General features: G+C 36.0%; 3 protein-coding genes across 5 annotated transcripts; 1 reads left to right on the forward strand and 2 right to left on the reverse strand.

Moving 5' to 3' along the window:
- The first annotated feature begins 22,049 nt into the window (after positions 1-22,049).
- On the forward strand, positions 22,050-49,250 carry LOC117337385 (phosphatidylinositide phosphatase SAC1-like). Of its 2 annotated transcripts, XR_004534802.1 has the most exons (19): positions 22,058-22,083; positions 23,866-23,963; positions 25,417-25,497; positions 26,069-26,196; positions 26,577-26,726; positions 27,274-27,367; positions 28,761-28,948; positions 30,661-30,744; positions 31,010-31,078; positions 33,108-33,187; positions 35,296-35,394; positions 37,123-37,261; positions 37,644-37,713; positions 38,410-38,482; positions 43,135-43,228; positions 43,358-43,459; positions 43,898-43,958; positions 44,791-44,984; positions 45,277-49,250. XR_004534802.1 is itself a non-coding variant. In XM_033898356.1 (18 exons), the coding sequence occupies exons 1-18, from the start codon at positions 22,058-22,060 to the stop codon at positions 44,913-44,915; spliced, it is 1,761 nt and encodes a 586-aa protein (XP_033754247.1). In that variant the 5' UTR covers positions 22,050-22,057; the 3' UTR covers positions 44,916-49,250. The 2 variants fall into 2 exon arrangements, 1 of the variants encoding a protein (XP_033754247.1); XM_033898356.1 differs by having other exon boundaries at positions 22,050-22,083; positions 44,791-49,250.
- A 570-nt stretch (positions 49,251-49,820) lies between these two features.
- Positions 49,821-62,514, reverse strand: LOC117338236. The gene is made up of 10 exons (XM_033899499.1): positions 61,633-62,514; positions 60,702-60,786; positions 60,122-60,223; positions 57,778-57,900; positions 56,816-56,974; positions 56,314-56,424; positions 53,844-53,968; positions 53,547-53,678; positions 51,387-51,503; positions 49,821-50,895 (listed from the first exon to the last, which is right to left on the reverse strand). The coding sequence occupies exons 2-8, from the start codon at positions 60,784-60,786 to the stop codon at positions 53,598-53,600; spliced, it is 786 nt and encodes a 261-aa protein (XP_033755390.1). The 5' UTR covers positions 61,633-62,514; the 3' UTR covers positions 49,821-50,895; positions 51,387-51,503; positions 53,547-53,597.
- A 4,764-nt stretch (positions 62,515-67,278) lies between these two features.
- On the reverse strand, positions 67,279-96,008 carry LOC117337445 (serine/threonine-protein kinase Nek11-like). 2 transcript variants are annotated; one of them, XM_033898428.1, is made up of 14 exons: positions 95,281-96,008; positions 86,605-86,770; positions 86,157-86,305; positions 85,400-85,561; positions 81,438-81,587; positions 80,953-81,031; positions 79,099-79,172; positions 78,644-78,772; positions 75,823-75,898; positions 75,486-75,621; positions 74,312-74,494; positions 71,568-71,819; positions 71,176-71,260; positions 67,279-70,768 (listed from the first exon to the last, which is right to left on the reverse strand). In XM_033898428.1, the coding sequence occupies exons 1-14, from the start codon at positions 95,436-95,438 to the stop codon at positions 70,567-70,569; spliced, it is 2,001 nt and encodes a 666-aa protein (XP_033754319.1). In that variant the 5' UTR covers positions 95,439-96,008; the 3' UTR covers positions 67,279-70,566. The 2 variants fall into 2 exon arrangements, with proteins under 2 accessions (XP_033754319.1, XP_033754320.1); XM_033898429.1 differs by lacking the exon at positions 74,312-74,494.
- Between the last annotated feature and the right edge of the window lie 5,263 nt (positions 96,009-101,271).

Below are 101,271 nucleotides of genomic sequence, written 5' to 3' on the forward strand. Positions count from 1 at the left end.
TTTCTTAACGTAAACATGTACTTAATTTAACCCGATCAACCGTTTAATCGTGTTGTGATATTACGCAGAATAAAACAATGGCATAGTAGTATTTCAGAAGACAATCGCATGTGAGCCGATATTTTCCCTCGGTAATATGTAGTCCATTTACTTTAATTTAAATACAAAAGGAGATATGAATGATTAGACAGTCGTTTCCAACAGATAAATGATGTCTTCCATGTAAGACATTTGGATTTCATTATTAAACTTTTAATTTGAATTACCGTTATGATCTTAATCCTATAACTTTAGTAAGAACATGTAAATATTTGGCTCCAATGTTATGATATCATTGATATTTAACCCCGAACGTCGACCATTAAGCTTTATTATAAAGGGTACCATGAGAGTTTAACAACATGACTTCTTATAAAGGTAAATAAATACATATGGACACATATTTTAACCATTCTAACCATGAATCTACCATGGTAAACGAGGACAAAATAAGAACAAAATCTAGGAACACTTTGAAATGATTGTGCAAAAGACACATTTCATTACAAATTGAGAGTTAAGAAAGTAGACGTAAATAAATGATACTGTATTGTACTCATGATTAGATCGGATTTCAAAAGAGGTCAAGTAAAGAATTATGTGAGGTGTTCTAAAAGCGTAAGCATCTTTTCAACCTGAAAGTCTCGCGAGTTTATCATGTGCTTAAGGAATTATGCCACAGGCCATACCATACAATACAATACATTTTTATACAGTTTGGAATAAGACATAGTAGTGTAGTATAAAAACGCCAATACACAATTAAAGGCAATTTCTAAAGAGTGCTTGTTCCTTAACTCTTCACTGTTTACAATTCACAATATCCTTTTGGAGTAGAGTATTATATGATGACTACAACATTTATTTTATAATTCGAAGAACAGAAGAATGAAGGTTTAGTTGAGCAATGTTCTGATCTTGTATTAAAACGCTTTTATAAGGCGTTTTGTGATTTTTGGTAATCAAATAAAAACCAAGTAGGTTCGCATCCTTTAAATGAAACATTGCAAAACTGATAGTCAGCTAGTATTTCGTCTTTAAATCAATTAAATAATGTATAGGTCTATCAAACAAGCCAAGCTTCCAATAAGAAATGCAACAGCATTTGTTTTATGTACTTTCACGATCATGCACCTACCATATACATCGTGTGATGTTAACATCAATATGAACAAAATCTGACTATTTGCTTTTAAGCTGCTATGGGACTAATTGATTAAATCACAGGAAGGTAATCCGCATAATACCACTTCACCTATCTGGTGTATTCTCCCGAGCCCCACTCGATTTGCACTCTTCTCCTTCTAGAATATATCTTCCGGTCATTCGATTTGTAGCTCTTCTGCTTCTGGAAGATCTCCTACCTCTTCCGTCTCGAAGCTGGAAGATTTATCTTCCAAGATGGCGGCAACCATGTTTTAAGTGTGCGAGTGATGAGTTTCACTAGAGAAGGATATATGACACATACATGCATGTGTTTGTGTCATAGTGTTTGAGAAAACTTAAAAACTTGTTTATTTGGGGTTATGTTCTCCCGGTTTACTCGATTTACATATAACGGAATGCAATCTTCTTAGAAAGATTCTCTTTTGAGAATAGAGCAAATCGAGTGGGGCTCTGGGGAATCTAGAAGAGTACCTTGTAATTTAAATTCCATGTAATGAAAAAAGATTCTTAACAGCAGACACAAGATCAGACAGATATCCGCAGTGTGACATACACTCATCATTTGCTTTATGATACTATTAGAATCATGTTTAGCAAGGTGAACAGTTCGTGTAAACACAGAAGATATGCTGAAAGTTAAAATCTTTGTCTGCCTACAAGTAACAGACAAGGAACTATGTATCAAATCAGACAGTTTTTGTTCTGAAAGATAATATCACGGATAATATCGTGGTAGTTGTTTATAAACATTGGTGAAATTACTAGCAATAGGTTAATTACGTAAACGTTAACTTGTTCCAAATGCACGTCACGAGATGTAAACATAACCCGATTTATCCCCCTGTCGTTTTACAGATGAGTGGTCAGTGTTCTGGTCACGTGTGTCCAGAGTGGATGATGTGTGTTGGATTGACCAGCGGATCAAACATCTGTATACAACCAGGTAGGGAAATTGACTTTTGTAATCCATATTTCACTATCATTGAAAAAAATGTCGGTCTACGATATTGGAGTTGTTCCGTAAACTGATAAACGTATCATGACGGTTTAATGAAGATCTTCTGGAACGTATTTTAATTCTAAAATAACATGTTCTTATTTTAGAATCGGATAGTCTGCCTACTACTACAACTACTACCACAACACCAACTACAACCACCACAACACCAACTACAACAACTACCACCCCAACAACCACCACCACTACACCAACTACAACAACCACCACACCAACTACAACCACTACCACCCCAACAACCACCACCACCACACCAACTACAACAACCACCACACCAACTACAACCACCACAACACCAACTACAACCACCACAACACCAACAACCACCACCACAACACCAACTACAACAACAACAACACCAACTACAACCACCACAACACCAACTACAACTACCACATCACCAACTACAACCACCTCCATTCCGACCACCACCACCACCTCCATTCCGACCACCACCACAACACCAACTACCACCACCACAACACCAACTACAACAACCACAACACCAACTACAACCACCACAACATCAACTACAACCACCACAACACCAACTACAACTACCACAACATCAACTACAACCACCTCCATTCCGACCACCACCACAACACCAACTACAACTACAACCACCACCACAACACCCACTACAACCATCACCGCCGCACAAACTACAACCACCACAACACCAACAACAACCACCACGACAACCACACCTCATACAAACACCACAACACTAACTACAGCCACCACCACACCAAGTTCAAACTCTACCACATCAAATAGCGCTATCACAACACAAAATGTAACTGTCACAACACAACATACGAACACCACAAACACAACTGAACATGATACAACTCAAACAACCACTACTGTTTCTACCACCACTCCAGCCTTCAATATCACGTCCTACCAAATCCTGGAGGTATTCACTGACTACCAAGGTGCTGTAAGTGCCTGTGCGGCAATAGGAGGAGTTCTACCCGATCTAAAATCCCAGGCGGAGATCAACGACATCAAACCACTTCTACAGAACACTACAGGTCAGCATAATGTTTAATTCATTCACATTTTTTTTTTTTTTTTATTTATTTTTTTTTTCTTCATTTTTTATTTATCTGTTTATTTATCTATTTATTAACGCAAAATTGTTTTTACTTCTTTACTAACCCACAGTGTCGGCATGTGATACTCATACATTTACACGGATCCGTGTTGCTATGGCAAAAGGCGAGTGTAGTATCGACTACACCCCAGACTACCAAGTGATATACACCCGTTAGTTATTTATATAGGATCTTAAATAAATTATCTTTGATTTATTACGAAATGTTCTTAACCGAGTCTCCAAAGTTTTTGCGAGACTTGGTGGACAAAACTTAAAACACTCATAAATTGGCATTTGAATAAAAAAAAATTGACAATTGACATTCCTAATGTAGAATACATGATCGGCAGTTATTTTCTAACGCCATTTTCGATTCATGGCGTAACATCATTGTCTATATATGATTCTAACACGATTCGTTTGCAACGCGTGTTTTGATTGGTTACGGACCATGTTCTAATCTGCGAAAGAACCATGATCTATCGTGTTAAGCCATGCCCCTTTTCTAATCAAAACAATATGGCGTCAAGTTCGACTCGTAGCGAAATTCAACACTCTGCACCATTTATGATTGATGACCCATGAGATTGGAATCGAAAGTGAAGAAATCGAAAAGAATGAATTAACTGACAAAATTTAACAAAAACCGTTAACATCATTCTTACCGTCATTTATTGATTGAAACGTTCATTTCGTCCGTGTGTAGGCATCTAGCCAAGTAAATTCCGAAATGAAATGGAACAAATGCACACAACTTCACATAACGGTTGAGCCTGTAGAAACACATCAACACTGACTTTGTCAAAACGCACATGTCGTTATGCATACTGCAGAGTGAATCCAAATAAGTCGTTTAATCTTCGGTAACAGGACTTTTACAACAATCCAAATACACCGCTTCGTCAACATACAGATCGAACTCTCGCCAGTATGGGCGTGGCCAATTGACCGACTTTGAAAGCTTCTTTCTGATTGGTCAATCCGCCACAGTAAGACACGTCACTAGCGGAGGTCACAGAGTACTTAAGAGCGTACTTGTAGCGATGTAAAACAATGTTTCTAAATATATGCGATAGTAAACGTGTTTTAATGGGGATAGTACGTTGTTTTTCGTGGCTATACTGGGGATTAGAACATGAAATTTGGTTTAAACTCTCGACCAATCGGTCTCGAGTTCAAACCAAATTTCATGTTCTAATCGCCAGTATAGCCACTCAAAACAACGTACTATCCCCTAAGTAGATGTATTATGAAGGTATATCAATAATCGAACCACTTTCCGACCATACGAACGTAAATGTATGGACAGGAATGTGGTTCAATAGCCTCCCAAACCACATTCCATCCACATTTCGGCTTACATTTCAGCCACTTTCTGACCACATTCCGACTACACTCCGACCACTTTCCGACCACACGAATGTGGCAGGATTGTGGTTTAATACCCTCACAATACCTCTATGACGTCACAAACTACTATCCATATCATGTGTAATAATACAAAACATATTCATAAATATAAATACTTCGGTGCAGTTGGCTTGATGTAATAATTGGAATTCTTAATGCAATTAGATAAAACGCTTATGTTTTAAGTGTTCATCTGAAATTATTTCGAATTTAAATACAGAATCAGCAACAACGACACTGTCTAGTAAACTACTCCAGGAGTTTATTATTCTTTGGCTAAAGAAATGTTTGCGAATGTCTAGCCGACACCGTGGTTTAATTTGTGTTTTGAATGACCTATGGTTCTCAACGAATCGTCCTTCTGGAAAAAGTTCTGAGTTACTTTATAATCATCTACATTATTAACTGTTTTGAACACATTTATCATATCTTCTCTTTCCCTTCGATATCCAAGTGATAGGATATTTAATTTCTCCAAACGTTCCGGATATGAAAAGTCTTTGAAACCTGGAATGATCTTGGTTGCTCTCCTCAGTTCTTTTTCTGGTACATGTAGTTCAATATCATTGGCTTTATACGGACTCCGGACACTTGCGGCATATTCCAAATGAGGTCGTACTTATGACTTAAAGAGTAATTTAAAATTGGATGCATCCAAGTACACAAAAGACCTCCTTATAAGTCCGACTAGGCCATGTGCTTTGTTAACTATTAACTGTATATGTTTACGGAAGTTCAAGTCTTCATCTACGGTTACACAAATATCTTTCTCGGACGTAATATTTTCCAGGTTTATGTTTTCTCCTTCAGATCCCAACATAAAGTATTCTCTCTTTTTTGGTAGATTTAATTGATAGTACTTTATACTTGTTTGGATGGAATTTCAATTACCATTTATTTGACCAACTTTGAAGTGTTTCCAAGTCATTTTGAAGTATATTAACATTTATATAAATAACAGATAGGATCGGACCAAGTACACTTCCTTGTGGGTGCCACTGATTACGGGATAGGTCCTTGACGTCTCGCCATTTACTATTACTCGTTGACATCTGTTACTCATGAAATCTTTAATCCATCCAACTTTTTTGTGTTCTTATTTCATATCCAGATAGTTTTTTGAGAAGACGCTGATGAGGCACTTTATCGAAGGCCTTCATAAAATCCATAAATATAGCATCGAGCTCTCCACCGTTGTCGATTACTTTTGTCTGTTCTTCCAGTACCGTTAGTGATTGGAGTTGCGTTGATCTGCCGGACACAAAGCCGAATTGTCTAGAACTCAATCGATCATTTCTATCCATGTGATTTACAACACTGTCTCTCACAAGTTTTTCTAGAGTCTTTACAATTATACTGATAAGACTGACTGATCTATAGTTGTCAGGTTCGGTTTTGGATCCCTTCTTGTATATCGCTGTAATGTTGGCCTCTTTCCAGTCTTGTGGTAGTTTTCCCTCGGTCAGAGATTTATTGATAAGTTCGGCTAGCGGGGCACGGATGTTATTTATTAATTCTTTTAAAACTTCCGGGTGCATCCGGTCTGTGCCTTGTGATTTATTTTCGTTGAGATTTCCGAGTAGTGTTTCCACAATCTTTGGATTACATACAATGTCTTTGAATGTGTAGTTAACTTTTCTGGAAGTGAATTCTGGCAATTCACCAGGTGGTTCCTATGTGAAGACGTTGGTAGAAAAAATTGCCAAACCTTCAGCTTTATCAGAATCTCTTACCGCCATCTGTTGTTCGTCTCCATTGAAACCTTTCAAATCCGAAATCCCTGTTCGGACTTTTTGTGTGCTCTTTTGATTGTAGGCAATATCTAAAAAAAAATGATATAATTACGGTGTCAGCGCACCTTTTCTGTACTCCAACGTTTACTTATTTGTCTATTTTCTAAATTCCATTATTTTGGCCTCTATCATCCTTGACAAGTTCTGGTGGGACACATCTAGAAAATTCACATTTTAAAAGTTCCGTCGCTTTTTAACAGTATATCATTAAGTCCTCCCTGTTGACCAGGTTGTGGATTTTAAGTTAGCATCAGAATATGGGGATCACAGATTTGTTATATGATAAAGATGTGACCAATACATTGCTTGACAACAAGTTTCGTAGCTGTACTGATAAGCTCGTATTGATGTATTTACAGTTCGCTGTGGAGGCTGTCCTGTCGATGGTGTCGTCCACGAAAACGCCTCTGTCATCATAACCTCGCCCAACTACCCCCAAAACTACGGATGGTGAGTTAAAGGAACAGGGACGTTCTGTTCTGAAGCGATAAGTATATCATTATTTATTAGAATATTTATTATTTGGAGTAATTTATGTCTTCAAAACGACACATGATTATATTCTCCATAAGAAAGGGGAATATTTTAATGTATCATCGCATGACACTCTACCCGGTAACTGATATGTCATGATCTTGCCACGGAAGTAAAACGCTCTAATTATATAACAGGACACCGCTCACAAAATATCATGCTCTGGAAGTATGAAACTCTAGGCGGTCACTGAGATGTCATAATCTGGACTCGGTAGTATAACAAACTACCCGGTAACTGAAATGTCATGACCTGGGCACGGAAGCATGACACTCTACGGTTCATTTTATTGAACACAGCGAGAGTAGGAAATCGAGAAAATAAACAATCTGATTTAACCAGTTTTAATATTTAATAAAACATATTTACACGTTTATCCTGTGTAGTTACGAGGATTGCGAATGTCCAATGAAAGCTGAGACCAGTGACCTCAAATTAAACCTGCATCTGTCCATCACGAGTTTGGAAAGTAACTGTGATTATCTCGTCATATATGACGGTAAGTAATCAAATAATGTTCTTATTTACAGTTTTATCTGAAAGACTTTGCGTGTTATTATGGCTAGCGATTCCGTTGTCACCACCCCAATTTCCTTTTTTTGACTTAACCCGATTTTACCTAGTTTACATGGTGGGTGCCGTCGATGGAACAGGAGACGCTCACCCTTCCAGAACGCAATAACTTCCATGTACGATATGTCTTTGTGCATATTTGTCCTCTTTTTAACGATTTGGAGTTGGAATCATGGTTTCGTTATTATGTCGGTACTCTTTCTTGTCCGTGTAAATTCTACATCCTTCTGACAACACCACATTTCAAAACGATAAATATGTAAATGGCATAACTTTAGTGATAATATTTTGTGATAAGTTAGGCAATTTATTCAGGATGTTAAGGGTGTTTCTGTTGAATGTGAGATCTATGGAGTTAGTATGAAAATTTCTCCTGACTTCTATGAAACCCATCGAAAATAAAAGCATTTAATTGTCATTATAATCAAAAGATCACTACACTTGGTACACCAATCAGGGTGCTATTTTATTTTCTATTGGTCTATTGCTTTAACGGATATCTTAATCAATTGCTCGAAATTTTCAGAAAGGTTTACGCAAATGGTCATACATGATGGACATATTGTCAAACATAACAATGTAATCTGGAATTATGAGGGATAAATTGTCAAATATTACAGTCTAATCTGAAAATATGAGGTTGAATTTGTTAAATATTACAATGTTTTCTTGAAATATGACGGCGAAATTGTCAACTATTGCAATGTTACTTGGAACTATCAGGAAAAAAATACATGAAAGTTATTTATAACATTTTTTTAGGAAAGTCGGATGAAATTCAACAAAAGTAATTCGTGGTGAATACGCTTATATTCTGTAGGAATTCTGTTGGATTAAACAGGCAAACTGTCCCGGCTGACTACTTAACTAGAATATTTAGAATAATAGAAATTTTAAATCGTATAGAGAATTTAGATTAAACAGGCAAACTGTCCCGGCTGGCTACTTAACTAGAATATTTAGAATAATAGAAATTTAACGTATAGATGTTTATAAAACCTTAATATTGTCGATGATAGCTACATGTACAAGAAAGACAGATTTAGCCAAAACATATAATTTTTTTATATAAATTGCTTGATAGTAAGAGATTGTAGAATATTTCTGAATTGAGGTGTTATTGATATGCTATTTCCTATACAAACATAAATTTTAAATATGCATCATTTTTTAAGAAAACCAAATAAAAAGGTGTGCTTCTAAATATATAGGTCCTGACACCACCAGTCCTAAGTTCGGTAGATTCGATGGCGCGAACTTGATTCATGATTTGGTTAGTGGCTCGGACGAAGTGTTGATAAGGTTTACAACCGACCTCAGCGTCACCAGAGCGGGCTTCATGTTAACCGTGTCCACGATAAACGCCTCAGCAAATAGTTCTGGACACGCAAGTCCGATAACTGTCAGAGGTTTGTATAACATTTATGTATCATATTTAACAGAAAGAGTTCCAGGTCTCTCAGGATACTTATAAGAGAATGACAATTCGTTAGTGATTTTATTAGACATACATAACAAACATCAGTTACATCCTCGACACAATGAAGACGCTGATCTTAAAACCGAGTTTTTACATCCTAGCAACAGATCAGACCATATGGAAACAGAGGCAAATAGAATGCCAACTTCAAAATGCTATTTCGCTGAAATGTAATACTCCTGCACATGTTATATTAACACTACATTGAGTAATATATATTACAAACTAGACAGCTCTTCCCGCCACTCTCACAATCTATTAGTGTAACATAATATGAACATTCATTTCATCACAGTGAACAGCCAAAGAAATAGTTATTTAAGTGTTTAGCAATTTGAATAGTAAGGCTTATTGTCATATTTTTGTGAAAGACGACCTAATACAACATACATACGAGTATATTATGCCGAAAATGCCGAGTATAGTCTACGATCACGCTAGCACAGGTACTTTAATATGTCCATTTACAAGCTTGAACAGGTGTAAACTTCGCCGATTGTAGTCTCGGGTCGAGCTGAAAAAAACAAAGTGAAGCCAGCTCGTTCTGTACATTTACCACAATACTGCTATAGAAAACCATTTAATTGGCCAATCATATCTGGCTGATTTCAGCCATGCCGCAAAAATGAACTTTTGTCTCTTTTCGGATGGCGCATAATCGCTCTTTGATAGGCGCACTGTATGGTTCGCCTGCCATACGGAACACTGCGATTGCGGAATCTGTACGGTTCGCGTGCCACATGGCACACAGCCATTGCGGAATCTGTACGGTTTGCCTGTCATATGGCACACAGCTATTGCGGAATCTGTACGGCTCGCGTGCTACACAACAAATAACAATGGCGATTTTTTCATATATTATTCTTTACCTGATATAGTGTGTTGTCGCCTGCACCTGTACATGTATAGTATATTTTTTTCATTCTTTACACAGCGCTTACTAAATTATTCTGGCTTGGAGGATCAATGAATGACGCCACACAGTCGTGGCAGTTCTCGGACGGCTCCACGGTGACCAATGATATGGAACCTTACCTCTACTACGGATGGGACTACTACAATAGCTATGATTATTACTACGAGAATCTACCATTGGTTAACTTTCGTCGGTCAATAAAATCTACGGGGGAGTTACATGGACTTCATGAGGACTGGTACGCTTATACTCTCTGTGGACTCCCATAGTATAAGGAAAGATTAAAAGTTTTAAGACTTATACAATATATGTAAATTACCACTGTAAGTGACCAATCCAATCTTATTTATTTATAAATTTATAAATTTATTTTTTATTTTCATGGCGGCTATGAATAGCATTATCTATCTACATATCTTCCGATGTGCGCTAACGCGCATCACGGGATATGTAGATGCCATGAACACGAAAAAACTAAAAATCCATCATTCAATTCATATGTTTACAATAGAGCGATTTGGAAAAAACAAAGAAAAAAAACACAAAGAACAGTCATTTTTTATATTACTAACTTTTGATAATTATATACGAAAAGATGCCACATTAAGGGAACAGCCGATTATGCACCATCGTTTACCGTGTCCTTCGCTCCAGTCTTGATTTTTATTTATTTATTTATCTATTTATTTATTTATTTTTAATTCAAAACAAAAGACATCAAATAAAATCAAATACAATTTTGGTGTTGAATTATAATTATTTCTTGTGAAAAATGGCAAAGAAAACACAATTTATGGAAATGAAACGGGTACTATTTTTCAGGCGTATTGATATGTGGAAAATCTGCACGTGCAACGATGTTTTCATACTGTATTCATAGCGTTTTCATGGTCAAATGTTTGTTTTTCTCTTGGTATGTTCATATAATCAAGAGTCAATACAGTATATGAACTTGAAAAGTAACATTCTCAATTCTCCTTTCCCATTATGACGAAAAACGTGACTTCACAATACGACCACTGACGATGTGTAACGATTTGTTTAAAAGATTCTCTTATTAAATATGCAAAATTGTACATAACACGTGTTTTTTATTTGAAGTACAGTTTCATAAATTCATTATAACCATTGATGTAAATATTTTCTTAAGTTTCACAGGGGAATGAAAAAAGGAAATGTTTGCAAATTGTAAGAATCCATTAAGCGGATTCATACAGTTTGCAAAAAAGAAAATTGTTCCATTCCCCAATGAAGCTAAGAAATATTACATTAATGCTTAAATGATTCCTAAAACCACATAAAATCATCGCAAAAAACAGAGTCTTCAAATGACTTATCATTAAACTAGAAACAGCGTAAGAAATCCATCAACGGAATACTTGTACCAGGCAGAACATGTTTGAGGTCACATATAGCTTCATCTACATACATTGGTTTACATCTATATCTTAAGATTTTCATATTGACTATTTTTGTATACATTCACGATTAATATGTAGACCGAGTGATGTAACTGAAGACGGGGCCTAATAACATTGCTGGATATATCATATAACAGCTGACCGTGGATAAAATATAACTGAAATGTTCCCCTTCATTTCATTTTCAGCACAATTATTTACACTACAATGCTGTACAGTACTCTAAAATGATATTTTGAGGCGATTCTATATTCGTGAAGAAAGTTGTATTAGCAAAAATATACAAAAATGTTGCTTAAAACTTTTGATCAATTCTCGTAACCTTTTCAGTATTGCATGAAATGTCCCGAGTGATTAGACTACTGTACATTTGATGAAATTATTATTATATTGTATTTCATCCAAATCACTCTACTTGCCAAAACCCAAACGTAAACTGTACATAAATAATTCAATGGCATGTCGATGCATTTTCTTTTCATTGTTTTATTTCAATATTGTATTGTGCTTTGTGTATATGAAATCCAGTTATCAAAACATGTAAATATGGCATTTGACGAGTTAAATAAAAGTTTGTTTAATACTTCTACATTGTTTTTGGTATTTACATCTATCTGTATACATTTAGAAAAAAGGAAAGATCAGTCAGTGTTAACGCGTTGTAAACATGCGAGTTGTTCTGTGTTAAGACAACTATAATTACATGGAAGGTCTACCCTGTGTGCCTCCCCATCCTGATTTAGATATTTTTATCTGTTTCAAGTTTAGTCACCTCTAATGATCACTTATGGTCCTCAGAATCACTGACGAGACCTAAAACGATAAATCAGCTGTGTTAAGCAATTTAATACACTTTGACTCTAGGTATCTTACTCTGAATTGGTTTTGAAAGGTGTTTATATCATGTGCGTCTTTTGTGTGTAAAATCAACCATACACAATGCGAAAGACAATAGATAATTTGCTTGCTAATATGCAATTCTCAGCTCTATCTCAACGTCTACATGCTCGAGTTATGTGTCATGATAACTTCCTTTGTGTATTTATGATCAAGCTATTTAACGTCTGCTTTACTGTAAGTCTCATTACGAGAAAAGAAACTTAACCAAAACTTGGCTTTAATTCACATAAATACATCATAACAGGGGCTCAGCTGCATGTTTATAACGGTTTAAAACTCTTCTACTGTAATCGATATTTCGTTATGGAACCCACATAATATATTCAAACTTCGTATCAAAAAAACGGATTATTCAGATAATATGATATGTATTGATAATATTATAACAGGTACAATGTATGACGAATAATTAACATGTAACTGCATCATACAGCTGTTTTATACTTCTATGACTCGTCAGTGCTGATAAGGACATCAAACAGCCATTTAGTATAAAGATCGCGTCTTTAATGATAAGGACATCATACAGCTGTTTAGTATTTCTAGGACTCGTCAGTGATGCTAGGAACATCATACAGCTGTTTAGTACTTCTAGGACTCGTCAGTGATGCCAGGAACATCATACAGCTGTTTAATACTTCTAGGACTTGTCAGTGATGCTAGGAACATCATACAGCTGTTTAATACTTCTAGGACTTGTCAGTGATGTTAGGAACATTATAAAACTGTTTAATACTTCTAGGACTCGTCAGTGATGATAAGGACATGATACAGCTGTTTAGTATTAAGATCATGTGTTTGATAAGGACATCATACAGCTGTTTAGTATTAAGATATCGTGTTTGATGATAAGGACATCATACAGCTGTTTAGTACTTCTAGGACTCGTCAGTGATGATAAGGACATGATACAGCTGTTTAGTATTAAGATCTTGTGTTTGATAAGGACATGATACAGCTGTTTAGTATTAAGATATCGTGTTTGATGATAAGGACATCATACAGTTGTTTAGTACTTCTAGGAATCGCCAGTGATGATAAGGTTACCATACTGCTGTTCCAATGTTACGGACCAAACCTGGGAATATATACTTACAGCTATCGCACATCGCTCGCTCTATACTCATAATATGGACGGTTAATAAACGCAATTAATATTGAATTAGATTGTTTGTTTACACACAAAAAAAATGTAGCATTCAAGATCAGTTTTATATATCCCATACATCTCAATTCAAAATAATAATAGTATACGTCAGACAACGACCACATGGTGTCTGACCTCATTCCACACACAGAAACATGTAATAAAACCCAATGAGACCATGGTCGATATTGGGAACAAGTTCTTGAGTAACTTGAACACACCGTAGGTAGGGAAAGCAGGAACGTTATCTAGAAAATGAAAATTAGTATTTGAGAAATTGAAATTTCATAGAACAAACTGTCTCAACTGGAGACGTACTTGCATGTCGATGATTTAGCGGTCGATATTAATGTAAAAATAGAGTAACTATTCATTTGAAATTCGTTCTTCAGGGTATTCGATCGAAATAACCATTAAAATTATTTGTAATTTAAAAAAAAAATGCATCGTCAATATTTCTATGGGTGAAATTGAAGGAAATTGACTTGGCTGGAAACCAATAATCACAAAGAAAGGAGAAAGAAAAAATGAAATATTTAATCGGATAAATGATACAGCATTCTTATTTTCTTTAGGAACCACTCTCTATGAAAATAATAGTGGGCTACATATTGTCACATTCCCAGGTAGGGCCTTCATATAATCGCATATTCTAGGGAGAGTCTACATATACTCACGTTTTTAGCAGAGGGGACCTACATATAATCAAACTTTTCATTGAGGGTCTATATATAATCAAACTTTTCATTGAGGGTCTACATATAATCACACTTTTCAAGGAGGGTCTATATATAATCAAACTTTTCAGGAACGGTCTATATATAATCAAACTTTTCAGGAAGGGTCTATATATAATCAACTTTTCATTGAGGGTCTATATATAATCAAACTTTTCATTGAGGGTCTATATATAATCAACTTTTCCGGAACGGTCTATATATAATCAACTTTTCAGGAACGGTCTATATATAATCAACTTTTCAGGAAGGGTCTATATATAATCAACTTTCCAGGGAGGGTCTACATATAATCAAACTTTTCAGGGAGGATCTACATATAATCAAACTTTTCATTGAGGGTCTACATATAATCAAACTTTTCATTGAGGGTCTACATATAATCACACTTTTCAGGGAGGGTCTACATATAATCACACTTTCCAGGGAGGGTCTATATATATAATCAAACTTTCCAGGGAGGGTCTACATATAATCAAACTTTTCAGGGCGGGTCTATATATAATCACACTTTTCTGGAAGGGTCTACATATAATCAAACTTTTCTGGAAGGGTCTATATATAATCAAACTTTTAATTGAGGGTCTATATATAATCAACTTTTCAGGAAGGGTCTATATATAATCAACTTTTCATTGAGGGTCTATATATAATCAAACTTTTCATTGAGGGTCTATATATAATCAACTTTTCCGGAACGGTCTATATATAATCAACTTTTCAGGAACGGTCTATATATAATCAACTTTTCAGGAAGGGTCTATATATAATCAACTTTCCAGGGAGGGTCTACATATAATCAAACTTTTCATTGAGGGTCTACATATAATCAAACTTTTCATTGAGGGTCTACATATAATCACACTTTTCAGGGAGGGTCTACATATAATCACACTTTCCAGGGAGGGTCTATATATATAATCAAACTTTCCAGGGAGGGTCTACATATAATCAAACTTTTCAGGGCGGGTCTATATATAATCACACTTTTCTGGAAGGGTCTACATATAATCAAACTTTTCTGGAAGGGTCTATATATAATCAAACTTTTAATTGAGGGTCTACATATAATCACACTTTTCAGGGAGGATCTATATATAATCAAACTTTTCAAGGAGGATCTACATATAATCAAACTTTTCATTGAGGGTCTACATATAATCAAACTTTTCAGGGAGGGTCTATATATAATCACACTTTTCAAGGAGGGTCTACATATAATCAAACTTTTCAGGGAGGGTCTACATATAATCACACTTTTTAGGGAGGTTCTACATATAATCACACTTTTCAGGGAGATTCTACATATAATCAAACTTTTCAGGAACGGTCTATATATAATCAAACTTTTCATGGAGAGTCTACATATAATCACACTTTTCCGGGAGGGTCTACATATAATCAAACTTTTCAGGGAGGGTCTATATGTAATCAAACTTTTCAGGAAGGGTCTATATATAATCAAACTTTTCATTGAGGGTCTATATATAATCAAACTTTTCAGGGAGGGTCTATATATAATCACACTTTTTAGGGAGGGTCTACATGTAATCAAACTTTTCAGGGAGGTTTGACATATAATCACACTTTTTAGGGAGGGTCTATATATAATCAAACTATTCAGAGAGGTTCTACATATAATCACACTTTTCAGGAAGGGTCTATATTTACTCAGGTTTTAAGACATGCATTGATAAACTGCAGGAATATTTCCCCGGTTTCGCGCGGGCTTTCTCTCAAAATATTGAAAACACAAATAGATCATTATTATATATCTGCTTAGATATTATTTCTATTACTATTTATCAGTTAAGTAACACTTAGAGAAACATGTATATGTGTGACACAGACGTAACGTTAACAATGTAAGTAGTCAATCCTCCTGGACATATTATAACGACAGTAGTACATTCTCGATTCAAACGATTAGAAAAAATGGAAGCTAGGGTAATTAAAGGAAATTAACTTCCAAGTCGATGTTTAAAACTGTACATGTCAATATTATAAGATAAAGCCATTTCAATTAATTTGACAAAGACACCTTACTACCTATTATATAAATACATGTACTATTATAAACTTAGGTCACTAACACCAACGGAACTGGTGTGTGTAGCTCATTAATTCTTATTTGCAACTTACATTTTCAGAGAGTAACCAATTTATTATTGACTTGCACGTAATTAGAAAGACAACGTCTGACAATTATATGTTACTGATAAATCAGCTACAAACTTACTTACAACAATATGCGCCCGTTCATAATCCTGTTGATGACCTGTAGTGTATTTGGTATTGAGGGACAGGTTGGTTCCTCTATAATAGACGTGTGGGTTACACGAAATATCCGGTTAACTACCCCGTCCGTGTATTTTACTTTGGATGCTCCTCCATTCAGTCATTGTGTGAAGGTGTGTGTTCTGTTAAAGTCATGTGAGGTAATGACATATGACTTCAAAGATCGTCGCTGTCATCTACTCGAGAGTGATGCCGACAACGAACCAACATTACGTGACTTCTATCTCATCCCCAGCAGGATTGATACCGCCGTGTATTACTGTAAGTAAACACGTTTTACTTTGAAATACTATTTTGGCAAATCGGGGTAAATGTTGTTAAATGCTGTGATGTTCAAAATGATTTCCAAGTGATTAACATCTGCATGTTTGTTCGTTTGAACCAAGTCTTTATCAAAATCCCAAATGTCGTTTGATAGTGTAATCCCGTTGAAATGCCGTTACCTTGATACGGTGACATGACGCTCTATCCATTTGCATTGTACTAACAATGTCATTCTTTGTTCCGTTTTGATCTCGGCGTAAAATAATTAGCAACAAACATCAATCGATGGACTTTGTATTTTCTTGCCCAGTAACAGAAACAATATCTCCTCCTTTTTGTGATAGCTCGCTGCACAAAGGCCAAAATAAAGGCATCGCCAAAGACACCAAAAGGATACCTTGAGTAGAGAAATATAAAAACATTTCCTCTTTCTACTGTGTAGAGAGAAACAGTAGGCGAATTCTTTTCTCTTTCTCCTCAGTCATGGACGGTGAATGGATGTTACAATGAATTTAAATAACCTTCATCTGGATCTTTATTGTCATGTGCCTTTAAACTAGCTAAATGGATATTGTCTGAAAATACAATTCTAATATATGTTATTGCATACGCTTAAATAATGCTCAGACTATTTTTCCACCTGAGCGTGCGTCAGTATATACTTATGAAGGCAACAAGATGATTTTAAAATAAATCAAATATCCTTTTATTCGTAAAACCTTTGGTAACGCATATCACTGAGCTTCTTCTGAAATATTTTCCGGTGATAATATATTCAGTAATCTACAAAGCAGTTCTTTACTTTACTAACTGTTAGTTTTCTCTGTCATGGACAGGACAAAGTATTACACGTCTCCGTCGAAATTATCCAGGACTAACCGAGAAAATAAATTCAGTTTAAATTCATATTTTTGCTGTTGAAGGTAAATTTGTAACGTGAAGGATTTCCCGCAGTGATTGCATTGGTGTTGGGTACCATCACGCTTCTAGAGGTTTCGTGATAGCGACGATTCCAATGTGTACATTTTCATACAGGCGTGGCATATGTAACCCTGGTAAATGTTGGACAGGTGGCGGGAAAAGAAGAATGGGGTGGTTTAGCCAATCGCACGCTCACATGTTCACGACACATGTATTACTACATCTACCGGTGACCCCATGACCTGAATATATAATATATACCCAGGTTACACATATATACCCTGGATTCTCTGTTGTTCCTTCTTCATGAAGGAAATTTGGTGAAGCCATCTGTAAAGCAAATGTATAACGATGGCAATGCTTATAAACTGTATACAGTTGTGACCCCATTGGCAACACAGAAAATTAGGTAGTAAATGTGCAATTTAAGGGTTTGTTGGTATTTAACGTGTTTTAAAATTAATTTTTGATCGTTCTAAAACACTTTTCAAGCATTATGCCTGTTTGAAAGCAATGCAGCTATCCTGGAAATGTCATTTTCACCTTGCTCTTAAGTTGGTAATTCTGCTACTCTATCAAATGTTGTATAACTCCTCGAGAAAACGGAACAACATAAAGTGAATCTAATTACGTCTAGAAACACCTTAGACATCCATGGATTCCATGGTATAAGTATTTGCAACGAGTGTTATCTCATGGAAACAATATCATCCATGCCGCTTCGGAGCCGTGCCCTCCTACGACACATAGCCGTGCCCCAAATATGGCGGTGTATACGGTGGTTCGCTCAAATAAGGACGGTGATGAGTTCGATCCCTTCGCCGGCACAAACCAAAGTCTAAAATATCCAAACTTACAAATCCGTTCTTGTATAATGTGACCGGGTAGGGTGTCACGTTGTCAGGGTGCCACCTGTCCAGGTATGTCATTTCAGTAAGATGACACTTAAATTGCTGGAGAAATGCCTCGTAATTCTCGGACTACGTCTTTCATGGAACGTATTGAGTTATTACTTAACAATACCAGATGAATTCCCTCTGTAAAACCCCTGTTCTTCCCCAGTACGTAAAGCTTAAGAATCGTTCCTGCAGTCCCTTTGCACAATTAGTAGGAGCTGTCGACCTTGACACTGCCTCGCTTTTTGGCTTTTAGTTATAGCGTTCGCCTCTTTGATGAAGCTTCATGACTCTTTCGCTTGGTCCAGACATACAGACTTGCTTTTGGGAGTGTGGGTGGGGGTGGGGTGGGGGTGAGGGAGGACTCATATTATCCCTTACCTGCAGATGGATGTATGGAGTCTAAAGTCTGAAGTCCGAAGTAAGAAGTCTGAAGTATGAAGTTTGAAGTATGAAGTGTGAAGTGTGAAGCATGAAGTCTGACGATACCTCTGTTTTCGTTGTACTGATTTTTTTTAAATGGCGTCTCCTTTTGTATTTTTGCTGCCCTCTAAAACCCAATTAAAAATATGGCTAAAGTGTAGTTATAAGTTCTTCCTTGGTTTGTAAGCTTTACATATGAAGTCTACTCCACGGATGAAACGTTCAATAGCGTGCGCAAGGGGAAAAACGGTATTTGTTAAATACTGTCCATGTGTGTCTATCCGAGTTATTCAGTTTCGAGATTTCCATGTCTGTATGTGTTGAACACTTGCCAATATATCACGATGACATGTTCTAGATAAAAACAATCTCGATTGGTGTATTAAAACACGAGATCACGATGTGACATGATAATGACTAATAATATAATACCTAGTATATATACAGTGATCTCAGAGCTAAAGGACAATATATCATTGTAATAATATCTCCTGTGTGTCGGCGAATAGGGTGAGTGTTCTAGAGGTGACTGGTATGTGAATTCCCTGAGGATTTCGGGATTTGCTTTGGTTGGGTTCATATAACATTTGGATCTTTATTTTCTCTGCTTTCCTTGCATCCTTTTATTTCTCCCTTGATAATACTTTGCCATTTTGTTAAGTCTGAGTGACCGCCCTGTTAAGGAAGATTACAGGTTATCTTCCCTGACTGAGACAAACCAGAGTCAATCAAACTGGTACTAATTGCTCTTTTCTTGACGGTTTAGCATTTTGGCAATACAATTATCAGCCGTATTCAGTAGCATGTAAAATGTTGGGGTCATAGATATCGTTCTCCAACTACCAAAGTAAACAACAACAAACGATACTCATTTGAACAGACATACAAATACTTCGTTCATGTAAGCTATAGACCAAATACAATGACCATTGGTATCGCATTTACATGTACATGTATTAAGAAGAAGGAAAAAGCTCTCAAACCCCACATGATAACGTAATTTCGTAACTGTGGTGTATTTCCATTAGCTAGCAACTTTCTTAGATAAAATATCCAGGTAATATTCGTGTCAAAATAATGACTGTCAATCGTGCCCTCTAAATTCCAGTTCTCGTTGTCATAATCTCAATTCTCATTTTGAAAACGTGACATTACCTGGAACAGGATTGATACTGGTGGATGTCGCCGATTAAGCGTGACATTACCTGGACTGGAACAGGATTGATACTGGTGGGTGTCGCCGATGAAGCGTGACATTACCTGGACTGGAACAGGATTGATACTGGTGGGTGTCGCCGATGAAGCGTGACATTACTTTGACTGGAACAGGATTGATACTGGTGGGTGTCGCCGATGAAGCGTGACATTACCTGGACTGGAACAGGATGGAACAGGATTGATACTGGTGGGTGTCGCCGATGAAGCGTGACGTTACCTGGACCAGAACAAGATTGATACCAGTGGGTATCGCCGATGAAGCGTGACATTACCTGGACTGGAACAGGATTGATACTGGTGGGTGTCGCCGATGAAGCAGAAGACGCTTGCCCTTCCGTAACACCTTGTATTATATCAACCCTGGTGGGCAGTTGGTATCTCAAATGGTTAGAGTGCCTGTCTTGAGTTCGGAGGTTCCGGGTTCGAGACCCGTGTTTTGTCGTTGCATTCTTTTTCTCTTGTTTTATTTCTTCTGTCAACAAAGCTACACAGTAAAACAAACCCAACTTCTAAATCTGGATTCAAACATCGTAGCCGAATGTGAATTGGTTCTTTATTTTGTTTAACATCATGCTGAGATATTCTTCGGGGAAAATATTGTCCACTTATACTACTTAACATTTAAATCGTCTTGGGGAGTTGGTCTTGGTACAATGCAATACTGCATCTCCTCATCCCTCATCCTTGAAGCATCCCACAGAGTTTACCAGAATGCCTTTACGCAAGGGTACAACCGTTTGGTTAATCTGATCATCTTTGTCGCACTAGCATTCGTAGCCCGAGCTCCTTTGCCCTGCAGGTAGGGCGTAAGAATTGTACCTGCTGCCCCAATTGCATGATCGTAAGAGGCGACTAAACTTGGGATCTTATCTTTTCTCTTTCTTCTTCCTAATGTCTCCCTTGACAATGCCTCACTTTTGGCCTTTAGTTGAGCGTTCGCCGCTGTGAGGAAGGTTTTGGGTTCTGTCCCCTAGCCGAGACATACCAGAGTCTTTAAAAATGGTAGTTGCTGCTCCTGCTTAGCGCTCAGCATACAAGGAGTGGGACGACTGGTTAGCCCGTTGTCAGTATAATGTGACCGGGTGGGGTGTGCTGCTGGGTGTCTTCGGCAGTATGCTTCAGTGAGGTAGCACTTTAAATCGGCAAAAGTTCCGGCCTATCACAAGGAGACTTAACACGAACATACCGCAGCCTCCCAAAACACACATACGCACTCACCACACACATGCATGTCGCACACACGGGAGGCCGTCCTTAAATGACCTTAGCTGTTAATAGGACGTTAAACAAAATAAACCAAACCAAACCAAGCTCCTCTGGCCCCGACACCATGTCGGGGCCAGAGGAAACTCGGGCTAAAATGTACGCTGTAAAACGGCATTTAACGCCGACACCAGTAACTAACAAACTTCTAATGCGTTATTACATTTTGTTTATATTTTACTTGATAGCATATTAGCATATTATTCGTTAACCAGTAAAAAATTATCTTATCTTTTTTATTTTTAAATTATACTTTGACCTCTGTCCTTCTGTCTGTGTTTCTAATAACTACAATGTGCGTCATGTAGGATTTTCCCATCGTAAATCAGTGTTGGTTTTCATCCCCCCACCCCTTATTTATTATTTTATTCAGATGATCCTCAATTTTATACATTATTATCCTTTGTAGACGCTGCCATAAAATATCCTTAATGACTACATACTACCTAATGCAGACGTTAAGCTAACTAGGCTCATGACAGTAATAATGGAACTCTTTTGCGCCGGCCGGTAAAGAAGTATTTTGGGTCCAAGATGGCGGTCTACGAATCGTTGCAACTGTAAGTGGGCGTTCTGTTTATATATTTCAGCAGTTTTACGTGCGAAGTAATATACAGAGTTATGATCAAATGTTATGAAAATGGTCTGTTATTGTTTTCAAAAGAATGAATCAGACTGTGTTCGTTGTATTAACGATATATATGTCGCGCACCTGTTGATGACGTGCCGGCTGCTAAGTCGGCAGTCATCAGAGTAAACCTTTCCGGATTGAATTGTCCGGGTGTTACAGTTGAAATGACTCCCTGGAAACGAAAGAGTCATACTTTATTTCTATGTTTCAACCAGCAATAGCGACGTCTGTAATGTAGCTTCTGATATAGCTGGAAAGAAGTTTGACCATTCCCTTTTTGACTGTCTTTCAGTCAAGTGTCAAATGCTTTCCGCTACAACAGTAGCTGATATCACTGCATCCGAAAATTGCAACGCAAACTATGCTAGCCGATCGCGATTTCCTTTCCAGTTTGAGACCACAGACATTTGCATATAACAGAGACCTATTATTTACAATATGAATGTTCACAAATACACTGTATGCAGTGGCCCTGCAGCTACCTGGTTGCTGATGATCGATCTTGTCCAGTTCCGCTACTATAACATTATGAAATTAACTTGCATGCAAATGTACACCTGTATTAATTTGATTGACAAATGTAATGTACTTGTAGATTTTATTTTTTAATTCTATTTTTATGATACTTAAAAGTATTCATCGTTTTGACTGCCAGAGTGCATCACACTAGTATGTCATGAGAGGAAAAAGGAAGGAAATAAAGTTTAGTTAGAATATATATGAACATACAGAAGTACTAGTTATATTGGGTACATAAGTTACACTGTCTGATAGTCTCTCATACAGATAACAATGATGTATAGATAATGATCAGTGTTGTCCTGCTGTGAGGTGAAATATCACTCAGTGATGTGTACTATCAAACGACTAAGACACTTTTTATATCATGGATTAAATGTTAAATGTACATTTATTATAGTACGCATCAATTAGATTTATTTATTATCATGGTATGTAAAAGGTAATATGTTAACTTTGTCAATATACATATATTAAAACGGTAAAATTCACAGTGCAGGGTATAATTTTCAAATATTGCATTAAAAATGAAATTAGAACACTGATTAGTAATTAAGCATATTAAAGTACATATTTCTATATACGTATCATACCGGTCAGATCAGATGTATACACATAGTTCATTAAAATTAATGTTATATTATTTATATATAACCAGTTACCTTGATGAAGGAGAGGGGGGGGGGGGGGGGGGGGGGGAGCAAGGAAGAAGTGATTAGAGTTTTTCACTCATGTGCCTCTATATCAGCCCAATACATAATAACTATTACTGTACAAGTTAGTACCGGGTAGTTACAATCAGACTGTGCACTGTACATTATCTTCATGATCAAAGTCTTCCAACAAAATGTTCGTGAACCTATTCTTTCATTTGAAATTAATTTGATACTGTAATTGGTCTTTATATCCTGTACACTTATACAGTCTTCAAACAATTGTTTTTGTTTCATTTAACAAAAACCTATTATAATAAGTAGTTAACAAATTTGTATATTGTGTTTCATGTATATATGTTATACTTCCTTAGTGCAGTGTTTTATTTCTATAAATACATGTACCTGATCGTACCATTATACCAGTTACACATTATTATAACAAGAAGAACAAATAGAGGTACTGTCACTATTCATACCTATATTATATTATGATAATTATAGCATTAATGAGAGAGAAATAAATCTTTGATTTGCAGACATATAACAGGAGACAAGTTCCTGATTGAGCCCCAGAATGCTGGAGTCAGTGAACTCCTTGTGATTGACAGGATATCACAGGAAATCTCTCTTGAGGGTGAGTGTTGTGCATTATGGTGAACTGATTTCTTCTAATCAGCATGCATATGGACCTATCATCTCCAGATCTGTCACAAACAACAAAAAATACTTTATTTTTCATCTTTGTCTCTTTTCTTTTTCTTTTTTCTTTTTTTTTTTAAGTAGGTTACTACTGGTTCATGTTGATCATGACCTGAATGAGAAGACTGGACAAAGTCAAACACGTTTAAATGTTTTAAATGTGATACCTTGCTCCAGCGTTAACAGCTGCAGGTAACCAAGATGAACATCTGATGTATATATACAGTGTAGCCCATGTGTGGACTGGATCAATACTGATTTAACATCCTGATTCTAGAGAGGATTTATCATTGGTAATTGCCACAGGCTATCTATATATATATACACAGTGTTACAGCTGTCAGTTATTATAACACACAGGTACAGTGATAGGAATTCATGAAGTCATTTACAGGAAGTATTCATGGGGCTTAAAATCTTCAAATAAATATTATTTTGTTTTTAGAATACTTCAGCAAGTTAATCCAAACTCTGTTTCTGTAATTTCTGCTGCATAGTTTCACTTCTACAGTGGTGGATATAGATTGTAAAGGGTCATATTTGGTAAGTTTAGAGGCCCAATAGAGGTTATATATGCATGGACAAGGCTGCATGTTGACTGATAATGCTTTGGTATGGAGTTTGAGCAGTATGAAGGTTGATGTTACTATTTCCATACAAAGGGCCAAAAAAAAAAAAAAAAAAAAATATACCACTGCAACAAAGTTGGGAGGAGTTCAGGGTCAACTAGAATCAGAGTGTCCATTTTTCTTTAAACAGAATCTTATGTAATCAGCACACAATGAAGTTGAGCACCTGCTATTTTTTTAATTGCAGATTTGTATAGCAGTTATGTTCACTTTTCAGTGTCTAGATAGAATATTGTCTAGACAACTCCTTAGATTTCATCTAATCCTTTAAAACTTAAATTTACTAAACCAGACAACTCACACTTAAGTTATACACCCACAGTTACATATGATCCACTCATTAATGGCAGTTAATTCTTTTTTCTATTACTGTAGGAAGAATCTTGATGATTATGCACTGTCTTAATTAGCATACTGTAGGTAAATAGCAAGTGTTTAGTGCAGAAGATGGATTTGGGGTAGATAGAGCAGCAAGGTATTCTGGCAACAGTCAGTTGTAGTTGAAGTTGGCTTAAGTTGAAGGTACATTGTGAGTACCATACATTGTATATTTCACTGTAGTCAATATAAAGTTGACCAGTGTTGCTGATATATTAACCTGCATTTCTGTTGATATTCACATGAACCATGTTGTCAATAGGTGAGCCATTCTGTTCTCAGCTTTTCTTTACACTGAAAATCCATATAGTATGCCACATGAAAGACTACAAAAAGTAATTGTAATTGAGGATTCAAATGTTCTACTTTTGTATGTTTCAGCTCCACAGTCTGTGTTACCAGGGACTGATACATTTAAACAACAGATTTATGGAATCTTTGGTGTGATACGCCTAACAGCAGGTTTGTAGCTGGAGTGAAATATTGTTTTCTGTAATTTATGTTAACTCTGTGAATATGTAGTGTGACTACATTATGTACATTATACCGGGTACCCAGCACATTCCTACAACTGCTATACTTTCATATTATCAACATTTACACCATAGATATATACCTAATCCTGAAAAATTGCTGCAGTGGCCGAGCAGTTAAGGTGTCCCTACATTTTATGACTAGCCCTTCGTCTGTGGATCGTTGAGTTCGAAACCCACGTTTGGGGCAGTTGCTTGGTATTGGCCTTATGTCAGTGTTTCTTCTCTGGGTACTCTGGCTTTCCTCGACTAAAAACCTGGACACCTCCTTAAATGACCCTGACTGTTAATAGGATGTTAAACAAAAAAATAAACCAAAACCTAATCCTCAGAAAATAACGACAGTCAAACCTTTTAACCATTATTAACATTTTTGAGATTTGCTCATATTTTCATTTTATGATTTTTTATTGAAATGATATCAACTCATATGAGTTTGATACATATATATATATACACTTACAAGGGAAGACATTGTACTGATGTGCCTGTCTCTTTAGGGCCTTACCTGATTGTGATAACGGGTCGAGAAAAGGTGGGGGAGATTGGCGGCCACACAATATGGCGGGTCACGGATACATCTATGTATTCCTACCAAAAGACCATGCTCCATCTGACAGAGAAACAGGTGAGATCACAGGGACTTGGCAGTCCGTACTCACATTCCTATTGTGTACTCGTGTATCATCAGTAGTACCTCCCAAGAGAAGACTAGACATGTATGTTAAAAATGTATCAACTTCATTATATATCACCATAAAGAGTAATATCTTATCTTTCCACAAAATGCTCACACAAATAAATAGGCCAAGTCTTGAACAGGTAAAGACATAACAAATTTTGAAAGTATGTTGAATAGGCTAGGTCGACATTTGGCTGTCTACCTGACTGGGAGCTGGTCGCTAATGGGTAGCTGATCATCCAGAGCAAATTATGTTTCTCTTCAAGCTATGTTTTACAAAATAAATTCAGATTTTGTTACTGACTGTTTTTTATTTTAATTTATAGGTTATGGACAACCGGACCTACCTGTCAATGATCGAGCTGGCTTTGAAAACAGAAAGTTATTACTTCTCCACAACATACGACATAACACACTCATTGCAGCGACTACAAAATACCAGTCCAGATTTCCTCAGCATGTCTCTACATGAACGTGTAAGTAATTCCGTAATGTATGCATATGAACCTGTTAGCAGTTCCTCAGCTTCTGTCTATATGAACCTGCTATATTACCTGTTCCTGATGATCAATATCTGGTTATTATTTCATTTTATTACAAAAACTCCCTTTTATTGAATTAATGCATGAATATAATTTATTTCATATATCACTAGTGTAAAAAACCCTGGATCAGTTTTCATTGGCTGTGCCAGTCAGAAATCTATTGAGATGTCATGATATGGACAATTATATGACATCATGAATTAAAAATGACTGCCACATTTTGAATTAAAAACCTGTTTTCTGTGTTATGTGATATAAAAGTATGTTAAATTTGTTTTCCTTCCTTTATATAAAGTTTCACATATTGTTTCTCAAACTTTCAATTTTTGCTTGCCAACGTTTGGTAAGATTAAAGCCTCTAAGTCTTATTTCATAGAATCTTATATGAAATGAAAACCTGTTTAAGGTTAGTACAGGTAAGGATGTAAACGTGTAGTAACTCTAGACACATTTGCTGATGACCTGCTTTGTTCTTTAGGCAGATGCTCGCTTCCTTTGGAATGGCCATCTGATGAAGGAGCTCGCACAGCAAACAGAACTCGGTAGATACTGTCTCCCGATTCTCCTAGGATGTATCCTTCTTTTAGTTGTCGATACAGAATCAGTGAAGAAGTGGTTTTCATTGACTTGGTCAAAAATGCATCATTCGTTGTCATCAATTAAACAACCAGCAATCACAAATACCTGTTATACATGTACTACAAAAACCAATACACTAAAAACTTTCAACTTAATTATGCAAATGTATTCGAAATGACTTAAGAACCCTTTCTTTTGTCGACTAAATACACTCAACTGTTGCTTAACCCATCCTTTTGCTGTAGGTCTGGCAGGTAGAGCGTATTGTACCAGTTGCCCCTATTGTGTGGTCCTAACAGGCAGCTATACAGTTTAGGATCTCATCTTAGTCTCTTTTTCTTCTACATGTACTTTCTCAATGTCTGCCTCGACACTGCATTAATTTTGGTTGTAGTAGAGAATTCGTCCCTTTGAAGAAGACTTTGCATTCTGTAGTTGCTACTTCTGCTGAGCACTCAGCATTTTAGGTTTGGGACTAATAAAATCTAACATGGGTCTTTTTCGTGGATAGGGATATCTCAACCCAAGTGTAAGAGTTTGGCCAGTCAGCACGAGGCCTGCCGAGTGCTGGCCAGCCAAACTCTTACACGAGGGTTGAGATATCCTTGTTGGCCGAACAGCCCCATGTTTAATTATTTTTCTCACATACAATGTACTTGCAAGCAAATATATGTTTTTACTTAAGTTTTTCATCACGCCATCTTTAATGCTCCTTGGAATGTGTGTCAAAATTGATCATTTACGACTTGGTTACTCAACGTCAAATAATGACGTTATTGTGAGCAGCGTCATCAAGCGTGTGCAGGCTACCTTAACCCCCCTGTGTAAGATATCTTATTCCTAGCAACTACCGAATAACCCTGAGAAGTATGTGAGAAAATTGGTTCACCCATTGTCAGTTTAATATGTTGGGTTTCTTCTGCAGTATGTTCAGCAAATTAGCAATATAAAGTGATCAACTCTGTGCCATCACAAGGAAAAATACATGGTGAAAAACATTACATACCACAGCCTCCTAAACCACACACATGTATACCACATGGATGCATTTCGCACATACAGGGGAGGCAATCCTTAAATGACCATTACTGTTAAAAGGAAGTTACACAATACTGGCCAAAACAATCCTCTTTATCACTCAACTGTTGCTTTGGTCCTGATCTTTCATGACTGGAGGGATGTATTGTTTGAGTATACTGTAATTAAGGTAAGATTCTCAGTCATCCATTTGCTAAAAGGCTGTATAAGACATCTTACTCATACCTTTAGGACGCTCATTCGGTTGAAGTCTTGTGAAACACTACAGGGTGTTTTGTACCACATAACTTGTGTTGTTATGTATTGTAACTTTAATCAATATATCGTAATTCCATAACTTTACATCAGTCATCACTGTGAAATCTTGTAACATCAACAACAAACTATTTGACTACATTCTGATCTCTCGGCGATGTATATACCGGGCTGGCACACGGTTCTACGTACGAGGGATAGATACAGAGGGACAGGTGGCTAACTACGTTGAGACGGAACAGATAGTGCAATATGAGGGGCAGAAATGCTCGTTAGTACAGGTAAGGATGACATACATCCCGTTAATACAGGTAAGGATGTCATACATCCCGTTAGTACAGGTAAGGATGTCATACATCCCATTAGTACAGGTAAGTATGTCATACATCACGTTAGTACAGGTAAGGAAGTTATACATCCCATTAGTACAGGTAAGGATGTCATACGCCCCGTTAGTACAGGTAAGGATGTCATACATCCAGTAAGTACAGGTAAGGATGTCATACGCCCCGTTAGTACAGGTAAGGATGTCATACGTCCCGTTAGTACAGGTAAGGATGTCATACATCTGGTAAGTACAGGTAAGGATGTCATACTTCCAGTAAGTACAGGTAAGGATGTCATACATCCCGTTAGTACAGGTAAGGATGTCATACATCCCGTTAGTACAGGTAAGATGTCATACATCCCATTAGTACAGGTAAGGATGTCATACGTCCCGTTAGTACAGGTAAGGATGTCATACGCTCGTTAGTACAGGTAAGGATGTCATACATCTGGTTAGTACAGGTAAGATGTCATACATCCCGTTAGTACAGGTAAGGATGTCATACGTCCCGTTAGTACAGGTAAGGATGTCATACATCCCATTAGTACAGGTAAGGATGTCATACATCCAGTAATTGCAGGTAACGATGTCATACATCCCGTTAGTACAGGTAAGTATGTCATACATCCTGTTAGTACAGGTAAGGATGTCATACATCCCGTTAGTACAGGTAAGGATGTCATATATCCCGTTAGTGCAGGTAAGTATATCATACATCCCATTAGTACATGTAAGGATGTCATACATCCCATTAGTACGGGTAAGGATGTCATACATCTCGTTAGTACGGGTAAGGATGTTGTACATCCCGTTAGTACGGGTAAGGATGGCATACATCCCGTTAGTATGGGTAAGTGAGGTCATACATCCCGTTAGTAAAGGTAAGGAGGTCATACATCCTGTTAGTACAGGTAAGGATGTCATACATCCCGTTAGTACAGGTAAGGATGTCATATATCTCGTTAGTACAGGTAAGGATATTATATATCCGTTTAGTACAGGTAAGGATGTCATACATCCCGTTATATTTTTTAGTACAGGTAAGGATGGCATACATCCCGTTATATTTTTTAGTACAGGTAAGGATGTCATACATCCTGTTAGTACAGGTAAGGATGTCATACATCCCATTAGTACAGGTAAGGATGTCATACATCTTGTTAGTACAGGTAAGGATGTCATACATCCCGTTAATACAGGTAAGGATGTCATACATCCCGTTAGTACAGGTAAGGATGTCATACATCTTGTTAGTACAGGTAAGGATGTCATACATCCCGTTAGTACAGGTAAGGATGTCATACATCCCGTTAGTACAGGTAAGGATGTCATACATCCCGTTAGTACAGGTAAGGATGTCATACATCCCATTAGTACGGGTAAGGATGTCATACATCCCTTTAGTACAGATGGTAAAGATGTCATATATCTCATTAGTACAGGTAAGGATGTCATACATCCCTTTAGTACAGGTAAGGATGATATATATCCCATTAGTACAGGTAAGGATGTCATACATCTTGTTAGTACAGGTAAAGTAATTAAGGTAATTAAACTTTATAGAAATTAAAATTTGATTGAAGCTAAATATGTTGAATTTAAAATATCTTCAAGTTAAAATTTAATCATTTTTTTCTATAAGAGTTGTGCTCTTTCTTTTTTCAGACAAGAGGATCAATACCAGTATTTTGGAAACAACGACCAAATTTAAAATACAAACCAAAAATAGCCATCGACACAGCTAGTCATGTAAGTAAACTGTAGGTGTGGAGGATATCCATAAGACAATGAATGTTTCTGACTAATAAGATCTTCCCCTACCTTGAGGGCATGATAGGGAATCTCCAACCAGAGGGGTGAAATTCTGTGTTGTCTAACTGACAGTAATATTCTGCTAGGTACAGATGAGAGGCTATATTGAAAGCAGTATTACATACATGTTATAATACATGTTAAGAGTTTCAGTGTGATCTTGCTTCATGTAGTAGAATAATAATGCTGTTAAATGTTCTAGCATGAAGTGTTCCAGCGCCACATAGAGGACCAAGTGTATTTCTACGGAGAGCAAGTAGCTGTCAATCTGGTGAGTACAGGGGGACTGTTTTATAAGTCTGGTGAGTACAGGCCCTAGGGGACTGTTATATAAGTCTGGTGAGTACAGGGGGACTGTTTTATAAGTCTGGTGAGTACAGGGGACTGTTTTATAAGTCTGGTGAGTACAAGGGGACTGTTATATAAGTCTGGTGAGTACAAGGGGACTGTTGTATAAGTCTGGTGAGTACAGGCCCTAGGGGACTGTTATATAAGTCTGGTGAGTACAAGGGGACTGTTTTACAAGTCTGGTGAGTACAGGGGAACTGTTTTATAAGTCTGGTGAGTACATGGGGACTGTTTTATAAGTCTGGTGAGTACAGGGGGACTGTTTTATAAGTCTGGTGAGTACAGGGGACTGTTTTATAAGTCTGGTGAGTACAGGGACTGTTATATAAGTCTGGTGAGTACAAGGGGACTGTTTTATAAGTCTGGTGAGTACAGGGGACTGTTTTATAAGTCTGGTGAGTACAAGGGGACTGTTATATAAGTCTGGTGAGTACAAGGGGACTGTTGTATAAGTCTGGTGAGTACAGGCCCTAGGGGACTGTTTTATAAGTCTGGTGAGTACAGGGGACTGTTTTATAAGTCTGGTGAGTACAGGGGAACTGTTATATAAGTCTGGTGAGTACAAGGGGACTGTTTTATAAGTCTGGTGAGTACATGGGGACTGTTTTATAAGTCTGGTGAGTACAGAGGACTATTTTATAAGTCTGGTGAGTACAAGGGGACTGTTTTATAAGTCTGGTGAGTACAGGGGGACTGTTTTATAAGTCTGGTGAGTACATGGGGACTGTTTTATAAGTCTGGTGAGTACAGGGGACTGTTTTATAAGTCTGGTGAGTACAGGGGGACTGTTTTATAAGTCTGGTGAGTACAGGGGACTGTTATATAAGTCTGGTGAGTACAGAGGGACTGTTTTATAGGTCTGGTGAGTACATGGGACTGTTTTATAAGTCTGGTGAGTACAGGGGACTGTTTTATAAGTCTGGTGAGTACAGGGGACTGTTGTATAAGTCTGATGAGTACAGGCCCTAGGGGACTGTTATATAAGTCTGGTGAGTACAAGGGGACTGTTTTATAAGTCTGGTGAGTACAGGGGAACTGTTATATAAGTCTGGTGAGTACAGGGGGACTGTTTTATAAGTCTGGTGAGTACAAGGGGACTGTTTTATAAGTCTGGTGAGTATGTGGGGACTGTTTTATAAGTCTGGTGAGTACAGGGGACTGTTTTATAAGTCTGGTGAGTACAGGGGGACTGTTATATAAGTCTAGTGAGTACAGGGGGACTGTTTTATAAGTCTGGTGAGTACAGGGGACTGTTTTATAAGTCTGGTGAGTACAGGGGACTGTTTTATAAGTCTGGTGAGTACAGGGGGACTGTTATATAAGTCTGGTGAGTACAGGGGGACTGTTTTATAAGTCTGGTGAGTACAAGGGGACTGTTTTATAAGTCTGGTGAGTATGTGAGGACTGTTTTATAAGTCTGGTGAGTACAAGGGGACTGTTTTATAAGTCTGGTGAGTACAGGGGGACTGTTATATCAGTCTAGTGAGTACAGGGGGACTGTTTTATAAGTCTAGTGAGTACAGGGGGACTGTTTTATAAGTCTGGTGAGTACATGGGAACTGTTATATAAGTCTAGTGAGTACAGAGGGTCTGTGAGATCACCGTAACTTTAAAATAACTCTGAAGATGGTAGGTTCAGGTATAAATGTTTGGCAGATTTTCGATGATACATTATTGATAAATTAGCAAATTAAAAGTAAAATCATTTCTAATTAAAGGTTGAGGTCAGAAAAACTGAGATTTATAGAACTTTGAGATTGATACAATAAGTTTTGAAAAAATAGCGAAAAAAAGTTACTTAATATGTTGTATTGGAATACATTTCAACAAAATGATTGGACGATTTTTACAATAAACAAATCAAATTATGAGTAGATTTGTATACTATTTTGATAGATATTTTTAGAATTGATAAAACATATAACACAATTGTGAATGTATTCTTTTGTCAGATAAATTCATCAGGATCAGAAGGCCAGTTAGAAAGGGCTCTATCCCAGTCTATCACCAGGCTCCAGCATGAGAGACTCAGGTAGGGACTTCATCTATTTAACTCTTTCCGTACTTTGTGTTCTTTCCGGATTCCGTACCGGAAGTAGTTATTAGGCTCGCCCCCAGAAGTTTAAACAAAATGGCAGACTACATGTGGATTTCTGGTGTGTTGTATTTTCATATAGAGGTTAGTGTTATCTTTGTACATAATTAAGAAATATTTAACTAAATAAGATCTAGATGTCGGATTGAAAACTCTGAAACGTCCTAGACAATGATATCTGAAATGCAAATGTAGCAAGCTGCCATATTTTTTACACTCAAAACATATTGAGAAAATATCACCTATTACTCTTAACGGAAAAATACGTAACCCAAACGAAATAAAAACGAATTTGTCAACAAAAATGTTTTTTTCAAAAGTTTTGACCACCTTTTATTTGTCATTGCATCGCATGATTGTATATGTCGGGTGATGGTTTCAACAAATCAACACTTTAATAACGTCAACTTAGCCTGTCGACTATAGTCGACTATAGTCGACAGCAGGGAAGAGGGAGCTTGAAATTATGTCGACTATAGTCGACAACGGTACTGAAAGAGTTAAATATTGGTTTGGTTGATTTTATTAAACCTCCTATTAATAGCCAGGGTCATATAAGGACATGTCATGTTTTGGAGGTGGAGGAAAGCTGTTGTACTGAGAGTGACACCCTCCAGTTCTGATTGGTCGGTGTGTGTACTTAGCTAGTGACATCCTCCAGTTCTGATTGGTCGGTGTGAGTACTTAGTGACGTCCTTCAGTCCTGATTGGTAGGTGTGAGTACATAGCTAGTGCATAGGTGTCAACCATTCCGGATTATGCGGGAAGTGCCCGGAAAATCATTAAAATTTCCCCTCAATCCCCATTTGGTACAGTTCCCGAATCGGGGTTAAATTTCTCCCGGATTTGAGCAGTCATCCCTCATAAAACCCCGGAAATCTCAGACACTTCGACCCTAAACTGATTGTGTAAACAAAACACCCCCACCACCTGTGTAGCTGCCCTAGCCTGGGGCTTGGTGAGAGAGGGGAGTCGGTCACCGGTCACCATGCATGCGTGGTGCCTGACGACTGGTGTATACATTATAACCCATGTGGCTTCATTTGACACGGTCAGTTAATTTTGTGATTACAACTAGGATACATCACTTCAAGAACAAACACTGGTAATATCTGTCAACAAGATTTGCTCACATGAAAGCCAATAATGCCTTTCTTAATCGTAGCTGTCAGTACCAGCGTTTGTACTGCCGCCATCTTTAATTGGACAATACTAATACAAAGTCGTAAACTGCCAAAAAAATCCGGATTTCAATTTGGGTCAGAAAAAAATTAAAAACACTTTTTAAGAAGTTTGTTTTATGTCACAATAGAACTAGTAGTAAAACAAAAATTAATAAATTACTGTGTAATTTTATTATTTGAGAAAGGAAGGGAGATAATTTGATAAATATACATTTAGATATATTTCAGAACAAAAAAAATCAGGAGATAAGTAGTTACTTTTGTTTAATGGTTGCAGATTTCAAGTGACTACATCATTATTAATTCACTAAATACAGTTCCTCTCTATAAAATTTCTAAAAACGTTTTTTAAAAGAATTAATCATTTTTTTCTATTTTTTTTTTATTATCATTATTCCTTAAAATCAACCATATATGCATTGTAGTCAAATTTTAATATCAAATTGTAGCCCGAGGTAATTAACACTTGCCCGAGCTCATGAGAAACATCACCTAAATGCAACAAAAATGTCGCGATTTTTTTCACGCACTTTCTCCCTCATTTTGGATATGAAATGAGGGAGATCTCCCTCATTGGAGGTTTCAGAGGTTGACATGTATGCTAGTGACACCCTCCAGTTCTGATTGGTTGGTGTGAGTACTTAGCTAGTGACATCCTCTTGTTCTGATTGGTCGGTGTGAGTACTTAGCTAGTGACACCCTCCAGTCTACTGTAGAAACAACTAGTTTAGCCTGTGAATCTCTCTTCCATTGGTTGAAATGCTTACACTGAAGTCCTTCTCTGCTGGTGTGAGTAATTATATTGGTTCTTCCTACATTAGATGTGAGAACTTCTATTCATGACTTCTTTGTCTTTTGTAGATATGAGTATTTCGACTTTCATCATGAATGCCGAAAGATGAGATGGGACCGACTCACTATTCTGATAGACCGTTTATCTGAGGACATCAACAGATTCGGGTAAGGCTGCTGTAGTTATTGCCTTTTACCCGAAGGGTCAGGATGACCTATAGTCATCATGCTACGTCCGTCGTCGTGCGCCGTCCGCCGTGCGTAAACTTTTCACATTTCAAACTTCTTCTCAAGTTCCACCAGTGGGATTGAGCTGAAACTTGCCAGCAATGATCCTGAGATGGTCCTGACCAAGTGTTGTTATTTTTCGGGTCGGTCCAAAATCCAAGATGGCCGCCATAGCCGCCATCTTGAAAAACACATTTTAAACTTCTTTCCAAATTCCACCAATGCTATTGGGCTGAAATTTGCCTGAAATGATCCTGATATGATGCCGACCAAGTGTTGTTATTTTTCGGGTCGGTCCAAAATCCAAGATGGCCGCCGTGGCCGCCATCTTGAAAAACACATTTTAAACTTCTTCTCCAGTTCCACCAGTGCTATTGGGCTGAAACTTGCCTGAAATGATCCTGACATGATGCCGACCAAGTGTTGTTATTTTTTGGGTGGGTCTGAAATCCAAGATGGCCGCCATAGCCGCCATTTTGAAAACACATTTTAAACTTCTTCTCATGTTCCACCAGTGCTATTGAGCTGAAACTTGTCAGCAATGATCCTGAGATGGTCCTGACCAAGTGTTGTTATTTTTCGGGTCGGTCCAAAATCCAAGATGGCCGCCGTGGCCGCCATCTTAAAAAACACATTTTAAACTTCTTCTCCAGTTCCACCAGTGCTATTGGGCTGAAACTTGCCTGAAATGATCCTGATATGATGCCGACCAAGTGTTGTTATTTTTTGGGTGGGTCTGAAATCCAAGATGGCCGCCATAGCCGCCATCTTGAAAAACACATTTTAAACTTCTTCTCCAGTTCCATTGGTGCCATTAAGCTGGAAATGGGTGAGAATGTCAAGGAAGGCGAGCCAACATAGTGTTGTTATTTTTTCGGCCTCGTAAAAACTTTGAAATGGCAGCAATGGTGCCATTTTGTAACATGATTGCGCAATCATGGTTTTCCTGAACAACACTATTTCAAACTTCTTCTCAAATTCCATCAGTGGGATTCAGCCCTAACTTACCAGAAATTATCCTGAGATGGCCCTTACCAAGTGTTGTTATTTATCGGGTCGGCCAGAAATCCAAGATGGCCACCATGGCAACCATCTTGAAAAAACATTTTAAACTTCTTCTCCAGTTCCACTGGTGCCATTGAGTTGGAAATTGGTGAGGATTTTAAGGAAGGAGGGCCAACAAAGTGTTAATATTTTTACGCCTTGTAAAATCATTGACTTGGCAGCCATGGCGGCCATTTGTAACATGATTGTGTAATCATGGTTTTCCTGAACAATGCCTATTTTAAACTTCTTCTCAAATTCCCCCAATGGGATTCAGCTGTAACTTACCAGAAATGATCCTGAGATGGTCCTTACCAAGTGTTGTTATTTATTGGGTCGGTCAGAAATCCAAGATGGCCACCATGGCAAACAGTGCCACTATATACTTGCTACAGAGAATACATATTGCAATTTTATAAGGTTTTTAATTTAGAGTCAGATGACCGTTAAGGCCCCTGGGCCTCTTGTTGATTCTTTAATACTGAAGTTGACAAAATGTAAGATAAAAATACTGTAAAGTTTGAGAATTTTTGAATGAATGTTCGATAATATTTACTTATCTGAGGATCCAATAAGATGAGGTTAAAGGTGTTTTATAAACCAGCATATTACACATCCACTCAGGTACTACATGGTGGGCAATGATGGAGCAGTCAGTACGTACCAGAAAGGAGTGTTCAGGACCAACTGTATTGACTGTCTGGACAGGACTAACGTTGTACAGGGTTTAATTGCCAAGGTTGTTCTACAGCAACAACTAGGGGTAGGTACATTATGCATCATCAGTTCTAGTGTACTATTACATCATCAATTCTTGGGTTGTGCATTACATCATCATATGCTCTGGGACTGTGTATTACATCATCAGTTCAGGGGCTAGATATTAGGATTCAAAGTCCCACACAAATATTCTGCGATAAACAGACATATTAGTTTGAAGAATTTCATATTAATTGTTTTTCCTCCAATAAACTCAATAATGTAATATGGTAACCATTTCTTCAATACATATCATTTAACCTGGTTTTAGATGCTAAATAGCTAAATAATTGGCGAAACATGCTGAGAAATAAACTATACAGAAACCTGGAGGAAATAGAAACACCTTTAACAATGTAACTGATATAAAAATTGTTTTCTTACAGAGACTTGGTATAACAGAAACTGGACAGAAAATAGATGATATTTCAACTTTCAAAACAAAGTACAACAACAGTACGTATATATATATAGTCTTATCTTTACACAAAACTAAACACAACAATACTAGGTATATAGTCTTGTCTTTACATAGCTTTATTTAGCATACATGTTGTTGGAATGTCTATAAGGTTTCTAGCATTACCAATGCTCCCACAGGAACATGTTGGTAGGATTACATTTACTGCATGTCTCACCTCAGCTTTTAATTTGGTGATGCCAGGGTCGTTCCATCAATATGTAGTAATATTTGTATTTGGGTAATTAATTTCACACTGTTAAGATTTGATTTTAGCACACTGGTTCTATACATATTCAAGATATGGCAATGTTTAATTTCTTTAAAAAAAAATCAGGATCAATTTTGTCGAAGCCTTGGGTTCTTATTTATCATTGTTCAAGTTTAATCCAATGAAAATTGAGATGAATTTAGCCAAAAAACTCATGGATTCATTTCTGTAAAGGTTTGGGATAAATATTGGGAGCTTACTGCAAGATCAGCTTAAGTTGGTATACAATTCCCTGGGTGCCACAACCTAATATGAAGCATTGCTGATGTGCTGCTCTGGAGGATCAATATAATTTATGATTTGGTTTTAATCCCCAGGACAACAATAGGTTGATAAAGATACTAGAAATACCATGGTTTAATAAAGAGTCAAGAGATACTTGGCTGGAGACTTCCATGTTTAACTCTGCTGTTGTTTTCAGTATGGGCAGACAATGCTGACTGTATATCCAAACAGTATGCAGGCACAGGTGCCCTCAAAACAGACTTTACCAGGTAACATTTCTTAAATTTGCTTTCTCATGATTTCTAGTTATAGAGGTTTTCTGAATATAAAAGACTTGGAGATTTTTATGTCACTATAGAAGTGATGCCGAAAGATCAAATGGACCTTTATACCTTTCTAAAATTAATAGCATTGAGTTAATATCCAAAAACTCACATACATAGTACTGTATTTCCACCAATTTTAGAAAATATGGACTGTTATTAGTCACCCACCAGTTCCCAGGGGGAGTATAGTTTTACTGTGTATCCATCCGTCCATCATCACATTATCATGTTCAGGTTTTATATCCTTACAACTTGTCACTGAAACTTAATACTTTGGTCATAGGTTCACCTAGTATGTGAAGATGTGTAAATGATGAACTAACGTGACAATGTGTAAATGATGAACTAACGTGACAATGTGTAAATGACGAACTGTATGTGATAATGTGTAAATGATGAACTGTATGTGATAATGTGTAAATGATGAACTAACGTGATAATGTGTAAATGATGAACTGTGTGTGATAATGTGTAAATGATGAACTGTATGTGACAATGTGTAAATGATGAACTGTACGTGATAATGTGTAAATGATGAACTGTATGTGATAATGTGTAAATGATGAACTAACGTGATAATGTGTAAATGATGAACTAACGTGATAATGTGTAAATGGTGAACTGTATGTGATAATGTGTAAATGATGAACTGTGTGTGATAATGTGTAAATGATGTACTGTCTGTGATAATGTGTAAATGATGAACTAACGTGATAATGTGTAAATGATGAACTGTGTGTGATAATGTGTAAATGATGTACTGTCTGTGATAATGTGTAAATGATGAACTAACGTGATAATGTGTAAATGATGAACTGTATGTGATAATGTGTAAATGATAAACTGTATGTGATAATGTGTAAATGATGAACTGTATGTGATAATGTGTAAATGATGAACTGTATGTGATATTGTGTAAATGATGAACTAACGTGATAATGTGGAAATGATGAACTGTACGTGATAATGTGTAAATGATGAACTGTACGTGATAATGTGTAAATGATGAACTGTATGTGATAATGTGTAAATGATGAACTAACGTGATAATGTGTAAATGATGAACTGTATGTGATAATGTGTAAATGATGAACTGTATGTGATAATGTGTAAATGATGAACTAACGTGATAATGTGTAAATGATGAACTGTATGTGATAATGTGTAAATGATGAACTAACGTGATAATGTGTAAATGATGAACTGTACGTGATAATGTGTAAATGATGAACTAACGTGATAATGTGTAAATGATGAACTAACGTGATAATGTGTAAATGGTGAACTGTATGTGATAATGTGTAAATGATGAACTGTATGTGATAATGTGTAAATGATGAACTAACGTGATAATGTGTAAATGATGAACTGTATGTGATAATGTGTAAATGATGAACTGTATGTGATAATGTGTAAATGATGAACTAACGTGATAATGTGTAAATGATGAACTGTATGTGATAATGTGTAAATGATGAACTAACGTGATAATGTGTAAATGATGAACTGTATGTGATAATGTGTAAATGATGAACTAACGTGATAATGTGTAAATGATGAACTGTATGTGATAATGTGTAAATGATGAACTAACGTGATAATGTGTAAATGATGAACTGTACGTGATAATGTGTAAATGATGAACTAACGTGATAATGTGTAAATGATGAACTATGTGATAATGTGTAAATGGTGAACTGTATGTGATAATGTGTAAATGATGAACTGTATGTGATAATGTGTAAATGATGAACTAACGTGATAATGTGTAAATGGTGAACTGTATGTGATAATGTGTAAATGATGAACTAACGTGATAATGTGTAAATGATGAACTGTATGTGATAATGTGTAAATGATGAACTGTGTGTGATAATGTGTAAATGATGAACTGTACGTGATAATGTGTAAATGATGAACTAACGTGATAATGTGTAAATGATGAACTGTATGTGATAATGTGTAAATGATGAACTGTGTGTGATAATGTGTAAATGATGTACTGTCTGTGATAATGTGTAAATGATGAACTAACGTGATAATGTGTAAATGATGAACTGTATGTGATAATGTGTAAATGATGAACTGTATGTGATAATGTGTAAATGATGAACTGTATGTGATAATGTGTAAATGATGAACTGTATGTGATAATGTGTAAATGATGAACTAACGTGATAATGTGTAAATGATGAACTGTATGTGATAATGTGTAAATGATGAACTAACGTGATAATGTGTAAATGATGAACTGTATGTAATATTGTGTAAATGATGAACTGTATGTGATAATGTGTAAATGATGAACTAACGTGATAATGTGTAAATGATGAACTGTATGTGATAATGTGTAAATGATGAACTAACGTGATAATGTGTAAATGATGAACTGTATGTGATAATGTGTAAATGATGAACTGTATGTGATAATGTGTAAATGATGAACTAACGTGATAATGTGTAAATGATGAACTGTATGTGATAATGTGTAAATGATGAACTAACGTGATAATGTGTAAATGATGAACTGTGTGTGATAATGTGTAAATGATGAACTGTGTGTGATATTGTGTAAATGATGAACTGTATGTGATAATGTGTAAATGATGAACTGTATGTGATAATGTGTAAATGATGAACTAACGTGATAATGTGTAAATGATGAACTGTATGTGATAATGTGTAAATGATGAACTGTATGTAATATTGTGTAAATGATGAACTGTATGTGATAATGTGTAAATGATGAACTAACGTGATAATGTGTAAATGATGAACTGTATGTGATAATGTGTAAATGATGAACTAACGTGATAATGTGTAAATGGTGAACTGTATGTGATAATGTGTAAATGATGAACTGTATGTAATATTGTGTAAATGATGAACTAACGTGATAATGTGGAAATGATGAACTGTATGTGATAATGTGTAAATGACGAACTGTCTGTGATAATGTGTAAATGACGAACTAACGTGATAATGTGTAAATGATGAACTGTATGTGATAATGTGTAAATGATGAACTAACGTGATAATGTGTAAATGATGAACTGTATGTGATAATGTGTAAATGATGAACTGTATGTGATAATGTGTAAATGATGAACTGTGTGTGATAATGTGTAAATGATGAACTAACGTGATAATGTGAAAATGATGAACTGTACGTGATAATGTGTAAATGGTGAACTGTATGTGATAATGTGTAAATGATGAACTGTATGTGATAATGTGTAAATGACGAACTGTCTGTGATAATGTGTAAATGACGAACTAACGTGATAATGTGTAAATGATGAACTGTATGTGATAATGTGTAAATGATGAACTAACGTGATAATGTGTAAATGATGAACTGTATGTGATAATGTGTAAATGATGAACTGTATGTGATAATGTGTAAATGATGAACTGTGTGTGATAATGTGTAAATGATGAACTAACGTGATAATGTGAAAATGATGAACTGTACGTGATAATGTGTAAATGGTGAACTGTATGTGATAATGTGTAAATGATGAACTGTATGTGATAATGTGTAAATGATGAACTGTACGTGATAATGTGAAAATGATGAACTGTATGTGATAATGTGTAAATGATGAACTGTATGTGACAATGTGTAAATGATGAACTGTGTGTGATAATGTGTAAATGATGAACTGTATGTGATAATGTGTAAATGATGAACTGTATGTGATAATGTGTAAATGATGAACTGTATGTAATATTGTGTAAATGATAAACTGTGTGATAATGTGTAAATGATGAACTAATGTGATAATGTGTAAATGATGAACTGTATGTGATAATGTGTAAATGATGAACTGTATGTGATAATGTGTAAATGGTGAACTGTATGTGATAATGTGTAAATGATGAACTAACGTGATAATGTGTAAATGATGAACTGTATGTGATAATGTGTAAATGATGAACTGTATGTGACAATGTGTAAATGATGAACTGTATGTGATAATGTGTAAATGATGAACTGTATGTGATAATGTGTAAATGATGAACTGTGTGTGATAATGTGTAAATGATGAACTAACGTGATAATGTGTAAATGATGAACTGTACGTGATAATGTGTAAATGATGAACTGTGTGTGATAATGTGTAAATGATGAACTGTATGTGATAATGTGTAAATGATGAACTGCATGTGATAATGTGTAAATGACGAACTGTCGGTGATAATGTGTAAATGATGAACTGCATGTGATATTGTGTAAATGATGAACTGCATGTGATATTGTGTAAATGATGAACTGCATGTGATATTGTGTAAAGGATGAACTGCATGTGATATTGTGTAAATGATGAACTTACTTTATACTTCAAAACACATTGCCAACCATATACTGGGGTGCAAACCCACAACAAACTGAGTGTTAGGGTGAATACACACAAAACCAAGTATTGGGGTTAGCGTAAAAAACACACAGCCAATCGTGTATTTGGGTGGTTCACACAACCAAACAAGTTTTAGGGTGAAAACATGTAACCAAAAGAGTATCGCCCTTATACCTTTTATCTGAATGATTTTGAGGTAGATTTTATATTATCTATATGTTACCATGGTTACAGACTTGGTAAGAGGACGATGATGGGACTGATGATGGATGGCTGGAATTCTCTCATCAGATACTTCAAAAACAACTTCAGCGATGGCTTCCGTCAGGTAGGTTTTTTGGCAAGATTATGTTGATAATGTTTTAGAGCCTCTTGCACAATGCATTATTGATTTTTTCCTCAATTAAGTATAAAATTTTAATCATAATATTGATATCCATATATTCTCACTTTTAAGGACTCCATAGACCTTATCCTTGGTAACTATGTTGTGGAGGAGAACGAAGGTGTGGTCCATCCTACACCACTACAAAAGCAGCGGGACTGGAAGTTCTATGCAGTAAGTTAACATAGCCCCTATAGATAGTTATATACTATTTGTTTGAGGATTATTTTATATGTTACCCTCAATCAGTTAAGCTCAAGACTAGCAAGTCAGAGGTTTCAACAGAAGCATTGAAATAAATTAGATCAGCATGCTCTATGTTACAAGTGACTTTAGTATAGTTAGACTGGACAGATTGCAGCCCGACGGTCTGCTAGACAAGAAACATTTTCATAAGTATCAAATAAATTTAATTTGTCTAATATCTTGAGTTGGCTCTTCGTTTCCTTGAAACATCAGATTTATACAGTTCCTTTTTGCAATGATTTCTTGATATTCAGCTGACTTATGAATTTAACCAATACTGCATTTGACAACAATTACATTTACCTGACTGATTTTCGGTATATGAAAATCTGTGTTTTGATGTTGATCTTTTGATCTGTTTTGCAGATTCCTGTGATATTTGTGATTGCCCTGGCGATGTGCATGATCAGCATACTCATGCCTGATGGTAGGTGTACTCTGATCTCTCGTTCTCTGATCTCTCCTACTCTGATCTCTCGTTATCTGAGCTCTCATTCTCTGATCTCTCGTTCTCTTATCTCTCCTACTCTGATCTCTCATTCTCTGATCTCTCCTACTCTGATCTCTCGTTCTCTGAGCTCTCGATCTCTGATATATTTTTTTTATCTCTCCTTCTCTGATCTCTCGTTCTCTTATATCTCCTACTCTGATCTCTCATTCTCTGATCTGTCCTACTCTGATCTCTCGTTCTCTGAGCTCTCATTCTCTGATCTATTTTTTTTATCTCTCCTACTTTGATCTCTCGTTCTCTTATCTCTCCTACTCTGATCTCTTGTTCTCTGATCTCTCGTTCTCTGAGCTCTCGTTCTCTGAGCTCTCGTTCTCTTATCTCTCCTACTCTGATCTCTCATTCTCCGATCTCTCCTACTCTGATCTCGTTCTCTGATCTCTCGTTCTCTGATCTCTCGTTCTCTGATCTCTCGTTCTCTGATCTCTCCTACTCTGATCTCTCGATCTCTAAATTCTTGTTTTGGGCATCTTGTACAACATATATAAACATAAGCAATTCACCAGTTAAATGGATGGTTCAAAACTAAAGATAATGTTGTGCTTAGGGTGTGACTTAAACATTTAATATAACATATATTAACATAATTAAGGGTTAAGAGGAAATCCAACTCGTGCAGGGCATATAATGGATGCTTCTGCAACATAATTTTTTTATTTTACAGTTTGTAATGTTTAAGGAATATGTAAGTTATCATGTATGGCATTTAGCTCCAATTAAACCAGTGAAAAAATTGTCATTTGTTTTTCAGAGGATATGACAGAACAATTTGTCTACGTGCTGTTCTGGGGATCAGCTAGCATTATCTCCATGGCGACCATGTACATCTACGGTGCTGCGTTCATAGACAATCCAAAACTTGTACACACCCGATAAATGTGGAGATCACAAATATTTGAATTTCTTACTTTTCCCGGTAACACTTTCCTTCTCATATGCAAGTTTTGCTAATTCAACAACAACAGTGATAAAGGGGAAGACATGAGGGCAAGATGTCAAGGTAATCTTGGCGGAAGTATTCTATTTATCACTGAAGCTAGTCTTAAACAACTTTCAGAACAAAATTTAAGGACTGAGGTCCTGCAAACTTTCCAGGAAATGCTAGATTTGAGCAGAAAGAGCCCTGAAGTTTCAGTGCCCGACTAATTACATACAATTTTCACTACTTGAATATGTCACAGTAAAACTACACTGGTTTAATGTAGTAATTTGTGATGGTTCAGATTTTGTGGTTATATTTTTGGGGGAAATTATAAAACAGGACTTAAAGTTCCTTCATCTTACTTTCAAGATATATATTTTCCTGATTAGATTCAATCTTCAAAAATAGGGAAAAAAGAAGAGCTTGAAAATATCAACCTGTAGTGTATATGTTTGGGGAGTTATTTCTGATGACCCTAGGATTGTAAATATTAGGAACAGCAAATTGTCATCAACTGTTATAGCATGGTAATGTTAAATCAGATGTCAGTTGTGGTGCTGAAATTGTATGCTATTTTTACAATTTAGACTGTGTACATTGATATTGACAATTAATTTATTGATTTACCACAGCACTTTGTCTACATTGGGGACAATATTGTCCAATAGGGGGGAAATTAATTTTTAACACAATGGCACTCACCCAGTAGATTTTCACAGATAAAACACCATACTTCTTCATCTTATATAAATAGTATAAGGTTATTGGGATTATTAAATTGATGAAATTAATATGCAAGTATTTAGTATCATTGTTTTAAGAGTTCGGTTATTGGAGTTATTTCTCTGTGGTACATAATATCTTAGCCCTATCATGCACAGTCAACGGTATTTTATGATAATCAGTCATGGTTTAGATTATAGATGTTTGTGTGATATTGAATATTGTGATGATGAATACAATATATTATAAACTTAATATGAATGTTATAACAATTAAAAGGCAAGTTCTTTCCACTAACATTTGACCATTTTGGCTTTGCCTCAGCCTATTTCACATTTTCAAACCTCAGGTTTTTTTTTATCAAACTCGTGCATCTTACATATGTAGAGTAATAAGACCAAGTCTTAAAAAAAATTTTGTCCAAACTAATTTGTTGGTTGAAAAACTAAGTATACATATTGATATAGTCTAACGTGTGCCATGGCCGAGTTGTTGAGAATTCCCCTCAAGGTTATTTATAGAAATCCATATTCATTGACAAAGCAAATTGACCAGTGTACATGAGTATTATATGTACAGGTTCCAGCCAATGAGATTGCTTAACAACTTGATTTTAAGAATTTAGTTCTAGGATGTCTAGTATATCACTGACCATTGTAAGTATTTGGTTGCTATTTTTGTATTTTTGGTGCGTGTTCCTATTTATTTTTACCACAAAGCATAATCTTTCTCATAATTAATTTTAAATATACAACAGTTTAATTTAAAGTTATTTCCATTAAATTAAGAAAAAGTTCTCACATTGAGTTGAATTAGGGCTACCTATATAGATATTTGAAATACTTTCCCCACCCTGCCCTCTGGTGGTTCTTCAGACTTTGAGTAAAATTAGGATTACTAATATAAAAATGTGTGAAACACTCTTACCCTGCCTGCCCTCTGTTATTGTCCTTCAGACGTAAGTAAGAGTTACCAATATAACGATATGTGAAACACTCTTACCCCGCCTGCCCTCTATTAGTTGTCCTTCAGACGTAAGTAAGAGTTACCAATATAACGATATGTGAAACACTCTTACCCCGCCTGCCTCTATTATTGTCCTTCAGACTTAAGTAAGAGTTACCAATATAACGATATGTGAAACACTCTTACCCCGCCTGCCCTCTATTAGTTGTCCTTCAGACGTAAGTAAGAGTTACCAATATAACGATATGTGAAACACTCTTACCCCGCCTGCCCTCTATTATTGTCCTTCAGACGTAAGTAAGAGTTACCAATATAACGATATGTGAAACACTCTTACCCCGCCTGCCTCTATTATTGTCCTTCAGACTTAAGTAAGAGTTACCAATATAACGATATGTGAAACACTCTTACCCCGCCTGCCCTCTATTATTGTTCTTCAGACTTAAGTAAGAGTTACCAATATAACGATATGTGAAACACTCTTACCCCGCCTGCCCTCTATTATTGTCCTTCAGACGTAAGTAAGAGTTACCAATATAACGATATGTGAAACACTCTTACCCTGCCTGCCCTCTATTATTGTCCTTCAGACGTAAGTAAGAGTTACCAATATAACGATATGTGAAACACTCTTACCCCGCATGCCCTCTATTATTGTCCTTCAGACTTAAGTAAGAGTTACCAATATAACGATACATGAAACACTCTTACCCCGCATGTCCTCTATTAGTTGTCCTTCAGACCTAAGTAAGAGTTACCAATATAACGATACATGAAACACTCTTACCCCGCATGTCCTCTATTAGTTGTCCTTCAGACCTAAGTAAGAGTTACCAATATAACGATATGTGAAACACTCTTACCCCGCATGTCCTCTATTAGTTGTCCTTCAGACCTAAGTAAGAGTTACCAATATAACGATATGTGAAACACTCTTACCCCGCATGCCCTCTGTTAGTTCTTCAGGATTCGGGTACACACATGCCCTCTGTTAGTTCTTCAGGATTCGGGTAGCTTTTCCATCAATAGTTCAGAATTGCCAGCTACCTCAAACATTGTGATGTTACAATGTTATTAACTTCACGATGCTAGAGTCATGGTCTCATAATTTATAACTGACTTTGTCACGTTTGTGCATTGCAAAGGAAGAGCAAATGTAGTTATGCAATATTAATTGTGTTGGGAACAGTAAAGATACAAATCCATGCATGTACCATTTTACACCTTGTACATTGTGTGTACACAGTTTACATTGTGTGCGTACAAAGTTTTCGTTACAACAAGGCTTCAACCATGCGTATTTATGAAAGAGTAATATCACGAATGGATAACCCATAACAAATAGCTATATATTTATATGTTTGAATTTGAAAACAACTATCATCAATTAAAATGAAACATTATTTTCCCGAATTTTGAATTATTTACAGATGCTTTTTTCCATATAATAGTGCATATTCTACATATTATACATGTATGTATATAATTGATAGAGCAAATATGTGTTTATATGAACATCAAAGCATAAGGATAGGAGGAGGATTACTGAATAAGAAATATATCAAAAAAGAACAAATGCCTAGTCTGAAGAAGCTTCAAAATGATGCACAAACTGTATTGGAATGTTTTGGTATTTTCACTGGTAAATTACTGTAATAGTCTTGTTAATTAAGTGGCTGATGTCTAAGAGAAGATTGCAAATCATCACGATCAATATTAATATATGCATTACATGAAACAAAAGTTACAGGTTAAACGTCAACATTAATATGACCAATAAAAAATCACAACCAGGTAGGATGATCCAAAGTTGTAGATTTTTGACTAGAAGGACCAGAGAAATAAAAAGGAAGATATTTTTATGATTTATTATCAATATCGCTTCATATCAAGTATGAATGACTTAAAGGAAGCTTGTTAATCTGTGATTGACTAGTGTTTCCCGTTTCCATGCAAGTCACATTAGTTTTACTTACTTTTCTCAGATTTTTGTCATAGGTGATGTGATTAATTGTTGTCGGTAGTGTCCAAATGTTTTTTGCAATACGGCATTGACAGAGTGATCTGTCATGTTACTTTTTATTTAAATAGTAAACATCAAATAAAACCAGCATTTTCATCAGTTATAAAGTCTAGTCATAAGTTATCATGGACGGGAACTTTCGAAAACTATTCCAACAGAGATGAAAGCTGAAGCGGACTGGTTCGTCCGACCTGTCTTTTGTAGAACAACTACCGTATCCATTAGCATTAGTTCAAAGATGGTTCTCTTGGACACTACAGTCATTATAATTTTATTATCTAACAGCAATACATTGTAGTTCATAGTCATCATGAAGTCATGATGATAAACTGGTACATTTTTTCTTTGCTAGAACCCCTGTTCAACAGGGTAGATTCTTAATATCTGATAATACACCTGTCTACAACAGAAATATTCCACTTGGGTCAATGTGACAGTTCATTCTCTCCCTGTCGTATATTTTGTTATTTTCAGTGTTTTTCGTCAACGAATACATTCTTACGTTTTAACGCTAACAGATGTGTATAACTTATACCCTTGTACAAATTGGATTATGTAAATAAAGAAGTCGATACATTCATTTAGTCATATTTTGTAACCAAATCCACGTTAGAATTAGTAATTCGGAAATCAACGGGTCATGAGAGAAAAGGAAATAATATTCATTTAGCAACTCTCCTCGATGAAATAAAATAACTCTGAAAACTGACATGGTGTGTATAAGCATAGATGGCTGGAGTTATGTTGCATGAAAGGTTGGTTATATATGGATTGAATAGATTTTTTTAATTTCCATTGCGGCTATGAATACCAGTAGCTAGGTACATATCTCGGTAGTGCGCCTCGGAAGATATGTAGCTAGCTACTGGTATTCATAGCCGCAATGAAAATTAAAAAAATCTATTCAATTCATATATTTACATAACCTTGATTTAGAAAATTTATATCGAGAAAACGAGAAATTTTATTAAAAAGAAAAATATGTCATGTTTACGACGAAACGCCAAATTATTAGAACAGCCGGGAGATCCCGCCTATGCACCACGCCATTGTTTTAATGTCGTTCCGCATTTTCCGGTCTTTTTTGTTTAATTTTGTATAAAACAAAAAGAAAGAAGTATTTTAAAAATAATATTAAGTACAATCATTCAATTCAAATCATATTTATTTTATGTGAACAAATTGCAACAAAAACACAATATTGTCATAATTGAAAGGCGGACTATTTTTTGGATGGCGTATTAATATGACCCGATTAATCAGGTGATTTGCACGAGAGACAATGTTTTCATACGGTTTTCATAGTGTATTCATGGTCATATGTTTGTTGTTTTCACTTGGTATGTTCATATCAGCAAACCACATTAGGAATGTAAATATAACAAAATGAATAAGATTGTAACAATTTGTTTACTTAAACATTCGCTAAATTATTCTTATTTCAGAATTTATCAGTTTTCAGTCATGTTATTAAAAGGTACTTTCAATGAAATTAATTTTATCTCATCTCAGAAAAATTCCGATTCAAGAAAGACGTTGCTAATTTCATTCTGTTTTCAAATAAGATTGAATTCATCAGGATAGGTAACACAAACCTCACCGCGTCGTTCAATTTATTTTTCAGAAATAACAATAATTCTGCCTAATACAACGTGCAACATGCTGTACTTCCGAATGTATTACACTTCTCCATGATTTGGTGTAAAGGTTTCCTTATTCATAATATTTCCGCATTTTCATCGATTTTATGGTCAAATCACATTGAAACCTTCGTGTTCGATTCTCTTCCTGTACAAACATCAGAACAAACACGACCTTCAAGAATTAATTTAATTGAGAGAACACAAGAACAGAACAATACACGGACAGTAGAAACAAACAGAATGCATATGTATACCGAGGAATAAAGTACCGGTCTTTTACAGGATTTCATAACATCGACAGGGCCATCTTACATAGCCGCTATTCCGCCATTAATTTTAACTATCGGAAGCTTCGCTTAACATTCCAAGGTGGCACCAAATGAACATACAAACACGTACAAGGCATTACTTATCAGGACTATTGTTTAGACTTTTCTGTACAGGTCATCTTTGACCCGATCTTGCCATCCTTCTGACATTTACAGTTCTTGAAAACGGCCTTTCTGTTGCCCTTCTTGACTACGCCTTCGAACGTACCCGAGTTCCAGTCCTTACATACCCCTTTCTTGTCTTTACACACTGAAAAGAACCAATCAATTGTTTGAAATGTTTCATCTTTGTAAGAGCCATTGTATGTGACAACAGGTTCATGCATGGATATCTCGTATATGCTATATTATAATAATATCTTAAATATTGTAATAGCTTGTGATGATCTCGGTGGATGTCTTAAAAAAAAGCGGAAGTATCCCACCCTTCCAGTACATCTGCTCCTCTTTTTAAACGGTGTTCATGTTCATTTGTTCACATTTTGCGATAATCCAATCGATTTTGAGGTAAATCATTCCATCAGTATAAACCAACTTCATGGTTACTCTGGCTACAGGAAAGAGGTATTCTGTTGAATACGATATTGTACTTCACTATGTAATGAAAGAGTATCGGACTGCGCTCTCCTTCTTCGTGAGCTACTTTGATTCCTACCATTCCATAATATGCTTTAGTTCCTACTGCATTTTACCAGCCTCGTGTAGAAAAAATATATTGGATTCAAAATTGTAAATACTTACCGGTCCTGAGAACTTCGTTATATGCAGAACCGTAATTGAGATTACACTTGTGCAGGGAACAGTTACCGTCCATCCAAGTACTTCCGAAGTCCTTGCAGATATTTCCGTCTTTACAACCTAAAGCAAAAGAAACTCACTCGTTTGAAATAAGAAAACTTTAAAGTGTACTGACGTGTATGCGAAAAATATCAATCGAATTAATTAAGGGTCATTCTGGATCAAGGGATCTTACAAAAGACCTACAAGTGAGCGGCGTCTTTAAACATGTATATAGTAATAAAACAATATCAATATGAAATTATGAATACAGAACTGCACCACACCGATGTTCTGTCGGTCGCTGTAGAACTCGTCACTTCACAACTGTTCCGTCTTTTAAATGTCGTCAGGACAACTCGTCAGGAAGCATACAGCTCTTTGGTTCTTTTAGGTATCGTCAGTACGCAAACAGTCGTTTCGTTATTCCAGATCTCGTCACCAAACAGCTGGTCCGTCCTTTTAGATCTCGTCAGCACGCAAACACTTGTTCTGTCCTTCAAGAACTTGTCACCACGCAGCTGTGCCGACTTTCTAGAATTTAGAACACAGACGTTCCATCCTTCTAGAACTCATCACCATATAGCTTGTCCACCCTTCTAGAATTCGTCACCATATAGCTTGTCCACACTTCTAGAACTCGTAACCATATAGCTTGCCCACCCTTCTAGAACTCGTAAGCACACATACAGCTGTTCCTTACTTTTTGAACTTCGTCAGTGGTGATAGGTACCGAATTGAGAAGGAAGTCGTGATAATCAAAGTCCAGCCAGACGTTAAAGTGTACCCTTAAAATTATGTGGTAGTCTGTGAATTCGTTCGCTTTAATGTTAGAAGATATCGGAAACTGCATCTAAAACAGTCACATTAACTTTCCCGATATATAAGCTTTCAAGATTATTTCTACCTGTCTGTCAATATAACCAATCAGATCCAAAACAATTGCACATTTTAAATGTCGTAACGACATTTTTGGGTAATTATGAGATATATGTTCCAGAGAAGTAAAACTACAGAGAAGATTGTTATAATGTGAAATGATTAACAGTGATATAATAGAGGATCATTGTTTTGCCGTTTGATCTTTATGATTACAAAACTGCACAAAGGTCACATAACTGAATTCATTAAGGAGTATGAATAATATTGTAGCAATACGGTTATTTTATGTTATTATGTTAGAATGAAATTGGTCGATATGTAACATGACTGAACAGTGGCCTGTCCACGTTTGATTCATACAGTTATGAAAAGTGCCTGTCTGAAAAAAAGTATTGGAATTCTGTGTCCATACCTGGAAAGTCTTCAAATTTGATCTAAATACTTTCAAAGGTCATTAATTTTTTTAGTTTGGTGTTGAAAAAAAAAAATTAAAGATTATCCTATAATATTCATAGAAAAAAAATCTTCAAAGTGTCGCAGCAAAAAATGTGAGACGTATTGTTTTTCTTTGTTGTAATTTCTATGTACAGCTGATTATTGTACGTACTACTATAACATTGTTACTATGATTGAAATAAGACATACATTTGTACTATGCAATATATAGAGAATACCTGATTAGTATCTTGAAATTTAAGCTGTATTTTGACGAAGTAAAAACGACACAAGTGCCGAGTTATCTGTACCGAGCCAAAAATACAGCTTATATTCTAAGACATCAACAATGTATTCGTATCCCACAGCACTCATCAAAAAGGCGTTTTTAAGTGAAACGGTATCAACAATGTTCCAAATATGTTCGTCTTTTAAACGTTGTTTCACTTGGAAGTAGGTCAGTCGAATTGACGCACGTGCTATGATTCTAAAAAAACAATTGTTTTCCGTCGCTGCCGAATACAGCAAAAATATATGGTGGGCCTTGGTGTATTCCGACAATGCGGATGTCAGTTGTAAATGTCACCAACAGTGTATCACTATCCAAGAAAGTCCTCGAACAGAAAGTACTGGAAACCTTTTTGAAGCTGGTGTCTATAAACCATGTTGGAATGAATATTAACATACATTTTTATTTACATGTATATACGAATTTCCAATCCCCCGGATAGTCTTTACACGTAATAGGTGTGATACCGGTAGAGCTTTGTTTATCAAAATATTGGATGACTAACTGATCACACCTACCGAACGGTTTCTCGTCTATAAACAGTCTCTGTGCACCCTTGTCTGTAGTGCTCACACATGTCTTCTCCATACAGGAAGCGTCCTCTCTCCAGGTGGACTGACTCTCCCTGCACTTTCCCTTATAGTTACAGGCTTGGAGAGAAAATTAAGACAATGATGTATGGCAGCAACCATATATTCATACTTAGTTACATTTTAAAATGAATAAATATCTGATAATTGAATGATTTTGGAAAAACATCCTGTCTTTACAAAGATTTAACATATCATTTTTTCATTTGATAACCATGTACTGACCACTTGAGAAGATTGACCATCCAACTGTTTGATCGGTCTGTTTACACAGGTATTTGTAACAGCCATACTTGTTTTTGTACGATCTGAACTTCCAACCTTGTAACACTTTTTCTTATGGGTACAACCTGAAAGCAGGACATATATACAGATACAGATAAATAGTGGCGGAAAGATTAAGGTTTTTGGAATAGCTGAAGGGGTTAAGATTATCAACAGAAATCAAAGATAGGTGCAATTATATGGAAGAAAAAATATGTGGATGACAAAGTTAATGCTATGACAGATTGTGAACGTCATCAAAGAGTTAAAAATGATACATCGCCGACAGCGTATACGCTGTTTTTCACAAAAAGTATAAAATGACATCCATATTTAAGGAAGATATCTAATTATACCCCAAAAACAAGGAAAATATAAACGCCATCGTAACAATGATCGCCTATAAGACATACAGTTATAGAGGTAAAGACATACAGTTATAGAGGTAAAGACATACAGTTATAGAGGTAAAGACTTACAGTTATAGAGGTAAAGACATACAGTTATAGAGGTAAAGACACAGTTATAGAGGTAAAGACATACAGTTATAGAGGTAAAGACATACATTTATAGAGGTAAAGACATACAGTTATAGAGGTAAAGACATACAGTTATAGAGGTAAAGACATACAGTTATAGAGGTAAAGACATACAGTTATAGAGGTAAAGACATACAGTTATAGAGGTAAAGACATACAGTTATAGAGGTAAAGACATACAGTTATAGAGGTAAATACGATATTATTACTTTGGGATGAAATATATTATTTTCCGCTTTATGAGATTAAAGAGAAACTCAAACGTATATTGGGGGTAAAAGCATAAAGTATATAACATTTGTTTCCATATGGAAATACAAATATGCAACTCTTTTTTTTAATTGGTAATAATTTCGATAACTTAAATTATTTTGCATAAATATTGAACCTAATATATTAATCTATAAATCAGACTTATCATAAACAGTAAACCAAAACATATTAATCAGCAAATCCGACTTATCATAAACAGTGAACCAGACATATTAATATACTAATCAGACTTATTATAAATAGAGAACGCAACACACAAATTAAATACAGTTCGTTGGTTGTCAACTTCTGTATTACTACAAATTAGATACAGTTCGTTAGTTGTCAACTTCTGTATTACTACAAATTAAATACAGTTCGTTTGTTGTCAACTTCTGTATTGTTACAAATTAAATACAGTTCGTTAGTTGTCAACTTCTGTATTACTACAAATTAAATACAGTTCGTTAGTTGTCAACTTCTGTATTACTACAAATTAAATACAGTTCGTTTGTTGTCAACGACTGTATTGTTACAAATTAAATACAGTTCGTTAGTTGTCAACTTCTGTATTACTACAAATTAAATACAGTTCGTTAGTTGTCAACTTCTGTATTACTACAAATTAAATACAGTTCGTTTGTTGTCAACTTCTGTATTGTTACCAATTAAATACAGTTCGTTAGTTGTCAACTTCTGTATTACTACAAATTAAATACAGTTCGTTAGTTGTCAACTTCTGTATTACTACAAATTAAATACAGTTCGTTAGTTGTCAACTTCTGTATTACTACAAATTAAATACAGTTCGTTTGTTGTCAACTTCTGTATTGTTACAAATTAAATACAGTTCGTTAGTTGTCAACTTCTGTATTACTACAAATTAAATACAGTTCGTTAGTTGTCAACTTCTGTATTACTACAAATTAAATACAGTTCGTTTGTTGTCAACTTCTGTATTGTTACCAATTAAATACAGTTCGTTAGTTGTCAACTTCTGTATTACTACAAATTAAATACAGTTCGTTAGTTGTCAACTTCTGTATTACTACAAATTAAATACAGTTCGTTAGTTGTCAACTTCTGTATTACTACAAATTAAATACAGTTCGTTAGTTGTCAACTTCTGTATTACTACAAATTAAATACAGTTCGTTTGTTGTCAACTTCTGTATAGCTACAAATCAAATACAGTTCGTTAGTTGTCAACTTCTGTATTACTACAAATTAAATACAGTTCGTTAGTTGTCAACTTCTGTATTACTACAAATTAAATACAGTTCGTTAGTTGTCAACTTTTGTATTACTACAAATCAAATACAGTTCGTTCGCTGTCAACTTCGTTATTGTTACAAATTAACTAATTATATTTTCGTTAGTTGTCAACTTTTGTATCATTTCAAATTACAGCTCGTCAGTTGTCAACTTCTGTATTACTACAAATTAAATACAATTCTATAGATTTCAACTTCAGAATTAACTGACAATCAATCAGTATCACAAATCTATTTTTCCAATTGTTTATTTGGAAGTAATTAAAACAATGAATGAATATCACAAAAATGCATGCGGTTTGGAATTAGATAATGATCACTATGCTGTTTGAATGGCAGAACAATTTAATGAGAATTAGCGCATACCTGGAACGCTGACAGCCTTGGTGTAGAGGGGGGTTACTTTACACGTGTACCACACACATTTCTTGAACCACTGATCTCCGTCGTAGTAGCACTTCCTCCCCACCTTGCATCCTACAGAGAGAATAAATATTATAGGCGAATCATGTATATCAGTATGCAATAACCAAACGGCTGACGGCATCACCATGCCCCTCTTTCAATCACCATGGCCATACCCATTAAATGCTTTTATACATATATATTAATTTGTCGCAGTGAGTATTACAAAAAACACTTATGATGTTGAGATAAATTATCACATATATTGATATACAGAAAATACTTTTACTATTCTAAATTTCTGAAATACAGGTACGATCTTCGAAAGTTACACATAAAGTCGACTGCTCGGACGTACACCTTTCTTATTGACTGGTTATTAAGCGTCCAGTTCTCTAGACACCGGGTGGTTGAGCGTCGACGCCGAAAGTTTTTTTAAGACAAGCGATATAATATGACGTGCCTTGTTTGACGTTGATCACCTGAGCGGAATACTGCATATTGCCAGCCTTGTAACCTTGGCTGGTAGTAACATCGCATCGCTTGTAATCACAGTTATCCTTCCATTTAGCGCCATTCGGCTTACACGTGCTCTTTTTACCAGTCCGCTCCACTGTACACTCTGAAACAATAGCCAGGTATATCTAGAGACCCTATACACATAGATATTATTTTAAGGTTACGTGGTCTTTATTTTCTATTATGGTTATTGATATTTAAACGTAATCAATCTTTTTGGACAACATGTCAGCCATTACACATCCATAAAGGATAACACACCTATAAATTTCCGTCAACATTTGACCTGCCATACATAACAGTAGGTCTCGCGTATGTTTCGCCGTTCAGCATTTAATTTATACATTTTCAAATTCAGTTAAATTCAGTTCGATTATACATTACTAGACTAGTTTAGACCATAATTGGGTCTGCAGTTTTGATGGTCAGTATAGATCTGTAAAATATACCCTGGACCAAAAGGTGACCAATCCATACATCTATATATATGTCTAGTTTACTGCTATAATTGATAAGAAGGCGGTTTAGGGAGAGTTCGTTAAGGAATATCCTTCAAATGTCCTGAACACGCGAGCCAAAAATAATATGTTGCTCCATGATGTGACGGATACTGTGTTACCTGCATATCTGTACATATGACAATCCATCTCTCCGTAATGTTACCCTGTTTATAGGGATCACTGCCTTGAATGCATTAATACTGGTACTTATTACAAGTACATGTATCTATTAAAGGATCTGTCTCTGGAGGCAACATGTTCAGGGACCTATATGCCAAGCCATCATTTATATCATATTTTCTTCTTTATAAGATATATATAAAATTCATAAGACGCGAATACATGATCGGCATTGCTCCATGAATACTTTGAATAGAATTTAGTGAATCTAAAACGATTTACTTACGCATGTCAAGTTTGGTTTCGAAGAAGGTCATATTTCCTTTCTTGTACGAGACACACTGGAACTTACTGCAGTCTTTTTGCCACTTCTGGTCAACATCGTAGCACTTGTCATTCTTAACACAACCTGGATAATTGTTTTATGATTGCAACGTTTAACAATATTACATAATATACTTGTAACCAAATGTATATAATTCCAATGAAAGGTATTATTGTTTCAATTGCGTGAGCAAATCTTGTCTGAATTTGTGAAACATAGTTAAGTTATTTGAACAAGAAAGGTTAGTGGATCATCAGTGCAGCTCTGGTACCGATTCTAATGGTTCAAAAAGGCTAATATAGCATTGTATATATGACAGGAAACGCTGTATAAAATGACTTAATATTTACTCTAGTCTTATGGTATTACGACAGTTTAACAAGGCATTGACTTACGTTTCCAATTACTGTACACGTCACATTCATATATGGAAATGGCGCTAGAATAAAAATGATCTATATGGTGAACTTATTATACTGTTATATAATATAAAGATGTTTTAAATGAAATAAAACGCCAATGGGTCAACAACCTATACCAAGAACCTAAGAGAGACATGATCAGAGGAGAACAAATTGAATTCAGGTTTTAGTTTGTATATGTAGTGCTAACAACACACATTCTTTAGATCAAAAATTAGCAGTTTTGAAGTCAAGGCGCATTTTTCGTGACAATACGAATCTTAGAACGTCCTCTTGGGTAATACATTGTATGTACACACAGTGTCGTCGCATAAGTTGCCCTGCAGGTAGGGCGTAAGAAATGTACCTGCTATCCCTCTGCGTGGTCGCAAGAGACGACTAAATATGTTATCTTTTTCTTTTCTGTCTGCACAAATTTCTTCTTCCTAACGCCTCGCTTGGCATTGCTTCACCTTTAGCCTTTATGCCTTTACTTGAACGTTCGCCTCTGCAATGAAGGCTTAGAGTCTTTCCTATGGCCACGAAATACCAATGTTGCTTAACATTCAGCATGAGTATGGGAGTGGGACGACTGGTTCGCCCGTTGTTAGTATAATGTGTCCTGCTAGTTGTCTTTTGAAGTGTGATTCAGTATGGTAGCACTATAAAAAAAATCGGTATCAGTTCCGCGATATCGTAACGCAGTCTCCCAACCCACACCCTCCACACGCAATCATATCTGGATTATATACAAACGAATCCATCAAGAAACGAGGAAACGCCCAAACTATGAAAGTAAACCCAGATTTTATTTCAATTTACAAATTAATTGAAAAAGAAACTTCCGTTAGTCGTATAGAAGACCTTTTTAAGAGGATTTCATTATATGCAAAATATTAAATTCATACCAATACATACATTTGAAAGTTAAAATGACATTGGGTGTAAATATTATATCACATGCAGATGTTACGAACGTACGTCACTATAGTGACTAATAAATATGGATTTTAAATCAGCTTCAAATAACAGAGTAATACACCTACTTTAAAAATGATAAAGTTTTCAAATCCGGTAGCATGATTGATGATATCACAAAATAACTAAGACAGTATCGATCTTTCATATTCAAAAAGTAATTTGTCAAAAAAGGTAACAACATCAACACGAATTAACAAAAACAGAATCCATATTGATTCCTTCAAACAACTTCATGAACCTTGAAAATGCCAAAAATAAACCCATAATGATATCTATAAAAACAGGACACGCTACTAACTTCTAGTGTTTGTGTTAACGGTCTGTGCTATTTAATATAGTCAAAAGACTACAGAGAATACCGACATTTATACCAAATCAAATTCGAACGAGGGCAAAATATGAGGATAATATAGATTGTTTATGCATGGAGATCCTGGAGGAAGATCAAAACGGTAAGACCATGAGTGCCGGAAGGGTAAGCGCCATTGACGATATCCACACTCTAGATCATATCAAGGATGATTAACCTCCTCTAATTGAGAGTTAGGCTGGTCTAGTATCGAGCAAGACTTATATCACACAAGGCTATAGAATAGCCCCCAATACGATAGTGATATTGACCATACATCTTTAAGTGGTCTTCATCGACCAGCATCTCCCGAAACACTATTGTTATTTTCTCCGGCGTCGGTAGTTATGTCACAAGAATCGTGAAAATGGGAACAGTCAATTATTTTACGATGTGACTCATAACATTGAATCAACTTCTTTCAATTTATGAAGTATATACAGACACGCGTTAATGAGGACACTATTTTGTTTTCGTTTAACTCTCTGTGCAACAACAAACTGTGAGTACTTATTGGGAAGATGATACCTACTAAACCTGTCAGTAATACAGGCGAGGAAGATGTTCCACTCACCTGTATATTTGGGGTAGATGGTCCCATCTCTACACCTGTAAGTCAGACAGGTGAGGGTATCATGGTTCCAGTTATCGCCGTGCGTGTGGTTCCCACAGTTGGCTACAGTAATAAACAGGGTTATCACAGTAAGGAAAACAATCATGTACATAGAATTAGTAAGATTTTTACATTGTAATGCAGATAAGGGCTGGAAAGAGTTTGATCAGTATTCCCTAAAAACAGTACAATGTTTTACCAATTAAATAACTATAAAACTGTCCTAAGGAATCCATACAGTGTGCAGTATCAAGAAAACTACGGAATGCTTAACTCGATATTTGTTACAATTTGGAGTAAAATAATATTCTCAATGGTATTTTCATGTGAATGCATAATTTTTGTCCACAAACAATTTCACCAAATACGAATCTGATTCAGTCTATCTTGAAATATGATGACCCCAAAATGTAACCGTCTGGTAATCACCCAGCCATCTAATGGTTTATTAAAAAAAAATACTGTATGCTAGATAAAGTATCTCTTTCCCAATACACCAATAATGCGACCCGATTTATATCTCAAATGTCTGAAATCTTACCCTTTACTGAGGCTGCTGTGACGTAGGCGATCACGTGGAAAAGAACACATGACAGAAAAACGTACCTCATCACGATGGAAACCATCTATAAACATTACCAGGGATGTAAATAAAGAAACAAAAATGTAGTGTGTGCACAATTCGTCTGACGTAAAACGTATCAGGATTTATTGTCACTTTGGTCATATTTATATAAGTCTGTTTTAAAATATTGTTTATTTGATTTTGTTAAATAAAACCATGCATAACATATTATATTCAATAGTTCGCCCATTTTTTTATTTATAATTTTTCTTCTCTGCTGTTATTGGAATAAATCCTTGATATTCAAAGGAATGACACAACTGATAAATAGTAATTTGAAGTGGAAAGCAATCAATCACTGTACAATGTGATCATTTGGTCAACCAATCAATGCAGTGATAAGATAAATTGAAATGGAACTTATACTTTCATATATATGTCTACTTATACTTTTATATATATGTCTAAACACATTGTTATTAATTATCAATTATCATTAATATTATACGTATACAATACTGTAATTTAATATTACAACTTATAAAACAATATTAGTGAATGATAAGCGTATGTTATGTTTATAAAGTAGCTTCCATCTTAAAAATTGAAAAAAATACGGCAATGCATTCAAATAAAAGCAACGAAAATTGCTAATTTCTATGACACTGTGTAACAGTATGCATGACTGCTTGACATGAAACATCAAGAGCGTTCCACATGAGTAATTTTCTTTTCGGTGTTTTCATTATAGGCAACTTGCCTGCTTGATGCAAACAGAATCAATTGTTTAGTGTTTGTTACCAATTTAGTGTGGTATCAATTTCCGTGTAAACACAGGTATGGTCTGTATTCAGAAAAAAATATTAATAAAGATTGTCGTAAAAGATGATTAGATTATATACCTCACCTAAACTGAGGAAGTCCTCGGTCTTCAAATCTCTTTGTTGGGAGTACCTGAAGTGGCAGCTTTCGGCTATTTATCTGAGGACACTCGCGCGCCGATCGGCACTAAACTCCGAGGATTAACATTTTAGTACTGCCAACAGCTACTTTATGGGGCGCAGCTAAAAAAGTTTGGAAACGACAGCTTTTCCTTTTGTGCATTGGAAATGCCATCTAATAAAGTCTCTGTATTACTGTCGAAAATGACACGTTTTATGGTGCGGTCAGAGATGACAGCTGACTGTAAATACTGTATGGACATTCAGAGGAGATGGGCATTACTCTCACAGTATACTATATATTAACCGGCTGACCAGTTACTTATTCGTAAACAGGGACAAAAAAAAACGGAATTTATATTAAACTGTGGTATTATATATGCTCAAGGTATTATGCAATAAATCGATGAATAATCCACCAACAGTTGTTATTATCCGCATAAAATATATTATTATTTGTGATGTCAAAAAATTCCACTGTTTTTGTAACACCCTGTTCGGTACCATATAGCTGAAGAACTTTAACACGTGAATATATTGTTAATTCAGGTGATATATGTGGATATATCGGTCATCTTAGTAATAGAAATATTGCGGATCTAATATTAACACGTGGAAATTCCGTGAATACATGGTGATGGCGGTACACACTAGCGGTTTAATCCGGCTGTCCTTGTGTCTAATTGGCTGACAGACGTCCACAACATCGTATAGAAAGTAACTTGAAATGGCGAGATCAAAGTGAGAGGACCATGTGTGTTGTAATACTATCAGTGTTTGTTTGCTTACAATTTTTTAAGCGTGTTCTTATACAATGTAAAACAGTTTTCAGCAAACATATTAATAACTAAAATAAAGTATACCTCAGTCGTGTTAGTGACGACTTATCACGGTCATAAAATAAAGTATACCTCAGTCGTGTTAGTGACGACTTATCACGTCATAAAATAAAGTATACCTCAGTCGTGTTAGTGACGACTTATCACGTCATAAAATAAAGTATACCTCAGTCGTGTTAGTGACGACTTATCACGTCATAAAATAAAGTATACCTCAGTCGTGTTAGTGACGACTTATCACGTCATAAAATAAAGTATACCTCAGTCGTGTTAGTGACGACTTATCACGTCATAAAATAAAGTATACCTCAGTCGTGTGAGTGACGACTTATCACGTCATAAAATAAAGTATACCTCAGTCGTGTTAGTGACGACTTATCACGTCATAAAATAAAGTATACCCCAGTCGTGTTAGTGACGACTTATCACGTCATAAAATAAAGTATACCTCAGTCGTGTTAGTGACGACTTATCACGTCATATAATAAAGTATACCCAAGTCGTGTTAGTGACGACTTATCACGTAATAAAATAAAGTATACCTCAGTCGTGTTAGTGACGACTTATCAGGTCATAAAATAAAGTATACCTCAGTCGTGTTAGTGACGACTTATCACGTCATAAAATAAAGTATACCTCAGTCGTGTTAGTGACGACTTATCACGTCATAAAATAAAGTATACCTCAGTCGTGTCAGTGACGACTTATCACGTCATAAAATAAAGTATACCTCAGTCGTGTTAGTGACGACTTATCGGGTCATAAAATAAAGTATACCTCAGTCGTGTTAGTGACGACTTATCACGTCATGAAGTAAAGTATACCTCAGTCGTGTTAGTGACGACTTATCACGTCATGAAGTAAAGTATACCTCAGTCGTGTTAGTGACGACTTATCACGTCATAAAATAAAGTATACCTTAGTCGTGTTAGTGACGACTTATCACGTCATAAAATAAAGTATACCTCAGTCGTGTTAGTGACGACTTATCACGTCATAAAATAAAGTATACCTCAGTCGTGTTAGTGACGACTTATCACGTCATAAAATAAAGTATACCTCAGTCGTGTTAGTGACGACTTATCGGGTCATAAAATAAAGTATACCTCAGTCGTGTTAGTGACGACTTATCGGGTCATAAAATAAAGTATACCTCAGTCGTGTTAGTGACGACTTATCACGTCATGAAGTAAAGTATACCTCAGTCGTGTTAGTGACGACTTATCACGTCATAAAATAAAGTATACCTCAGTCGTGTTAGTGACGACATATCAGGTCATAAAATAAAGTATACCTCAGTCGTGTTAGTGACGACTTATCACGTCATAAAATAAAGTATACCCCAGTCGTGTTAGTGACGACTTATCAGGTCATAAAATAAAGTATACCCCAGTCGTGTTAGTGACGATTTATCAGGTCATAAAATAGAGTATACCTCAGTCGTGTTTGTGGCGACTTATCAGGTCTGAAATAAAGTATACCTCAGTCGTGTTAGTGACGACTTATCAGGTCTGAAATAAAGTATACATCAGTCGTGTTAGTGACGACTTATCACGTCATAAAATAAAGTATACCTCAGTCGTGTTAGTGACGACTTATCGGGTCATAAAATAAAGTATACCTCAGTCGTGTTAGTGACGACTTATCACGTCATAAAATAAAGTATACCTCAGTCGTGTTAGTGACGACTTATCACGTCATGAAGTAAAGTATACCTCAGTCGTGTTAGTGACGACTTATCACGTCATAAAATAAAGTATACCTCAGTCGTGTTAGTGACGACTTATCACGTCATAAAATAAAGTATACCCCAGCCGTGTTAGTGACGACTTATCAGCTACTAAAATAAAGTATACCTCAGTCGTGTTAGTGACGACTTATCACGTCATAAAATAAAGTATACCTCAGTCGTGTTAGTGACGACTTATCACGTCATAAAATAAAGTATACCTCAGTCGTGTTAGTGACGACTTATCACGTCATAAAATAAAGTATACCTCAGTCGTGTTAGTGACGACTTATCACGTCATAAAATAAAGTATACCTCAGTCGTGTTAGTGACGACTTATCGGGTCATAAAATAAAGTATACCCCAGTCGTGTTAGTGACGACTTATCAGGTCATAAAATAAAGTATACCCCAGTCATGTTAGTGACGATTTATCAGGTCATAAAATAGAGTATACCTCAGTCGTGTTTGTGGCGACTTATCAGGTCTGAAATAAAGTATACCTCAGTCGTGTTAGTGACGACTTATCACGTCATAAAATAAAGTATACCTCAGTCGTGTTAGTGACGACTTATCGGGTCATAAATAAAGTATACCTCAGTCGTGTTAGTGACGACTTATCAGGTCATAAAATAAAGTATACCCCAGTCGTGTTAGTGACGATTTATCAGGTCATAAAATAGAGTATACCTCAGTCGTGTTTGTGGCGACTTATCAGGTCTGAAATAAAGTATACCCAAGTCGTGTTAGTGACGACTTATCACGTCATAAAATAAAGTATACCTCAGTCGTGTTAGTGACGACTTATCGGGTCATAAATAAAGTATACCTCAGTCGTGTTAGTGACGACTTATCAGGTCATAAAATAAAGTATACCCCAGTCGTGTTAGTGACGATTTATCAGGTCATAAAATAGAGTATACCTCAGTCGTGTTTGTGGCGACTTATCAGGTCTGAAATAAAGTATACCTCAGTCGTGTTAGTGACGACTTATCGGGTCATAAAATAAAGTATACCTCAGTCGTGTTAGTGACGACTTATCGGGTCATAAAATAAAGTATACCTCAGTCATGTTAGTGACGACTTATCAGGTCATAAAATAAAGTATACCTCAGTCGTGTTAGTGACGACTTATCACGTCATAAAATAAAGTATACCTCAGTCGTGTTAGTGACGACTTATCACGTCATAAAATAAAGTATACCTCAGTCGTGTTAGTGACGACTTATCAGGTCATAAAATAAAGTATACCTCAGTCGTGTTAGTGACGACTTATCACGTCATAAAATAAAGTATACCCCAGTCGTGTTAGTGACGACTTATCACGTCATAAAATAAAGTATACCTCAGTCGTGTTAGTGACGACTGATCAACTATTGAAATAAAGTATACCTCAGTCGTGTTAGTGACGACTTATCACGTCATAAAATAAAGTATACCTCAGTCGTGTTAGTGACGACTTATCACGTCATAAAATAAAGTATACCTCAGTCGTGTTAGTGGCGACTTATCGGGTCATAAAATAAAGTATACCTCAGTCGTGTTAGTGACGACTTATCACGTCATAAAATAAAGTATACCTCAGTCGTGTTAGTGACGACTTATCACGTCATAAAATAAAGTATACCTCAGTCGTGTTAGTGACGACTTATCACGTCATAAAATAAAGTATACCTCAGTCGTGTTAGTGACGACTTATCACGTCATAAAATAAAGTATACCTCAGTCGTGTTAGTGACGACTTATCACGTCATAAAATAAAGTATACCTCAGTCGTGTTAGTGACGACTTATCGGGTCATAAATAAAGTATACCTCAGTCGTGTTAGTGACGACTTATCAGGTCATAAAATAAAGTATACCCCAGTCGTGTTAGTGACGATTTATCAGGTCATAAAATAGAGTATACCTCAGTCGTGTTTGTGGCGACTTATCACGTCATAAAATAAAGTATACCTCAGTCGTGTTAGTGACGACTTATCAGGTCATAAAATAAAGTATACCTCAGTCGTGTTAGTGACGACTTATCAGGTCATAAAATAAAGTATACCTCAGTCGTGTTAGTGACGACTTATCAGGTCATAAAATAAAGTATACCTCAGTCGTGTTAGTGACGACTTATCACGGTCATAAAATAGAGTATACCTCAGTCGTGTTAGTGACGACTTATCAGGTCATAAAATAAAGTATACCTCAGTCGTGTTAGTGACGACTTATCACGTCATAAAATAAAGTATACCTCAGTCGTGTTAGTGACGACTTATCAGGTCATAAAATAAAGTATACCTCAGTCGTGTTAGTGACGACTTATCACGTCATAAAATAAAGTATACCTCAGTCGTGTTAGTGACGACTTATCACGTCATAAAATAAAGTATACCTCAGTCGTGTTAGTGACGACTTATCACGTCATAAAATAAAGTATACCTCAGTCGTGTTAGTGACGACTTATCAGGTCATAAAATAAAGTATACCTCAGTCGTGTTAGTGACGACTTATCACGTCATAAAATAAAGTATACCCCAGTCGTGTTAGTGACGACTTATCACGTCATAAAATAAAGTATACCTCAGTCGTGTTAGTGACGACTGATCAACTATTGAAATAAAGTATACCTCAGTCGTGTTAGTGACGACTTATCAGGTCATAAAATAAAGTATACCTCAGTCGTGTTAGTGACGACTTATCACGTCATAAAATAAAGTATACCCCAGTCGTGTTAGTGACGACTTATCACGTCATAAAATAAAGTATACCTCAGTCGTGTTAGTGACGACTTATCACGTCATAAAATAAAGTATACCTCAGTCGTGTTAGTGACGACTTATCACGTCATAAAATAAAGTATACCTCAGTCGTGTTAGTGACGACTTATCACGTCATAAAATAAAGTATACCCCAGTCGTGTTAGTGACGACTTATCACGTCATAAAATAAAGTATACCTCAGTCGTGTTAGTGACGACTGATCAACTATTGAAATAAAGTATACCTCAGTCGTGTTAGTGACGACTTATCAACTATTGAAATAAAGAACAAATGCATGGTATTCGTATGTTTTTTTATTTACAGTTTCCACTTGATACTGTATTGATAATACACTGTATAGAGGCAATATTCATTCATACACGGACATAAATCTACCGTAAGGCCAAACAAACACATTACATGTGTCTTGTTACGCAGTTCAACTATTCCCACGACCCTGTTACGCCTTAATTACTTATTACATGTACATCATTTTCAAGAAATGTCCTTTCTTTTAGGAATGCCCTTATATTTTTTATGTATGATTTTAATATTACTATATACCTTTACTGTAAAGAACAATCCGACTGCATGATGTCAAAGTTAAGATTTTGGTAAAAAATGAAGGAAACCTCTTGCTCATTCAATATTATATATGAATTTGTATCAACGACCTGAAAGAGAACAGGCGAAGACAATCAATTAATGAAGAATTATGTTGTGATGTAATCCACACTAAAATGAAAGGGGTATCCCTCTTAAAAAAAAGAATCAAAGGATTATGATTGTTTATTGTTGGTATATGAACCAGAACTGTGATGGAAACATGATATTAAATGGAGAGAACTTGGTAAGCAGTAAAGGGAGAGAACTTGCTAAGCATTAAAGGGAGAGAACTTGGTAGGCAGAAAGGGAGATAACTAGAAACAGACATGTTTACTTTTGACATTTTATACATTAAATGACAGTCACAAAGAAGACTGTGCTTAAAGATATATATATAATTGTGACTACTTGAAAAATAACCATATCGGGAAACCATTAACTGGTGAATAGCATCGGAACAAACTTCAACAGATTTCAATATTTAACACGAACAAGTAAAGCTTACATTCAGATTGGGGGTTTTAATTAATTAAATTACTTATCAGATGACAAAATCCATGCTTTCTTTATACAGACTACATTTTTTTTCAAAACTTTTATGATCTATATATAAGAATGAAACAAAGGATTTTTTTTTACCCATATCGCATGCAAATTGCACTGAACTCCATACATTGGAGACAAATCAATCACATTTTCTCACAGATTTATATGTTACACATTGTTAAGTATTATACTTACTGAATTACGTTGAATTATTTTGATTACTATAGGTCAATAGCCAATGTAGAAAAGTTCACTGAAATGTATTGTACTTAATCTGAGAATACCCAAGAAGGCTTAAACAGAACAAAAACAGTTACTATAGCAACACTAACAAATTAGGTATACCACTTGGCAGTCCAATCAACTAAAATTAAATTTTCTGTATTAGTTTTTGTTTGTTTTGTACAACAAGAATTCCAAGGAAGTGGATGTTGCCTGCACAGAAAGTTCGGTGATTACTGAAATTATTGCACAGAAACAGATTTTCTATATAGAAACATCCCATGCAAGCACTTTTGGTACGGAAAACCTGCATGAAATTGATTTTGATGGGCCAAAAGGAACTTGAGTTATCACACAGAAACAAATTTTCTATTTTCAAGTAACAGTGACCTTGACCTTTTGACCTAAAAGCAATCCGAAGCAAGCACTTGTGGTAGGAAAGGTCTACATGAAATTTGAGTTTGATATGACCCAAAGAAACTTGAGTAATAACAAGGAAATAAATTTTCTATTTTTAGTAATATTGACCTTGATCTTCGACCTTTGGACCTAAAAAGCAATCCCATGCAAGCACTTGTGGTAAAGAAGATCTGCATGAAGTTTTGAGTTTGATCTGCTCAAAGAACTTGAGTTATTGCACAGAAACCTCTGTGTGGATTACGACTCTCGCCATCGACACCAACACTGACATCGCCGATGCCGACAAAGTGATACATATGTCATCTGGTTTTTGCAGGCGACACAAAAAGAAAGTCCTGACCCCAAAGTACTAACTCACTAATAGAACTGGACAGTTTTTCATATTAAGGTACTTAAATGCATTATCTATCCTTTTGTATATATATATACCAATTGTGAGTTTGCTATATAATATTAAATGTTACCTGAGAAATCTCAGAAAAAATTCAAAATTATAGAACCTAGGTTAAATTGAATCTGGCTGACAAACTAAAAATTTGTCTTACATGTAAGTACACTGGAAATCTCTACATCCATCATATTTTTGTGTAGGAACACTCCTAAAGCAAACAGGAAATACATACATGTAGTAAGCTTGATACAATACTTTTGTGAATAGTCATCATACAATGGACAAATGTAACTTGCACCTTATACAAAAATAAATATTTCTTTAAATAAAAACATAATCATACAAAAACATCAGAATAAAACAAGAAACCATGTAGCCTATGGTAATGTGGATACAGAAACTAGAAAACTTGCTAGATTCGGACATTTGGAACTCAACCATATTGATCTGCCAAATCTTGTATTCTTTGTTCTAAATATTGACCAACTTATGAAACAGAAAAAAATCTGGTCCAACAAGGTTCAGCTGATGGTGACCATATTTACAATTTAAAATGTTTGCATAAACAAGTACTTCCATACATATATAAAATCATCTTATTTTCATTCACAATCACTTTCCTTAAAATGCTTTTGAAATGCACAGGCCTTTCATATCCAAGCAAACATATATGTGATTGTGAGCTTATTGCATCAAATTAAAACATTTATAAGGCTATGACTTCACACAATGGAAAGACCCTGTACTAGAAACTCATTCAAACTTCTTTAATCAACATCAAGAACAAAAATCAGCAGAATGGTAAACAGTCGTTCATAGTTATTTCTACGTGAGAAAAGTTATCCAATTACCCTACTGAAATAACAGTATTATTGATTTGTTAGTCAGTTTGAGCTTATCACTAAACAGCACTGTTGAATCATTCCTATGTTTGAGACAACATTCTTTTAAAGAGAAAGAACTGTTCTGTATCTTTCATAAACATGATATAATTTACATAAAACCAAAACTTACTCATTATCTGTGACTGTAAAGGTGTAATGTCCTTCATAACAAGTGCATAAAATGGTTGCCAAGGTCATGACCTTGAAAATTCACACAATAATTTCACTAGTACATGCAATCAATATACAATATCACTTATTTGTTAAAATACGACAAGTATTTGAATCTCATATTGTATTTTTGTTGGAATATGTTGTTGATTTCAGATCAAAAATTCTATTTTACCTTTAACTTGTGTGGGAAGATTTAAGTATCAGTGCTGATATTTCATTAACAACATCTTCAGAGATTCTAAATTACAACATTCTTAAAGACATTTGAACCACACATTTACACAGAACTAACTTTCTAAGAGAAAACTCTGTATGAAAGGTTATGGCAATTTAACATTTTGGACTCAGGAGGCTTTGGCTGCTAAATTTGCTTGCTCTTCTAAAAATAAAAGCTGATCAACAAGGAAACAGTCACTGGGATTTTTCACGAAATGTCGCAGTCCTGCCATGATATCCTCTTCAGCAGATTTGTCATTGTATCGTGCATCCTTCAAGTAGTTGTATGCTTTGTCAAATGCCTCTTTTCCCAGCATCTTCTCACATTCTCTGAGGATGTAGTTAAGGAACCACAAAGAACAAGTACTGCAAGTATGTATACTACTTACTGCCATATAAGGTTGTATTCTTTATTTTATTGGTCAAATGTTTCAGCTTTCCTCAATGCAAAAAAAGGATTTAATTTTAATGGTATATAAAATGAACCAGTTCTTTTATTTATTTATCTTATGGTTTTTATTTTTGAACTTTTTTTTTAATTAATCCTGGGAAAAAGAACCACTTGAAAACATTAAGTCTTCACAGTATTTTTGGACTCAATAAAATTCTTTTACTGATCTTCAAGGTGAAATTGGCATTTCAAGTTGTAACATCATTTCATAAATGTTAGATCAAAATTGAAATCACTACTTTTGGTAAAATAACTACAATACATAGCAGTAACATTAAAAGGATACAATCGTAGGTTTTTAATTTTCTGTCCTCTAGCTACAGGTCCAAATGCTCCAGCCTCCATATCATCTGCTAAGGTCATTGTGGACTCTGAAATTATCAAGTGATGATATGAAAATTTCAGTAATTTCAAGTTTAAAGCAAAATACTGCAACAAAGTTCAGGAATATGTGTCAATTTAAAATGTATATTATTAAATACTTAGCTATTTTTTCATGCATTAGCATTGATGTTCTAAAGTGTCTTCAATAATAAATTCATTCAATAATATCACTCAGCAACATTATCATTACTGTTGTGATATAAATGTTGCCTCAGTTTACAGTCAGTATGCAGGTTGTCATGGTTACATGTACATAACCAAAGACAATTGTTACCATGGATACAATGTACTTACCAGCATCATCACCCTGTTCTAGCACATCCTGGAGACAGTTGAAGAAAGAGTCCTCATCATTAGAGTGACCAATTACAGTATCGCTTCCCTTTGATTTTACAGTAGAGTTTTTGGCCTTAAGTGTACTCTCATTTTTTTCAATCACAGTCAATTGATTTTCATCTCCAGAATTAGAATCCGAGTCAGAATTCTGAGCAAAGTCATCATACTGGCTATAATAGGTGTCGGCGAGTTCTGGGCTCTCAGGTATACCTATGGGTGGATAGTTCAGAAGTCAGAATAGTAATAATATACAATTATAGCCTTTTGATAAGGTTGATACATTGGTTTTATTAACTTGGAAAAAAATAACGACCGAGGATGAAGTCTGAGGTTGATATTTTTTTTCAGTTCAAACCATGTATTGACGAAATCAAAAGGCTATGATAGTTTAATTATAAAATCACTGTTTTGATTTTTAATAATCACACGCTGATGCATGTAGCACTTGCATATGTAATGATAGAGACTGATTTTTGAAGCATTTGTAAATAATTCATTATATCTTTTAAACACGGGGGTTACACCACACAATCAAAAGTAAATTAATACATAAAATGCATTCATTAAAATGCATTTGATACACTATTTCTTACAATGATTTTATATTCTTGTAATCAAACTTATCGCTTGTCATGTTTCAAAACTTGCCAGATATTTTACACTGTTGGACAATACCAAGGGGAAGTAATTCATAATTAATCTATTTTTAGATCCACACAGTCAGCTTGCGTTTTTACAAGCTCTTTATTGCATGGCCAGTCATTAAAACTTTTTACCTGGAATCATGTGACACTATTTTAGCCAATCAGAGAGTGTGCAAAATATGATTTTATAATAATGAGTTTTACATAATGGACACATTACCAGAAACAGTACAAAAATAATACAGTACAAAAATAATTCAGTACAAAAATAATAATCCACAAACCATTAATACAACTGATCAGATCTTAGAGTTTGCTGCATTTTATGTCCAGATGTTATGTAAAATAAATTCCAAGAACTGTAATTAATACATTTTTGATCAAGGCCAAAACATAAAACCATTATGCTAATACTACTGGTCAAGTAAGAACTTAAATGATGTTTTTACTTCAGAAAACTTACCACCAGTGAGACCATTAATTACTGATCACTCAAATAAACAATTAAAGGGATGAAATCTTAATAACACTAAAAATTATAACTAATATTTCACTATTATCTCTCAAAAATATGTAGGAAAAGAAACTGGTATGATGCAGTCAATGTATTACAGCTATATTGGTGGCAGTGAGATTAGTTCATTCAAGCACAGACAGAGAACGGCAATGAAAGCTGTATCAGATGATGAACCAACTACGGGCAATGAACAAAACTGATATTGAATGAAAGCAAATTTGTGGAATTTATATCTCCCGCTTTCCTGACATATTGTAAGTAAACATTTTTTAAGTTAGGAGAAAGCATGTCATTATAGCTAGACAGAATGATAAATTTTGTTGAATCAAGGGACAGTAACTCTATTACTAAGTTTGATGATAATCAATCTTGGCCTAGTCCTGAAGGCATTTAACTTTGTTATCAAGTTTGAACAAAATCTGCTAACGGAAACGAAGCATGACGGAAGGAAAAGTCCAAATTAAAAACCAACATTTCGGTGAAAGCAGGGTATAATAAAACAATGATTTAATAATCAGGTTTGAACTATCTAATATCAAAATCCCTGAACTTCCCACGAATTCAGTTTGAATTATCTAATATTAAAATCCCCAAACGAACTACTATTAGAGCTTTAACTATCTAATATTAAAATCCTGAACTTTCTATTAATCAAGTTTGAACTACATTTATATCTAATTTTAAAATCCCTGAATTTTCTATTAATCATGTTTGAACTACATTTGTATCTAATATTAAAATCCCTGCACTTTCTATTATTATTTTAAATCATGTTTGAACTACATTTGTATCTTATATTAAAATTCCCGAACTTTCTATTAATCAAGCTTTAATTAACTAATATCAAAATCCCTGAGCTTTCTATTAATCAAGTTTGAACTACATAAATTTTGTATCTAATATTCAAATCCCTGAACTTTAATTTTCTGTACATTTATGTCTGGTAGGATAACACTAATTGTAAACAACAGTTTGGGAAACTACATTTTTATAAATCTGTCGTAAGTTTTGCACGGATTTAAATTAAATACAAAATTGGAATTAAATAGACCAGAAATTTTATACAAATGTACATATCCAAATATTAAAATCTAAAAATTGATCTATCTCTATTTACAAACAAGGCGAAATATCTACACTATAAACAAATCTATAGAGTACAATCTACAATAATATACATACATCTTGCAGACATATATAATTTCGCTTTTTGTTTTCATGATAAAAAAAAACCAAATAAATAAGTCTTACTTTTCTTGCCTGTAAAGTGAAATGGACATGAATTATTCTTAAATAAACATGCTTTATTAGATGTTCTTTAGCTTGCTGGCTTTTTTTATGAAATTTTTAAATAAAAGTAAAAATCAAACATAATCTAATCAAAATTTAATATACTCCATCAAACAAAGGGAATGACAGATCATCGTCTATAGTCAGTAATTAATTTCCCAATAAATGGACACCTAAAATTAATTCTTAAACTATCATAACGACCTCATTTCAAATCTATAACCCTGATTTTTTTAACCAAAATTTCTTACCATCTCTGAAGTCTAAAGAGGAGTGTTTCACATCGTAAACCATTTTATCTCGTAAAGGTGTAATAGGTCTCTCGTCTGGAGCCAAGATGGCCGACGTTAATTGAGCTTGGTCTACTGTTTTTGATGGTCTGAATTTTAATGTTTCCCGTTCATCTTCTGCATCATCTGCTAGATATCTAGGTACTGCAAAACCACGAACGAAAAAATAAATATGTTCATATTGCTATTATCCAGTTTAAGTATTTGGTATGTAAGTAGGCCTAATTAATATCCTATTATATAGCAGTCTTTGAACAATATTTCTGCAAATATTTTTCAAATCAATCAAATTGAAAAAAAATCAAGTCATAAGATAGTCAAATGAACTTCTATTTGATGATTACTTTGTGAAAAAGGATGGATTTGATTCTGTGAAACTAAAATATCCTTTTTCATTAACTTTGACACTAGTTCATGTAAAACATTAAGATGTCTGTTAACATACCAGGGTTATATCACAGTCTGATGATGATGGATTCTATAATTCACACTGTTAGTAACAAGTGACAAGGTGTGTATTGTCTACATTGTGAATAAATCTGTTTTACAACAAACAGGTCAATGTCACTATATTAACATTGACTTAAGGCCAAACAAAAACATGTCTGTTTCCTGTTAAATTTTACCCTAATTTTTATGATTACCCTGAATTTGAACTTTTAACTTTTAATTGAATTTTTAAAAGAAGCAATAGGTTAATGTCATGTTAACCCTCCTATACAAAAAGAATTAGAAATAAGAATTCCTATCTCAGTTGTTCAGACATATAACAGGAAATAAACATGTTTTTGTTTGGCATAATATTTAAAACAAAATCTTTACAAAATCTGAAAACATGAATTTCTTTCATACTAAAAACACTCTTTAATAATCAGATGCCTCACATTTCCAAATCTTCATTTAATCGTCTCTTATATAAAGTATATATATGGAATTTCTGAATTTGAATGACAAGAATTAATAAGGGCACTGAATGACAGAATTCAGTCATGCCAAGCTAAGAATTTATCAAATCAAATATATTAGTCAATCAAACAGTAATAGACAATATTGAACTATCACACCAATACAGAACAAAAGATCATAAGTTAGGGAGAAGAGTTCGGACAGGAAGTTCAGAGTTATCTCCACCTACCTGGAGCTGTCTTGAAATGAGCAGGAGTGACTGTTATTGCAGGAGGACTCTCTGGCTCAGAGGAAGTTGAAGAGTTCCTACGTGGTGTCCCTTTAAACATTTCTCCCTCTCCTGCACCGCCCTGCCACGCCGGGACCTGGAGAATGACCAACGGAAGAGGGGTTAGTGGACTATGCTTGTGTAGTGAACTTAAATTGGCAATTATGAGAGAAAATTATTGTTTTCTTGAAATCAATCACAAATTGCACAGTATAAGCACAATGCACAAATAACCAACTCTGAAATACATTTATAAGATATGTACAGTACAGCTCATCTATACTAAGTTTGTACTCACTGTAGTTTTATTGAGATGACTCTTAATCTTGGACTTCCTTTCCTGATTGGCAATAAGTTGTACCTTGGCAACCTCTCTGTAATTAAATCACGACAGCATTAAGTGCTTGTCATCACCATTTAACGGAATCAAATCCTGTCAGCTTTAAGTGTTTGTCATCACCATTTAACCGAATCAAATCATGACAGCGTTAAGTGTTTGTCATCACCATTTAACCGAATCAAATCATGACAGCTTTAAGTGTTTGTCATCACCATTTAACCGCCATTCTTTCTCATCATGTACCTCAACTTATTCAGGAACATATTGGCACTTTGTATTTTTCTCCCTATTGAGAGAAAAATCTTTAATGAGAATCATTGTTGGTTCATTGGAAGATTCTTTATTAACTATGTTGTACATAATTATAAGGCTTAGAACATTATGACAACAAATCTGTCAATGTCCTCAATAGGTTTGAGTTGTTAACTGCTGTCAGTTTGCATTCATAAGCAATGTAAACGAACTTCAATATTTACAGTGACATTTTTTCAAATAACTAAATTCCCATAAAACTTAAATTATTGCACCACAAACGGACATGATTGGTTATCATTGTCCCCTTTGCTGGTGAAATTCACATCTGTATATTTGAATTTTATCAATATAGAGAATTCAACTAAACATTCATAACCAATTCAGATACTAATTTCATACATTTTATATTTCCTTTGAGCAATATTATCTTAAATATACTGTGTACTGTATTTGTATGGTAATGAGGTGTACTGTATTTGTATGGTAATGAGGTGTACTGTATTTGTATGTTACTGAGGTGTACTGTATTTGTATGTTAATGAGGTGTACTGTATTTGTATGGTAATGAGGTGTACTATATTTGTATGTTAATGAGGTGTACTGTATTTGTATGTTAATGAGGTGTACTGTATTTGTATGGTAATGAGGTGTACTGTATTTGTATGGTAATGAGGTGTACTGTTTTAGTACCGCAATGAGGTGTACAGTGGACCCGCGATAATCCGGACGCCGATAGTCCGGAAAACTCGCAGTCCGGACGGAAAAGCACGGGAACGGATTTCCGTAACGTTATTTGTACTCACCAGTCCGGAAATTCGGTTTCCGATTCCGGAAGCCCATTTTGGGAACGGAAAGTACTTTTCATTAGTAAATTTCCCCCGATAATCCGGACGATTTTTTCACCACGAGGAGAGAAAAATGTCGGGCAAGTCACCCGTGTCGACAGCTGTACAGACTATCGCTTGACACTGTGCGTAGTCATAGCGACCGCTGCCAGGTCATAACCCCGGGTGTTTACCTGTGTTACAATGTAGCTCTGTTTTTATAACGGTACATTGCTTTTCTTTACGATCGACCTAAATGCTACAGTATTAAAGGGTTTTATAGTGTAGACTGGTCTTGCTTTGATCAACTTGACGTACAATATCTATTATAGTTATTTTACATAGTGCTATTTCGTAGTTAGCAATAATTAATTCACTAACATACAGTATGTGATACGATACTTAATCGATCACAAATGCATGTAATAAATTTATTATCGGTAATTAACATCACTAACAATTGTATTGGGTAAACAAGGATATCGGCTTGTAACATCGTTACGTGTTATGACGACTCATTGAAAGATGCATGTTATTAATTACACACATGGTACATTTACGTATTAAGCAGTGATCACAAGAACCGGGTTAATTACACACTAATAAGTCGTCAGATACCCCTGATTTACTTCAGTAAGTGTCACATACCAAACTACACATTGCAACTTATTCATTGTATCTTCATACTTACGTAAAAATCATATAAAAAAGCATGGACTAATGGTAAGTTGTACATAGTGGGTCTTTCATTTCACGTTTCTGATTTACGTAACAAACGTACATTGTACATAGCAGTTCGTTTATTTCAGGTTTTTAACTTACAGTAAAAAAAACCCACAAAAACACAGACTGTTGGTTAGTTGTAAAAACCGGGTCTTTCATTTCAGGTTCATAATTTACGTAAAAAAACGTACATTGTACATAGTGGGTCTTTCATTTCAGGTATTTAACGTATGTAATTTCTACTCGTTTGTGAACCTCTGGGACGTAACCCATGTGTGTTGTTTGTAGGTCACATATGCCCGCTATAAATAAAACAACTTTCACTTCACATGTTCTTTTAAAAACATTGTTTATTTTTTAGTTTCTACAAAATAAAAGAAAACAAGAATCATATCAAGAACATAAGTATATTTATTTTTTAAAAAGACTGACTATTAGACGTGTTTATGAAACGTCATTAATGTATAGAGTCAAGGGAGATAACTCTTACACAACAATTTTTTTTGACCTGGTAGACGAAATTCGGTAGTCCGGAAAACTCGTAATCCGGACGGTTTGGGCTGGGAACGAAGGTGTTCGGATTATCGAGGGTCCACTGTACTGTATTTGTATGGTAATGTGGTGTACTATATTTGTATGGTAATGTGGTGTACTGTATTTGGGTGTACTGTATTTGTATGGTAATGAGGTATACTATATTTGTATGGTAATGAGGTATATTATATTTGTATGGTAATGAGGTGTCCTGTATTTGTATGGTAATGAGGTGTCCTGTATTTGTATGGTAATGAGGTGTACTATATTTGTATGGTAATGAGGTGTACTGTATTTGTATGGTAATGAGGTGTACTGTATTTGTATGGTAATGAGGTGTACTGTATTTGTATGGTAATGAGGTGTACTGTATTTGTATGGTAATGAGGTGTACTGTATTTGTATGGTAATGAGGTGTACTGATGGATGAGGTCAGTACTTACTTGAGTCTATGAGCCTCCTCATCTGCCTGAGCCATCTTTCTCAACCTCATCCTCTCGCGTGGGGGCAGATTCTTGTACTTAACCTCTTCCTCAGTCAAACGCAAATCACTCAAGTGAGATTTCTCACGTCTGCATGGCAACACCAATGGTTAAAATTTATATGGAAAGAGATTTAAAATATGGCGGCAAAGTACATTGTACATGTATAACAGTAGAAAACAGTATGAAACATATTATTTAGGAAAGTAAATTATAAGTATGAACATTGGAATTTATATACAAATGCACTACTATTTTGTAGGAATTAAGAGGAAATGTATTTTGCCTCCATTTTGGAGAGATAAGAAGGACTATATCGTGACTATATGGATGAATAGTTTCTGTTTTATAGAAATGTAGGTAATATACACTACCCCTTTTAGGGGTATGAGGGAATATGAAGTACCAAAACTTACAATAACCGGGCAATCTCCTCAGCTTCTGTGAGAGCATTTTCTTGGTGACGAGCTTGATAATCCTTAGACATTTTCTGTAAAATTGGAAGGATATATATCTCTGAAGGATTTTAAATATTTGGATCTTTTCTAAAAAATTATCTTTTTTTTATTTAATTGAGAATTTTCAAAACCATTATAAGGAAGCCAACTGTTAAATTAAATGGCATTTGCTAGCATTTTGAATGAACTTGACAATGAACATGTATTGAAGGGCTTATTGTAGGACAATGAAATAGCATTTTGCGAGGATGTAGCTCTAAATGTGCTTAGTTAATTGATACATAAGTAGTATAAGTGGCTGTAATACAGAGACAATCTGTACTTACAGCTATGAGGCGAGATACAAAGGGGAGACAATCTGTAGGACAGTTATAAAGGGGAGACAATCTGTAGGTCAGCTATAAAGGGGAGACAATCTATAGGTCAGCTATATAGGGGAGATAATCTGTACTTACAGTTATGTGTCTGGTTATATAGGGGAGATAATCTGTACGTACAGTTATGTGTCTGGTTATATAGGGGAGATAATCTGTACTTACAGTTATGTGGCTAGTTATATAGGGGAGATAATCTGTACGTACAGTTATGTGGCTGGTTGTATAGGGGAGATAACCTGTACTTACAGTTATGTGTCTGGTTATATAGGGGAGATAATCTGTACTTACATTTATGTGTCTGGTTATATAGGGGAGATAATCTGTACTTACATTTATGTGTCTGGTTATATAGGGGAGATAACCTGTACTTACAGTTATGTGTCTGGTTATATAGGGGAGATAATCTGTACTCACAGTTATGTGTCTGGTTATATAGGGGAGATAATCTGTACTTACATTTATGTGTCTGGTTATATAGGGGAGATAATCTGTACTTACATTTATGTGTCTGGTTATATAGGGGAGATAACCTGTACTTACAGTTATGTGTCTGGTTATATAGGGGAGATAATCTGTACTTACAGTTATGTGTCTGATTATATAGGGGAGATAATCTGTACTTACATTTATGTGTCTGGTTATATAAGGGAGATAATCTGTACTTACAGTTATGTGTCTGGTTATATTTTTCGGAGATAATCTGTACTTACAGTTATGTGTCTGGTTATATAGGGGAGATAATCAGTACTTACAGTTATGTGTCTGGTTATATAGGGGAGATAATCTGTACTTACAGTTATGTGTCTGGTTATATTTTTCGGAGATAATCTGTACTTACAGTTATGTGTCTGGTTATATTTTTCGGAGATAATCTGTACTTACAGTTATGTGTCTGGTTATATTTTTCGGAGATAATCTGTACTTACATTTATGTGGCTGGTTATATAGGGGAGATAATCTGCTTTTACAATTGATGTCATGTCACCAGCTATGGTCATTTCAGGGTGATTTCCCCTGTGTGCAAGATGCTTGTGTGTGTTTTGGGAGCATATGGCATGTTCCTGTTTATCTCATTGTGATGGTGTGGAACTGATGCCAAATTTAAAGTGCTGTCTCAATGAAACATACTGCTGAAGATTCAAAACAGGACACCCCACCCGGTTCCATTAAACTGAAAACAGATGAAACAATCGTCCAACTCCAAACCATGCTGAATGCTAAACAGGGGTATCAACTACCATTTTGACAAGCTCAGCTAGGAAACAGAGTCAAAAGCCTCTAGCACAAGGACTAACTCTCAACTAAAAACCAAATTTCAAGTAGTGTCAAGGGAGACGTGAATCTGCACCAACAGCTGTGTTATATAGGTAATCCATCCTCACAGTTCCAATGTAAGTTATGGTTAGTTATACAAAGGGAGACAATCTGTACTTACAGCTATATGGTTGGCGATAAGAGGTTCCTTCAATAGGTCTGTCCCAGATGGCCGCTTCACCGGGTCTTTACTCAACATTCTAGAAACAGGTAAAATATTACAGCCTACAAAAAGGTCAAAAAAGGATTGATTCAACAGTCAGTCTTAAATATTAAAGTAACTCAGCCCTTCATGTATATACCTTAAATCCAACATTTATATAAAAAGGAAAATGATTCCTACAGAAATTGTTGAGAACACACTAAAGTATAAAGCATTAGTCTGTGGTACCAAATTCAGATTTATAAAGATTAGACACGATGTTCATGTAACAATGCTTGAAGATCAAACTACAGAATTCAGAAAAGGAAAAGACATTTAAATAAGCACAAACAAAAAACAACAATTTAAACAAAAACAAAACAACTAAATACTAAATGCATAATTGTAAATTACAAATTATTGATATTTTTTTTATTACAAACAAACGTGTTTCCCATACTTACGATAACATTATCCGATTAAGGTCCTTGGAAAACCTGTCAGGAAGCTTGGGAAGTTCTCCCTCTACAATTTTATACATGACTCCCATCAAACTTGTGCCGTCAAATGCATGGCTCAGCGTACACATTTCATACAGTATACACCCTATAGACCTGGAAACACAGACAGACAGGTTAATGAACTCAATTATACTGTCATCTAAATATTTATTTAGTGCACTCATACTTCATACAATCAAATAACTGATCTAGAATCTTTTAGATTTTTTAGATTTGGAGTTGTAGCCTTGGCTGTATGTACCTACAATATATCTGATATGGAGTTGTCACCTTGACTGTATGTACCTACAATATGTCTGATTTGAAGTTGTCACCTTGACTGTCTGTACCTACCATATGTCTGATTTGGAGTTGTCACCTTGGCTGTATGTACCTACCATATGTCTGATTTGGAGTTGTCACCTTGACTGTCTGTACCTACCATATGTCTAATTTGGAGTTGTCACCTTGGCTGTATGTACCTACCATATGTCTGGAGTTGTAGCCTTGGCTGTATGTACCTACCATATGTCTGATTTGGAGTTGTCACCTTGACTGTATGTACCTACCATATGTCTGATTTGGAGTTGTCACCTTGACTATGTACCTACCATATGTCTGATTTGGAGTTGTAGCCTTGGCTGTATGTACCTACCATATGTCTGATTTGGAGTTGTCACCTTGGCTGTATGTACCTACCATATGTCTGATTTGGAGTTGTCACCTTGACAGTCTGTACCTACCATATGTCTGATTTGGAGTTGTCACCTTGGCTGTATGTACCTACCATATGTCTGACTTGGAGTTGTCACCTTGGCTCTATGTACCTACCATATGTCTGACTTGGAGTTGTAGCCTTGGCTGTCTGTACCTACCATATGTCTGATTTGGAGTTGTAACCTTGGCTCTATGTACCTACCATATGTCTGATTTGGAGTTGTAGCCTTGGCTCTGTGTACCTACCATATGTCTGATTTGGAGTTGTAGCCTTGGCTGTATGTACCTACCATATGTCTGATTTGGAGTTGTAGCCTTGGCTGTATGTACCTACCATATGTCTGACTTGGAGTTGTAACCTTGGCTGTATATACCTACCATATGTCTGACTTGGAGTTGTAACCTTGGCTGTATGTACCTACCATATGTCTGACTTGGAGTTGTAACCTTGGCTCTATGTACCTACCATATGTCTGATTTGGAGTTGTCACCTTGGCTGTATGTACCTACCATATGTCTGATTTGGAGTTGTTGCGGTGGCTGTATGTACCTACCATATGTCTGATTTGGAGTTGTCACCTTGGCTGTATGTACCTACCATATGTCTGACTTGGAGTTGTCACCTTGGCTGTATGTACCTACCATATGTCTGACTTGGAGTTGTCACCTTGGCTGTATGTACCTACCATATGTCTGATTTGGAGTTGTAGCCTTGGCAGTATGTACCTACCATATGTCTGATTTGGAGTTGTAACCTTGGCTGTATGTACCTACCATATGTCTGGAGTTGTAGCCTTGGCTGTATGTACCTACCATATGTCTGATTTGGAGTTGTCACCTTGGCTGTATGTACAGAGGAGCCCACTTATTTGCATATCGGTTATTTGAATATCCCGCTTATTTGCATAAAATTCTCAGGTCCCGATTTTCTTCTTCTTTATCTTTGTATTTTAATCCCGTGTATTTGCATCGACTAAAACACCGACTCCCGCTTATATGCATATAAAAATTCCAAAAAATCGAAAAAATTTAATTGATTTTAGGGTATTTTTGTGATTTTCCCGTAATAAAAGTTTTATGAAAAGTGTTTTTAACTTACATATTGATTTGACACGATGTACAACGTTATCTAATCATTGGTTCCCACTTCGTCAAAACAGGTTATGTTCGATGCATCGACATCGACATTTAGTTATTATCCAGACCATATCAGTAGCATTGTGAAGAAGAATTACTCAATAAAATATTGATATGTCTCATCTTTTGATGAGATTTGTTTATTTATTATAGCATCGATCCAAACCTGTGTTCTGTGCACTTGAACACTCGCTGAGGCAGGTTGCGATCGCCGTGATTGTTTACTAGGCGCGTTGCATTGTGGGATATATGTGTAAGGAACGACAACTCTTTGTGTGTGTGCGCCATTTTCCAAAACAAACCCAAACGACAATGCACATCTCACGGTCATTTAAGACAGTCTATTGCTCAAGCAGTTCATCATCTATGATCAAACAACTAATATACTCATAGCAGGAACAAAACGCATCTCGAGACGATAATGAATGTTTATTGAAACGATCACATTGTACATCGTAGTGCCAACCCACGCGTGTATGACCGATTTCGGACCCACAGACTCGGAGTGACAAGTAGTAAACGATGAAGTACAAATGTATATGCAAATATTTGTACATTTACAAAGAATAACAACCCATTTACTCTTATATTTTAAATAACGTTTTTTTTTTAAATATGTTTTTAATGCAAATAACGTAAACAATCATATAGCGCCCGTTTTGAGTACCTACCTGACGATCTACATAGTGTATAAGAGGGGCCAAAACCCAACTCCGCCTATACGAATACTCCGGTTATTTGCATATTTTGTCATGGAAAAAGGGCTATGCAAATAAGCGGGTTGCTCTGTACCTACCATATGTCTGATTTGGAGTTGTAGCCTTGGCAGTATGTACCTACCATATGTCTGATTTGGAGTTGTAGCCTTGACTGTATGTACCTACCATATGTCTGATTTGGAGTTGTAACCTTGGCTGTATGTACCTACCATATGTCTGATTTGGAGTTGTAACCTTGGCAGTATGTACCTACCATATGTCTGATTTGGAGTTGTCACCTTGACTGTATGTACCTACCACATGTCTGACTTGGAGTTGTAGCCTTGGCTGTATGTACCTACCATATGTCTGATTTGGAGTTGTAGCCTTGGCAGTATGTACCTACCATATGTCTGATTTGGAGTTGTAGCCTTGACTGTATGTACCTACCATATGTCTGATTTGGAGTTGTAACCTTGGCTGTATGTACCTACCATATGTCTGATTTGGAGTTGTAACCTTGGCAGTATGTACCTACCATATGTCTGATTTGGAGTTGTCACCTTGGCTGTATGTACCTACCATATGTCTGATTTGGAGTTGTAACCTTGGCTGTATGTACCTACCATATGTCTGATTTGGAGTTGTAACCTTGGCAGTATGTACCTACCATATGTCTGATTTGGAGTTGTCACCTTGACTGTATGTACCTACCATATGTCTGACTTGGAGTTGTAGCCTTGGCTGTATGTACCTACCATATGTCTGATTTGGAGTTGTAGCCTTGGCAGTATGTACCTACCATATGTCTGATTTGGAGTTGTAGCCTTGACTGTATGTACCTACCATATGTCTGATTTGGAGTTGTAACCTTGGCTGTATGTACCTACCATATGTCTGATTTGGAGTTGTAACCTTGGCAGTATGTACCTACCATATGTCTGATTTGGAGTTGTCACCTTGGCTGTATGTACCTACCATATGTCTGATTTGGAGTTGTAGCCTTGACTGTATGTACCTACCATATGTCTGATTTGGAGTTGTAACCTTGGCTGTATGTACCTACCATATGTCTGATTTGGAGTTGTAACCTTGGCAGTATGTACCTACCATATGTCTGATTTGGAGTTGTAGCGTTGGCTGTATGTACCTACCATATATCTGATTTGGAGTTGTAGCCTTGGCTGTCTGTACCTACCATATGTCTGATTTGGAGTTGTTACCTTGGCTGTATGTACCTACCATATGTCTGATTTGGAGTTGTTACCTTGGCTGTATGTACCTACCATATGTCTGATATGGAGTTATCACCTTGGCTGTCTGTACCTACCATATGTCTGATATGGAGTTGTAGCCTTGGCTGTGTGTACCTACCATATGTCTGATTTGGAGTTGTAGCCTTCATGTTTGAGGACCTCAGGACTCATGTAGTAAGGAGTCCCAGTGAACGTTGATGCCAGGTCTGTTGTCCCCATCAAAATCCGAGATATTCCAAAATCACCAATTTTTATCATGTTCTTCTTGATGAATATATTTCTGGAACAATTAAAAAGTAATCAATATTAAACAGCAGTCTAAACATTTGGTGGTGTGAAGTATTGTGGTCAACATGACTTATCATGAATTTAAACTGTACATACCTACAGTACCTATAGAGTTTCACATCTCCCTTAATACCTTATTAACTTGGTTTTGTTGTCATTTTGATCTATATTTACTAATTATGAGGTATTGGTGACCAATATTTACCTTGTTTTGCAGTCACTGTGACCTGTATTTAACTGGTTTTGTTTTTTTGGTCACTGTGACCTATATTTATATGGTTTTGTGGTCATTGCGACCTATATTTAACTGGTTTTGTGGTCAGTGACCCATATTTATTTAGTTTTTTTGGTCACTGTGACCTATATTTATCTGGTTTTGTGGTCAATGTGACCTATATTTATCTTGTTTTGTGGTCACTGTGACCTGTATTTAACTGGTTTTGTGGTCAGTGACCCATATTTATTTAGTTTTTTTGGTCACTGTGACCTATATTTATCTGGTTTTGTGGTCACTGTGACCTATATTTATCTGGTTTTGTGGTCATTGTGACCTATATTTATCTGGTTTTGTGGTCACCGTGACCTACCTGGTTTTGAGGTCTCTGTGTAACACTCTACGTGTGTGCATGTAGTGAACAGCCAGGACCAACTGGACAAACCAGTCCAGCACAGTTTTCTCATCAAACTGTTTCTTATTCTTCTTTAAATCATTAATCTTCATGTCCAAGTCTCCTCCCTACAACAGAAATAATCAAGATAGCCAAAAAATGGTCAGTCATCAATATAATATCTGTCATACATGTTAACCATTGCTCAGTCAATCATCCATGTTAATGATAAGTCTACATGCTACATCAATTCTGTATTACAAAACCTGGTTTTATGGATGTATAACACAGTCTGTGGTCATATAGGAGCAGTAAACGAGGACACAAGCTATCCTACATTCTCGATACTATCTTTACTTTTGCTCTTTGAATTTATCATGGCAAAAACAACAAAAGACCTGAATAATCACAAGTTTTCTATACTTACCTCACAAAACTCAGTAATGATACAGAACACATCTCCATCAATAAAACTGTCATGAAACTTGACAATGCTCGGGTGTAGAAGTTTAGAGAGGACACGTGCCTCTTTAGCAGCCTCTACTGTCTCATCAGGTTGTAATTCACCAACAGAGATCTCCTTCAACACCTTCCTGTGAACAGAAATAAAACATACTGTAATTCATCAATTGAGATCTCCCTCAACACCTTCCTGTGAACAGAAATAAAACATACTGTAATTCATCAATTGAGATCTCCCTCAACACCTTCCTGTGAACAGAAATAAAACATACTGTAATTCATCAATTGAGATCTCCCTCAACACCTTCCTGTGAACAGAAATAAAACATACTGTAATTCATCAATTGAGATCTCCCTCAACACCTTCCTGTGAACAGAAATAAAACATACTGTAATTCATCAATTGAGATCTCCCTCAACACCTTCCTGTGAACAGAAATAAAACATACTGTAATTCATCAATTGAGATCTCCCTCAACACCTTCCTGTGAACAGAAATAAAACATACTGTAATTCATCAACAGAGATCTCCTTCAACACCTTCCTGTGAACAGAAATAAAACATACTGTAATTCATCAATTGAGATCTCCCTCAACACCTTCCTGTGAACAGAAATAAAACATACTGTAATTCATCAATTGAGATCTCCTTCAACACCTTCCTGTGAACAGAAATAAAACATACTGTAATTCACCCACAGAGATCTCCTTCAACATCTTCCTGTGAACAGAAATAAAACATACTGTAATTCATCAATTGAGATCTCCCTCAACACCTTCCTGTGAACAGAAATAAAACATACTGTAATTCATCAATTGAGATCTCCCTCAACACCTTCCTGTGAACAGAAATAAAACATACTGTAATTCATCAATTGAGATCTCCCTCAACACCTTCCTGTGAACAGAAATAAAACATACTGTAATTCATCAATTGAGATCTCCCTCAACACCTTCCTGTGAACAGAAATAAAACATACTGTAATTCATCAATTGAGATCTCCTTCAACATCTTCCTTTGGGCAGAAATGAAAACAGGCTTATATTCACCCATGGAAATCTCCTTTAACAACTTTCTGTGGACGAAAAAAAAACAACAAACAGGCTGTAACTATATTTGAGATCCCTTCAGTCCCTTCTTGTGGAAAGAAAAAATAATAATAATAACCTAGCTATACGTCACTCAGAAATCTTCAAAACCTTCCTGTTGAAAGAAAAAGTTATCAAACTCGTGCACATTTCATTCTCTGTCTGGTGATGTAAAGCATGTTTCAAAGGAATCAGATGGAAACTTATTGTGAGGAACAAATTGTTTTAACAAGTTAGTATTGTCCCCATTATCAAAGGGCAATAACTCTCAAAATACTTGATATATATATTGCATAGACATGCAAGACTTTGTCTGACTGTGGTAACCTACCAAGGAAAGGCACAACGGAATATTGGATAGACTTTAGCAGTTCTAGAGGAGTACATGCTGTTATCTAGACAATATTTGTTTTCATAGAAAGATAGCAAACTCAGTCCAAGATTTATCTACTTCTTTTTACATGATCCCTTTAACAACACACTAACCTGACCATCCCCAGGTATAAGATACATAATTTGAAGTAGACTGACAACCCTACAGGTAGCTACCTAATGATAAAAAGACTTTAGACCCCTGACAGATAGAATCAATACTGGGGTAACATAAAACAGTAGGTCAGATAGATCACTTCCTGTCACTCAACTGTCCTCATGATCAATACATAACTGTGGAACCATGCAACAAGCCAGAGAAGAGGGGAGGGGAGGGGGGATGATTTATAACTTTATGTCTTTAATTAGTACACTGCATGTACAGTCGATGATGATCATGAGGTTGTTTTTTACATCTTTGTAACTCATCAGTTTGGAGAAAGAAAATCGACAGAACAGCATCAGCTAGTTTGAGACGTGCCCGATATGAGATACCAGCTAGTTTGATGTACCTGCCCGTCTCCAGTGTTGAGACGTGCCCGATATGAGATACCAGCTAGTTTGATGTACCTGTCTGTCTCAGTGTTGAGACGACTGCCCGATATGAGATACCAGCTAGTTTGATGTACCTGCCTGTCTCCAGTGATATGAGATACCAGCTAGTTTGATGTACCTGTCTGTCTCAGTGTCGAGACGTGCCCGATACGAGATACCAGCTAGTTTGATGTACCTGTCTGTCTCAGCGTTGAGACGTGTCCGATACGAGATACCAGCTAGTTTGATGTACCTGCCTGTCTCCAGTGATATGAGATACCAGCTAGTTTGATGTACTTGCCTGTCTCCAGTGTGACAGATGTGCCCGATATGAGATACCAGCTAGTTTGATGTACCTGTCTGTCTCAGCGTTGAGACGTGCCCGATACGAGATACCAGCTAGTTTGATGTACCTGTCTGTCTCAGCGTTGAGACGTGCCTGATATGAGATACCAGCTAGTTTGATGTACCTGTCTGTCTCCAGTGTTGAGATGTGCCCGATATGAGATACCAGCTAGTTTGATGTACTTGCCTGTCTCCAGTGTTGAGATGTGCCCGATATGAGATACCAGCTAGTTTGATGTACCTGCCTGTCCCCAGTGATATGAGATACCAGCTAGTTTGATGTACCTGCCTGTCTCCAGTGATATGAGATACCAGCTAGTTTGATGTACCTGCCTGTCTCCAGTGATATGAGATACCAGCTAGTTTGATGTACCTGCCTGTCTCCATTGTTGAGACGTGCCCGATACGAGATACCAGCTAGTTTGATGTACTTGCCTGTCTCCAGTGTTGAGACGTGCCCGATATGAGATACCAGCTAGTTTGATGTACCTGCCTGTCTCGGTGTCGAGACGTGCCGATATGAGATACCAGCTAGTTTGATGTACCTGTCTGTCTCAGCGTTGAGACGTGCCCGATATGAGATACCAGCTAGTTTGATGTACCTGTCCGTCTCAGTGTTGAGATGTGCCCGATACGAGATACCAGGTAGTTTGATGTACTCGCCTGTCTCCATTGTTGAGATGTGCCCGATATGAGATACCAACTAGATTACTTGGCTTTATTTTGATCATTTGAGACAGAAATATCAAATTAAAGTACATTGCAAAATCTAAGGGAAGTAGACTTACGTTTAAAATAACTTTAATCCAGAACCAAGCTCATTATTGGCCCCCAAATAGCTCCCAGAAAATTGGATTATAACTAAACATAGGAATAGAAATCATAATATTGAATTGGGATGTTTTATTAGGAAACTTGAAACAACAGCAGTATATATATATGTATGGAACTGATAACCAATAAACATACATGATATTAATTTCATGTTTGCAGCTCCATGACAAACTAAGAATGTATAGGTATTACAGTATAATATAAATCAGCTATATTAGCTGTATAACTGTGATGTTCCCCGTGAAATACAAACGTGGGACAACACGTACAAGTGTATAGAGAGGTACATATTGTGTGTCAGTGTTCACTGTATCAACAAACTTTTGTCAACTGTTCATAGACTTTTCATCTCTCTATTCATATAATTGTATTATAATGTATAAGGTGGAAGGGATCTCGGAGATCATGACAAGGTGTTTGAGACTGGATGGTTCAGTAATAGTTTATACAGGTTTCTGAAGTTACTGCCGTTAAATTACATTCTCTACAAACACTCGGAAAAATGACTAAAGTTTATCTTACACAATCAGGACATATTAGAGCAAATGTGTTGTCATTACTAAAATCTGAATCCTAATTGTCACCTGTGATTTATTATTGCTGAAGTCAAGGCACAAACACTTAAAGCTGACAGATATTGCATAAAAGAGATTAAGAATGTTTTGGGTAGCCCTCGACTGGGGTAACATTAATCCAGCAAAGTGCTTAGCAAGTACAGGACATCCATCCCAGTATAAAATACTGACAGTGGATTAGGCCTGCTTTGTTATCCTATACATCCCCTTAATCACTCACTGAACCAGATTTTACTTTGACTTTGTCACAATCTGGGGTCAAAACCTACTGCCTTCCTCAAAAGAATAAAAACTCCATTTAAAGAATAAAAGTGAGAAAGTGTCAAGGAAAAAATCCTCAGAGAGGAAAAACTCAAACAGGAAAAGTGAGGCAGTGTCAAGGAGATATCCTCAAAGAGGAAAACACTTTGTAGCAGATTTTAGCAGAACTGGATTGAACCTAGCCCTGGTGGAAGGTAGATAAAATGTTTATAGTGTCCTTGCAGAGTTTGGAGGTCCTGGGTTTGAGTCCTTTCTGGTCATTACCTGTAGTATTAAATTTAGCGCCTAACTAAATACCCATGGCAGTGGTATAGGGTCTAGTGTGTGTCCTTAAGGTCAAAGACTTTGTTGAATTAAAGAGGAATGCAGCGGAACTGGACTGGGCTGAGCACCAGTGACAAGGAAGTTAAAATGGTAAGAGCATCTGTCTAGAATCGGAGGTCCCGGGTTTGAGTCCCGGTCTGGTCATTGTATTTTAATTCACTCTCCTGTTACACGACGAGAAGAGTGTACAGTACGGGATGTAACAGTCATGTATATACATGAAGTGAACTGAACGTGACAGCAGACACAATGGAGAAAGCTGTCATAGACTCATTCCAGCTACAATAGTAATGTTCTGTGAGCACAAAAAAGGGACAAGCATGATTAATAAAGTTTCACACTTCCTCGGAATATCCCATAGATGTTGTCACATGTATAATTAAAGGGAGCTCTGGACTGAATAAAAAAAATAAAAATTACCATATATTATCATCAAAAGAAGCATTCAACACAGTAAACAGTATATATTGTAATGAATACTCGCTTGGTTAACAGCTCAAATCACTAAAGGATATGATCTGTTCACTACCAAATATGTATAAAGGAATAAAAACAGGCCTAGTGTTGTAAAAGTTTAAAGTGTATGCATATTGAAATTATGTTTGTATTCATTTTCTATAAATCCTCATATTGCCTTCAACAATACTGAATTTTTGTCTACACTACTGATAGTCATTTTAATGCCTCCAAATACGTGTAATATAAATAGCATAGTGATAAAACAGATCATGGTTTGACTACGACATGCATGAATTTTTAAGTATGATTCAGATTTGAAAGTGATCTGAGAATTGATTTTTAATTCATTAAAAATTTATATGTACGTTTTAATTTTGGTGAATGCTTATATTACCTTTTAGTTTAGAATTGATACATGTTATAGATATCATTCATTTAAAAACTGTGATGTACCACTCCAATTGCAAACAATGCATCACAGATTATATGAAAACACTCGTTGGAAATGCACATGTCATATGTAACAACTATTTTACTTTGATGACTAACAGATAAAAATGAAGTAGTAACAGTGACCTCATTTTGGTGGCTGATATCTGAACTTCTGAATGAAAACCAAATTAACAAGAGTTATTGCTCTTTGGCAACATGAACAATATATTTATATGGTGAGGAACAATATATACGGTAAACCTCCGGTTAGTTCGAACAAAATTAAATAAATATTGACGAACCGGTTCGAATTGTTCGAAATTATGCTTCAGAAAATAAACGTTAGTTCGAACTATTCATGTCAATATCGGCGAAAATCTCGGCAGAGTGAAATCATTAGACACACACACATCCATCGTAAATCTGATACGTAACAACGGCGGCCTGAACAATGGCACATTTATAAGTAAGTAAAATAATAGAATTTTATTTAATTCAATGTTAATTGATCGTTAAACGTTTTTCATTTCGCGATAATTATGATGGTTATTGCGCGAAGCCGCTCGGTTAATGCGTAGCTACAGTAGGCCCCAAAACAGTACAGTATATGTTTCATTTGTGACACAAAAGTTAAACATTTGTACAGTATAATCTTTGCATGGTTATATATTTTATCTGAATCAGAAACTATCGCTATATTATTGTAATAAATGGTCTCTTCAATATATCAAAAGCAGTCTACATAACCTATTGCGTTTACGAAAGCACTACTGTAAAAATAGGCGATAGATTCTATATGTTGGTAAAATTAAGTCAAAACATCAACATGTCTGTTTTTAAATATGCCCAGTCGTATTATCTACCAAACATAGTTGATACCTGCAAAATTATCCATCACTAATTGGGACACATGTGGATTGTTTTGACTGGATATGAATGCTTTTCAGGTCACTCAGCACGATTGGGCAGCCGATCCTTTCAACTTTACCGCAAGCGACACCTCGCATGGCCTGCTTACCTATATAGCTAGCGTGAGGTCGCAGATTTTCAGGTAATACCTTGATTGGCCATACTTAAGAGATGTCCAGTCACAATTACATAATCATAATGCTAAGTTAACACTAGTTATATGTGAAAATACACGGACGATTTCTTAGTTTGCCATACAGCGTGAATACAAATATCGCATGTTATTTATACTAAATTTGCAATCAGCTGTCTAATGCGTGGTGCAATGTAAAAAACTGAAATAACGTTAAAATATGTGGCATATATTAAATCACAGACGCATTCTAATGATCACGCATACAATCTAATAACCTAAACGTGCTTGTTGATCAAATTGAAATCTTGGCGTTTTTTCTGGGCCGGTCATCGGGGCCGAGTCGCCGCGAGCTTTCAATGGAGTTTGCCGAAAATAATCTTACTCGACGTTCTTCATTTGACAAGTTCGAACTATCCGAAATGGTGTCAGTTATAAACAGCCAGAGTTCGCACTATTACTAGCTAAAAAAGTATTGTATTTCTAGGAAAAAATGTGTGTTCGAACTATCCGCGTGTTCGAATTAATTGGAGGTTTACCGTAAACCGATTCAATGCTAAAGATAAATGCATTGTGTATAATCACATATACAAATATGGAAATCAGAGATAAAAAATCAAATATTTTGTACAATCAAAATACCAATAAGAAATTACAACTTAATATTTGAAGTTTGAAACAGAAAAAAACTGGTTGGAATCTAAGTGAAAATTAAAATCTACAGACAAGACCAGCACGTTTTAAATATAGAAATACACATGTGAATAACTTTTACATAAAATTGAAATACTGAAATAAACAAAGAGCAATAATTAAGTTTTGCAAACAAGAGTATTGTCATTCAGAACAAAGCTCGCCTCATCAGGGGCGAGCTCACCAACTAGAATTTATATTGAAATATAATGACATTTTTGTGAACACAAACTAAAAAGTTTGTTAGCATATGGGATTCATCCTTTCAAGTGCCAGATTGCAAAAGACAACAAGTCGAGTGTTTATCAGTAAAGACAACAGATGATGAGTAGAAGTCCATACAGTAGTGACCGACAGTTGTTGAGGATCTAGATATTAAGTGTAGGTAAGAAATGATTACTTCAGCTGGCTGAAGGTTTCTGGTTAATTATTTGTTATGATGCCAAGCACCTGTCATGAGTTTCTTGCTATTGCTATATAAATATTGGTGGGGTAACAAATTATGAAATGATTCATCATGCCAATGGGTGGGGTAGGGGATCGAACCCAGCAGAGTTCAGTGGTAAGGGGCCGCATGTAATGGTACCGGTGTATGTGGTACAGTGAGAGCTGTGTTCAGGGGTGTCACCTGAGTGCTGTGACCAGCAGAGTAGATGTGTGATGCTGACACAGTTGGAGGGAGGGATTGAAGAATTTTAAGGAAATAGTTGTTGAGGGTTAATATTACTAGGTGAAATAGTTATTAAGGAAGATCCCAGGATTATACGAGGTGAAATAGTTTTTTAAGGAGATCCAAGGATTATACTAGGTAAAATAGTTGTTAAGGGAGATCCGAGGATTATACTGGTATGGGTAAAAGCCGAAAAGCGTCGAAAAGTACCATAATAGCCGAAAAGGACTTGAAAAGTGTCGAAAAGGAGCACTTATAGTTGTGAAGTTGGTATTTATTTATGTTTAGTGACATATTCTACTATGTAACAAAAGAATTAGCACAAAAATGTATCACAATCTTTACAAACCGTCTTCAAAATATGTCAAGTGATGCCCGGGCGCATTGACGTAGCGGAAAATGAAAACAACTGATCGGTCAGAAAAGGAATGATTTTCGATTATCAAGATTTAATTTAACAATCAGTGCAATTAAGATATTTGTCTTTTTACTTGAGAAGCAAATTTTAGTAAAAAGCACAACTTGCATTGATCCGTTGAACGAAGATCAGTTCTTTTCCTGTCACTATATCGGCATGTCAATTTTTCGCGACGATTTGGTGAATAAAAGCCGAGCTCTCGGTAAAAAGGTAAGTTTTTTTTATCTCATTCTTTTGAATCATAGAAGAATACGCCATTAAACATAAATATATACCTACTTCACAACAATAAGTGCTCATTTTCGACACTTTTGAAGTCCTTTTCGGCTATTACGGTACTTTTCGGCTTTTACCACAACCTTATACTAGGAAAATAGTTGTTTAGGAAGATCCGAGGATTATATTTGGTACAATAGTTGTTGAAGGAGATCCAAGGATTATTCTAGGTGATATAATTATTGAGGAAGATCCCAGGATTATATGTACTATAGGTGAAATAGTTTTTAGGGGAAAGACTGTACTTCAAAGATTTCAAGGGATGAGTGAGGAGCATGTGCATGAGCACCTGTCATGAAGATTACTCAATTACTTACAAGTCAGATCCATCAGTTGAATTCTTTTGTCTCAAGTCTTTACAGAGGTATGCTGTTCCAAAGTTACCCTTTCCGAGTTTTCTAACAATTTCATATCGATTGGCTAAAACTCTTGGAGGTTTCTTCTTGGTGGAGTTGTCGGACTTAAACTGTGACATTGTCCTTTAATGATGGCTGTTTATATGGACCACATAAACACACTGAGTTATGTGAAATATTCGGCCGCGTTGCAGTAAGAATGTCAACATTGAATCACCCCTATGACATCGACTCACCATGGGTCATTTTGACACAATAACAAAGACGACACAAAGTTCATTCAGTAATTAGACTAATACAATATCCGAGGCAGTTTTCACTAATTCTGCGACAATAAATATTTATGTGACTCTTGTTATCTTGTTGTACATGCACAAAACTCCTGTTAAATCGCTTTAACAACTAGGACGTGAGACAGTCGTCCCTTCACAGCATGGGACAGTGCCAAGTGTGTTCCCATTGTCCGCCATATTGGCGTCTATCGTTACCAGGTCAGCGTATACGGGACTAAATTAGAGGCTTTGTCAGCTTATATCTTGCATTCATGGATGCATAATGTCTTCATCATTCATCAATCGTGTCCTTGCAGCATGGCACGGGGTATATATGTCCCGTCTAAACTCCTATTTACCTTACCGTAGTACCTGCAAGCACCTGTCCTGGGAAATGGTGCATTATGGGTAAAACTCACCTGCGCATTGCAAGTTCTGACAGAAGTCCGGTTCGCTAAATGAACCGTAACAACTTTTTTTTGAAATATATTTCTATATCCATTGTCTTGTTTTCATGTCAGCCTTTTTTATTTTGCTACCAATAAATTGTAGCAAGGTAAACACAAAATAATGGAAAGTTGAGTTTCTGACAGTTAAAGAAAACTATGTTCCATGGTTTCTGATTACGTTAAGAGTGAAACGTAATCAGAAGCCTTGGCTATAGCGAAGATGAGATTATACATAAAGACTTACATATTTTTTTATAAAACTCTATATTTGTATTGGCTTATGTAATTTGTTGCCATACATTGGGCGTAAAATTTATGACAGTGGAACATATATATATATGTATGGTTTTCGTACATTTCGGATGTTGAAACGATAATAGTATTACACATAACTCTTGTATACCTGAAAAAAATCAATATCTACAATCAGAGACCTATATACTAGTATATAGGTCTCTGCTACAATTAAGATTTGAAAATTTCTTTTTGACGAAATGCAAGGTTTGGATAAAAATACAGACAGTGAAACAATTTAAACAATTAATACAAGGTTTAGATAAAAAAATACAGACAGTGAAACAATTTAAACAGTTAATACAAGGTTTAGATAAAAATACAGACAGTGAAACAATTTAAACAATTAATACAAGGTTTAGATAAAAATACAGGCAGTCAAACAATTTAAACAGTTAATACAAGGTTTAGATAAAAATACAGACAGTCAAACAATTTAAACAATTAATACAAGGTTTAGATAAAAATACAGACAGTCAAACAATTTAAACAATTAATACAAGGTTTAGATAAAAATACAGACAGTCAAACAATTTAAACAATTAATACAAGGTTTAGATAAAATACAGACAGTGAAACAATTTAAACAATTAATACAAGGTTTAGATAAAAATAGACAGTAAAAACTCTATACACCACCATACTTTATTTCCTCCAGAAGATGTTTGAATCCAAGAAATCGTCAAAGAAAATAAAGAAAATTAAGAAATAATGAATGCATTAAGATGTCAGTGCAGTAAGGTATATAACAGGAATACATTCCTCCACCGCGTGAATCAGTCAAATTGATTGGCAAACACTATATTACAAATAGCAATGCATAACACGTACAACAAATGGAGCAGACTTCATCAGGAATTGTCTTTGGACAGCGTCATCTGTGAATGGGATTCCTGGGGTCGCCCCAAATAAGCTGAGAGTAAAGGAGATATAGTATCCATGCATGCTCTTGATGTGGAGCAATTGACATAAGAACATTGGTGCCAAATTCGGTCAGAATATCGTTCATAAAATTTTGTCTTATAATGATGTTTGTACACATGGAACGGAAATGAACTGCAGCATGTCAAAATTGTCGACACAATTTATTTCACTAATTAAGCAATCATAACTTGTAGGTGCAATGTAAGTAATTATAGAGGACAAATATAATTCCCGACAAGTCTGTTTGACAAGAAAGATTTCATCTTTAAATTCTGTAAAATGATTCCTACTGTAAAGACAGTCTTTCTTGAAAAAAATATGTAATAAACCCAGCACTGAACTCAAATGCCCTATTAACGAAGTTGTCTTCTAACGACCCCCACTTAAGCATAACATTGGCCTTTTTATTAAAAAGGCAACTGAACGGAGAAAAGCAAACGTACAGAATTATTGGCCAAATATAAGCATAGTCTGAATCGACCAGCGTTAACGAACCATTTCAGCCAATCTTCCTGGATACCAATATTTTAGAAAGTGTGTTACGTATAACATGGAAAACTTTAGGTCCAGTTTGTCGTGTTTGAAATCACTTAAGCATGATTTTGACATCCACTTCATACAAGAATACTGGCTGTATGCCTTCGAGATGAAAGAGCTAAGTTCCTTCTACGATGAATTAATTTGTTCTGTGAAATGTGCGGACGACCTTGACACCCATAACTCCTCTCCAAAGGTAAAGAGGCAAAAGAGGTAAGACTCTATGCATAAGGCATAATTTACAGGACCTCGTGTCAATCTTAATGATTTCTGTATATATGTCGTGATGGGGAAATACAGTCTCCGACAATCAGTATCAATCCATTCTGGACGAATTACTTCATCCTATTCGAATAGGTGATATCACTTATTGAAACGAATAGGTGATATCACTTATTGAAACGAATAGGTGATATCACCAATTCGAAAAGGCGATATCACTTATAAAATTTCATAAATGATATCACCTATTCGAATAAGTGATATCACTTTAGAATCAATACAAGCGACTGCTCCCAAATTAGACATGTTACATATGATGGAATTGGGGAGCATACAGTTTTCCAAATTTTATAAGTGATATCACCTATTCGAATAGGTGATATCACTTAATGAAACGAATAGGTGATATCACTCATTCGAATAGGTGATATCACCAATTCGAATAGATGATATCACTTATAAAATTTCATAAGTGATATCACCTATTCGTATAGGTGATATCTATGGGGCGCCGTTTTACTATTTATTCCCATTTGGTGATATCACCTATTCGAATATGTGATATCACCAAATGGGAATAAATAGTAAAACGGCGCCCCATATATATCACTCATTCGAATAGGTGATATCACTTAAGAATTTTATAAGTGATATCACCTATTCGTTTCATTAAGTGATATCACCTACTCGAATAGGTGATATCACCAAATGGGAATAAATAGTAAAACGGCACCCCATACTATTCTAGCCGGAGATATGACCGCTTCGTTAGTTAATGATAATCCATCATCCAGAGACCGTCTCTTGCTCACAATCACATGCAATATTCGAGTACCGAATCGGTTAGCCAAAATAACTACTCTTAATTCATCCCAGATTGATTACTTTATATCCTTGAATATCGAACTACTGCAGGAGTACTGTGCCCTTCAGAGGAAGGCACTAAACACGTCGACACACAGTCCAGTATCTATCTAGGTCCGCGCACAGCATTCTCAACTTCAAGAACGGGAGAAGGCGAAGGAAATCGCAACGAACAGGATAACATGGGATAAGGTAGACCGAGTTAGATATGAACATCTTGTGTCTGATCGAGTTGTGTCGCTAACAATTACAGGGGAGGCATCGCCCTACACACTGGATTCACACATTCACAATCTCGGTGACATTCTGGTGAAGACCATTAGATTGTACGCCTGGTGGGACAAAAACCGCAAATCTAACTCATGGAAACCAGGGTTGTCCCAAGAGATTAAGGACTTTTGTCGTGTCAGTAAGCAAATCTAACTTGGATTGGAAAGTTCAAAGCTGTCCATCTGGTCCCGAACATCAACTATACAAGGACATGAAACGGGCAAAAACATCTGCGGAGTGCCCAACGCAAGAGTCACGGTCTGAAAAGGAAACAACATTATAACCACATCACAGAGGCACACGAGTCTGAGAATGTTCTATAAGCTGGTTTCAGCACAACGTAACAGCGACAAGAATAGTACAGACCCCCTCATAGTTGACGGTGAAGCATACAGAGATGATGTTTACTTTCAACAGTTTGCAACCCTACAGGAACACACAACGTTCAACAAAGACTTTACATGACAAGTCGAGCTGGATAACCTTCTGTTACTGGACGAACATAAAGCTGAACAAATTCTGCAATCAAAGTGTCCTCGGATCAAGTCAGCAAGGTAATACGATCGATGAAGAACAAAAGGCAGCGGATCAAAATTGGTTGACGACAGAACATATCAAATATGGAGGGAATACACTTCTCGTCAAGCTATCGACTATCTTGAACTTCATATTCAGCAGTGCCTGCATCCTACCTAGCTTCAAGACAGGCAAGGTCAATCCCCTTTACAAAGAAAAGGGTAAACCAATACAAGTTCCGGATTCCTACAGAAGAAAAACCATATCCAGCATCATTGGAAAGATCACGGAGAAAGTTCAACTTAATTATGCCGAGAAGTTTATTCTGGATGTACCGTCAAAACTTCAAACCGGATTTACCAAAGGTACACCAGCGATGCCTGGAGCTCTTCTCATCACATGGCCAACGCTAAAAACACCAGCGAAATATTATACCTGGGGTTCTTTTTGCTTGAAAGGCCTTCGATGTTGTATGGCAAGATCCACTGCTAAGAAAACTGCACCAGATAGAGGACTTTCTGGCTTGGATTGGCTCTTCATGAAGAACTGGTACTCCGGGTTAACATCACAGGTCAGCTGGAAATGTGATATATCCAAATCCACCAGGTAAGCTCAAGGTGGACTTTGGTCTCAGACAGCCTTCATCAACCCACTGCTGCTCGCCGTAGAGAACAACATGGGGATAAGAACTGATAATGTGTATTGTGGAGTCCCAACAACTGCTGCCGGTGTATGCCTGGCGTCCAACAACGTTGTGGAGATGCAGGTCATGTTGCTCACGCAGGAGTTCTACGGCAACAAGGAAATATACCAGATCAGCTAGACAAAGTCCAACATCCTTCCGCTAAATGCTAACGACTCCCATATGCTCAATAAACAATGGCGTCAATCTCCCAGATACAACTGTCAAACACATAGGTATCACAAGAGATAACTACTCTGAATGTGGTTTGAACAAAGTGGCGGATGAACGTATCCAGTCGGCAAGAAGAACAGCTTATGCCTTGATGGCATTGGAATTTCATGGACTGAACGGTATAAACCCTGCTATTTCTCTGTACATGCTGGATTGCTACGTCATTCCTCGTCTTCCTTACGGCCTGGTGTCATAAGCTGAGGCAAACATTTATCACCAAAATCTCCCTATTCTACAAGACACTTAAGCAATTACAGCATCTACCAGAGAGAAAACAGCAGACTTGTATAGTGTGGGCAAACGTCGACCTTGCATAGTGTGGGCAACTAGCGGTAAAAGACAGCAGTTTCCGTATTTGGTTTGTGTGGGCCTATAGCATCTTGCTTCACTACGGTCTTGAGTATGGAACGTCTTGGAGAACCCTCTATTAAAAGAATCGCGGAAAAAAACCCAGTTAAGATCACAAGCTCGCGCTTCTGGATCCAGAAACTTTAAACAGAGGCTGCCTCAAAATCTACACTGTGTTATATTAACCTTTCTCCGGACACCACACTCAATCCACACATCTGGGAAAGTACTGGACATGACACCCTGGACGTCAACAAAGTGGAAGTGGAGGCGAAACTCGTGGCGGTTCTAAATCTGTCCGATGTGTCATTCTGTGTGTTACAAGTGAACTGTCCCTACA

The sequence above is a fragment of the Pecten maximus genome, chromosome 11, assembly GCF_902652985.1.
Source record: "Pecten maximus chromosome 11, xPecMax1.1, whole genome shotgun sequence".
NCBI lineage: Eukaryota > Metazoa > Mollusca > Bivalvia > Pectinida > Pectinidae > Pecten > Pecten maximus.

Bases quoted from the DNA above. Each gene is read 5' to 3' on its own strand.
- LOC117338236 (XM_033899499.1), bottom strand. From the start codon at position 60,786: ATGGTTTCCATCGTGATGAGGTACGTTTTTCTGTCATGTGTTCTTTTC. The intron at 56,975-57,777 runs GTAAGTAAATCG...CTATTGTTTCAG, and splicing joins CGAAACCAAACTTGACATGC to AGTGTACAGTGGAGCGGACT. The intron at 53,969-56,313 runs GTATGCGCTAAT...TCCTGCTTTCAG, and splicing joins CAAGGCTGTCAGCGTTCCAG to GTTGTACCCATAAGAAAAAG.
- LOC117337445 (XM_033898428.1), bottom strand. From the start codon at position 95,438: ATGTCACAGTTTAAGTCCGACAACTCCACCAAGAAGAAACCTCCAAGA. The intron at 79,173-80,952 runs GTAAGTACAGAT...CCAATTTTACAG, and splicing joins TTATCGCCAACCATATAGCT to AAAATGTCTAAGGATTATCA. The intron at 71,820-74,311 runs GTAAGAAATTTT...ATCCACCCATAG, and splicing joins CTCTTTAGACTTCAGAGATG to GTATACCTGAGAGCCCAGAA.
- LOC117337385 (XM_033898356.1), top strand. From the start codon at position 22,058: ATGGCGGTCTACGAATCGTTGCAACT. The intron at 25,498-26,068 runs GTTTGTAGCTGG...CTGTCTCTTTAG, and splicing joins TGTGATACGCCTAACAGCAG to GGCCTTACCTGATTGTGATA. The intron at 37,714-38,409 runs GTACGTATATAT...TGTTGTTTTCAG, and splicing joins CAAAACAAAGTACAACAACA to TATGGGCAGACAATGCTGAC.